Here is a 141,622-nt window from a genome sequence, read left to right on the forward strand (position 1 = left end):
AATCTTATCATTTAGAAGTATTAAATAAAGTCTAATTACAAAAAATTTTGCACAGATGGGTGCTAATTCGCGAGACAAATTTAATGAGCCTAATTAATCCATAATTTGTCACAGTGATGCTACAGTAATCATCCGCTAATCATGGACTAATATAGCTCATTAGATTCGTCTCGCGAATTAGTCCTAGGGTTCTGCAATTAGTTTTGTAATTAGACTTTATTTAATATTTTTAAATGATAAGATTCTCTTTGATGTGATTGCTCTGAACTTTAGACCTCAGAAGACGAACACTAACCTAGTACTACAGAGTAGAGACCCAAATAAATCTGCCACCATACTGCAATCCTCCAAATGTCGCTGTTGCATTTTCCAGCTCATCCCCATCTTGTCCCTTGTTCAGTTTTTTCCACTTCATGCCGGACCCGGACACCAGATCTGTTCTTTCTGCATCACAACCTTCCCCACTTTGAAAAAAGCGTGTCACGTCACAGTCCTCACAAATCACTAGGCAAATTTGCTTCCTATGTCAGCATGGCTTTATTTCAGCGTGCAGTACAGTTGCAGATATGCCTCCGACTCATTGATCTTTCTCCAGAGATTGTGTGGCCTCCAGTTTTCTGAAACCTCCAAAAAGTGCCCCAAAGTTTCAGAGAACTGAAAACAGGTCAAGGATCCTGTATTTACAATCTGCATCACGTCGTTTGCTTCTTTAGAACTAGGCTATCAGTAATCAGTTAATGCTAAAAACTGGCTTACTGCCAGCCAAACAATGGATACATGGTGTATTATTGACGGAGCTACCGGCGCTTGTTAAGTGGTCACGAACCAAACAAGCCCTTTGTGCCGATCCAAGTATCCAACATCTCCACCAAGAACTTCGTTCTTGGTAATTGGAGTTCGCCTTTTGGTTTTGCTGCTAATTTACAGCCTCCTCGATGATCCATATGTACTGTACTTCGTTGTTCGTCCTTGCACCATGACCATGGCGGACCGGGCTTCTTCAGCTGCCTGGTCGGCAGAGCCGAAATTCTGCCATGGAATGGAAGAGCTTGCAGCAGAGCTATGTACACTCGGAAGGAGCACCTGAATTTCTCTTATACTTGTAAAGCCGGCGCACATCTGGCTACACGACGTGCACCACGAAGTTGCCGCTGTCCTCGTCGTCGCCGTCGTTCCACCGGCCGGAGTCAGACATGCTCCGCCGCCGGCTGCCTTTCTTCTTCGACTCGAGGAGCGGCGCGCCGCCGCCCTCGTAGTCCGCCTGGCACGCCTCCGCCTCGGCGGCGATCTGTTCGCACCGGATGAGCTGGTGCAGGACCTCCTTCATCGACGGCCGCGTCAGCGGGTTCTCCCCCGTGCAGATCACGCCCATGGTGAACACCGACAGGATGTCCTGCATGTACGCCGGCTCCGGGATGGCCTCGTCGACGACGTCGTCGAACGGGGCACCTTTCTGGTACCGCCGCCACGCCCATTCCGCCAGGCACATGTCGGCGCCGCTGTCGTTGGCGACCTTGCCGGTTGTCAGCTCGAGCAGGACGACGCCGAAGCTGTAGACATCCACCTTCTCATTCACCTTCGGCCTGTACCCATACTCTGCAGCATCGTCGCACATCGATTAGCATTGCAGCTGAAAAATTCACACAAATTGAAGTGCCTGGCAACTGAATTTTGCGTTTTCTTACCTGGAGCCATATACCCGAATGTGCCGCCGATGGCCGACACGGACTCCGGCTCGCCGGACTTGACAAGGATCCGGGCGAGCCCGAAGTCGGCGATCTTGGCCTGGAAGTCCGGGTCGAGCAGGATGTTGCTGGACTTGACGTCGCGGTGCACGATCGGCTGGGAGCAGTCGTGGTGCATGTAGCTGAGCCCCTTGGCCGCGTCGATGGCGATGGCCAGCCTGGTCGGCCAGTCCAGCGGCGCCGGCGCGCCCTCGCGGTCCCGGTGGTGCAGCCACCGGTCGAGGCTGCCGTTCTCCATGTACTCGTAGACCAGCAGCTTGGCCTCCTGGCTGGAGATGCAGCAGAGCAGCTTCACGATGTTGTTGTGCCGGATGCTGCCCAGCACCTTCACCTCCGACTCGAACTCCTTGTCCAGCTTCTCGTCCACCTTCCTCGAGTTCCAAATCCTCTTCACGGCCACCATCCTGCCGGCGCCCTCCTCGTCGCGGCCGAGGTGGATGCGGTACACCTTCCCGGACCCGCCGCTGCCGATCACGTTCTCCTCGCGGATGTTGCTCAGCACGTCCGACTCGGTGAAGTTCAGCTGGGTGAAGGCCGTCATCTTCCAGTCCGTCACCTCGTGGCTCTCCTTCCGGCGCCGGAAGAGCAGCCAGGCGATGCCGATGCTACCAACGAGGACGATGCCGGCGAGCATCGCGAAGAGGATGATCAGGCCCTTGGACAGCTCGTCGTGGGCGCCTCTGCCGCCGCCCCGGCACGTCGGGAGGTTTGTGCCCGAGCCCGCCTTCGCGCAGAGCCCGGGGTTGCCGAGGAAGCTGCGGTCGTACGCCGCGATCTGGAGTAGAACCGGCACCTCGCCGGTGAGTTGGTTCGATGACAGGTTGAGCGCGTTGATCAGGTTGCTTATATCTGATGGGATGCCGCCGGTGAGCAAATTGTCGGACAGATCAAGCGTCGTCAGTGCTGGGAGCGTCCCGATGCTCCCCGGCGGTATCGCGCCGGAAATCCGGTTGGCGCTCAGGTTCAGCGTATTGAGCTTCTGCAGCAATTTGATCGATGTCGGAATGGAGCCGGTGATCCGGTTGCCGGGTGCTATCAGATCAGTAAGGTTGGAGAGCTTGCTCATGTCAGACGGCAATTCGCCGGCCAGCCGGTTGTTCTCCGCGTGGAACACCTTCAGCCCCGTTGCCAGCACGGGGAAGGAGCCGGAGAACATGTTGTATCCCATCTCAATCCGTGAGATGTTTGAGGAGATCTCTGACGGCAGCGTGCCGGTGAAGCTGTTGTTCTGGATCATCACCATGTTCAGCTTCGGGAATGACCATATCCTCGCCGGGAAGTCGCCGGAGAAGCGGTTGTTGTAGAGCATGAGGTTGTTTATCGTGACGCAGTCGCCGAGCTTCGCGGGGAACTCGCCTGAGAAGCTGTTGTTGAAGGCGACGATGTCGAAGAGCTTCCCGTTGGCGCAGAGCGCCTCCCGCAGTGGGCCGGAGAGGTTGTTGTTGCTCACCTCGAGGTTGCCGAGCGGCGAGTACTGGCCGAGCTCTGGCGGGAGCTCGCCGGAGAGCCGGTTGTTGAATAACCGGACGTCCTTGAGCTGCGTGAGCAGCCCAATGCTCGCCGGGATTGTGCCGGTGAGCTGGTTTTTGTAAAGAAACAGCAAGCCGAGGTTCTTAAGCTTCCCGAAGTCCTCCGGAATCTCTCCAGTGAGCTGATTCGACGACAGATCAAGCTCAACCAGGTTCGCCGCCGTGACGTTGCGCGGCAGCTCGCCGGAGAGGCTGTTGTCGAAGAGGTAGATGTTCTGAAGCTTCCCGTGCTGCAGCACCCACGCGGGGATCGAGCCGGTGAGCTGGTTGGACGCCAACGAGAACACCGTGAGCTCCGTGAGGCTGGAGAAGGCCTTCGGGATCTCCCCGGTGAGGTTCATTCTGTCCATCCAGAGGTAGCTGAGGTTGGTGAGGCTGGCGAATTCCGCGGGCACGGGCGCCGGCGCGAACGCGTTGTCGGCCAGCGTGAGGACCTCGAGCCCGCCGAGCCTGCTTATCCCGGCCGCCGGGTAGGCGCCCTCGAAGCGGTTGGTGTCGAGCAGCAGGGACTTGAGCGCCGCGAGCCTAGCCACCGCGGGCGGCACCTCCCCGGCGAAGGCATTGGTGGAGAGGTTGAGGTGCTCCATCGCCGGCGAGAGGCCGTCGATGCCGCGCGGTAGCGGCCCCGAGAGCTGGTTGTTGGAGAGGTCGAGGAAGCGGAGCGCCGCGCAGGCGTAGAGCGCGGCGCCGGGGAAGGCGCCGGTGAGGTTGTTGTAGGAGAGGTCGAGGCGGGCGAGGCTTTTGAGCGCGCATACGGACTCCGGGACGGAGCCGGTGAGGTGGAGGCGGGACAGGGTGATTCCCGTGACGGCCCCGCCGCCGCCAGTGGCGCAGGTGACGCCGGTCCAGTTGCAGTGGTCGGGGGCGGCGGCGGGGTCCCAGGACTTGAGCTGCGGGGGGTCGCCCCAATCCTTCTTGACGGCGAGCAGGGTGTCGCGGTCGCCGGCGGCGGGCTGGGAGCGGCCCTCGCCGGCGAGGAGAAGGAAGAGGAGCAGGACGAGGAGCACGGGGAAGCGGCAGCAGGCGGTGGAGCTGGAGCCTGACATTATTTTACTTGGAAGCTTCCTAGGCGGTGCGGTGAGGTGAGCCGAGCTGCCGAGCAGCTGAGGTGGGGAGGGGGGGAGGGAGTGAGCCGTGAGAGTGACCAACGGGGTGGCGTGCCTGTTATACGTGTGAAAAGCTTGTGGTCTCCGGTCAATGGGTCAACGGTCTTCGCATCGCGATTAGTGGTGGGGTTTGGAGGACACAAGTTGATGGATGCCCAATCGACCCGGTTGTTCTGTCTGCCTGCTAGTGGCGATCAAACTAATCTTAACCATCTCACTGCTCCTACTTGTTACCACTGCACTTCCATTTCTTTTTCCGGTACAGCTTGTCTGACCATGACTGCTAATGGCTCCTCTGCTATAAACAAGCAGTAGGAGTTAGAAGTTAGGACAGTGTCCATGACTTTTAGTGTGCAGTCACTTGAGAACTGAACCCATCACATGCTCTTTTTTTTTTAACAATGCCTTGTGTCTGGATTTCACTGAAACAAGATGTGAGAATTAGGATTAACACTGTCGATGCGGAATTGACGGCACACTCTACTAGGGTGTTGGCTGCTAGTCCATCCATTTGTGCATCAAGTCCGAAGAACGCCCGAGTCTAAAATGAAGAAATGATAATTGCTCCTTGTTTTATAGGCTTTCCCCTCCTGTTGCATAAAGAACCGGAAGAGTTTGAGAACACTTTCAAAGGTAGGTACTATGGAAACCTAAGGAAGCTTTGATTTTTTTTTTTCTGTTTTGCTAACAAGCATGATTTGTATTTAAAATAGTAATATGATTGCAATTCTAATCTTGATGTCCTCATTGGGATAGACAGAACGATTATGCAAGACCCAGTTGGTATCCCCCAAAATTGCTGTGCCATTCTTGCCTTCCAAACATGATCTTGGTACTACATCATCCATCTGCCGTCCATCCAACCATCCATTCAGTGCGTCCGGAAGCAACGAACCGGCTCCTCATGTCACTGCCTTATCGACAAGCCAAAAATAATTGTTTCGTGTCAGCATGATTGTCATATGCGACTGAAAAAAAGAGCATCTCGTGCCTGACGTGTAACTTAGCTGAGCAATGAATCCAAGATCATATTGACAATACTGCCAGTTTCTTCGAGAGAGAAAGATGCCACTATGTATATATGCATCACGAACACAAGAAGTTTGGACAAGGCGCTATTTGATCTTGAACTTAGCCTGGGTCACATCAGACGTTTGATACCAATTAGAGAACTAAACATGAGCTAATTATAAAACTAATTGCACAAATAGAGATTAATTCACGAGACGAATCTACTAAGCCTAAGTAATCCATTATTAGCTCATATTTACTGTAGCACAACATTATCAAATCATAAACTAATTAGTCTTAATAAATGCATCTAATGAATTAGCATCTATTTATACAATTAGTTTTATAATTAAATCTATATTTAATACTTTTAGTTTCTAAACATCCGATGACGGAACTGAAAATTAAACAAAAACGACGATTGTGACCACGGCAATTTGATGATTTGGTGCTGCCTCGGAGTTCCCAAGAGGCACAGAGAACAATGATCAAAGCCTTTACGGAAAGGATAAAATTATTTGCAGAAGTGCGCTTCTTTTATTTTTATTTACATATTGTAGTAGATTTATTCTAAGTCAAATTTAGCCAACTTTGACCAAATTTATAGAAAAAATAATAATATTTACAATATCAAATTTATTTTACTGAATTCACCATAAAGTATACATTAATAGTATATATGTTTGATGTATAATTGTTGCTATATTTTTCTATAAATTTGATTAAAGTTAGCTAACTTTGACTTAGGATAAATTTAATACGATATGTAAATAAAAATGGAGGGAGTAGGAATACGTAACATTGATGCATTTGCATGTTTAACTTTAACAGCTCAAATTTAAACTTTCTTTTATGGAGTTTGGCCTCGGCGAACTGTATCTGAATTAAGTGCATCGATCACTGAAGCCCATCACAGCACCGAGTGGCTAGTTGAGTTGAAGTGGGGTGGAGCAGGTGATCGCCCCGAGAAGGTTAGCCTTCAATTTGCACGCCGCTGCCTATCCGCTCGCTTCACGGCGGCGTCGTCTTGGTCATCCCCAGCTTGATGAGCTCAGCCTCCTCTGTGCTGCTGCTGCAGCCCTCTGGGTGCGTGCGGCTCGTCTGTTTTGATCGTGCCTATCCGCTCGCTTCACGGCGGCGTCGTCTTGGTCATCCCCAGCTTGATGAGCTCAGCCTCCTCTGTGCTGCTGCTGCAGCCCTCCGCTGGGTGCGTGCGGCTCGTCTGTTTTGACGTGGTTCTTCAAAATAGGATAATGCTGTTCTTCATCCCGATAGCAACTTAGTAAATAAATTTGCAACTCGGAGTGTTGAGACGGGCGTGGCGAGACCCCACGTGAAGCGAGGCGATGAGTAAGGTGGAGTCCAACGGCGGATGTTTCGAGGCCTCCGCACGTTGTGTTTCGCGGTGGTGACTGCGAGGCAGCCTATGTGTGGTCCGGATCCGGTGATTTCACCCTATCGGATGGTGTGTGGTGTTGCAGCGGCACTACGGCGGTGGATCCCGCATCCCGGTGGCCTTCTTCGGTGTGGTGCAGTCTGTTTCTCTCGTTTCCCTATCAGCGTGGGGCCCTACCCGACGGCGGCTACGTAAGGTGAAGAAGGTTGTTAGCGGCGGCGACTAGGCTTCAATCTGCCTGCGTTGCCCAGCGGAGTGGTCTCGTCCATATCGATGTCCCAATCCGACCGGGCAATGTGTCTTGTGGAGACAAGTTGTGTGGTTTGCGTCGACGTCCCAATCCGACCAACCTAAGTTGTTTGAGTAGAGTTGAGTTCGTCACGTGTTGATGCCCCAATCCAACCCGTTGGTGTTGTTGTCGTGCCTTCTTTCTTTTTTTCCTGGTTATACCCTCCTAGAGCTATATAATTATAATTTTTTTCTGCTATATTAATAGAAACGTACTCGTCGTGTTGTTTGTTAAAAAAAATTGTAGGGCCTCGGCCTCGCCAACTTTATACTAATCTCATTATAAAAAAAAAACTTTACTACTAACCTGGAGCAGTTGTCACAACATTGACGTGAAGTGGTGAAGGGATCTCGTTTGGTCGATGATTGGGACTTGAGAGAGATCTATGAAGCTCACGCATCATCTGGTTGGGTTCGGGGGACTTTTGGTTTCAGCTTCTGTTCCCAACGGAAATGGTAAGAACAAAAAAAAGGAAGGAGAGCTTTATTTCCTGGCAAAGTTTGCCAGCACGCAGCAGGGAAAGTTCACCATGGGGTTCCTCCCCCGGGGGCTAAATTGCGTCGATCCACATGTACCCTGATGGAACCAACCTTTGGAAAGGAGGGTTCACACACTACTGCCTCGGTGTGCATTTGGCCTGAAAATGCGGTTCTCTTTCTCTCTTTGGTACTACGACAGAGGTGCCATGTTCTCTCGTATGCCATGAACGTTTATGGCAATAACCTTCTAGTGTGACAATGACATGGTTGGGCATCAAATCGAGAATGCACAGTTGCAGGATTCCCATTCAGATCGAGGAAACCTCCCGTGGATGAAGGACCCAACTACTGTGGAACATGTAACTTTTTCCTTTCTGGGCTGGAGATATATCATTGAAACACAGACACAGATTCTCGTACCCCAAAAGATCAACAACAACAACAAAATCTAAAACCTGTGAATTCAATCCTTATTGTTCGGCATCAGGATGGAGCAGGTTCACACAACCCCTGCCATAAAAGCAACGAGGCCAACATTAACTACTCCTTCTGTCTCAAAATAGATGTTCGTTTAACATTCGAATTTTCTCAAAAAAATATATTCTGTTAGCTTCTAGTGAGATCCTTCTAATTAAAGCAACCAAAATGATAAAAAATTATATAGAAAAAGACAGGTAACCAATCAAATGCTTAGTCCATGCTACTTTTCGGATTCCAATACATTTTCATTTATTGATGATCCAGAGAACCAAATATACAACGCGATTTTTAATCATAAATGCTATAAATAATTAGGGGTAATAAGTTTATTTCGCACTATTAATAGTAATATGTCTAAAATTTTCTAAACGAACACTTATTTTGGGCTGGAGTGAAATACTTATTTTGAGATGGAGTATGTAACTTTCGGCATGATGCTTAATAGAAGAGCACACGGGTTGCCGTGTTGATGTGTAGCTAGCGTTCTAGAGTTACACGGAAAAGCGGCCATCACGGGAGCAACGCACCTAATAATTAAAGCAGGAGCAACACACGCAAACTCACAGGACCAACGGTAGCAGTGCGTGTTCCTTCTACGCACCTCGAGCCGGCCGAGAGATGAAGCAGGAATATTTATGGCACGTGGAGCGTCTCACTCCCTTGCGCTGTCGATCTCGACCACTACGCGTGTACGACGAAATCATCCTACGCGCGCCACTATTTAGAAATATTCATGTAAAACGAGCAGGGTTGCTGTAGCATTCGATCTGTTTCTAGAGATATCATTTTAGATACGGGTGATACCATCATCCATCCCTGGTAATGCATTTTGAAGGGCTGGTGATATCATCACCCGTGCTTGAAAATGATAGCGATTCATTTCGAGAGGCGGGTAACAGCGTCGCCCACCCATAAAAATGTATTTTAGGAGTGGGTGATGGTATGACCTGCCTCTACAAATGGTCCATCGTAAATAAATTCATAACTTTTTCATATGATGTCGGATGAAGTCAAACTTTTTGTTAAAATTGTAGAGGTTGATGAGGCCTGAATTTTTGTAGTTGACAACTTTTAATTTAAGATCATTTAGTAGTCAAAAAATTATTATAAGTTCTCTAATTTTAAAATATAGAAGTTTTGATTTTTTTTTCAAACAACTTTTGATGTAGAGTAGCTCCATATCTACGTTGGAATGGTAAGGTTTAAATCAATTTAAGAGTTAATACAAAATAATGGCATACCTTGTAGAGTCACAAGTGACTGTGTAGTGTGGTGGTAAGGAGAGTACGGGCGAGGCTTGAAGCAGTTCGAGTCCCGATTAATATAACTGTGCATATTTCATCAAAAAATTATAAATATGTAGTACTAAAAACTCTCTTTCCTAGTAGTGTACATTTCGTTTCTCATGCTTGGAGAACCGGAACCCGTGTGCCGAAGAATATATTACGAAACATATTTCATAATATAGATAGCTCTTTTTATTTTTTTTTTGAAATACCTCTTTTTAGTATTTAGCGTAATACATTTTACAGATGCCGCTAGTTAAAGTATGGTGTTGGAGAGCGCACGTAGATATCCTAACGAACTTATATTATTTATTATGATCCAAAGAAGTATATACATCCACTACGACTGTTCAGCAATGTGTAAAATATATTCCAACAGAAGAAAGATCTCCAACCTTTGATTTCTCCTGCAACATAGTGTCAATCGCTAAAGACTCAATATAATCTCAGAACCATTTTGAATACAGATATATTATTGATGCAACTGTTATGCACGAAACGTATAATTCAGCTAATTATTGGTCAAAGTTTAAATTCTCCCTGATCAAAATTATGGAGCATTTCTAAGCGGATGGAGTATTATACTAGAGTCATTCTAAATTTCTGATAACAAAAAACGCACGGTTTGGTCACATTTGTCTTACCCTTCTTTCACAGTGGGACTCGCCAAACATCAAGCATTGACCGGACCCAAACAGTGCAACCGGAAAACATACAGATATATGGAGCCAAAGAAAACCCCCGATTGATCGGCAGAGATCCATGATCGGGCGTCGATCGCTACCACCACCACCACATTAACTAGGATTGATTGATGCTTAGCGTCCATCCTAATCTTCCACCACGCGCTTTTCCATTCCCGAACACCGAGCTCGTCTTATTCCAGTTAGCACCAACTGCGGCTGATGGTTCTTTTAACACGGATGCCCAACCCATTTGCGAGAAAGAGATGTCTGCATGGATACGGTCTACGGGTGTTGCATAGTTTAGGTGCTGGAGGTAGAGGTGATTGTTTTGACAAATCAACGGTCGAATGCGTTCACCCGACCGAGGTAAGTCTCCGACCAGGTAGGGCTGGGCGTTTGTAGGTTCAGATCAGTTCAGTTTGATTTGGACCGGCAGAAAAGCTCGAGACTCGCGAGCCGACTCGGCATCTTTTTGAACTGCCGTAGCCATTGTAGACATGTAAGCTTCCTTGATGATGCGTATTTCGGACATAATATGTTCCCTTGATCGTTGAATTTAAGACTTGATAATTTATTTTTATTCTTGCATAAAGAGTTATGTCAAATATTGAAATTTTTTTACCGAATTACATATGGATGATGCCATTTTTATGTATTGATTATACTTACTGTCTGAGATCATATCAGGGGATGGCATGGTGTCCGGCAAGGGGAAGCAGCACTGTTCCTCGTCCGGTAATAGGAGACAGAGTTGCAATGGCCAAATTAATTCTTTCTAACGATTAGGGAGTACTAACTGGGTACTGCACCTGCAGATGCATGCACCGAGAGGGACAGAGCAATGGTCGAATTAAAGCCCTTACATGGGGAAAATTTTACACTCCTGCCTGAGAATTTATTAATTTAACGGAATGCACGAGTCCAAAAGTAACTCCACACTGAAACATCAGTGTTGGAGCAGGTGATCGTCCCAGGAAGGTTTCCTACCTGCTCGCCGTTGCCACACCAACCTGAGCCCATTAGCCCATAGTACGTCAGATTTATAGTAGCCTAGCTGCTTTACCAGCTACCGCCACCATGCATCCTCGAGTAGCTTACCCTGCCATTGACATGAAAAGGTTTCGATGCGTCAGGTTCTGCCCCAGCCGGGTCACAGGGAAATGCAACCTGCACGGCCTGAAACTTGACGGTCAGGTTCTGCCCCAGCGCGGCGGTTGCAATGCATCAGTTCAGTTCGCATGGCTGATGGGAAGAAATGGTTGCATAAACGTAACGTGGAATCTTTAGGGTGAAAATGACTCGCATTAGTTGTTTGGTGCTTTACAAGTTTATTATTGTCACTGCGCAGAAAATGCCGCTTACCTTCGCGGTACTTAACTGGAATTTACCCCTCTTTCTTTCGCTGTCTTCTAGAGACGAACAGATGCTCGTACAATCTGAAAAGAGAGTTCCTCAAAGATGCATGTCTACTACCAAACTAAAAGGAAAGATCTAAGCATTTGCACCCATCTTTATCAGCAGCAGATCGAAGCTTCTAAGTTCTAACTCATGATGGCCACAAAGACCACAAGCTCATCTCTCCACGAGGTTACTGTATCAGGTGAGTCATGAGTGCACGGGGCGTACGCCATGCCGATGCAGCGTGTGCCTTCCTTTCTTTGAGATATGATGTATTCATCTACTGTAGAGTAGCTCATTAACACTAATTGACCCCTCCTTCCGTATGCCTCACGTTCTACCACTGCTTTCCAGGGTCAAGCGACCACCGCGGGTGCAATGCACCGAATCCGACCCGGAGCTCTTCTACACGTAAACGTGATGCGGAGCGCGCCTCCCGTGAACTTGATGCGGAATATTTGGCTCGGTCCCTCTCCATTCAGTCATTCAGACGCTTCGTTTCTCTTTCTCGTGTCCCAGGGATCGGAAAACCCACCGTTTGGAGGCTCCCGTGCGCTCGAGGCGATTATTATTAACAGTGCGTCTTGGTTCTTTTCTAAACAAACTTTCAATAATGCTCTAGCGTCAAGGTCGTCCGGCGCCAAAAAGAAATTGTACACCTTGACCCATCGCAGCAGCGATGCTGCGGTGGAAATTTTATTATGATAGGTCATATTCGGCGTGTTTTCATAATAATGAGATTTGTGCTGGATTCACGCTTGCACGTGCCTTCCGGAAGTTTGTGGGGGAGTCAAAACAATTCACACCGAACTAATGATGTATATTTTGTTTTACTCCTCTTCATCACGAGACCTGGAAAAGGCACTGTTTGCTCGTCCGTTCATTGATCTGTTCCAGGGTGAGACACACCAAACGTTGACTAAATTCTGCTCGGCTGCAGCTGTGGTTGCGGCTGCCGCTGCAGCAGCCGGCCCCCAGCTGCAGACAGCAGCAGCTGCTGTGTGGGCTAGCAGCAGCTGCAGCCGGATGGTTGGAGCCGCGGTAAACGGATCCGTTATATTTAGATGTATAGTAAAATTTATATATGTAGAAAATTTAAAACGACTAATAATTTGGAACGGAGGGAGAGAGTACAGTTGAGTGATGCTTAGCGTCAATCCTAATCTTCCACCAAGCACTTTACCATTTCCGAGCTTATCACTATCTGATTCCAGTTAGCACTAACTTAACGATGATTCTTTTTGGAAAAAACTGGGATACCAACCCCATTTGCGTCGCGAGAAAGATCATTTGCACCGATTCGGTCTACGGGTATGCTGCATAGATTAGCCACTATCAGTGATAGATTAATCTGACCAATATAATCGACGGTCAAGGCACGCTGAACGAACGCATGCATGCTGCCAGAGCTTTCCCTTTCCTCTTCCTAGCTTGGATATATAAAAAAAATAGCAAAAAGATGCTGGGCAAGATTTCGTCCGCCCATGCATCCTCCTCCATGCAATTGATGGAATCACCTACCGCTCATCCGTGCTGATGATACAATAAAGTTAGTAGTGCAGCCAGCTTTCTTGTTCTAATCAGCAAAGAAAGTGAAAAGATTGTATGAAACGATCGATGCATTTCCTTAAGATAATCCCGGTGTTTCTCCTTTTTAATTATTCTCTCTAATGTCACCCCTGAATGTGGTGACAACCTAGTGTTGCATATATTCCCCTGTTCTTTAGTTTCTTTTTTATTCTTCTGTAAAGGTATGTATCAGCTAGATTTCGAATCAGAGCCGGTCGACGACTGCAAAATTAGAGTCTCCAAAGCTCAAACAAACCACATGCTTGCTTGGCCACACGAGGGAAGACGATGAAGGCCAAGCAGGCGCATGTGCGTCGGCGCGCCTGCCTCAGTCGCCTCTGTGTTTGCTGACCGACGGCACAAGGCCGACCGCATGCACGAGCTGCTGCTGTCAATCGGCGAGCTAGGGAGACCACACGCACGGCTGGGCAGTCAACAATGGCGGCCCAGGCCATCCATGATCATGATCTGCAGAGCTGCAGTACGTGTCCTCGAGAATACGACCGGCGCACATGCACCGATCGATCAATGGATGGAAGGCGTGTGTGAAAATTTTGTTCTAGAAAGAAGCACCAAAAAGTGTCTCGTTTGAAACATGCTACTATCAGGATGTGTAAAGAGTGAATCTGTTCACTTTTCAACGGAAATCCCGTGTCATTAGCACCGATATTTCCAAGCTAAAGCCCGTGAAACAACATTAAAGGAGTTTGTTTGTTTGTTTGTTTCTCTATCGACGAATTTTCATGTTGAAATACCAAATTTTGAGCAATCGTCCGGCACAAACCCGACAATTCAGATTAGCCTAACTATGGATAAAGAGACATTTGCGGTGCTATTGCCACCACTCTAAGATGTCTAATTAACCATCACGTGTCCTTCTTATTAGAAAGTGGTCCTTATTTTCATTGCGTACTTATCTTTTTCATTTACCTCGAATTTGATTTTTAGCCTGGTTTTAAAAATAGGGACAAGTTGCAGGCTTCGACTTGAGGTCAAATAGTTGCAGTAATACCTTATCAAAAAAAAATTAGTTGCAAGAATACAAAGTGGTTTTGGAGAGGACATATTGGCACAGCTAGAGCTAGGAGAGTCGCCGGACAGTACAGGGAAAGGCGGGGAGCCAATTACTAGTGGCAGGCGAGGAACCAGCACTTGCACTATAACGGAAGCATTTGCGGAGCGCAACATCACGAGGTTGGGCATCATCTATTGTCCTACCATCTCCCTGTTTTTGTCCTTCCGAATTCAGCTCCGTGGATTTGAAAGTTCCCATGGGAAAAAAAACCATCAGATGCGTTGCGTTTAGTGCACGTGAGGAATGAATTGAGGACTGGACCTGAACTGCCTCGTGAGTGAGCGAGCATCTTCAGGTTGCGTGGATTAGGGGTTTTCTATATGCCACAGGATGTAGAGGACTCTTCTTTTCTCTAGGTACCCCGGGAAATCTTTGTTCTTTGTTGAGAGAACTTCCAGCTTCCAAAATTTTCATTTTAGCGGGTCTATTTGAGACGGAAAAACTTCCCGGTATTTTGGTCAGAAACATGCGATTCGCACACATATAAATCCTACAAGATTCTTTTTAGGTCAACTACGGCTAACGCAGCACAACACAAGAGCATCAAAAGATTACAACCGGAGTTGCAAGATCGACGCAACAAGTAAAGAAAAAGGCTACAGAAAGATGAACACATCTCCCAAATAGAAGGCTACAAGATTTTGCCACATTACAAGCATGAGTCACCATGGATAGCTTTCTCGGTTTGTTCAGGAAAAGCAGTTAGTTTCCAGCAATTATTTGAACCCAAGCAGTACATCTCAGGACCCAGCTCACCGATTTTCGTCGGAAAATGTGATTTGGGTTATTTTCAGTATCAAACCTCAATGGCCAATGCCCAAGAGAAACAAAGGAACTTGACCAAACAAAGCGTTGTGAACGGTACCCCACGACGTAACTGAAAATTCCTACCTGAAATACAGTGCTCTCTCAGACAGCGATTACCACTGGCGGCTCCCTCGAGTTGTTGAGCAAAAAGCAGGTCAGTTTCTTACTTCAGTCTAAAAAGAATGTTGAGACCTGGGAACCCTTTCCACCCCCTTTATTCCAAAGACGAGAGACCACCACCAACCCAGTTCCAGAGTCACAGAAACGGCGTCGAAAACTATTGGATTGGATCAGATAAACCTTGGCCCTTTGATCGATCTGAAGATGATGCACGTCGCAATCAGAAAGTTTCCAGCCGGTGAAGCCGACAAGGCGGCGCTTTTTTCTCTCGGAGCAGCTGGTGGCTAGCTAGGCGCAGTCGTGACTCGTGAGTGGCCAAGTCCAAGAACGCATTAGGTGATGATGATGGTTGATGATAGCGCCGGATAAACGGAAGCAGGGTTCGGCCATGGTCACAGGTGGGCAGAAACCACACTGAGATAGTGCTCCAGTATCGAACAGCTAGCAGCTCCGTGCGTGCGCAGCTTGTGTGCGCATTCGGCAAGCTGCTTCCGAGAGCTCCGATCCGTTTCTTCAGTTTCTCTGGAGGATTCTTAGTTCTGGGGTTTAGGCCAACTGCACGCAGTTACTTGTGTGACTGATTTACCTACCTAACCGGCCTCGTCTTACATTGACCGCGGTCAGAGTAAGATTAGCTAGCACTCGCCCATTGATAAGACAGCGGCGTCAAGCATGAGCTTGAATTTCTTATACCTTTGACTTCGCTAATCATCCAAGCTATTGTTCATCTACCTGCAGTTGTTTTTCTGAACTAGTTAACTAGTCTGTGATGTCCACATAATGTGAGTTCACGTCACGTCATCTACTCTAGCATCCGTAAGTTTATCATGATGAGGTTCGAGGTAGTGTAGCTAGTGCTGCGTGCACACGAAACATACGGTCTTTCATCAGTTACTTTGTAGACATGGTTCATCATGCTTCAAGCGTTCGCAAGCTAGATAGTTTGTGCTTAGCCCACTTGAATTTAGGCAGAAAAAGAAACAGTGACCTTTGAGGTCCATGCGTAAAATGGGACACGTTGATGACCTTTTCATCAACCATTCGTATTTCAAATTACTTACCAGTATGTCTTTGTTCTAAGTCAAACTTGTCACAATTTTACTAGATTTACAGAAAAGCATCAGCACCTACAACATCAACTTAGTTTCACCGCATCCATCATAAAATGTATGTATATAGTATATTTTTTATATTGTGAAAATTTACATATTTTTTTTATAAATTTCATCAAAGTTATTAATATTTAACTCAGAACAAAACTAAAATGACAACTATTTGAAATGGAAGGAGTATATTATTTAAAAGGGATGGAGCATATTTTGAAGTGAACCAGTACATTCCTTTCATTGCGAGAAAACAAATCGTTAAAAAAAAAGACTTTAGAAACGTTTGGAGGACACAAAAATTACAAGCCCAACCCACAAGTGTACATGCACAGCCCACGAAGCCTGTAGGCCCTATTGCTACCTGCTTTACTCCTTTCACGCTTGCACATCTACCGCTAACACAGTTTATCATTCCTGAGATGAAAAAATTAACGAAGGAACGAAACAAAGAGTCTCTTGCTATCCGTTGATGACAGATTTTAGAGGAAGAATCTGTTAAATATTAATCCAATCGAAAGAAGGCGTCATCAAGACAAAATTTAAAAGATAACCCAACAAATATTGTAATTTATCTATCTTCTTTTATAGGCTGAAAGAAGTTTTTGACCCCAAAGGTATCACCTTTCCGTTGCCCTTCCTAATTTGTCAACAATCAGTCACATGTCATGTATACGCTTTGTGGGATTCAAACCTCTGATCACAGTGGCGGATCCAGCTCGCAGCCATTAGGGGGGCTGAATTCTTCTTCTTCCTCCTCTTCTCTCACCTCCTTTCTCCTCTTCTTCTTTTGAAAGAAATCCATGCTCGTAGCCTCAGGGAAAAATGATGAATTAGGCAAATCTAAAACCTTAACATATAGCTCAACCTGTAGCTCAAACTAGTTAGCATAAAATATAAACTAAAATATATAACCTAGATGTGCAACTAGGGTTCAACTAGTATGAAAATCTCATCCCAAATAGTTTTGCAACCTATAACCGATTCTAATAAAATACTACACTAAGAATGTAAAGACACACAAGATTGCAATAACAAATGCGGAAGTTTAAATGAAAATGATGAGTGGAAGCAAACTCTCAACATAAAGATTTATCCCGTAGTATCGGTAGACACAAAGCCACCTCTAATCTATGTTGTCGAAGCACTCACTAAAAATATTGCTTTCTCATCACCAAGTCTCTTCCGGAACTCTTCTCGACTTGCCACGAAGGCTTAGCCACCAAAGCTCTCGCCAAATCCCCGGTCATCTTGATGCCCCTTTCCACTAAGGAGCTTCTCCATGAAGGATGTGATCAGTAAGCTCTTGGATGGCTTGAAAAACTTCTTCAGGGTGTAGGTAGCTTTTCATGAACTCCAGCAACCTCAAGTGACCCGGGGTGAGGTCTTATGTAGGCTAGAGATCCACTCCTAGCCGTTACTTGCTTTTTTCTAAAAAGTTTAAAGCGTCGGTTAAACTGCTAAAAAGTTTAAAGCGCCGGTTAAACTGGTCATAACCGGTCATAACCGTCAATTTAACCTGTCACTCTGAATCTGCATGCTAGCCGTTGAACGTCTCTCTACCATGCCTGAGCTTGCTTGCGTCATTGCACCGACGCACCATCGGTGCAACCGGTGCTGAAGACTTTGCTTGAAAACTCTTCTGGAACCAAAATATACATACTGAGTAACCACAGCACACTTGCACCGATATTTTTTTTCACCGTCGGTTTAACCGGTGTCTTTGCCATTTCTTCACTTGATTGCCATATCATCTTCTCATTGCACCGACGCCTTCAACCTTATAGCATCGGTTCAACCGGTGCAAATGGGTTCTTCTGTACTTAATCGTTGTTTCAACTGCCAACGCACCGATTCGCTATGTTCTGGGACCGTGGGTTCAACTGGTCGACTGATTTCGGCCTGCACTAGTCCAATTCATCCCTGCATTTTCACTACACCTTGGACATCTTCACAGCGATTTGGACCATCTTATATATGGATTGAACTCCATCCATGGCACCTAAAATTCCCACAAACTTAACCTCACAAACTTGTTAGTCCTAACTCGTTAGTCGTATTAAGTATGTTGTTACACAATCACCAAAATTACAATCATGATCTAATAAAAATATATTCCTTACATCTTCTCATCCCTTCACTTTCTTCTCCTTTAGCTCCCCTTTTCTAATGGAGGTGGCAGCTAGTAGGATGGGAGGGGGAGGCTGCAGCCCCTGGATCCACCACTGCCTGATCATAACCCTCGTTTTAGGTGTCACTGCTAGAGAGGTAGAAGAAGAATGGAGGATGAAGACTAGAGGAAGAAGAAAGAAGGAGAAGATTGGATGAAAAGAAGGAATACTATTGGATGAAAAAGTTGAATTGTCTAAAACTCGAGTGTAGAACAGGGGATAAAATACCCATGTGTCTCATACAGTCATATTGTGTCTCTAGCGGCTGTGTTCGATAATTGTGGTGCTCAAGTAGTAGCAAGGCAACAATGGTAGAAAGCCATGTTCGGTACAAGAGCTCCAAGGAAGCGCGCACTCGCCGGTGACACAGACACGACTGACTGGCATCCAGCGACTGGAAGCGATGACCGTTGACTCGTTGACCAACGGTGCCCTCTTTCCCACGTACTTGTAGAGTCGCCCACGCCCGCACTGTCGCACCCTCGCCACGTCAGCTGGCACGCCCCCACTGGCCACTCCCTTGCTCAACTGAGCTCGGCCGCTCATGTCGCGGTCGAACACCTCCTGCCTCTCTCTACTCGTCGTCTTGCTCCTCCTCCTCGCGGGCGGGTGCAGCTCCCAGCGCGCCGGCGGCGGCGGCGACCGCGAGGCGCTGCTCGCCGTCAAGAGGGAATGGGGCGGACCGTCACAGCTCGCGTCCTGGGACCCCGCCGCCAACCCCGACCACTGCAACTGGACCGGCGTCACCTGCGCCACCGGCGGCGGCGGGGTCGTCACGGGAATTACCCTGCCCCGCTTCAACCTCACCGGCTCCGTCCCGGCGCCCGTATGCTCGCTCAAGAGCCTCGCCCGCCTCGACCTCTCCTACAACAACCTCACCGGCGCCTTCCCCGCCGCCGCGCTCCACGCCTGCGCGGGGCTCAGCTTCCTCGACCTCTCCAACAACCAGTTCTCGGGGGCCCTCCCGCGCGACATCGACGGCCTCTCGCCGGCGATGGAGCACCTCAACCTCTCCGTCAATGGCTTCGACGGCGAGGTGCCTCCCGCGGTCGCGAGGCTCACGGCGCTCAAGTCCCTGCTGCTCGACACCAACCGCTTCGCGGGCGCGTACCCGGCGGCCGAGATAAGCAATCTCGCCGGGCTCAAGGTCCTCACGCTGGCCGACAACTTGTTCGCCCCAGCGCCCGTGCCCGCGGAGTTCGCCAAGCTCACCAACCTCACCTACCTCTGGATGGACAAAATGGACCTCACCGGCGAGATCCCGGAGGCCTTCTCCAGCCTCACGGAGCTTACGGTGTTCTCCTTAGCGTCGAACAAGCTCACCGGCTCGATCCCGGCGTGGGTGCTGCAGCACGCCAACCTTCAGAACATCTACTTGTACAACAACAGCCTCTCCGGCGAGCTTGCCTCAAACGTCACGGCGATGAGCTTGGTTGAGTTTGACGTGTCAACGAATCAGCTCACCGGAGAGATACCGGAAGCCTTCGGCGACCTCAAGAACCTCACCTTTCTAGCTCTTTACAGCAACAAGTTCACCGGCGCGATCCCAGCGACCGTCGGGCTGCTACCGCGGCTCAGAGACATCCGGATACAGGACAACCAGTTCTCTGGCGAGCTCCCGCCGGAACTCGGGAAGCACTCTCCGCTTGCCAACCTCGATATGGGCAACAACGACCTCTCCGGCCAGCTGCCGGAGGGGCTCTGCGCCAGTGGAACGCTCTACAACATCGACGCCTTCAACAACAGCTTCTCAGGCGAATTCCCAGCGAAGTTCGGCGACTGCGTCACGATAAACAACCTCATGCTCTCCAACAACCGCTTATCCGGCGACTTCCCGGCGAAGGTATGGTCGTTCCCGAAGCTGACCACGGTGATGATCCAGAACAACAGCTTCACTGGCACTCTGCCGTCCGAGATTTCCTCCAAGATCTCACGAATTGAGATGGGAAACAACATGTTCTCGGGATCCGTCCCGACGTCGGCAACAGGGCTGCTCACGTTCCTGGCGGAGAACAACCGGCTTGACGGGGAATTGCCGTCTGACATGAGCAAGCTCTCCAATCTTACCGATTTCTCGGTGCCCGGAAACCGGATCACTGGCTCCATTCCACCATCGATCGAACTGCTGCGGAAGCTCAATTCACTCAATTTGAGCGGCAACCAGATATCCGGCACGATACCGCCGGGGAGAATTGGGATGCTCCGGGTGCTAACGATCCTTGATCTGTCCGGCAACGAGCTCACCGGCGACATACCGTCGGACATGGGCCAGCTGCACTTCAGCTCGCTCAACATGTCACTGAACCAGTTCACCGGCGAGGTGCCGCCGTCGCTGCAGATCCCTGCTTACAGCCGGAGCTTCCTCGGCAACCATCTATGCGCCAGCGCGGCGGACTGGGGCACAAACCTCCCGGCATGCCGAGGCGGCGCCCGCGACGAGCTGTCGCGGGTCCTGATCATCCTCTTCTCGTTGCTCGGCGTCGTCGTTTTGATCGGCAGCATCGGCATCGCCTGGCTGCTCTTCCGGCGCCGGAAGGAGAGCCACGAGGTGACGGACTGGAAGGTCACGGCGTTCACCGAGCTGGACTTCGCCGAGTCGGACGTGCTCCGCGGCATCCGCGAGGAGAACGTGATCGGCAGCGGCGGGTCCGGGAAAGTGTACCGCATCCACCTCGGCGCCGGCGGCCGCGACGAGGAGAGCGGCGGCGGCCGGATGGTGGCCGTGAAGAGGATTTGGGACTCGAGGAAGGTGGACGAGAAGCTGGACAAGGAGTTCGAGTCGGAGGTGAAGGTGCTGGGCAGCATCCGGCACAACAACATTGTGAAGCTGCTCTGCTGCATCTCCAGCCAGGAGGCCAAGCTGCTGGTCTACGAGTACATGGAGAACGGCAGCCTCGACCGGTGGCTGCACCACCGGGGCCGCGAGGGCGCGCCGGCGCCGCTGGACTGGCCGACGAGGCTGGCCATTGCCGTCGACGCGGCCAAGGGGCTCAGCTACATGCACCACGGCTGCGGGCAGCCGATCGTGCACCGTGACGTCAAGTCCAGCAACATCCTGCTCGGCCCGGACTTCCAGGCCAAGATCGCCGACTTCGGGCTCGCCCGGATGCTTGCCAAGGCCGGCGAGCCGGAGTCCGTGTCGGCCATCGGCGGGACGTTCGGCTACATGCCTCCAGGTGAGAAGCGAAGCTCGAATTCATTGCGATGCCAGTTCAATTATGCGACAATCTGAGCATATATGTTGAGTTGGAGGCGAATTGTTTGCAGAATACGGGTACATGTCAAGGGTGAGCGAGAAGGTGGACGTCTACAGCTTCGGCGTCGTCCTGCTGGAGCTGGCGACAGGCAAGGTCGCCAACGACAGCGGCGCCGAGCTGTGCCTGGCGGAGTGGGCGTGGCGGCGGTACCAGGAAGGCCCTCCGTTCGACGACGTCGCCGATGTCGAGGTCCGGGACGACACGGCCTGCCTGCAGGACGTCGTGTCCGTGTTCACGCTCGGCGTGATTTGCACCGGGGAGGAACCCCAGGCGCGGCCGTCCATGAAGGATGTCCTGCACCAACTCGTACGGTGCTGCCGGGTGCCCGCAGAGGCGGAGACCTGCAGAGTGGAGTAGCAGGCTGCTAGCAGCTCATCGAGGCGCCGAATGCAGCAAGCGGCGGAGGAGCATCTTGGGCTCCGGCAGGCCAGCAAAGGGTAGGCCAGTGAGATGACAACGAGGACAGCCAGCAACTAAGGTCTACAGCGATTCAGTTGTCAGGACACTCATTACTCGCGTGTTCCAAAACTGAATCTATTCGCTTCGTCCTGTGCCATCGGTTGAGCTACGAATATGTTGATGCTTAGCGTCGATCCTAATCTTCTCGCGCTTTTCCGGCCATTTTTCGGTAATGTGAGCTTCTGATTTTGTTTAGGTATGGTAGATGCTCCTGCACTACTGATGCATCTCTTGCCTCCTTTCCAATTTTTTTTTTCAAAAAAAAAAAGGCTCCATTATGTACCGTTGTACTAACCCATTTGCGAGATAAGCATCATTAGGCACTGCATTGTTCATAGTGTCTAGCTGCTGTCAGCAAGCAGTTCGACCACAAGTGGTGGTATGGCCCCACCTGGCCGAAGGAAGAATCGATTGTGGATTTGGACAGGAAGCAGAGGCTATGATCGCGGAATTGAAAACATTCTATTGTGGAATCGAGACAATACCTCCCGTACATCGAAAGTTTTGTTGTTAGGTTGGAACGGTTCTTAAGTAACGTGGAGCAACTCCCTCCACCTAGAACATTTTCTTATCGGGTTGGAATAATTCCATATTTGCCTGGGACGTTATTTTGTGACCGGAACAATTCCTCCTGTCCGGAACATTTTGTTTATTTGATTGGAGCAGGTATTCATTTTCCTGAAACAATTCTTTGTTTGGTCAGAACAATTCTTCCTCTGGACCATTTTGGTCGTGGTGTGTGGGCTCGTCCGTCCGACGCCAATGCGTGATGACAGCAGCGCCGCGCCAGCGACCGTCAAGGCCAGCGTGTCGCGCAGGGACGCAACCCGTCCCGGCTCTCTCCTCGTCTGCATCTCCATGGCTCCATCCCATCGTCCCTCGCAGGTCGCGAGACCCGGCACTGTTAGGGTGACGCTGCAATGGCCTTTGAGGAGCCCACAACGGAACATGCTAGGCTCCTCTCGCAGCACAGCACATGAGCCCCAAAATGGACCTTAACAAAGCCAAACAGATGTTTTCAGATGAAGTGCCGGCAAGTCAAAGGAATCAGGGCACGACAGACAATGACGAGCAGATCAGTGTAAAAGGAAACACATTTTTCTATAGCACTAGCAAGCTCTCACTTCTACACATTATTGACTGAAAGATGGGTAAAATATCGCGCACGAAGGAGCAAACAAAACTGAACAAGAACCACTACCGAGAACACCTAGTCTGGAAGGCTGCGGTGCCTTGCAGGAGCCATCTGACCTAACGGAGGTATATCATACAGGGCGGGAGAAGGGAGAAGCCTGGACAGTCAAACTCGTGGGAAGCGAGAAGGGCCTCTTCGTCGAAGGAATTCGGGGATCTCCACCATGCTGCCTTCTGCGGAGGATGGGCGTCGGCCATTCTCGCCTTGGATCTGCTGGCCGCCCTTTTAGTTGCAAGCAAGTGTGATATTGGGTCAGAAGTTCCTCACTAGACTTACAAAGTCGCTAGTTATTCAACAAGAATTACCTTTGTGGTGCGATCCTCCGGTTCATCCTGCCGTTTGAATCCAGTAGCAATCAAGGTTATGCTCACCTGCGAGGAAAAAAAAGGGCATATAAATTTGACATAACATGGGCATCCCCAAGCTGCCAAAACTGCACGAGAATTATGATAAATGAGCTGTCCTATGCCCATCAGATATAGCAAAACAAACTAAGACTTACTTGACCACTCAGTGATGGGTCTATGACAGCACCAAATATCAGATTAGCATTTGGATCAACGAGGTCGTAGATTATTTCAGCAGCTGCATTTACCTGAAACAACCAAATAGTTAAAGATGGTAAGTGAAACCTGCCTGATAGAACAAACCAGTGCATAAATAAGCTGGTCATGAAAGTAATATATTATCTCTTGAAAAAAGCTATCAACATTGGACGATGAAAACATGTAAAGGTAAATGCAGGGCCTGTAATAGTGCTATAGCTATTTTCAAGAGAAGCACATCTCTTGTTAGGAAGTTCATCAAGACAATGAAGAATGGAGCTAAGCTCCATATCTAAACAAATTACGAAACATATTGGTTCCAGGAGCTTGATATGTGTAATTTTATGAAGCAGCAAGCCCTGTTGGCAAGACAGCAACTGCATATGGTGTCAAAACTTGCAAGAAGTTTTTTTCTTTCTTTGTTGGAAACAAATGTCAAATCCATGGCATTGAGTTTTTAAGGGCAATTGAAGATAGATCTAATGTCAACACTCGTAAGTTTGCCCCTTTGTGCCTCAATTTACTCTTAATTACCTAGTGGATATGTGTTTATACAGACTTCAATTTCATAAATCAATGTTAAGAGGCATATGCTACTGTCTTGGTAAAAATAAGGCGATACAAATTTTTAGCACAGCTAAGGCAAAATATATATGGTGTAAAAATCTAATACATAGTTTTTTCTATCATGTCACCTACCAACATACAAAGTAGGTCAAACCAAGTGCTGAAATCCAAGTATAATGCAGTTCAAATCTATGACACCAAACCTTCAAGAAGTTCAGCATATGCAAAGTATGGTGCACTGTGGAAACAGTGTTTCAATCAGTGCACTAGGGTATCTCAAAATTGATCAACAGGATCTCAAAAGATGCATCCATAATAAAACAGAACAGTTGAATTTTTAATGAAAAACTAACTCCTCAACCAGAAGAATCAGTTGTCAGAATGCTATCCCTTCACTACCCAATTCTATTGATCTTGTTATGTTTGCATACCCAAAAACAAAAATTCCCTGCATCCTAGTAGCAACTTTTCTGGTTAACTTTTATTCCTGTTATGTAAGATGTGTGACAGTCATATACTCATATGATAAGCTGTACAGAACAGCAACCTATAAAAACTATGGCCAGAAAATAATTCATGCTGTCAGCACAAGAACTAGAAAACAAAGGACCAAACCTCAAACAAAGTCAGGTCCATTCCCCCAGTGATATTCCATACGATGCCTGTAGCTCTTTCAATTCCAATATCTAGCAAAGGTGACTGAATGGCATTAAGAGCGGCATCTCTTGCTCTTGACTTTCCTGAAAATTTTGATTGAGGTGACAAAAACTGGTAAAAATAAAATAAAATTACCTATACTTTCTGTAAAGCAGAAAACTCCACACCATAGCAGCGCAACCAAAACTCAACGCTTTCTTTTAGCATCAGATAACCAAGAAGATAGGAATATACAGGTATTAATTTTCTGTATTAACTCACGATAACAATCTATCAGTGGAAGAAAGTCGTTGGTCCTATTTATGCCGTGAGGAACATAACAATTCTGAAGCTATACAAAACCAGCAGATATGATAACAAGTACAAGCTCTACGTTTATCTCATTATCACCATAATACCAAGCAGTCTCTTTTTTCTGCAAAATATGTGAGTTCAATTTGCAGAAAGAATGGAGCCGGATCATGCACTACTACAGTACAACCTATGGAATGCATATTAATAGAAGAAAAAAATATGCCAAATATAATACCTGTAGCAGTCCCTATACCCATCAAAGATGACCCTGCATTTTGCATGATGGCACGCACATCAGCAAAATCAACATTAACCAATCCAGGAACCTGAAAAGATTAGAACCAGTATTTTTTTTCATAATTAGATATCTTGTAAATGTGTAAATGCACTATTTTGACTTTCGGTTGTGTAAAAAGCAACTTGGTGATAAATTGAATATCAACAGCATATTACCGTAATGATATCAGATATGCCACGAATGCCTTGTCGAAGGATATCATCAGCCAAATTGAATGCTTCTGTTACAGGAGTATTTGGAGAAACAGCAGATAACAACTTGTCATTTGGGATGACAATTAGGGTGTCCACACTATTCCGCAAAGCTGCTATTCCTTCCTGTGCTTGAACTGCCCGCCGCCTCCCCTCAAATGAGAAAGGCGTAGTAACAATACCAACAGTAAGTATACCCATGGACTTGGCAATTCCAGCAATTACAGGAGCACCTCCAGTTCCAGTCCCTCCACCCATTCCAGCCTGCAATTTGGGGATGAAAAGAGTATTATCAATTCCCAGTGTGTTATCAATTCAGATGCCAAGCCAGCTACAGGATAGAACTTACCGTCACAAAAACCATGTCAGCACCATAAAGTGCTTCCTGTATGGATTCACTGCTTTCCTTTGCTGCATTCATCCCAATATCAGGGTTTCCCCCCGCACCCAAACCTCGAGTCAGCTCCTGCCCAATCTGCAACCTATTGTGGGGAAGCACAGGAGACATTCTTATCGCCTGCACATCAGTGTTCACGACCCAAAACTCAACACCATGCATAGAGCTCTCAATCATCCTGTTGACAGCATTTGAACCCCCACCTCCAACTCCAACAACCTTGATCTTGGCCTCATTATAATCATTCCGGTCTGGTGGCACTCCCAGCCCCTCTAACGGGCTTCCATCAGAAGCACCTTTCAATGGGTCCACGACCTCAACATTCTTCTCACCACGAAGCAGAGACACCTCTGGATGAAGGTCAAGGAACGAGTCTTTCTTCTTGAAAGAGTTGGCACTGCGGGGGCTTGCACAGCACCGGAAGTGACATTGACCCAAAGCTCGAGTACTTCTGACAAATACCTTACCAGATGTATCCTTGCAGCTTGCAACTTCGTTTCCCCAGTTAGAAGATGGTGGACTGAGCTGTGTGAAGCATGGTAACTGTGTAGCCATCTTAAGAAGTTAATGGTCAGGCTATCAATGCACTTCTCCTGTGAGTACCCAATGGCCTCAAAATTCAACTTATCAGCTGCTCATATCTACAGTCAATTGGACAAAGAATTAGGGAAGTACCAAACACCGGAAAAGGGAAAAGAAATGAATGCAATCAATCTATGTATAAAATCTTGCAAGTAGGGATATTTACATAATAACAATAAAGAAAAGCGAGGTGAATTGCACAACAGCAAGGACACCTGGGTTATATGCAGGAACATGAGAGTCGCCCTGTGACATTGGCATAACTAACATGAAGAAGGTGCTAAAGGGACATGACTAATACAGGTTTGCAAAGCCCCCAAGCCTATGGCCTCACCACAGCTGACCGCTCAAACCTCAAAGGTCAAAATTCACAACTCTAATAGTCCAACACTCCATCCTAAATGCCTCACTGATGCCGAACAAACAACGAAGCGGTAGTAGTAAATCAGAGTGTTGTGCAGCAATTTCATAATTTTGTAATGCAGTTCTCGTCAATTGCAGGGAACAGTTCCAAAGGCGATTTCGAAGCTGACAAATTATTGCAAAAATCAATCATTAACCAAGGATAGACATTTGATTTACCCTTGCACACATGCTCATAGTGAGATCCCCACAAGAAGCACAACCGCTACGGGTTGTGCTACTGACAAGTGATAACGCAAGGTGATGTCACATTCAGCCGTTCGTCCACACCAAGCGGGCATGACAGCGAAAACGAATCCAAAACGGAGAAGAATGACGAGCAAGCAGCAGCCACTCCGCTCGGAGCTCACGACCCGTGACATCACCTCCCTCCCGTGCCCAAGTCTCCCTCTCGCCAGGCAGCCGACAGCATGTATCTACTACAGAGCAGGCGCGAGCAGGGGTCGAACTGCTGATCCAGCCGCATAGACCGGGCTGGTAAATCACACACGCTCACAGATGCGCTGCTCCCCTATACCCCCCCAACGCGCGGCGCCAGAATCCCATGGGAACGGCGCGGAAGGTGGAGCCGGCGCTCCAGCCCCGCCCCCCAAGCCCGGCAGATCCGGCCGGCCCTGGGCTCATCTGGTCCCCTTCCCAACAAATGCATTCAAGGCTAGAGCTCACAGGGAGCACAAAACGGGGCGGCGAAGATTGTACTCACCACGAGCGATCCCGGCCGGCGCGACCAACTCGATTCGGCACGCACGCCGCGCTGCGGAGCAGGATCGGCAGCTCGGGGGGTGGCGGATTTGGGGACGAATCGACGGGGGCGGCCGCCTTATCGCCAAAAGGGTTTTGGGCTTTTGTTCCCAGGCGAGGTGGTGGTGGAGTGCGTGGAGTGGAATCGGGAATCTCTCTCCTGTTCTCGCTGCGGGGGTGGCGGCTTCCCCTAAACCCACGGTCCGTCGTCGCCTGCAGAGCTGGCAGCCGCTTTCGCCTCTCGGTTTCAACTTCCACGCAACAAATCAGATGGGGACGGACACCGCCGTCCTTTTCCTTCAAAAAGGGCTCAATTAAAAAGGAGTATATAGCGTTAATAAAAAGAAACATTTTAAGAATTGAGAAAATACAAAAGTTCAAAATAAATTTTTGAACAAACAAAAATCTTCCAAAAATTAGAGTATCCCGTTCAGATATTGTCGTTCCAAGGAGTGACGAATTTTAGAAACAAATGTACGAGTGTAATTGCATGGCCGCTTTTTCACCAAATTCATCCCATGGCCGCGAGCGACATTTGGCAAAATTGCTTTTCTGGTGAACAAAAATTTTCATGTGTACAAAGAAAATCAAAGATTTTGTCAGATTTTTTTCTTATTATAAGGCCAGCCACTAGTGAAATCTAAGTACATAAGTAGATATTTACATGCGTGCAATCACACACAGCCTACTCCTTTAAAGTGCCTCCAAGAAATAGCAGTGTTTTTTTTCCCTAAATTACTTCATATGACAACTAGGTAAGGCAAACTACGTAAGAGTTTTGTACGGCATATATTAACATATAAGAATACTAGATGGCTACTTGCATTAGGAAAAATGTATTTGCTCCCTCGAACCATTATAATTATACATATAAACTCCCAAGCTTCTCCTACTTTAAATTCCATTTTACTCCTTGATATTCAAAATAGTTGGCTTCACCTCATAAGTCATAACAAATCTTGTACTTTTGTTTCTCCTCACACGAGTTGCGCATTTTTAGGACCAAATTCTGTGGAAAGAATATTGAGCATAAAAGGGTACACCGTACACGCACACCTCATGCTTGAACATGGTACTAGCAGTAGCAAGCAACAGAAGCAGGCCAACCAATAACCGGGTGCCAGGCAGCTGCGGCCCACGGACAGCGAGAGCGGTTGGGCGTATTCGCGCTTTCCCGCTTTGGCTGGTTGCCCTCGGAAGCGCATGGCCCCAAAACCGCATGGTCCAGGGCTTGCAGCTTCACACTGAGCGGTCCGCGCCTCGCGGTCGTGTGGGGCGCGTCGGCCGCCCAGGGAGCAGGCCGCCATCGTGAGGCCGCAGCAAGATGGGCGGTTGTATTGTATGTAACGGGCCTTAATTTTTTCTATGGAGTTTGGGGTTGAGATGAACAGCATTAAACATTTAGCAATTACTTACTCCATTCTAAAATATAGATCGTTTTAACTACTTTTTTTATAGATTTTGATATGCATCAAGACATAATTTACACCTAAGTACATAGCAATTACTATAAATCTAAAAAACAAAATAACCTAAATTTCAGAACGGTGGGAGTAAGAACATTAAACTATTGAAGCTGCACATCAAAGCAACAATATACCGTTAGGCACCGAAGAACATTAATGTATCATGATCTTTCTAATTTACCACCACTACATCTCGTAATTGAACTTTGAGGTACCAATATCTGTTCACAAAAAATAAAATACAAATACTAGAAGGAAGCAAATGATGTGCACATTGCATGTCAGCTTCGGGAAAAGATATTTTTGGGTGGTTTCAAAGGCTGTTTTTCATTTTTTGAGAATTTTGAAAATTTCGGATCGAACTAAAATTTTTAAAATTAAATCATTTTAATCAAAAAATATGAAAGAAGTATCAATTTTTTTAAACAAAATGTAAGCTAACAATTGGTGCTATATTTTGAGCTATTTGAATCCTATTTAATAAAAAAATAATAGATGCAGGTACATGCAAAATAACACTAGAAACATGAATAAATTAGATCCAAATAACTGATAGTTAGGTTTCCAACATATAGGTTACATTTTTAGTAAAATATTGGTACTTTTCATATTTTTCTAATTTTGAATGAAATATTTAGAGTTTTTAAATTTAAACTGGAATTTTAAAATTCTAAAAAAAATGCAAAACCATCTTTGAAACCACCCAAGGGATCAAATATGTCCGGTTTGAACAGTTGGATATCGTACAATATTCGTTTTTATAGTTGTAGGTCGAAAAATCAAACTTTCATGGTGGGTAGAGGTTGTAAAGTGGATTTTTTCTATTTTATTTTAGCTTTACTAAAAAAAAGTCTTATTAGATTCAAGCATGAGAACGTTCGTTCATTACTATTATTTTGGGTGTGCCACATATAAGATTGGAGTTAATATCAAATGAATGTTATAAGGTGATTATATGAGAATATGATGATGAGAAAATGGGAATAAATTCTCCATTTGACCTCAGCCATGGAATTCAGAGGTGAAGAAGATGATATATATATATATATATATATATATATATATTGTGGTTGCATCATTAATCACTTTAATTAGGCGTGTACTATTTATAAAGGTCATTAATTTTAGAGTTACCAATTTGCAATGTGGACCGACAGAGTTGCCATCCTTGGATTTATTTTTCAAAATACGTGCTTGAAACTGTTAAAACTGAATGGCTGGGTACATCTGCACGGTCGAAGATATGTTTGTTTTACTAAAATAAATAGGAAAACAATTGGTTTTGGTTGACTCAATGCAATGCTGCTATGACAAACCCCCATAATTTGATTGCATTCTAAAATCAACCGCATAACTAAATTACTAGCTGACTTCATTCTTAAGTCCAGTTTCTTTCGGTACGGGTGGCCAATAGACACCTACCTTGTTCCATGCCACTGACAACCATGGGCAGCAGAACACTACTTCACCACCACTAAAAAGAGGCACGAGTATGCTGTATCACACGGCCGATTGAATCATACAAACAAATACGATGCGAATGCAACAAGCTCCTAGGCTCTCAGATCACGACCTCGTCTTGAATGGCACGTAGGTCTTGAGCGAGTCGAGCACGCCCTGCACGGAGGCGGCGCAGGCGGCAACGGTGACGAGGAAGCAGACGAAGCTGAGGCTCTGCAGCGCCGCCCACTTGGCGCTGAACCGCCGCACCTGGCGCTGCCGGATGTACATCTCGACGGGGAAGAAAACGGTGAGCGGCCAGAAGGCGATGCTGCCGAGGATGCCCAGGATGCTGTTGAAGAAAGGCATCAGGATGGCCAGCAGCGTGATGACGGCCACGAACGCCGTGCGCCACACGATCCGGAACACGTTGAGGCGCGCGGCGCCGTACTCGCGGGTGGACCCCGGGCAGCACGCCGCCGCGGCGCCCTCCACCGCGGCGAAGAGCGGCTGGCAGAACACCTGGAAGCCGCCGACGAGGTGCACGACGATGCAGGCGTTGGCGAAGTCGACGAGCCAGAAGGGCTCGTAGAAGCCGAAGCCGGTGAGGATGTTCCCCGACGCGGCGTTGCCGAACGCCGAGTACCCCAGGCACCCGCACAGCATGTAGAAGGACGTCGTGACGGAGATGCCCATAGACGTGGCCCGCCGCATCGTCTCGTTCTCCGCCGGCGGCGACCGCAGCGTGTCCTGGATCTCGATGAGGATGATGGCGTACGAGTAGGCGAAGGCCACGTTGCCGAGGGCCTGGAACGCCATCCACACCTTCTGCGCCGAGGCCACGTCCACCCCGACCTGCGTGCCGGTCAGAGTCGTCTTCCCCAGGGGGCCCGAGATGGTCTGCGCCAGGGAGAGGCCCACGGCGATGATAGAGTAGCAGAAGGACATGACGGCGGCGATGATGGAGAGCCACCAGAGCTTGTGGAAGTTGGGGAGCTGGCTGAAGACCACCTGCACCACGCCGAAGCCGATGATGAAGGCGCTCGTGTTCTGGCTGCAGTCCGCGTCGTGCCCGTGCCAGTGGAAGCAGTTGGACTTGTTGATGGCCCTGCGTACGTGCAAACATCCAGTTGAGATGAAAGTCAACAAGGCAGGCAACAATGTCGATCAGATGGTCTGGTCAATCGCAATTCGCAGCAGCAAGATTATGAGAAGGAAGAAGGGACTCACGCAGCACTGATGGAGGCTGTGATGGTGTAGCCGATGCCGGTGCCGAACATGTTGGCGTACTGGCAGAAGCCGCAGAACCAGACGTACCACCCGCCTGCGTTTGCACATCTCGTATTGTGTTACTGCCATGCTGTCGTCAGAACCATCGGATCAGGGGCACGTACGCACCTAGGTTGGACTTGACGGCCTCGGTGTAGGTGTAGTTGCGCTTGCCGGTGACGGGGTCGCCGACGCGGTAGCAGTCGGCGAGGAGGCCGCAGGTGTAGAGGGTGATGACCGCGAAGAGCACCAGGGTCACCGGCCCCGTCACCCACCCCAGCTGCGCCATCGCCCACGCCAGCGACAGCACGCCGGAACCGATCACCGCCGTGATGATGTGCGCCGTCGCCGTCCATACCGTCCCTGGAGCATTAATACAGTGATGATGTTGTAAAATTCGTCCAGGAGAATTGGCAAAGAGAATTAAAGATTTGAAAGTTTGGGCGAGGGGCAGAATTTGCGTACGTATAGAAAATTAAAGAGTTCACAAGTGGTCCAAATTCATCCCACTAAGAAAAAGTTTGATCGGTCCAACTTCTTATATACAAGCACAAATTGGCAGATCTTTCTAATATTTTGATTTGGTCTTGTTTGTTTGGGTTTTTGATACTTTTGGGCTCCTAGTTTTTGAATACCTAAAAAATTATATACCCCTAAAAGCCAAAAGCTAAAAACCACACAGCAGAGGTATACTTCTGCCTTCTGCCTGTTGCGGGCATTTGGCTTTTGGCCAATGTTTCAAAATTATCTAGAAACTTAAACAGGGCCGTATAGAAGTTAGATTGATAATTTGTATACCACATTTCATTTAAGAGTTATTAATTTAGTAACCACTAGTACTTTTAAAAGTGTACTTTCAAGTCTTTTTAAAGGTCTATCGATATCACATCAGCCATTATAACCCCCTCTCACTAATATAATATAGCAGTTCAAGTACTAAGTTGTAACATATTCCATATCTTCCTATTTCTAAAGTACCCAATATTTCCACTAGATATTTTAGTTTGGTCCAACATGTATTACCGGCGGGTGGACTCGAAGCGTATATAATGAGAACCAAACGACAAAATAACAACACTATATTGTAACCTAAATAGATTGAATATAATAAGAACATGAAAACCCAACAAAACCATCGAAGAAAAAAAATTAGCCTAGAACTTTAGCAGCGTCACCGTGCCGAGGCCTCGTGCAATCCTTTTACTACTCACGCTTGTCACATAGCGCTCTTGGCTTGACGATAGCATGCGGCTAGGGTGCTACACGGCGCAGCTAGGTCTGCGGCTAGGGCGTGAGCTCACGCATCGGTGACACAATAACAAAGGTCAGCTAAGGGTGAGGAGACACAATAACAGCAAGGGTCGGCGAGAGGTGCGGGCACATAATATTTACAATATACATGATATTGGACCATAATAACACATATGCATCTTACTATTACTAATGGAGGCTCCTTTGAAGTCTCCACGTGAAGCAACCTAAGATTCTAGATAGACACTTTAAAAAAATAGAGAAATTTTTATAAAAATCAGAAACATCCAGCCATCAATCAACTCAAATCATAATAGTCATCGAATCTGTTATATTTTCTAATAAATTACTTACCTCTGCTATTATAAAAATAGACTAAAGTAACCCTCTAAATATATATCTAAATTACTGTGCGGATAGATGGTTTGCCCGACATGAAGCACCTATATTTGGCCCGACACAAGCACGGCTAGGCACGGTGGCCTCCATGCCCAGCCCACTAGCTCATGCCGGGCGTGGGCTGCCACCCCAGCACGCCAGGCGGCACGAGCCCGGCACGACTAGAAGAGCCAGCCCGTTACCCTCCGCCCCATATAAATGAAGCAAAAACCCTAGCAGTTAGACTCCTCGCTCCTACCCCGCCACCACTTGCCTCTCGCTCTCAACCTCTCTGCCTCCGACGCCCACCTCTCTCTCTCTCGCACCACCGCTGTCACCTTTCTCACCCTCGGAGCTCCTCCCCTCTGCCGCCGGCGCTGCTCCCCCTCTCCTCTCCTCCGTCATGGGTGCTGCTCCCCTCCCCCTCTCCTCAACCGCCGGCGCCACTCCCCCCTCCTCTCCTCCGTCGCCGGTGCCGCTCCCCCCTCCTCACCTCCGTCGTCGGCGCCGCTCCCCGTCTCCTATACTCCACCGAGCCGCCGCTTCCCTCACTTGTGGGGTGTGGGCTAGCACGGCACGCGCAATGTGCCCGTGCTTCATAGGCTAGCCCAGCACGAAATAGGCCCTTGGGCTTGTGCATGGGTCAAGGACGTGACACGACGGGAGGCCTGACATGGCCCGTTAGCATGGTCGTGCCAGGTGTGGCCCGATCAATTCATGCCTGGGCCCGTGCCGGGCGACCCGAATGACCATCTATAGGTGGAGCACATTATTGTTGGAGATGCCCTTGCCTAATTGGACAGGCAACACATGCATGTGTACGCGCACTCAATCGGGGGTCCAAACAAAACAACAGTCGTCGTCGTCGACGCATGCGTCAAATGGACTCGTAACAGAACGATCAGAACGGACAAAGGACAAATGCAACGAAAGAAAAACGGAACCTTCTCAACCCCCTTTCCCTTTCGGCGCGCGCCATGCAAAAAGCAGTCGGGCGTGTACGCAGATACTGCAGGGACCAACCTGAGCTGCCGTGGGCGAGGATCGGCGAGAAAGCTACGGGAAACCATCGAAAAGGATAGCCGCGCTAAGCTCGCGATTGCGACGAGTCGACGTGCAGCGCCGCCGTTGGGCCGGTTTGGCGGCACTCATTCAATTGAGGGCTAGAGAGATCGAGATGGTGGGGGAGCTCGGGCGCCGCCGCCGCCGCGGCTTCTGCATCGTATCCGCCGTTCCTTTTCTTCTCGTCTGGTAACCTACTGGTAGCTGGTAAAGCTAGCAGCCTACTACTTCTTCCTCCATGACCCTGGGAAGCTGTGCCTGGTTTCATGGAGATGGAGGGAAGGGGAACATCCCTAGTCCGTCGGGCTACTTCCATTTCCATGGCATGCAGAGGGCTGGCCGGGAAGCTAGCGATGCTATTCCGGTGGTATTCAATGCCAAGATAGCCTAAATAAATGTACTGAGAAGAAAACCATGCATCCTAATCTCTTGGGGCCCTGCCACTTGGGTTAGTAATTAACCTGCTGATGGTTGTACACAGCACAGTCGAATTAGCACATCATTTTCCTAGTGAGAAAATATATAGAGGATCGTCATTTAGATAATCTATTTATATTGCACTCATATATCTTTTCAGCTAGAGCAAAGTTTAAGGCGATGAGGAAAGACGTGCAATCCGCTTATGATTCGAGAGTACTTCTGAATGAGCCGACCTCCTGCTTCTAATAACCCCTAGTGTTGGAGCTGTGTATCATTCAGCAGGATGATGATGCGGCAAACATCAGGGAGGAACTTGTGTGTGAACATAGCTAGCCTAGGATACATGGCGGAAGAAAAACTTTAAGACCGCAATGAAAATTTCTCATCAGAGGGCCAACCATGATGAATGATTTTCCTAATCTAAAGCCAGGATATGTGGCAAATTTAGCAGTAAGTAGGATCATACATTTAGGTGAAAGGGAACATTGCTGTTGCATATAAGGCAACAGGTAATTCTGTTCATGCAAGAACATATTATAGGAAAGGAAAGAGTACAAGTGAAATCGGTTACCACACAATCCGATCCTAGCTCTCCCTCGCTCCTATTTTTGGTAGCTTTAAATGACCAAGTGCGTGAAGTGCTGGTTCTTGCCCGATCATGTGCACGCAGGGCGCCAGTGAGGAAGGCACACACGATTATTATCTCCCCTCTTTAGCTAACAGAATCGAGGTTGGTTCAGTGCATGAAGATTATTCTACAAATTTTAGTGTGTTCAAAAGATTTTGATCCAGGCCTCCACAAACAAACAACAGCTAGCAATCTTATATACCTATCCCCTTACTAGTCTAGTGTCAGAGACTAGCTATACATTCCATGGCTCCTTTTCTTCTGAAATGAATCATAACATGCTGGCAAATTTAGTCATTTAGAAATAAATGCTTGGTTTAACACTAGTAGTGTAGTACTAGCTAGGTGCTGCGATACTCCATGGATCGAAGAGACGATGATGGACACACGCTTTTAATCCCGTGGGGATTTGGGTCGCCCGGCCCCTTTAATGTCTCGTCTACAGATATCCTCACAGCCCGCGGCCGAATCACGAAGCGTCACCCCGATCGGTCCCCAGACCGACGAAAAATTCAGTTTCCGCCATAGCTACTGCTACTAGGCATGCATGTTCAGAAATTATCCCCCGTATTTTCCCCCATGGCGAGGAAACTATTCATTCCCCCAACAACATCTATCCACGTCAAGAACGAATTGATTAATATTAAACCAGGATTTTGCGCAGAAATCGACGGGCGGGGAGGAAGCTATGCAGGCAAGCAGGATTTCATGCAGCATGTCGACCGTCGTACATGGTTAGTAGAAGGGAGATATGGTTTCTGTGGCGCGCGGCGTACCTGACCTCCGCTCCTTGCCGTCGTCGTCGCGGTCGCCGCGGACGCGGGGAAGGGTGGCCAGGGGGTGCTCCAGCTCCATGGCTCCGAAGCGCGGCCGCCCTCCTCCCATCGTTCACACCCTCCCAGATCAATCTCTGTCTCTCTAGCTGTCTCTCACGCAAGCAACAAGCGCACTTAGGCTAATCACTGCGCGCGCCGGCACGACGACGACGCACGAATCGGCGGTGGCGCAAGGGCTCTCCTCCCTCGATCTCCCGTGCTCGCTCGCTGAATCGCTCGATGTGACGATGGCGGGCAGAGGCAGAGGCAGCAAAGAGTGTCCGCCGAGCGCGGTGGTGGCTCTGGAGAGGGAATAGGGGACGGGGAGCCACTGAATGGCGCTATATATAGCTGAAGAAGAGGCCGCCAAGCTCACCGAGGAGCGCCACGTTACAGCGAGGGGAGAAGTGAAGGGTCGAAAAGCCGAAAGTGAAACCCCACTTGGTTGACGTTTCACACTTTTTAGTCATAGTTATTAGAACCAGATGGATTATTGAACCGCTCAGCAGCTCGGATCGATGGTTCATTGGTCCAACCGGTTGAACCACCGGTTCAAAACGGTTCAATTAGAATTAAGTTTTCTAGTATATCACAAGCTGCAATACGGTGTAGCGGTAGTTACTCCGCTCAGAACACCCCAACCTGGGTTTGAACCCCTCTCCTACCCATTTTTGCACATAATTTCCAACCAGTGCACCCTTCCCCACGTTTCACCTTGCCCAGCGGTCCAAACCGCAGCCCGGAAGCCTGGTTTTATATCGGTTTTTCCTTGAAACCAGACGGTTCAAGCAGTTTCTTCCGGTTCGGTTGCGCAGCCGATCTTTTACGTGTACCGAACCGGCGGGGCTCTGGTTCCTGGTTCAACCGGCCGATCCGATCCGGTCTGGTCCTAATAACTATACTTTTAATACCATGCATAATCATAACTCGGTTACATGTATCTACTTTCTAGTAAAATTTTACCTATTTATAAAACGAGTAACACTTTTACTAGTGTTTTTTTATGTCAATCGGAACCATGGAGAACCGGTGCACCGGGCGCAAAGCAGCAAAGCTGTAGGAAATTAAAACCATCACCGTACCCGCAAGTTAGGATCAAAACCAACCGAAACTCGAATTCCTCCAAAAGAACCGTTTAAAAACCAATAACAAAATAGTCGATTTCATCCCTCAACTTTTTTGAAAAGCTCAAATTAATCCTTCAACTATCAAAAAGGCCAATTTAATCTTCAAACTTTTTATTGGAGCCTAATTTCAACTCTGGTGTGATGTGGTATGTCAAGTCGTTCCAAAGTGCATGTAAAGTTCTCGGTATATTATCAGTGCAACACACGTATCAATTTAAGTGCTATATTAACCCATAATTCATTAATATATCAAAAATAATTTATTGTTGATCTTATGTCTATGAATAAAAGGTTTATAGTTTTATTTAATTGTACATTCTAATTAACTATTGTGCCATATTTTTTAGAGACATTGAACATGAGGAAAAATTAGAGGTTAAAGAGTTTATTTATATCTACTGACTTATCTTTAGGTCACCTATTGTTGACTAGGCATGCCAATATGGTATCCCACATAGGACTAGGGATGAAATTGAGTCCAAATAGAAAGTTTAAGGATTAGATTGGCCAATTTCATAGTTGAGGGATGAATTTAAATCTGAGATAAAAGTTGAGGGATCAACTCGGTTATTTTGCCAAAACTAATCCTTACTACCCACCCATTAGAACGACTTGAACTGTCGAAAACCCACACCACCAATGGAACTGTGCGCACATGTACGTGGAAGCGAAAATGACCGCAACATGCATCCTAGCACACCTAAAGCATAAAAGAGGTATAAGTGTGGTTCGAACGCATGACCTACATTTCCATGAAGAAATCTCACCACTTGAGTTACTGAGTGTTTGCGACTAAGGAGCACAATGAACGCTCACACATAGAGATGTAAACAGGACGGATATCACTGATATTATATTTATTTTCATATTTTCTGTCAGATTCGGATTCGAACATAGGTAGACTCAGATACATATACGAATGCGGATTGCTTCGGTTACGAATACGAATAGATGTGTACCGAATACGGAGCGAACCGGATGCGGTTACTATCAGATACAGATATTTCTTCGGATATCGAGTAAAGGCAACATTTATTCATATCATACGTGTTGTAACATTCGAACACCCTACGAGTCCAAATTTTAACTAGATTATGCTTAACGAAAAAAATTAACAAACACTTGCATAACATTTCTAACTTACTACGTAGATGAGAGATATTCGATCACATGACATTCTAACTTGCAATATAGGTTAGATTAGAGACACTCAATTAACAACATTATAACTTATTACATTGATGATACTTCACAAGCACTCGAATCAATTCACCTGTTCAAGGAGGCCAGATTCAAACTAAAATCATGCTTGATTAACTAAATTAACAAAAGATGACATACCATTTTGGGCACTCAATTACATGATATTGACATACATGCAAAAATATGTAGAAGCGGTCAAATTATTGCTAGAGTTCGAGCTATTATACAATATTGAATGCTTTAAAAAATATGGAATAAGTCTATTTTTTATTGTTGAATTATTATCAGAGTTCGAGTTTAATTCTCAAACTAGGAATAAACAAGATTCAACTCTAATATAGTACCAATAGATATATTATATTTTTTAAAAAAATTTGGTACTAATTTATATTTTTTTGATTAGAAATGAATTAGTTATAAATTCTAAGAGATTAAATCAGATTTTTATTAATGTATATATTGGGAATAATACAACTATCCGAATCTAGTATCCGAACTGACTATTCAAATTATCTGACCGGATATCCGATATCCGCCGGATATTGATCATATTGTATCCGAATCCGATATCTGATTTAAATATTCGATATCCGATCTGATATCCGGAACAGTATCCGGATATCCGAAAAATACTATCCGAATTGATATCCGCCCCTCTCGATCGGACGGTCGGTCGGAAATATCCGTACCATTTACATCCCTACTCACACGACAATATAATTAGTACTTGAATAGAGGAAAATATGTTAAGTCAAAATTCTATTAATTTCCCAGCAAATGTGTAGAAATCCATTGAGTGCAATGAAAATATATTGGTAGAAATAAAAAAACCATCCATTAGTGTAAAAACAATTAACATTTTACTGTACCAATAATATATGGGGATTTTGCTTTTTGATAATGGAAAAGTTCCGGCTTCAGACCCTTTCACAGAAGGGGCATCAGTCCTCAATTATTACAAGCACACTCAAAGTTTAAAACATATAACTGTTCAAAATTATTGCCAATACGTGAAATAAATGACCATCCGTGGGACGCGAGGGACTCCATGGCTCTTGACTCTAACCATTGACACGCCTTGACAAGCTCCTCCTTTCCATCATCAGTGCGCTGCAACAGAGGTTTACAGGCATTTTGCTAGTTCTATATATTAGGTCCAACGGATCATTTGACGAGAACGGTCATTTCATGCGATGATTGCCTAGGGCAGGCGGCAGGCAGCAGGCGAAGGTGCATGAGATGAGTTTCCGCAGTTTTCGGACTTCAACAGTGCACTGTCTATGAGACCGGGTATCTACTTGGAGAACTGTTTATTTGGTTCAAATATAATGAACTATTCAAGACCAGCTTGACTATACTTTGGCTTCCTTGAAGAATTGTTAGAAAATGTCTCAATAATTCAAATATATTGAATAACAATTCAAATGTCACACAAAAAAATTACATGAAAATTTCCTTGCTAATTGTTTCATTAGGTCAAAAAATTGTGTAATCAAGTCATTTGTGAATTATGCGCAAGAAAAAAATAAAATTATAAGTGCTTCAGTGACTCTTATAGGGCCCTTCTTCATTGTATCTATGCAATGTACAATTACATTATACTTGTGACTCTTAATTATACGAGACAAGTCTAATCTACATCATATCCTAGAGGTGTGAACTTGTCACTGAGTATGATCTTTTTCCAAACCAAACTCAAAAACCAAAAATCATGCACCCCTCTAATCTAACATAAAAGCAAGACAAACTACACCCCCCTCTCCTCTATACAACATGATTTTTTTTTTGCCACGTCTTTGCCATATTACCCATATGGTGCCCACCTGTAAGCCTCATCTCTCCGTCTCCCTCTCCCTCTCTCTCCAACAAAACAAAATTCAAGATGTTGAACAAAAAGAAGCCAATAGACATGATTGGCCGCACCCACATGAGGTGGTAGTGGTGTAGCGAGACGGCGCCATGGAGATAAATATTGCTACACTCTATTAAGCTTTAGGGCTAGCAGGTGAGCACTGCTGGCCCTTCCTTCCACTCTCTCACTCCTTTCTTCCTCTCTCTCCCTCTATGCTGGCCCACCCTCAAGCGCCACCGTCTGCTGAACTCCGCCAACGTGCTTCATGACCAGTGAAGCTTCGTCGTCACCCATGACTCCACCTAGACGCCCGCTAGCCATACAGGGGCGGCGGCAGGGGTATGCCTTTATACCTTGGCATACCATGATTTGAGAGAAAAAGTTAATAAATATACATATTTATACATATCTTATACATTCAGCCCACGAAGGAACAAAACCCACTAGCCCAGCAAGGAAGAAACTTGCTATTTTGTAATATTTTCAATTATTCATGTTTAGAACTTGTACTTTGGTTATTATTATGGATTTGTTATGGCCCTTATAACTTATTGTCCATTATATTACGTATTTGTTTCCAAAATTTTTTTATATGTGGCATACCCAGCCGCAAAATCGAACCTTTTTATGTGCTTGTGCACGTAAGCGAAATTGGGTATTGCTTAGCAAACATTGAGTACTTTTTAGCTGCTCTAATTGGATAAATTTTACAGCGCCTATGTGCGGCTATATATTATCCCCATATAAATTAGCTGATCTTGTGGCTAACCTGCATGATCTGCTCCTATGCTCATCCTCATATTATCATCACAAAAACACCATGCCACCCAACCCACAGTCGCAGCTTCCTAGACACCCCCAACAAGCTCGACCAGCACGTGATGAGCATCTTCTTTACAAGCTCGTAGACCAGGTTCACGGCGGCGTACTCCATCACGACCTGGTCTGGAAGGGCACGTAGGTCTTGAGCGAGTCGCGCACCCCTTGCACGGATGCGGCGCCGGCGGCGACGGTGATGATGAAGCAGAAGAAGCTGAGGGTCTGCAGCGCCAGCCACGTGCCGCTGAACCGCGGGATCTCCCGCTGCCTGATGTACATCTCGACGGGGAAGAAGACGGTGAGCGGCCAGAAGGCGATGCTGCCGAGGATGCCGAGGATGCTGTTGAAGAAGGGCAGCAGGACGGCGCCGAGGGTGATGAGGGCCACGAACAGCGTGCGCCACACCAGGCGGAACACGTTGACGCTGCCGTGCTCCTGCTTGGAGCCGGGCCACCGACTCGCGACGCCGGCCTCCACCACCGCGAACAGCGGCTGCAGGAACACCTGGAAGCCACCCACAAGGTGGAGCACGATGCACACGTTGGCGAAGTCCACCAGCCAGTAGGGCTCGTAGAAGCCGGCGAGGATGTTCCCCGGCGCGCCGTTGCCGAACGCCGAGTAGCCCAGGCAGCCGCACATCAGGTAGAACGCCGTCGTCGTCACCACGCCCAGGATCGACGCCTGCCGCATCGTCTTGTTCTCGGCCGGCGGAGATCGCAGCGTGTCCTGCACGGTACCCGGCCGGCCGTCATCACAAAGTTGCTGCCTTTCATACACAGAGCTTCTTGCGGTGGCCAAATAGTTTTGCTCACCTGGATTTCAATGAGGATTATGGTGTAAGAGTAGGCAAACGCGATATTTCCAAGAGCCTGGAACGTCAACCATGTCTTCTGCGTTGCGTCAGCGACATCCACTCCGACCTGCGTGCCATACAGCGTCGTCTTCCCCGTAGGGCCTGGTAGATTGAACACACAAAGAATGAGTGGTATCCAGTTTCACTTAAACATTTGTGAACCGAGATGTTTTTCCAAGCATGTATGTGAACTATTGCCGGTGTATATGGCACCTGAGATGGTCTGGCCAAGGGCGAGGCCGACGGCGATGGTGGCGTAGGAGAAGGACATGACGGCAGCGATGACGGAGAGCCACCAGAGCTCGTGGAAGTTGGGGAGCTGGCTGAAGATGACCTGCACCACTCCGAAGGCGACGATGTAGGCGCTCGTGTTCTGGGTGCAGTCAGCTTCGTGCCCGTGCCAGTGGAAGCAGTTCGACTTGAGGATAGACCTGCCATCCAACCAGACATCACCAGTTGACCGATCGATCAGTCATGCAGACCAGGAAGCTGGACGTGTCATTTGGTTGGGTTGATCAATCAGCACAAGTCCAGGGACCTACGCGGCGCTGGCGGACGCTGTGATGGTGTAGCCGATGCCGGTGCCGAACATGTTGGCATACTGGCAGACGCCGCAGAAAAAGACATACCCCCCGCCTGCACGTACACAGAAGAGAGGAATGGAGTTCTTGCAGTGTCAGTTACATCCATCTCTGAATGAGAAGTTCACATACAATTGCTGATCTGCATGATGCCTCTGTTTAATTTTGTCATTTCGAATTTGCAAGTGTTGATTCGAGTAGCACGCAGTAGCAGACTAGCAGTACCTAGGTAGGACTCGACGGCCTCGGTGTAGGTGTAGTTGCGCTTGCCGGTGGCAGGGTCGCCGACGCGGTAGCAGTCGGAGAGGAGGCAGCAGGTGTAGTAGGTGATGGCCGCGAAGAGCAGCAGGATCACCGGCCCGGCCACCCACCCCAGCTGGGCCATCGCCCAGGCCAGCGACAGCACGCCGGAACCGATCACCGCCGTGATGATGTGCGCCGCCGCCGTCCATACAGTACCTGCGCCATAAAGCATATACAAAACCAACGCAAGCTGTAGATTTCGCGAGGGAAAGCATTCATGAGCTATTTCTATTCTCTCCTCTGTTGTTGCAGTGCAGAAGGGAAACAAACATGTGTACTTTCTGTGGAAATTGAAGTACAGTTGAGAAAAATGAGAATTGTTAAATGGCATGCCGCAACAATGCCAATAAGTTGCCTCCGTTACACGAGGCATGCGAATTCAGTTGCCCCATCCCATGTTTGTTCGTCAAACATCTAGGCCGGAATTCCGGAACACAAGAACCCCAGACTCGACATCACAGAGGCTGCAGGTTAATTTGTTACCTGTCCTCTTCTCCTTGCCGTCGTCGTCAACCTCGCCGTGGCCGCTGTGGGTCTGCATGTCGATGTCCATGGCTCCGCCGCTCATCCCCTTCCACTACACCCCCCGCGCGTGCCCGCCCGCAGCAGGATACTGCGCTTAATTGGTTCCCTCCCTCAAGGGCATGCAGGACAGCAGGACGTGTGTGCTCCGCGGGCGGTGCCGGCCGGCCAGTGGACGGGAGAGGGAATAGGGGGAAGCTATATATAGGCAGGTGGGCGCCGGCGAGGGAGCGAGGGAACGAGCGCCACGCTACCGATGGAAAATGAGCGCAGCGGCGTGGGGGTGGGAGGTGAAATTTGGGCGTGGAGCGACCGCAGGTTGACGCATGTCATGCCTTGCTCCCCCGTCTTTCGCGGTCGCGAAGCCGGAGATGGAGAAGAAAGCCGTGCGTGGCCGTGAGGCCAGAGAGCCGGAACAAATGAGATGCACGTTTATATCGACAAAGAGAGCTTTATCGATTTTTCAAGAACATTACACCGTCAAGTTGGTACAAAATCTTTAAAATACTCTAGATTTGTGTATAACTAGATGCACACGCCCTATAAATTAATTAGCATGATTCAAAAATGCTAATGACAATTAGACTCCACTACCATCACTGTCCTTGGGTAAAAGACTACTCCGTCACCCGTGCCAATAGATATTATGATGCCATAATAATCGAGTCATGTGGAGCTGATCTCTACAGAATAGCCTCAGTATATGGTTGAGAAAATAGCCACCAACATGTAGCCAGGAGGAGAGTAATTAATTTTCTTTAAAAAAATCATTTCTATGTAGGCATGTAGCCAAAACCACCAACATGTAGCTAACATATGCTCGTAAAAGGGTTCAAAACGTCCTGGACCGTTTTCAACATTTTATCCAATTATTTACGTATTTTCGGATACTACGAATTCGGTACGAAATACAGGATGGGAAATACGAAATCCGGATGAAAACATTTTGAATAGTAATATTTTCTTTTTTAGTACCCTCTCCTCTCCCAATGCATAGGCGCGTTTCATTAATGCATTCGCCCTAATAATTTTTTTTCTCGAATCAGCCTCCTACGCATGGGATGCACCAGACAGATTTAGTATTCTTGCACGTACATGTGCTAGCAATGCATGGATACATGCCTACTGCAACATGGCAGATTTGCTACATAGTAATTTTTTATTCACTTTTCTATTTTAGTTTTTCTTTTCTTTTTTATTTTCTTTTTATTTTTCCTTTTTATTTTATTTTCCTTTTTATACAACATTTTTTTTCTAATTTTAATACTTCTTTATATTCATTTGATTTTTTTACATTTATTTTCCCTTTCTTTGCTATAGCAAGTTTGTACCTTTTTGTGTTTTCTTTTATTTTGTTTTCTTTATTTTCTATTTTTTGTTTATACTAAATTTTCACTATTTTTATTTAATTTTATTTTTTCACTTTTTGGTCATCCTTCTTTTCTTTCTTTGAAAGATTTATGCAATACATCATTAGTTGTATATTGTTATCATCGGGACGAACCTCAAGCCTTATATATGTCCAGGTCATCCATGTCAACTCGTGCTTTTTCCTGATCCTTGGTTTTGTTCTTTTTGTTCATGAGCGTACCAAGCAAACTCTTACATACATTCGCTTTGAAATGCATAGCGTCAATATTGTGGTGAACAACTAAATCTATCCAGTATATGGTAGCTCCCACAAAATTGACATCTTTTGCCACCTTCATTTTGCATCACGCTCCATAGTGCACTTTCTCTTTCCAAGGATACTAATTTTCTTTCCATTGGTAATGTTGATATCCTTCACTTGGTTGTAGACATTTTCCCGATTGAAATACCTTGGAGCTGATGTTGTCTCATTTGTGCCACAAAATTGTTGCTTCATCTTCCGATACGCATGGGACTGGTGAAGGAAACGTTGATGCCTTAGGTACACATATTTTTTTGAGTTGTTTAGCCACACACTCCCGGAGTCATCCAAGCAATGGAAGTAATCTTTTTCACCTTTACTCTTCCTGGACAAGCAACAGTGTGCTGGAATATCATTGATGGTGGAAAACAACATGCCACATAGAGTGAAGGTTTCTCTCTTATGCGATCCAAGATCTCAACACCAGGTGATCAGAGTAGTTTAAAATCATCCATGAGTGGCTTGAGATACACATCGATATCATTGATAGGCTGATGAGGACCTGAGATTAGAATTGACATCATGATGTATTTTCTCTTGTTACAAATCCATGGTGGAAGATTGTAGATAGACATCAACACAAGCCAGACACTATATGAGCTACTCATGTTACCAAATTGGTTCATGCCATCTGTGCTTAGTGCAAATTGAATATTTCTTGCATCCTCAGCAAACTTTCCATGCATCATATCAAAGTTTCACCATTGAGAAGAATTTGTAGTCTGTTGTATATAGTAATCATCATCCTTCCACCCCTCCTCATGCCAACGTAGCAGCTTAGCCTTCTTACTATATGCAAACATATGCTTTAAGCAGGGTATTACTGGAAAATATCATGCCACTATATGAGGAGACCCGTTCATCTTTGTATCATCACCCCCATCATTTTTACGTTTGTACCAAGAGGTTCCATACATGGAGCATTCGGTCAAATCCGTATTGTCTCTACGAAATTGGATGCAATCCTCCTTACATGCATATATCTTTTCAACTTCCAATCCCATATTACATATTATCTTCTTAGCCTCATAGGTGGATTTTTTCATATCTCGTTTCCATCTAGAAGCATATCCGTTAGAAGGTCCATCAATACTTTGAAGCTCCGATCAGTCCAATGATGAGTTGTCTTGAGTTGCAAAAGTTTGAGCGACGTGAACAACTTTGCATATTTTTCTTACAATAGGATATAATGGGATCCTCAAATCTCCCATCATCTCTTTCAATTTGGAAAACTCACCATCATCATAATCATCATCACCCATGGCAGTATTGACCATCTCTCGTAAATTCTCAGCTATAAGGTTGTATTTGGCACCGATATCTATGATGTCTTCATCGCTGAGATCTTGACCAATATGATTTACTTCTTGATCTGGCTGCTTTGTCTAGGAGGTCACTATCCACCAGTCCATCATTAGCGTCTTTCTTGCCATGCTTATTCCCGCATACATTCTTGTACTTTCTTATGAATACCTGAATGATCAGGTGCGCATGAACATGCATTGATTTTGGGTACTTCTCCAGGTACTCACAATCACGATATAGGCAGTACATTGCGCACTTGTGCTGACTTGACATATTCATCTATGCATGTATAAACAACTTAACACCATTTAAGTACTCATCAAGCTCGGTTCTCAAGATATATCGAGCTCCGATCTTCCCTCCACAACAAATTTTCAAAAAAAATATAATAACTTAGAATTGACCATCTAAAGCAAAAACATATGGTTGCACTCATGTATTCATCACAAGCACAGACTCTTCTTCCTAATATTTTAAACCTACATTGCAGCTCTCATGCACTTGCAATCTCCCCACCTCTTAAAAAACTACTGCTTAACTAACTAAGATGATCCCTTTAAACATATAGTGAAAACACAATATTTTGATCATGAGCTAAAGGCTATGGATTGTGCCCATCCCCGTATCGACACTTTGGGCATATGGCTACATGTATAGGCTTACCAGATCGTCGGCATATTTTTTCCTTTTTGCTACATACTACTACTTCGTAACATACATGTAGAGACTACTAATTCACTATGGTCCACTAATTTTGCTTACGAAATGTTTTGAGCTGTATATAAAATGGATGGTGAGAAATGAGCCATGGTGAGTAATAAGTAGTCCATACCAGAGACTAAGCTTGTCACCTTTGAAAATAAAATAAAACGCCAACTAAGTGAAAGATATTTTACCTATTTTTTCTATTTCTTAAAATAAAAAACATATAAATATATTTTCCTCATATTACCTCCTTGGAGGTAATATGTGATAATAGTCATTTAGATCTATCTAAATCAATGGTCCATAGTTACTTTGGAGTACCGTAGAACGTATTTTAAGTGCTGTTTTGTGAAGTAATCTTTTGTTCAAATTTAATTCAAATGCAACTCAATTTGTATTGATGGAATCACCTCACTGTCCTAAAAATAAAATAAAATAACTGGCATAAATCTATTGCATGAAAGTTCAGGTTCACATAGGCAACATTTAGCTTTTCCTATTCAGGAATAAAGGTCGTACCTAAATTATGGCTTCGGATCCTAGCATAAATAATTTACCTCAATATTAGTAAAAATCTCTTTTCTTTTAATGCATAAAATATGCTTTAATATCTCTTACAGAAACGTACCACAATTCAAACGTGCCAATTATGTACTCCCACTAGTTAATGTAGGGCATTTCAGATTTTCTAATATGTGTAAGTCATACTAAAATTTCTAGGCATTTTCCTATTTCCCTCCTTCACTTGTTCATAGCCCTCACAAATAAATGAACCATCTTCTCCAATGTAGTGAATTGGCAACGACACGTTTTGACCTACATTCTAAATCCATGTGCACAAGTCTAAAACCACATGCATGTGCAACCAAAGTGAGTATATAATGGCCCAACATCTAATTGCAGAGCTGGACAGAGACAGAAAAGCCAAAAACTTTGTATCAGTTTGCATTGATTGCATTGCCCTTTACTTCATTTCAGTTTGAACAAGCTTGCTAACTCTTAAATTTTTATATCAGCTCAAGCTTCTGTACAATGTACAATATATCCAAGACGCCATGAAACCTCTCGGATTTTTGAGCACCCTAGGAATGGCGTCTGACCAGTTCTGACCTCTCGCACAACAACAAACATTACTGTCAACCGCTGAGCGAGCATCGCATGGTCCTACGCCATTCCTAACCCTTTTCTCACATGGAAGCTCAGTCATCATGATTTGGTCTTGAAGGGGACGTAGTGCTTGAGCGACTCGGTGACGCCCTCGATGGACGCGACCGCCGAGGCGAGCGACACCAGGAAGCACAGGAAGCTGAGTGTCTGCAGCGCCAGCCACCTGGTGGTGTACTTCTGTATCCGCTGCTGCCGGATGTACATCTCCACCGGGTAGTAGACAGTGAGCGGCCAGAACCCGATTGCGCCAAGGAAGCCTAGGATGTCGTTGAAGAAGGGCATCACGATGGCGAGCACCGTGCTCACCACCACGAACACCGTTCGCCAAGTCACCCTGAGCATGTTGATATTGAACCGGCCGGCCACGAGGGGGTGCTCGCGGGTGACGAACTTGGAGTTCGGCCAGTGCGTGGCGGCCGCCGTCTCAACAGCAGCGAAGATGGGCTGGGAGAACACCTGGTAGGCGCCCACCAGGTGCACCACGATGCAGACGTTGGCGAAGTCGATCAGCCAGTAGGGCTCGTAGAAGCCGAACCCGGTCAGGATGTTGCCCGGTGCGGCGTTACCGAACGCTGCGTAGCCGAGGCAACCTGCAAGCATGTAGAACGCCGTGGTGGTCGACACGCCCAGCAGGGTGGCCTTCTTCATCGTCTTGTTCTCGGCCGGAGGGGACTTCACCGTGTCCTGAAGTTTCAGTTTATATTCAGAGTTAGTGACTGACTGATGGTCATATTGCTAAACTCTGAGCATTTTCAAGTAGTGCTCGTGCTTACCTGGATTTCTATGAGAATCATGGAGTAGGAGTACGCGAACGCGATGTTGCCAAGAGCTTGGAGTGCCATCCAGATCTTCTGGGCTGAATCAACGTCTACTCCAACCTCAGTGCCAGTCAGAGTAGTCTTACCAGTACGACCTGTGAGAACACATCAGGGCACGTAATGTGGCAACAGAAAATGATCAGAGCCTATATGACATTGTGTAATACCTTGTTGATGAAATTTATAGGCTTGTAGCTAGTTCACCTGAAATGGTCCGTGCCAAAGAGAGGCCAACGGCGATGGACGAGTAGGAGAAGGACATGATGGCGGCAAGGATGGAAAGCCACGACAAGTCGCTGAAGTTTGGGAGCTGGGAGAAGAAGATCTGCACAATCCCAAAGACTATCATGTACATGGTGTCGTATTGGCTGCAGTCGGCCGCGTGGCCCTTCTTGTGAAAACAGTTGGCCTTGTGCACAGCCCTGCTCATTATCAATTCAACCAAAAGAGATCTCAGTCGATGATGGCATTAAATCTCAATCAAAATAATGAACGAGCCTGTTGCAAAAATTGCTTACGCCGCGCTGATGGATGCTGTAATGGTGTACCCAACGGCGGTTCCAACCAAGTTGACATACTGGAAAATACCGCAGGACCAGACTTGCCATCGACCTGCATGATATACAGTACGCAATATGCATCACCTTCCATGTGAAAATTCAGAAAATGATTCATTGGTCTACTTCAGGCAAGAACATAAAGCAGCTACATACCCAGATATGCAGCGACGGCATCCATGTAGGTGTAGTTCCTCTTCCCTGTGGCCTGATCGCCACTCCGGTAGCAGTCGGCAAGGAGGCTGGAGGTGTAGTACGTGATGAAGGCAAAGATCATAAGGGTCACCGGTCCAACAACCCAGCCAAGCTGCGCCGTCGACCAGGCGAGAGACAGCACGCCAGAGCCGATGACCGCTGTGATGATGTGCGCACTCGCTGTCCAGACCGTTCCTGAAATAAATCAAGAAATTGAATAAGCTGTAAGTTGCAGTAAACCATTCTAAATATTTAAATGTTTTTTGCACAGATACAATCAGTTCCTAAGCTAAAAATGACAAGAGACTTCAACCACATTGAAATGCAAAGCTGATTTTTCTTTAGAAGGGAAAAAACAATACATGAGCTGTTGACCGTAGTGGTGTAGTCTCCAATCCGAGTACACAAATACATAATCTTCCTCATGTAGCATCACTTACTAATTAGCAAGCAATAATTGACCAGTTGCCTTAACCTTTACACATTACCACACGTTCAGAGAAGACCCATGTCCCTGTCTCGCATGATAAGAGAGGCACATACAAGTCCAAATGAATCATTGAACCCCGGAGACGTACGTCACTCTCACAGAAAGTCAACAACAAAAAGGCCTCTTGCACGCTCCTTTGTCAAAAAACAAAAGGTCCCTTGATCTGCGTTTGGTTCGGGGTGCAATATAGAATTCCGACTGACCCAGCTGCTGCTCGGGATTGCCGGCACAGGAATGCTACTCCTAGTAATTGAGTAAAGTAGAGCAAAAAATGGCGTGCATTTTTCTTGCTCTTTTCAAACATGAACGATTGTATTACTAACATAAGACAACAAAAAAATAGTGAGATGAAATGTTCTCATATATCATCTGCATCGTCTTTAGTTTTTAGTGAGATGAAATGGAAGAAATCAAGGGGAAATATTTATATGTATTTATCGAAAAAAAGAGAGGGAGCAATGGTGTTTATAGGTATGTGTGCCAAAAGGCCAGAGACGGCAGCCTACAGTGCATCTATGCTTGCATTGGTAAGCTCATCGCCACTGACTCTTGCTTGTGATATCTCATTGCCGACAGGCTGGATAGATCTGGTCAAAAGGTGTGGTTGTTTTCTTCTTCTAGATAGCAGGTACAGCCCTCTCGCTGAAGTCATGCCTGTATTCTTTCAGAGTACTGCTCCAACCTCCCACTCAAGAATCGACCAAAGCGATATTTAGACTCCTGGTCAGAGTAACTCTGCTGACCATGTTTTCCTCGGATGTTTGATTTTCTGCGATATTATGCAAGTGAAGGAAAGAAAGAGAAACCAAGGATTCTGTCCAAATGTTTGTTTGGTTTTGCGTCAAGGACACAGATTCTGCTTGACGAGAAAATCACCAGGAAGATCAGCCAAAGGGTCTGTTGATTAAACCGCCGATATAGGGCCCCTTGCCTGGAAACGCAGGCTAACTAACACTCGCAGTCGAAGACGCCGATAGCATGTAAAAGCAACAAGTCCTAAACATTGCGTGTCAAGAAGAACGGTGACTTTTTTCCAACACGTGCAGGAGGAGGAATCTATAAAGTGATAAAAGCTGAATCAGAAAGTTTCATGCGCGTAGTTCCGTATTCACATTAAGAAGCACGCAGTTTGTAGAGCCTCTTATAAAAAAAAAAGCTTTGTGGAGCCAAGTTGGCCTCTAAACCGAATTCAATTACAATAAGCACATTCGTAGGCAAGGAAAAAAAACCAAAACAAGCAACATTACTTAAAAAAACTAGTGATCCCTTTCACCAAAACTCTCCAAATAATCAGATTATTAACATCTAATGGCATTTGTCAAAAAAATAACATCTCATGGCCTCTAGGACCAGGAATCTCTAAGTTAGAAATGATGTTTTCTATTTTGTCTCTCACTATCTCCAGCATTGATCAATGAAATATAAAAATGCTGCCTTCTTGGAAATTTTGTCTCTACAAATATGAACTGTACTTCACATTCCATAACGGTCTAATGTCAAAATATTTACTCCTGTGATATCAATAGAAAATTGATCGGAAAGTAGCAGTGCCGCCAAAAACCATTGACCTACTAATCTATGATTGCTCCCAGATGTTATACAAAGCTTATTGCTCCTAGATGCTATACTAAGCTTATTTTGATCCTCTGGGGAGAAGTACTTGATGTTATGGACATGTCATGGCTCCCAACGTGTACATTTGACCATTATTCTATACTAAAATATAGATTATAAAGTCCAAATAGATTATGAATTATGATGTTACAAAAATGTTCTTTTAAGGCAAATATGTGCACACATGATTTCATAGATCCATACACCAAATATCTTAAAAGTTATTGACTGTCCAATTTTAAGGACTTAGCCAGATTTTATCAACACAATATTTGTTGGACAGAATGAGTATAAAATTGCTTTTTTTAGAGGAGAATGAGTATAAAATTGCTAGAAGCTGACGCACCGCAGGCCCCTCGCCCCAGCCCCTACTTTCGCGGCTGCGCCGCGGCATTTGACCCTGGTCTGAGTTGGCCCAACACGCGACCCCATAAGCTGGCCAGTGTGGCCAGTACCCACACAGCCGCAAGCGCGTCGTCTTCTTCCTCCTCGAGGCGCGCAAAACAAACACGATGCAGCCGCTAGGCAGCAACATCCGTCCGCCAGGAGACAGAATTCCGGTTGCGCCGTGCGCGTCAGGGACGACGGATGGGTGACGCGCCGCGTAGCGCGCGCGTTGCGCAGCGCCGAGACAAAATTCCAGGGGACGCCGCCCGCAGCTCCCATCGGCGTCACCGAAATTCAGAGGCATTCTTGCCAATATGATTACAAAGATAATCGCGGTACTAGATGATACACACTGTCCATGGTGATCGGCTCGAGGTGAGGTTGGTGGTGAGAGGTGCTTGCAAATCGAGGGAAAAGGGGAGGAAAAGGAAGGAAAAAAAAAGAAGTGGGGCCCTGACCGTACTTACCCTGGAAGAGGAAGCAAATCTTCACCAGAACTCCATCGTGGGAACACAAACTGAACTACCCCCGGCGGCCCGCCTAGAACGAGCCCTCGTGCTATCTTTTCTTCTCCTCCTACAATTACCCTGAGAAGTTTCGATGCCACGAACTGGCGGACTGCCCAAGATTTTTTTTTTCATCTGATTGTTTCCCACCACAAGGCACTAGAGACGGGAGAGAGACAGAGATGGGAGAAGGCGCCGCGCTGCGGAGGGTGGGTTGGGCTTCGGATGTTCGTTCGCTTACCCGTGCGCTTCTTCCTGCCGTCGTCGTCGAGGTCCTCGCCGCCGGCGCCGGCCCGCGGCGGCGGGTAGTACGCCCCGCCGGCCGCGCCGTTCCCTTGGCGCGCCGCCATCTCCAGGTCCTGCGTCTGCGTCATCGCCGCCGCCGCCGCGGTCTGGGCACTGTGCGTGCGGTTGGGAGCGAATTTGTGTCGAGATTTCGAGCAATCCCGTTGCGGTTAGTGCGGCGACGCCGAGGGAGCCGCGCCGGATTTATATACACGCACGCGCGACGCCTCGTATGGTCCAGTCAGGCTTGAAAAAAAATCAATTAATTTCTGAAAGGATCAATTTATAAAATTAAAAAAACGCGTGGCCGGATTAGAGTATACTCCTCGTATGATCAAATTTACAGAAAAATACAGCAACAACTATACTATCCAATACAGGTATTGTCAACGTATACTTCATTTTGGATTCAATGAAACAAATTTGGTACAGTAAATATTATTATTTTCTCTATAAATTTGGTTAAAGTTAGCCAAATTTAATTTAAAAAAAATCTAATACAATATGTGAATAAAGATAGATGGAGTAGGAACCTAGCAGGCATCAATGATCGTGGGGGAAGTATCAAAAGGAAAAAAAAATGGGCGTGGGGAGTCAAACTACAGGTGCGAATTAAATGTGTGTACTCGCAGCTAAAAGAATCTCGCTTTGTTGAATTCAAGATTGGAGTGTGGACCTTTATCCCGTCCGAGTTAAAGTTAAAAAAACTTAAACTGTCTAAATCTCCATCATGAAATTTAAACGGTAGAACTTTATGCCTGCATGGAATTTTCTAAAAGAATAATTCTAAAATCCCGTCTATCTTCTGAATTTAGAGAAGTACTGATTTTCAAGAACAGTGAAATTTTATAATATTGTGGGAATCTCTCATGATTATCTTAAAAAAGTTTACTACGTTTCGTTGATCAAAATTTACTCAACAAGTTATTTGGAAAAGTATCAAAGTAAATTTCCCAGGGATTTTTTAGAAAAAATAATATTAAAGGTGGGGAATCAGTGTGCACCGGTCAGCATCCAAGCATCCTAATGAATACATACCAATTAGAATCTAGAAAAAGCCTTGCTCCTTGCCTCAAAAGCTTTAGGGTTTGGAGCTCCGGGACTGTGAATGTTGCCGTTTTATCATAGTTTGGTAACCATCATCAGCAACGGTGGCACCGGAGGAGAACCGGACTCTGATTTAGATGTTGCTTGGATGTCATATAGATAGAATTTGTATCCTGTTCAAATTGGATTTTAGCTTTATACGATTCTACGTGGTGTTGACCTGTTTTGATATCCAAAGATATATCTTTACAAAAGCTTTGTACTAAAAGACGATCAGATCTGTTTGGAAAGGGTTTATTGCAGGTTTGGCTTTATCTGTTTTGCGCAAATTGAGGTATTGTAGCGTGAAGCCGTTTTGTAAGCCCAAGGTAAAATGAACTGAAAGCTAGATAAATCTAGTTCTTTTGTTTCATCGGCTTTAGCTTCACTTTAGCTTCACTGGTAAAACCATTTTTGGAGAAATCTTTCCAAACAGTCCCTATATGTGTACCACACCTTTCGGTTGTATCATCCACCTAGGAGATATTGATGTTGCCGTCGGAGGTACGAGTCATTTGTTGTTCATCATTTTATCATAACTATCACTATCAAGTCACACACAACTCACTCAGGGGCGGAGCCAGGATTGGACCACAGAAGGGGCTAAAAGACTGAGTAGAAAATAGACCTTGTAAGAAAATTTTCCGCAATAGAGTATATATGGCTTCAATATAGTTTCCTATTGCGTCTTCTTGCTACAATTGCCATAGAAGTCGGTTCATTTAGGCGGAGAGAGGAACAAGTTTATACTATAATAGTGCTAAAAATGCAAACGGCAAAAGGGAGCCGGAGCCAGAGCAGTTTTATCCTTCAAGGCTTCAAGGTTCAGTTGTAGGCTTATAGTTGAATTTTTGTCTCTTGCCTACTTGGTTCCTTGAATAGCCCATTGCAAAAACAGTCTTTGTAGCCAGTATATCCCACGGTGGAAAGCATTTAACTCAATACACACATAGCTATAGCTAAGTATAGATAAGCACAAATAATAAAAAATAATTGCTACTTACTTGTTTTATTAGTACTGCTGCTGATCTTGGGAGGGGCCGTATCCCCTGCTGGACCCCTTGCTCCGCCACTGAACTCACTGTACACCCAAAAGCCTATATAGCCTTAGAGCAGCTCCAGCGTTGATCCAAGTCGAATAGAGAGCCAAATAGCATTCGATTAATACACTGCAGCGGTCGAACCATGCGTGAATCTTTTTACGATCGACTTCTGTAGGCAAGTCAAACAATGAGCCATAGAAAAATCAGCGGCAAGCAGTATAAGCCTTACACGTGGAAGGCAAGCGGATGTCCCTCGTTCAGCTCCGAGGGGAGAGAATGCTGCTCCTTTCTATTTCTTTAATCACCATACGGGGCTATGGGGTCGACATGTATGTACAGTGGCGGACTTAAGGATTAAATTACGTGTGAGCATGGTGTCATTCCGGAGGGTCACTGCCGGCCGGGGACGGATCCCACTCCACGGACCAGCTAAACGGAACAGAAGTTGACCATACGGAACTATCCGTGGGATTCTCAAAAGTCATACCTGAGAAATAGACTAGCAAGACTGAGTATATTAATACTCAGCAACACTTAAGTGAGATTGGGTATACTTAGCCCATAACAAGACCATGAGGGATTGTGAGGCTCTGATTTTCTTTTTGCTGAAAAGCAACAAACTGATTTTCTTTCTGAGATCACAAGCAACTATTATGAGTGGTTTGGCTCTTGCAGATTCAGCGTGCCTCTTATACTCAACACGCCGGAGCCCATGCACGTGCCTAGGGTCACCGAGCCTTGGGTCCGCCGCCCATGGATGTGTGTACGGCAGGTAACAACCAAAGTTTCTTCGGTCTGCAGAAATCGGCGCAGCACTGGAGCTAGCTGCCCTCTGATCATTTTGTAGCAAGGGACCGGGGAAATTGGCCGCGCGCACCTGCTGTGCCGTGGTATCGCAAATAGATGGCCGCTGGAGTCGGTCGAGTCGAGCTAGCCTTGTCCTAAACCGTGTATGGATCCCGGCGAGCTCCACTGGCGGCGGCGGCCACGCCGGTCGAAAGGACGGTTGGCCGGCCGTGTGCCGGCTAGCTTGGAGTGTCCTGAATCCTCCCACCTCCGGCCGAAGGGGGCGTAGGCACGGATGACACGGAGCACGCCGCTGGTAAGGTAGCTTCGTCGTCGGGTTTACGGCCGGGCACCCAAAACTAATTAAAAGCGACAGGATTCATCTGGGCGAGATTTAATCTGGCGTCAAGTCCGGACGCCCCAGCAGAGAATCCCGTACGCCTTCCACACTTCAACGTCACGGGATTTGAGACGCTCGGTTGATTACATCGCGCTGGTTTACAAAATAATAATACACTTGTATTGTCACGGGATCTCTCTTTACACACACAAGATAGCACCATGTGCCGACTAGCGAGGCGAAGAAAACAGTTGACAAGTTGACCAAGCCAGACACTTTGTCAGCGCTCGACGCGGAGTCGTTTCGCACGTGCCCACAGGCAGGCTACACTACAAGCCCGACACTGCGTGGCTACTACCTCTGGTGGCCGAGCATGCAGGGCAGGCAGGCAGAGCAACTTGAAGGCGAGCAGCGCGACGGAATCTTTGATGCGGCCTGCAGAGTAGCTGTGCTCTTGCAAGCCTCTTTAGTGGCTGGGCTGCAAGTTGCGACCTGCGATAAAAAGTGTCCGGCGACTGGCTGGATTGATGGCCACGGCGGCGGAATCTTTCATCTTTGCCGTAGGCCCACAGCTACAGGACGCCGGATAAAACAAGACGAGGAGTCCGGATACCATGTTACTTGCTGGTGCTAGCTAGGGCTACACCGGCAGGGTCTCCAACGAAGCAACCTCGACGATTATTACAATAAAACATTTGCTCCAGCAACCAAGAAAGAGACTTGCATGCATAAAAAAAAAAGTGCGGGAAGGAACACAAGCCCAAAACACGCATCACTACTCGTCGGTTGATTAAGGAGTACTTAATTCTCCTGCTGGCAGAGGCATGCGGCGTTCGTTCAGACGACGCGCACTACCCGACGAGCTAAACGATTTTAGTTAACTTATTCAGAAGGCAGTAGGTGCCAATGCAACAGATTAAAGAATGTGCAGGACTGCAGGGGGAATGAGATCGATGCACATGTGGGCAGGCAGGCAAGCGTGTTCGTGCTGGATCTGGATGTGCACGTCGTCGTGGCGTGCGTGCGGCCGGGTAGGCGCTCCATACCATCCTGCAGCTCTCTTGATGAGCGCGGACTGTTAATCCGGACTTTTTTTTAAAAAGGCCTTCTCCAATAGCACCGAGTGCCAACTCAACCATCTCTTCTTATGTGGAGAAAAGCGAAAGAGGACAACAACGGTGACTCTCTTTCCTGACTCTTCACATCTCCTATATGTGCACATACAACTATTAAGTAAAAGCAACAAGAGAACCTTAGAAATTGTCCGTTAGATATGTTTTGTTGAGGGTGTTTTTACCTTTTGCATTTATACATCTGGTCTCTTTAGTCGTTCACTCTCTCTTTTTTTTTTCCAGTTTTGCGTCCCTTTTGTCAGCTGGACAGCTGAAAACTTTGTAATAAGAAAATGGTTGTGTGCACTTTGCAGAGGCGAGAGATGGATGCCTCCACTTTCTAGAGAGAGAATATCCGGTCTGTTTGGACACTTGTTTTCTGCTACTATTTTATCGAGTATCGGTGGTACTAGTTCTTTTCCAATCCAATGGTCCACAGAGCACAGTTTGTCATATTCCAACAATTGTTTTGTGAAGAAAAGATTTATAGATCGCATGTGAAGTGAGAAGAAAATGCTGCTCCAGCTAATGGCCGTTGCTGTTTATAAAATGTACAGGCTTTACTAATGCCTGGGTCGGAGCGGTCTTTCCGAATTTTAACCCATAAGAGAGCCAAACTATACAAGTTTTTCTTTTGGGAGTAGATGCCAAAAACATGCTCAAAGCTGAAAACTTTTCTTAGGTAAGTTGTAGAAGAAAACATTGATGATAGTTTCTGCTAAGCTATTCTACAACAACCCAAAAGGAAGGAAGGAAGGAAGGAAGGAAAGAAAGAAGAGGTTGATGGTCAATGTCTAAAAGGTCAGTTGAAGTTTGACTAGCATGCAGTACATAATACCAGGGGAACATTCTCAGCTGTGTCCTTAGCCCCTATGGGTCATTCTCAGCAGTGTCCTTGAATTCATATAGATGTGACACAAAGAAATAGGTGAGAGTTCAAATTGTCACAGCCAAAGCCCAAAGGAAAGGGGGAACGCCATCCTTTAACCAACAATCGTGTTCGATGTCGATTTCACTGCCTAGCAACCTCAGGGAGTCCCAAAGATGGTATTGGTCCACATGGCAGTGTGAGGCTGGTGGTCGCTTCCTGCTGAAAACAATTAGCTGCAGCAAGAATGAAAGCGTTCTTGGCACTTTTTCCGGTAGTGATGGATAGCACACCTGCCATTTTTAAAGATCCGCAATTGATAAAATCAGGCATATAGTTTGGTAAGAGGTACTCCTTCCGTACATGAATCTCATTCATATTTTGAAAAAATAGAAAAATATTCAAAATTATATATTTGAGTATTGATTCCTCTTGCATTGCATTGCCATTCCCTACACATCAACATCATATTAAAATAATTTCAATATTAATATAGTTTTTATAATTTTCCACACTAAATACACACGTAATTTAACTAATTGTTGGCTAAAATATGCACAGTTTGACTTTGTTCCAAAACAAAATACGCTATGGATTGATGAAACTCTATTCTCTTTCTAGGCCCTATTTACTGGGCCAAAATCCCGACTCGCCTATTCGCGTAGATTAATGGGCTGCTAATTGAACTGAAATCCTGGCCCATCCTTGGGTCCGGAGTTTCGGACCAGCGCTGCCACTAAGCAAACTGCAGCTCGCATCTCTCTCTCCATGGCGGCGCCGGCGCCGGAGCCCGCGGCCGAGCCATCGGCGACGCTGAGCATCTACAAAGCGGCGCGGAGCATCAAGAGGCGGGCGAGCACGCTGTACAACGCTCTGCGGAGCGTGGCGGAGGACGCGGCCTTCGTGGCGGAGGTCGCGGCCCTGTGGCCGGCGCTGCCGCTGGTCGCCAACCTCCGCTGCGGCCTCTGGTACGCGCCGCCCCGGGCCTTCGCCGCCACCTGCTACTTCAAGTCCACCGACGGCCACGCCGGGAACTGGTCTTTCTCGACCGCACGCCTCAACCTCCACCTCGCTCTACTCGCCGGTACACTTCCTCTCTCGTCTTGTTCTTCGCGTATCAATTGATCACGGCGGGCGTCTAAATTCCTACCTTTAGGTCAGTTTTGTGGTTCTCGATACCCTCTGTTGGAAAATATTGGTATGGTTTCACAAATCGATGTGCCAGTCGGTGAACTTTTCCCTTTTTGGTGATTGAAATAGGAAAATAGGGGATATTTTCAAATTCACTATGATAAATTATGGTGAATTTAGCATTGAAATTAGGGGTTATTTTCAAATTCACTATGATAAATTCATTTGGAATATGGTAAATTATATATCAACCTAGGATTCGACGGTTTAGCATATCAATCAGGCATTTTCAGGAATCTGAACCAGAATTGAGGGTTTAGCATTGCAATCCCTTTTCCTGTCCAAGAAAGAGGAGAAAGTTTGCTTCATTTGTTTCTCCATGCTCAAATCTTGCAAGCTTGGGGGTGAAGTGAAGTAAAAAATTTCCATCTGTAAGATACTCAAATATTGAATTGAGATTCTGACGGTCATATAGAATTTGCTGTCGATGGTGAATATGATACTAGAGAATGCAGAAGACCTAAACTTCTGACTTTCTGAGGGGTAGCTTGAATTGATCTCATTCTCTTTTTCCTTTGAGCAGGGAACAGAGGAGGGTGCATAATAGTTGATTCAACAAGGAGAGGGAAACGATTCCCTGATAGTATGTCAAAGACCATACCTATTTGGTGCTGTGTCCTGAACCGAGCAATTGAGAGGCATCGGCTGCGGGCTATCCACAAGGGTGGTGAAGTGAATTGTGAAGTGGTTGGTGTATTGCTTATTATTTTATACCCTCCTATAGTTCTGTGCAGTGATCAACATGTCAGTTGAAGTCTGTCTTGTTTACTATCCTTATTAGGATATGCTTAACTTCAGGAGGAAATGATCACTCTAGAAGATTTGATATATAAGGAATGTTAGCTCACTAATTCAGCGTGTGATTTACATTACTTATAATAAAGACCAATATCATTGTTTGAGCTAAAAATCATAGTATATTTCTAGTGGTTCGATGCTTTGATTATCCGATTTCTGTGCCACATTGCCTATTTTCTCATCTAGCTCTGTTGTTCTTAGTTATTGCTTGCCTGAAATAAGTATTATATGATCTGTATGTTTACATATTCTAATAAGATTTTCACCCTTTTTTTCTGTTAGTCATCTACTATGCTGAATGGAGAGACCAAAAGTAACTCCTTTTCATCTAACTGGGATAGCTCAGTGCATCTTCCTGTATGGGTTCTAGGCACTGAGAAAAATGCTATTGAGGGGCGCATTGAGGAATGGACAGATCAATTTGAATCATGTGGAGCAGACATTCATTCACTTGCAATAAGTTTGCAAAAGCCACTACGTCCTCTATGGATATCACAAAGGACACGCATATGGTTAAATGAAGTGCCAGAGATTGAGTCATGGGATTTCATTCCTATCATACTAATTTCTGCATCAGCATCGGATGCAGTTGCTACGCAAAGGATGTCTTCAGAATTCAGCTGGCAATATATCCCCGGAGCAGGAGATGATGAAGAGAGTTGGGCACGTGGTCTAACTCCTACCTTATTCTGGAAACATTCATATGACCTTCTTGATGCTGGACCAGATCATTGTAACCAGTTAGTTGCAGATATTGTTGAAAAGGATAGGGTTTATCGTGTGCAGAGAGGTGAACATTCTCCTCAAATTACAGCTAAGCCTCTGAAGGGCTATGATGATCTCAAATGTAATGATGATCGTACAAGCACTATGTGGCCTATGAACTCGGACCCCTGTACCAGTGCAACAGATGCGCAATGTTCCAATAGTGGTCATCTTCTCTTCTGGATTGGAACATCAAACCTTGCAGTATCATCTACTCTCCAAGGTATACTGATTAATTTGACTCTTGCAAGTTTCCTTATGGCATTTTTGTTGTCAAATATTTGTCTTGTACCGTGCTGCTAATATAGAAAATCACATTTTTATTTGCAATTCTTTGTAATTGTGTGGCATGCAGTTACTTAGAATCATTCTGTATTTCAGTTAGTTATGTGGCAAACTAAGCTAAGTACTTTTGTTTCGTTGCACTTAGAATCCTTGATATTTTATTCCTCACACTCTTTATGATAGTTATTTCGTTATGCACTTTTGTTTAGTTGCAGATGCCTTAGTTGGCGTGGACTGCATACTGAACTGTGACAGCACATCAAAGTTACCTTCTAATTCATCAGAAAATTCTTACCTTGAGCTATCTATTGTGGTAACCAAACCATTCTTTATAAATTATATGTGTTTCTCCTTTATATAAGAATTTCTAAGATTTGTTTGTTTCATGCTGGTAATGATGGTAGGGCTCAAAGGATGACCGATTTTCATTGATGAAAAACCTTTCAAAGGCAATTGACTTTGCTAGGAGGAATTTGCTTGCTGGGAGAAAAATACTAGTATGCTGTCAAAATGGTAAGTTAACAAGGTCCCCCAACACCCCCCAAAAAAAAAAACTTGTTTCATCTGCCTCTCTTGCACTACGAATCAGAATGCCATATGCATTCTTGCATTTCTTTCTGCAGTTAATTGAGCCCTAACTTGATGTTTTGATTCCCTTCAGGAGAAGATATAAGTATTTGTGTGGCCTTGGCAATAGTGACATTGTTGTTCGATGATAACGGTAAGTGTAATCACGGGTACGAAGATTACAGCAGATATGATTTTGCTTCTCTTGCAAAAATGGTACAACACAGATTTTAGTCTCATGTTGATTTGCATTCTTGCATGACATTATTAATTACTGCATATGCAATTTAGTATGTCAAGCATGATTACATCGTGAATTATAATTGTTTCTTGCAAGGATGCTTTGACTCTGGCAATTCTTTCATGAAAAGAGACATCACAAAGTTGGAGATGAGGAAGAGGCTGGTATTCATTTGCAAATTTGCAGTAAACGCGCGGCCATCTAGAGGAAACTTGAAGCAGGTTTATGGTTTCCTCAGCAATGAAAAGGAACGTCTGTCACGTTTGACATAGCTTCGTCTTGTTGTCTTAAGCTGCTGTTTCCATCCCTTGCAATATGCATCAGATGAGGTATTAGTTATGATTCATTGCCTGCATGCATGGAGCTCTCTATTGGTTTGAACTTCAGAGTTGGTCTTTCACGCCATTTTATGAGATATGGCTATACTGGGAAACAATAGTTCCCCAGGGATTGCTAAGCCCCAGACAAACTATGACAAATGATCTCATACTGGGATTAGCATTTGAGGCTGAGGTTTATTAGTACAAGTTCGGTACAAAAATCAATGTCAGATACATGCTGACAGTGCTTATCAGAGGCGTAGCTCCCCATACAGCAAGGTGGGGCAGCTGCCCCAGCTAGCCGCGGCGCAGAGACCCCTTCCCCTTCGCGGTCCAAGTGCAATCTGTTGCTGTGGCGTCGAGCGGCCGAGAGCCCGAGAGGAAGAAGATGAACAGAGTGCGTCAGCCGTGATGTAATTGATGGACCGGCAGTGGACATCGATCTCGGTCTCTCTGTGCATTGTGTGTGGCTCGCAGCTCGTTCGTCGTCATCTCGCAATGCTTTGCGTCCGTGTTTAGCTGGAGACCGCAGACGGGGATAGGGGGAGATTCGAAGTAGAGCTGCAGTTTGCGTGCCGTGGCAAGCTTCCTCCCTCTTTCCGTAAGTTTTGATCTTGCATTCTCCCCACTTGTGATTGGATTGAGAGCTAGTCAACGACAGTATTCATGATTTGATGTTGCAGACCAATGGCTAGGGACGACTTGCTTTTTATGTGAATTGGCATGCAGTTAGTTGAATTTAACTCTTATCTCCTATGCACGCAAGGTGTTAGGGGTTTTGCTTAGGAGAGACATCTATCCATGTTCAACTGATATATGGCCTTTAACCTTCTACCATGTTATTAGCATTTGCGTGTGCAAAAGAGCAAAAGAAGTGTTGGTCTGCCCCACCTAAAATTCTTGGGGAGCTACGCCACTGGTGCTTATAGCTTAGCTAGCCTGATGATTAGAGCAGTGATATTTGGAGACTAACTTGCGGCAGAATTGGAACATCAAACTAGCGTCATTAAGGGTCTTGTGGCTTACGAACAATAGTCGTTTCATTAGTAAATTACACTGCTGCCCTTGTTGTAAACTTGTAACTGTAAATGTTGCTTGAGACTGTAGGCCTTAGGTGCACGAGAACAATATAGAGCACAAGGACACACGTCCATGTAAAGACCAGAGTGGGGAGGATCCAACTCAAAAAAGTTTAGGACACGGCATTGTAAAACCCAATTAGCATCAATGTAATGTGCCACCAAACACATATACTGAATATTCTGATTTGAAGTCCACAAATCAGTGGTTAGACTTATCGAATCAGCCTCTCTAAGACTCTTCTTGAGCTGGTCTTTCTCGGATTCAAAAATTTTCATGCATTCATTTTTTAGTCTTCCTACCAATCCATTCATAATTGCTATTCATCCACCTCATCAACACATTAAACAATTTATGCTCTACCATCCTAAATGAATACTCATGGACAATTATCATCTTAGCAATTAAAAGCCAAGTGTGACCATGATCGTATTAAGTGGGATTGATAATAAGAGAACCACCCTCATCAGGAGCTAAGTTGAGTGTACCTTGTCTTTTTGCCCTTGCCAATTTGTTCAGATATTGGGTGCACTTCTTCAAGTGACGGTTCATCTGTGTAGTTGATCCTCCTAGATGATATGTGTAGCTTGTGGTACAAAATCTGCACTTAGCCTTAGTCACCATGACCCCTCGCTCCTTATCAGATGGAACATTGATCACCTTGAAGTACTTCCAACATCCTGCTCTCTTTCCTCTTGCTACCTTGCATTTGGAAGGTGACAATAAAACACTAGCATCAGCCTTAAGCCTTTTGTGTCCTCTCTTTCCCTTCTGAGGCTTAGAAACCCCATCAGCTGACACCTCAACTACTTCATCATCCTCAACCTCAACACTCGTAGGTAAGCTTACTGATAATTCGTCATCATGGTCAAAGCTGTTGTCTTCTTCATCCTCCTCCTCGGCCACTTCCTCCAATGCCTACAAGGTTAAAAAAAATGAAACTTATAATGCCTACATGAGTAACTACAGATGAACTTGAGCAAAATTCTAACTGAGAAAATTCTAACATAGCCTACAGATTAAGGAAAGAAAAAAGATTTTTGAATACATACCTTGTCCTTGTGCACAGACATGGAAGCGACACAAGGGGATGAATCCCGTGATACTCAAGCACTGCTCGGCTCCGCCGCCGACGATAGCACGGTCCTCTTCGCCACTGCCTTGCGGGTGCGCCTGCTTCTTATTCAATACTCGGCGGAGCTTCCTCGTGCAGCTCGATCTCCATGGCAACTCCTAGCGGTGGCTCCCGCCGTGGCCGTGCACCGTTCTTGCTCGAAGGGAGAGGCGCTGCCGTTGCAGGGGGGCGGCAACCGCCCCTGGCGTCGGCACCTCAGGTGCCCAGCCAAAGGAGGGGGAGGGGCAACGGGAATCGAGAAAGGGAGGGGCGACTGCGCGATGCAAACTGGGGGCGGCGAGGCGGCGTGACTCGAGGCCTCGAGGGAGGGCGACAGGAATCGGTGGGAGGGGGCCTCTAGGGTTCAGGAGCTCCAATAGTCTGATGGGCCTACTGGGCCAGTGGCCTCCTGGTTTGGGCAGCTTGCTGAGCCTGCGAGCCGGCTCGAGCTGGCTCGTTATACTAACGAGAAAAATCTTCAGCTCCGCTCGTTAGTAAATTGCAACGAGCCGAGTCGAGCAGAGCCGCCTGCGAGCCGAGCGAGCTAACGAGCTTCGAGCATTTCGTCCAGCTCTACCTTTGACCCAGCTCCGGGTCCAAACATGCACACTGGCCAGAGCAGGCAGGGCTCTAGTTCTAAGGCATATCACCTTCCACCGCACCTGTCCCCGACCTTCCTGTCCTCCTCATCACGCTTGTTAGGTCTTCACTGAATGTTTTCATGGTGACCTTGCTGATCTTCTCCTCAAATTCACTATTCGTGGGCTCTGTTCGGATTTTCTCATGAATGTTCCAGACCACTACTGCTTCAGGATGTTGCATCAAACTTTTCAGCCTTGTTTCTCCGGCTTTTAGTTGATGCTTGATCTTCATATTGCATCTGCCTAGAGTGATTGTTCTGATATTTGGGATGGATCGGGGCCTGATTTCCCACTCTAGTTCTTGTGGTAAATTTTCTGTCACAAGGTTTCTGAGATTTTTAAATCCTTCATCAGAGAACACGAGTTTATCCCCATCGTAGGACTCATCGGACAACACTAGTTCCATGAGGCTTGGCAACAAGCCGATATTGTTCATGAATTTTTGGTTCACTTTTGTTTTCTTGAGCATTATCCTGGTGAGGTTCGGCAATGTGTATTGCTTCTCCTCCACGTCTTCTGGTGTCAAGATCTCCCCTGTAAGTTCTAGGATCTGCAGGCGACGAAGGGTGAAGTTTGTGAACAACTCGGATGCAGGTATACCTTTACCTTCAAGGTTCAGGTACAAGAGTGATTCTAGCTTCTTGAAGGCAGCTTCAAGCCCCTTCCAGTGCTGTCTGTCAGTCAGACCGGTGAGTTCCAAGTACCGAAGATGAACCTTGTTGTCCAAAGGGCTGATGCTGTTGGTCCATGGATCAGTACCACAAACCAAGCCGGTTAGTGTCTGTATGTTGTTCACCACTCCAACTGACTTTGGCAACTGTAGTAGATTGTTTGCGACAACATGTCGTAGAGTTGGGATCTTCCAAAATCCTGGTGCAACCGCCGCAACCTTACTTCTCTATAAGTCCAGTGTTTGGAGGTCGATCAGACGTTCAATCGATGATGGGAGAGCATCAAGAGATTGGCACCGGAGTCCCAAATATCTAACATGGATCATGTCACCAATTGCACGAGACAACCTATCAATCCTTAAACCTCGGAAGTCAATGACTCTGAGAAACTTAGAGACTAGAAGAAAACGAAGAGCATGGTAGCGTCGTCGAGCATTCTTGTTGGCTAGGATCTTCAAACAGCCTCCACATAACTATGATGTTGGTACCACCAGGTTTTCTTGTAGTCTCTCCTCAGCAAAGTTGCACAATATGGATCTCAGCTTAGGGAATGAGGTAGTGTCCAAAGAAATTGTATGACTGCGTGTAATTTTGGAGGTATAGACGGCGCATAGAAGCAGCTGCAAGGACATGTGCATTGTCATGGACCTCCATGAAGCTCGCATCCTGTGCTTCTGACTTGGCAAAATTATGAAGGCGGTCATGGATAGAAACACGTCAGACACCCCCATTTATGTCCTTCTCCACTACTTGGAGCAACCCCTCGAGATTAGCTCCTTGAGGTAGGTCTCCCCTACGTCTTCCATGGTCTTCCCCATCTTTGCCTTCAAGAATCCCTCAGCAGCCCAAAGCCGCACAATGCGCTTTGCATTGAATATTAGGTTCTCTGGCATTCCTGCGAAATACAGGAAGTACGACTTGAGGCGGCTTGGGAGGTCATCAAAACTTAGGGCAAGAATTCTCTTTACTCGCTTGGGCTCGTCACTTGAATTGAGTTGCTCAAACACCTTGCTCCAGTCTGCTATGTTTTTGGTCCGAAGGAGCCCAGCCAGCACCACAATTGCCAAGGGAAGGCCTTCTGTCACCTTGTACATGTTATCTAAAGCCTTCCTGACCATTCGTTGCTGCTCTTGCTTGGGCTGTTGTTTCCATTGACTTGGTTGTGGTTGCTCTTCTCAGCTTGTATTAGTTTCTCTTGTTCCAATAACTGTAGTTGCTCTTGCTTTGACAGTAAGCTTTTGCCACCGCCAATTACCTTATTGTGAAAATAGTCGGGGCCAAAAACTTTGTGGCAGAATAGCCTCTTACTATCTTTCTCCCCAAGCTTGTTAATGTTGACGGGTTTGATAACTTCTGGGTCAGCATTTGAAGCTTCTTTCTCCTCAAGGCGAGTGATAATCATAACTCCGCTTTTTCTGTCATTTTTTGGAAGGCTATGAAGTATGGAGTTCAAGGTTGTAAAGTTGGCAAGGCCATCTACCATCACCAAGTAGCGTTTGTGAGCTAAGTAATTTGACAGTGCATCATGGATTTCCTATCTCTCCCGGCGTTGCACCTGCGCCTGCCCATCATTGCCCTTCTTTTTTCTACCAAATCCTTCTCACGGGATGCCAATCACTCTTCATCTTGAGCAAATTGGTTTTCCATCATGATTAGGATTGGCTGGAGGGGGCGCTGGCCTTTTCTTTTTCCGCTGCCTCGTCAATTCGCTGCCTCGTCGATCTGATCGTGGAACCGGTGGACCTTCCGCTTGATTTCGCGTGAAGTAAAATCAATTCGCCGCGGGACCTCGGTGTTGTGCTGCTGCTTCGCAATCGACTTTGGCTTGATTCAACAATTAATTCGGCGTCTTCCTCCTGCCTATGCCTGCCTCCCCGCACGGTCCTCTGCTGCACGTCCTTTCGGCGTCCATGGCTTGCGTGGGTCTTTCTTCTCCCGTGAGAGGTTAAGACCATCCGCTTGAAGGTAAAAACAAACCCTGCGACTGTTCTGTTCTTTGCTTCCTTGTGCTTTGTTGGTGCGCTCCTCATTCCTGCAGTGCATAGCCCGGGCTCCAGAGATTGCAGTACGTAAGGCAAAAAAAAAAAAAAAAACTGCTGCCGCTGCCGCTTTTCCTTTGCGCCCTTGCCATGGACTGTTGCTGTTTGGGATGGCGTCTCCTTCCGTTCCATCCGGTGGTGTGCAGATTGCACGATGTCCGGTGCTTTTCAATGGCACCAACTATCACGACTGGGTTCCTCGTTTACGCTGGCACATGCGTGGTCTTCGTCTTTGGGAGTTTCTTACTGGTGATATGCCCTGCCCACCTCCTCCTGTTGCTCCTGTCAGGCCTACTATTCCTGATAAAGCTGCTGACAACATGAAGATGAAGCTGCTTGATGAGTATGATGCTAGTATGGATTCCTGTGCATCTTAGTTTGCTGCATATAGGACATGATTGGATGAGGATGCTCGTGCTGGTGCTATTCTTGCTGGTAGTATGGAGGAGCGTCTTTCCGCGGATATTGTTACTTTTGACCACGCACATCAGATGTGGCCTTTTCTTCATGAGAATTATAAGTGCACCAGTCAGTTTACCTATATTGTTGCTCTACGTTAGGAACACTGTTGAGTCAGGGTGATTCTACAGTTGAGGATTTCTATGCTCAGATGTCTGCAGTGTGGCGTCAGATTGATTCCATTGGTCCTCCATTATCACCCAACACTTGTGACTCGTGTAAGGCTCAGAAGGTTGCTCTAGAGACTAGGCGCACTCACGACTTCTTGACCCGTCTTCGTGATGAGTTTGAGCAACTTCGAGCTCAGCTGGTTTCTCGCGAGCCCTGTGTTTCTTTGATTGAGGCTCTTGGTGCTGTTCGTAATGAGGAGCTGCGTCTTCATAATGCTGGTCTATTGCAGTCTTCTTCTTCTTCCATATTGGCTGCTCGTTCTTCTTCGTCTACGGCTCTCGCCCCTCCACCAGTGATGATTCTTTCAGCAGTGCCTTCTTCTGAGGGAGGAGGGGTTGGTCGTCTTCACTGTGACTACTGTGGTAAGAAGACTCATGTGGAGGCATATTGCTACAAGAAGAAGAAGGCTTGGTCTCGCCGAGGTGGTAGTGGTCGTACTTCATAGGGTACATGTGGTGCTGGTGCTGGTGGTTCTGATACTGGAGGTTCTTAGTGGAGTTCTGCTGGTTCTGAGACACAGGAGATGCTCATGTTGCTTAGTCGCCTAGCTGCCTATACACCTCCAGGAGCTTCTGGTTCTGTAACTCAAGCCTCTGCACAGTCAGATGCTGCTGCTGCTTCTCAGTCTTCTTCTTCAGGTACTTTTTCATGGATTCTAGACTCTAGTGCTACTTTCCATATGACTCCTGATCGAACCAGTCTTTCTTCCATTAGTCCACCACCTATTCCTATCACTGTTCAAACTGCAGATGGATCTTCTCTCTCTGTTGCAGGGCAGGGAGCTCTTTTGCCTCCCTACTCTTTTGTCTCCCTCTTTTCATGTTCTTGCTGTTTCTTATGTTCCCAAACTAACCATGCAGCTTATCTCAGCTAGCCAGCTCACTAATTATGGTTGTCGTGTGATCCTCGATTCTGACTCTTGTTGTATCCAAGATCGCGTCACGGGTCTTCTGGTTGGTACTGGCCCTCGTCGACGTGATTCTCAGCGTCTTTGGGAGCTTGACTGGCTTCGTCTTCCTTCCGCTGCTTCTACCAGTCTTGCCGGTTTTGCTGCGTCTTCGTCATCCACATCATCTTTTGCTCAGTGGCATCATCATTTGGGACATCTCTGTGGCTCGTGGTTGTCTACGCTAGTTCGTCGTGGTCTTTTAGGGTCAGTCTCTGATGATGTATCTCTAGATCAGTGTCAGGGTTGTCGACTAGGAAAACAGCTCTAGCTTCCTTATTATTCTAGTGAGTCGGTGTCGAAACATCCTATTGATCTTGTTCCTTCTGATGTATGGGTCCGGCTCCATTCGTTTTGAAAGGAGGCCATCGATATTATATCATTTTTATAGATTATTTTTTCTCAACACACATGGATTTATTTTATGAAAAATCGTAGTAAGGCTTTGTCTATCTATAAAAACTTTGCCACCATGATCCGTACTCAGTTTGATACTTCTATTATGGTCTTTCGTGCTGATTCTGCAGGAGAGTATCTATCTGGAGCTCTTCGCCAGTTCCTTTCTGAGCAAGGCACTCTTGTCCAATTCTCTTGTCCTGGTGCTCATGCTTAGAATGGTGTCGCTGAGCATAAGCATCGTCATTTGCTTGAGACTGCTCGTGCTCGTATGATTTCTTCTTCTATTTCATCACATTTTTGGGCTGAGGTTGTTTCAACTGCCACTTATCTGATTAATATTCAGCCCTCATCCTCTCTTCAAGGTGGGATTCCATATGAGCATCTTTGTGGCAAACTACCTGACTATTCTAGCCTTCACCTCTTTGGATGTGTGTGCTATGTGCTTCTTGCACCTCATGAGCGCACTAAGCTTATCGCTCAATCTGTTCAGTGCATTTTCCTAGGATATAGTGCTGAGCATAATGGATATCGTTGTTGGGATCCTGTTGGCCGTCAGATGAGGATTTCATGGGATGTTACTTTTGATGAGTCTCGTCCTTTCTATCCTCGTACTTCTCCGGATTCTTCTCATGCATCTGTAATTGAGCCACTTTCTTTCCTGCTATTTCCTGATACTCCTAGTGGCCCTATATTTTCTCCACACCTAATGCCTTCTTCTGAGGCTCCTGTTGAGTTGCGTGTAGTTCCTTCACCTGTGGAGCCTTCTTCTATGGCCCCTTCACCTGTGGTCCCTTCTTTTTTGGAGGCTATTCCACAGGCTTCTATGGGTAATGCTTATGACAGTAAACCGCCTGTCACACGTGTCTACACACGTACTCGGTGGGTTGTGGAGCCATCTTCTGATGCGCTGTCTCCTCCTGATGAGCCATCTTCTTCCAATGCACCTTCTCCTTTTTATGATACAACTTCTGATGCGTGTTCTCTACATCCGATTCGGCCTCCAAATATGCTTCATTTTGCTGGTACTGTTCTTTCTGAGCCGACTTCTTACCATGATGCCATTCAGCATCAGGAGTGGCAGCATGATGTGGTAGAGGAGATTGTTGCTCTTGAGCGCACTAGCACATGGGATCTTGTACCTATTCCTGCACATGTTCGTCCTATCACTTGTAAGTGGGTTTACAAGGTTAAGACCCGCACTGATGGTTCTCTTGAGCGCTACGAAGCTCGTCTTATGGCACGTGGTTTTCAGCAAGAGCATGGTTAGGACTATGATGACACATTTGCACCTGTGGCTCATATGACCACTATTCGCACTCTTCTTGCTGTGGCTTCTGTTCGTGAGTGGTCTATATCTCCGCTTGATGTGAAGAATGCCTTTCTGAATGGTGAACTCCGTGAGGAAATGTATATGCAGCCACCACTTGAATATTCGGTCCCTGAGGGTATGGTATGTCATCTTCGCCGCTCGCTTTATGGCCTCAAGCAAGCTCCTTGTGCTTGGTTCCAGCGTTTTGCTTCTGTGGTCACTGCTGCTGGCTTTTGTACCAGTACTCATGATCCTACGCTCTTCGTTCACACTTCCTCTCATGGTCGGACTCTTCTCCTTCTTTATGTTGATGACATGATTATCACTGGAGATGAAGGCACGTCTCAGTGAGCACTTTCTTATGTCTGATCTAGGTCCTCTTTATTACTTTCTTGGGATTGAGGTTTCTTCCACACCTCAGGGCTTCTATCTGTCCCAAAAAAAGTACATTCAGGATCTTCTTGGTCGTGCTTCTCTCACCGACCACCGTACTGTAGAGACTCTCATGAAACTTAATGTTCATCTCCGTGCTATTGATGGGGAGCCGCTTGCAGATCCCACTCGTTATCGCCACTTTGTTGGGATCCTTATTTATCTTGGTGTCACTTGTCCTGACATCTCATATTCTGTGCATATCCTGAGTCAGTTTATTTCGGCTCCCACTCAGATCCACTATATTCATCTTCTTCGTGTTTTGCGTTATCTTCGTGGGACTATATCTCATCGCTTGTTCTTTCCTTGCTCTAGCTCTTTACAGCTCCATGCATATTCTGATGCTACTTGGGCTAGTGATTCCTCTGATCGTCGATCTCTTTTTGCTTATTGTGTTTTTCTTGGTGGTTCTCTCATTGCTTGGAATACTAAGAAGCAGGTAGCAGTTTCTCGTTCAAGTGCAGAGGCTGAGTTGCGGGCTATGGCTCTTGTGACGGCAGAGGTTACTTGGCTACGATGGCTACTTGAGAATTTTGGTGTTTCTGTTTCTAGGCCGACTCCTCTTTTGTCTGATAGTACTGGTGCTATTAGCATTGCTCGTAGTCCGATGAAGCATGAGCTCACTAAGCATATTGGTGTTGATGCTTCATATACACGAGCACAGGCACAGGATGATGTTATTACTCTTCGGTACGTGCCTTCAGAGCTTCAGTTGGCAGACTTCTTCACAAAGGCACAAACGAGAGTTCAACAGAGGTTCTTCTCTCCAAACTCAGTGTTATTGATCCACCTTGGGGGGGGGGTGTTAGACTTATATGTACCTTTTATAGTTTCCCCATTGTATAAGGGGCTTTGTGCATATTTGCTAATTCATGTACATGTATACATTTGGGTCTAGAGCCTTCATATTGAATACAAGTGCTATTTATAACACTTTGCATTCCTTTTGAAAGCCAACCACTTTGATTGCTTTGTCCCTGCATGCATAAAGTTTGATCTAGTTAAAACTTTGTTGTCCCTTTTGCATATGTAGGATTGACTAAAGTACATTTGTATGATTATTTATGCACACCATTCTTGAAAAAGATGATCTTAGATTCACTGAACAATGACATTCGTAGGTTTTGTGGTCAACTCTGTTATAGGAAGAAAATGAATGACTTGTCTATATGATGTGTTGAGAAGAACTCAATAGACACTATTGATCTTGATCGTCCTTTATGATTTTGCATCAAGAATACCGTAAGGAGTTGCTTCCTTATGATTATAACTGTGGCTAACACGCATGCACATGTTTGTTTTGCAGGTGAGTGACAATAATGGATGCCACCTAGTTGTAGTCTCCCTTTCTGGGAAGTTATGCTGATGTTGTCGTATATGGAGTTTAGTTCCATTTTTCTTTTCTTTCATATTTCTATTATAACATTGTGCATCCATGTTCCCACTACTAAGATATACTCCCTCCGTTCGGAAAATCGTGTTGTCAACAGTAGAGATCGATTTTCCATTTTTTCCTGTCGCCCCTAATACAGATCGCAGTCTACTTTCCAATTTTGCCCCTGCCCTGCCCCCATCTTCCTTCTCGGCCTCGGCGCCCCACCGCCCCTCGCGCCCTCCGGTGCCGAGCTCTCTCCGCCCCTGCGTCGCTCTTCTCCGCCGAGGTCACACCTGGAGCTTTGTCCGCCACCACCGCAGCGCTGCCCCATGTGGCCCGCTGCCGTCCGCCCGTACTGCTGCTGCGACGCCGTCTGCCCCTGTCTTGCCGCTTGCCGTGAGACCACGCAGCGCCTCCATCATTCAGCACCAGGAGCAGCCGGCCATGGCGCCGCTCACTTCCTCCTCCACCAGGAGATGCATGGGCGTCCGCAACACCCGTCCCCCGCCTCCCACCGAATCTGCTCTGCTCTCTTTTCCTTTTTCGTTTCTTTTCTTCCCTTCACCGAATACTCAGATCGATCTTGGAGGAGAGCACTTTTGTTTCATCCTAGCCGTGAGCTTTTAGTAGGGATGGGCATGGATCAATCTATGGATGCCTCTAGTTCATCTAAAGTAGTGAATTGTTATCCAATCTATGGAGTAAAATTGAACTGAATAAGACACTGATCTGTACCTACTGTTTTTTCTTTGCATGTCCATCCAAGTACAGGTTTGTGGCTTGGATTTGTAGTTCTTGGACACTCACGGCTGTATCCATCGAGGTAATGAGAGTTTACTGCTCTGTTTGTATGTATGGTCTCTGGCCTTCGATGGTGCTTCTCTCCGAAATCGTTCTGACATTCATCTTTGCAGATTTCTGCTATTTCTGCTACTAATAGTTTGCTATTTCTGTAATGAGAGTATGTGAAGAGTTAAGAACAGTATAGCATATCTGATGATCATGTAAATAAAAAACCTGACATTCAGAATTTGGACTTGTGAATAAAAGTTCATGACATAAGTCTGTACACATCATGATCACATATACTCCCCATTTCAAAAAATAAGTTCTCCTCATTTTTTTTAAAAAAGTTCTTATCAGTGAAGAAAATAATAGTTTGGACTCTCAAATGTATAAATTGATGGATACAAAAGCACTCATAATTAGTTCACAGCATCCTGACATTGCAGCTGTATGATTGATCCAGCTAATTGCAGCAATATATAATGACACACATAACAGCTGACAAGAGAATGGTTGCAGCTACATGATCCTGCTGATTGCAGCAATATATAATGACACACATAACAGCTGACAAGAGAATGGTTGCAGCTACATGATCCTGCTGATTGCAGCAATATATAATGACACTCATAATAGCTGACAAGAGAATGACACACATAATAGCAATATATAATGGTTGCAGCTATATAAGTCTGCTGATTGCACTCTTATGGTATAGAATGGTTCACAGCATCCTGACATTGCAGCAAGAGCATAAAGAGAATTACATGGCGAGACACACACACGATTTTTGACATTGCTTCACAATTCTTGACACAGCAAGGGAAAACTCAAGCAAATGGCAATGAAATATCTCTCAAATGCAATTAAGGGTCACTACAAGTTCACTCAAAGGGCGACTAAGATGTGGGGGCGGCATCTATCAATCCAGCATCTGATATTTGAGACATAGCAGCCGCCACCACTTCAGCATCACAGCCAAGTTGCACTGGGAGACAGTCTTGTCGTTCTAGTACCCCTTTTCTTATATGAGGAACCTTGTATTCATTTCCACCTCCAATCTTTATCACTTCATTCATGCAAGCATGAAAGGATAAGAAAATGCGATTTAACTTTGATGGTGGATAATCTGCAAAAGCCTGATTCATAGTATAAATGTGTTAGCTAACATTATTGAAAAAGAAAGAGAAAACTGAATAGTAAAATAAACCATAAACTTGCCTCAAGAACTGCAGATACAAGTTCCTCAGTGCTTTTTGAGCTAGTCTTGTACTGGATAGACTGTATAGAGTTAAAAAAGCCTAAATCACAGATATTCAAGTCGGGTGAATTGGCGGGCTGCAACATGAGTCGGATATCGAATCCGTCTTTTTTAGCAGCTTCACAAAATATTATATCATCAGGATTAACGTGGGACGGAGCATTATCTTGCTGGATATAGATGGGACTGTGCACATCCTCTGGAGGCCACTTCTCCCGAATTGCTGGTATGATCTTCTTAACCAAATATTCTCGACTAACACCCATTCTTACTGTATCCATAGGTTTCAGCTCTATTGTCCCAGCTGGACGATTCTTACTTGATCTCTTAGCTGGCTCATAAGTCACGAAAGGAAAACACCCGATTTTACCATCAAAAGTGCAGTTTCCCTCGGAATCAAACCTCGGACGAGCAAGAGCACACAAAAACATTATTTTCGGAATAAAATTTTTGTTCTTGGATGATCTTGTCGGTTGTTGTTCGTCTGGAGTCGTATAATACCTTGCTGTCCTTTTAGTAATGTAAAACCACTTCTCATCGATGACGACAACATCAAACAGCCCTTTGAAAACAGGATTATGGGGTACAGTCCTAGGATCCAACATGGATAGGCACCACTTAAGACGCTCTTTCTTATTCTCATTTGTCAACAGTGGCTTCAAACTATTGGAGACGCGCTTGATGGTTCCATCCTTCAATCTGTTATGAGCTGTTGATACACTGACATTCATGTGTGTGGATACATCCCGCAAGGTACCACGCTTGGAAATTGGCAACTCGCGAATCTTTGATGTGTCAAATTCCTTCTTCTTGCGACCTCGATTTGACCTCTTGCCCTCAAAAGTTGGTTCAGTCCCTTGATCCAGGCAGTGCTTTCCTTCATCCCAAATATGTTGTACTGTTCTCATACTCACAGAGAATGCAACTGAAGCTTCTCTTGTTTCATGGCCTTTCAATTGTCCATTCACAGATTTTGCAAGCAAGAACTGAAATACAACTTTCTTTGTGTGCTTGGGATATTCCTTTTGTATCCTACGTGCTCTGTTTTGAAGCTGTAGATCAGGTATATTGCCATCTGTCTGCTGACCATAATCCAAACCTATGGTCAGATTAACTTGGTCCTCTGCGCTGCAAATAGGCATACTATTCAAATCAAAATCTCTTGACCCCCTGTGATGCTCGTTGACTGCAGCCGAACTCAATGGAGATTTGGAAATCCTTGGTGAAATTCTTGGTGTAAGTATCATCCGGCTTAATGGAGATCTGAAAATCCTTGGCGATGTTCTTGGTGAAAGCCTAGGTGAACGCATTATCTCTGGTGATTTTCTTTTTGTGCTCATGTGCCTTTCTTGCAAAACCCTGCAGGAATAATAATGATAAGAAAATAATCCTCTTAAATTGGTCAAGAATGTCCACATATAACCTTGTATGCACAATAGTATCTGAAACACAAGTCTTTGGGAACCGTGGAGTTCTTGAACTCGATGAGGTCGCTGGACCATTGTCTCCAATCTTCTCTTCTTGGACTACTCTCAACAGCTCCTCACATCGGCACGCAGCTATGGCTGAGAGGCTCGCGACATTGCTGTCAGATTGATGATTGGACAACAAAGGTGGAATAAAGTGCTTCCGACTTCCCATTAGAGAATATATTTCCTGAAACAAAAGAAAAGGTGTTAGGCATCGTTGCAAAAGATGTTAGGCATCGTTGCAGCTCACGGATAAAGAATCAGTGTGAGGGCTAAAGCAGCAGCTAGGAGCACGTGCATGTACAATTAACTTGTTGAGGACCAGTAGTCCTTCCTGTAATTTGATCAAAATTGTACTGTAAATAAAATCTAAAGCAGAGTAACTGCAATGGCAAAATGCAGCAGCAGGGGATCAGTACTATACAGATTTACAGAGCGATTTGTTGGCATGGTGGGCTCAAAAGAAATGCACGTGCTGCCTGTGAGGCATTAGCGTTTGTGCAGCATGAGTGCATCATATACTCAACAGCAATTAGATTAAAGATGTCATCAGCATCACCTTGGGGAACATTAATCGATTCTCTCAACAGCAATTAGATTAAAGATATCATCAGCATCACAATTAGATTAACAGCAATTAGATTAACAGCATGAGTGCAAGTTGTAAAGCCCAGTAATGGCTAGCTGCTATACACATGGTGACTTTTATTATTGGTTCCGTCGTCTGTGGATAAGAAAGATGACACCAAATCGATTCTCTCAACAAGTCAGAGCCGCCGCTGGCGCTGCAATTCGTCAGCCAGCTTCTTCGTCAGTAGTTGGTCCCAGAGCTGATGCGAGGATAGTACTATGCGAACGAAGAGTAATCAACACAGGACAGCTCAATGCGAGGATAGTAAGAGTGAGGGGTACGCACCAGCCACTCCTTGTGCCCCTGCGCACCCTCGGGGTCCCAGAGCTTGACGGCGTTGTCCTGCGGCTTGAACCCCTTCTTGACGCCCTCGTCAGCGAATCCCTTGTACACGGTGATGGTGGTGCTCTTGAGTATGAAGCGCTTGAAGCACGGGAACGGCGGGCTCTGCACGTCCCCAAAGTTGTCGGCGGTGAGGTCGGCGGCGGTGCTCCGGATCTCGACGGAGACGGCACAGGGGTGGCGGGAGATCTCGTCCCGGCGAGGACGACGCCGGTGGGATCTCGGCCCGCACAGGGGTGGCGCCGTCACCCTGGATCTCGGCTCGGCGAGGACGGCGCCGGCGGGATCTCGACTGCGAGGTGGGAACCTTCAATGGATGAAGGGCATAACTGTCATTTCATTGTTTCCTTAATTTTTTGATTCTGGTCGGAAACGTCAGGATTTTCCGAACGGAGGGAGTATGTTGCTAGAGGTTGGACCTCTTACCACCTTGCTTATGTTCATTTATCTATACCTAGGATACGGTGTATCTACACCCACAATGAACTTCTGGTCAGGTAATTAAAATTGGGTAAATTATTGGTATCCTATCTTGAGGGGATCATGTTAGCGGAAATACCTTGTAAGGGTGCACCAACTGGGACAAGTAAAAAATGACTACTTTCCAGTAGCACATGAAACGTTATCGTGCCGAGTTTGTATTATCTCTTTATTAACATTCTACATTTATTCTTTACACCTGTTCATGCTTCTCCTTTATCTTTCTTAGTATTTCCATGTGTAGTCAATCGGATTGGAGCCTAACGTAGAAATATCAAATATAAACTAGAAAAGGGGGAGAGTAGAAATACTAGAAAAAAACTTATAGCAGATTTAGAATAAATTTTCTATGATTTTCAATACATTTTGACCCAGTTAGTTTTAGGAACTCTAATTTGATCTTTTTATGGCATCGCAGTCCTTTAATTTAGACATGGCCTAACACTTTGCACGACTTTTTTTTTATGTAGTAGAGTATAAATACTAGAACAAAACTTATAGCACATTTAGAATAAATTGCCTATGATTTTTAATACATTTTGATCCAGTTAGTTTATGAAACTCCTATATGATCTTTCTATGGCATTTCTCAGTCCTTTACATATAGCCTAATAGTCTGCAAGATTGTCTACCGCTATACTAAAGGGGGTGTTTGGTTTGAGAAATGAGATCATCCATATCACTCCACAAATTCAACACCTCTTCGTCATATGTACATAATGTGTTCATTCATCAGCACCTCTTCCTCATATGTACATAATTATTACTAAAAAATATAAATATTGGGAACAGAATCATCCTATGAAATTCATGGGATGAACTCTCCATTGACTATCCCATTTCTGATGAGGTGATTTCTCAAACCAGATAAACCATAAGTAAAACAGGTTGTGGTTGTATACGTATAGACATGAAAGGTCCCTCCATTTGATTATTTCAACAGCTTGTTTATCAATAGGAAAAATAGAGCAATAATCTTGTTTCCTGCCATTTTATTGTTAGTTACTCGTTCCGTTCCATATTATAATTCACTTTGCTTTGTTCTAATCAAGCTTATCTAATTTGAAAAAATTCATACAAAATATAATGATATCTATAATAGCAAATAAATGCACTATCAAGGCATATTTTATGGTGAATTCAATGGAACCTAGATAGTGTAGATATTGTGCATTTTTTATAAACTTGATCATGGAGTGAACTATTTTTAAACGGAGAGAGTAACCGGTACTATTTCTGATCCAAAATATAATCCAACTTAGGATTATTGTAGATCACTAGGAAATATGTCCGTGCATTACCGCGGTTGAAGATCCTGTAAGTTGTAAGTATTGTGTGACCACACCTCTGGTCTACCTTTACTGTTGTTATGTCGTCAATGTATGAGCTCACATCTTGGCCAATGACCTAGTAGTGTCATGTAGCGCCCTAGCTGCACCATCACTAGGCCAGACACGTGATGCAATCAACACGAGTTGGAAAAGGATCACATGGGATAGATATGGCGGCGCTACTTAAGGACAGACGCGGGGGTCGTGGCTTCTTTTTCATACGATGGGTTTTCTTCTTCAACATGAATTTTGTTGTGCTTTCACGTTCTCATTGTATTCGAGTCCAAGCTATAATATAGTGTTGTTTTTCGGTTCTCATTTTATTTGGGGCCACCCGTTGGGGATATATGTTGAACCAAACCAAAATTTGTAAAATCGAATCAAAATTTTTTGTGGAAATGTTACGTGCTTTAAAAATAGGTAAGGATAAAGATAAACTTATATTCACTTTTTTAATAAAAATCGTAGCTTTAGTGTCACGTAGCATATGTATCCCTAGAGTCTAGCCCCATGATATTTAGTTTTTTTTTAAAAAAAATGGAAACGTCTCCGGCTTCTGCAACACCCGGTGATATTTAGTGTGCAAGTGTGTTGTGATGTGTGGGAATGATTTGAGAACTCTCGACGTGTTGATATGAATTACTCCTCCTCATCAAAGAGGGAGAGCAGGCGAAGATACGTACGCATACCATGCAGCGGCGGAGACGGAGGATTTGGCGGCCGTCGCCGACAGCTGGTTCCTCCAGTTCTTGTCGACGTTGTTGGAGATCTCTCCTGGAGCCTGTCCTTGATGGCGTCTATCTTCTCCCTGAGTCGTGTCGGACGGCGACCTGCGTGGTCAGGGTGGTGGCGACCCAGAGCCAGCGGCCGGCGGCGAGGGCGGTCGAGGTCCACCTTGCGGAGGAACTCGTCGAGCACGTCCTCGGCGTCGTGCGCCACGTCCCGCGTCTGCCGCACCCACAGCGCCACGTAGTTATTGGCGCGCTTGCGCCGCTCCTGGTCGGCGTGCTGGATGAAGGTCTGGATCCACTCCAGCTTGTCGCGGAGCAGCCGGGGGGGTGGGGGGGGGGGGTGTGCGGGGGAGGGGTTGGGGGGGGGGGGGGGGGCGATGCCTTCCCACATGTCCTGTCCACGCCGCGGAGCAGCGCTAGCGCCGCCTCCTTCACCGCCTGGTCCGCCAGGCGGTTCAGCACAAACGTGATCGACTCGGCGGCCATGGTCCTCTCTCGCTTCTCCAAGCTAGCAGATCGAGACGAATGCCGGGTGCTGCACGTACGTACTCTGCTGGCTGCAGAACGCCGGAACCTAGCTCGCTAGCATGGTACGTGTTGGCCGGTGATGCAAGTAGTCTGAGTAACGTTGTTTCCTGCTGTGAGCGCCGTCCGTTCCCTCGCGAGGATGGCTTATTTATAGAGCAACAAGTATCACTTTAATCTGCAACCTCTAACATTTGATTATTTTGCAAGAGCAAGCTGAGTTGGCTCTTACCCGCCAGGGGAGCAAATATACAATGACGGATAGATCACAAGTCAACACGATGGCCTCTTAGCTTGGTGAAGTTGTTACTCATTAGCATCATAGTAATAATTTTTTGGACCTGAATCGATGCGGTACTTTCTCCAATTGTGGATATAGGCCACCTTATGTTCACTCTTTGTCGCGAGAAGGTAGACAATTTGCTTGAGTGTGAGGGAGCTGTTTCTTAGACCGTCGTTTGGCCTACTTACCAGGGGTGGAGGACCCGGTATCGCGAGGTATATGGTGCTCGCCATACCTCGATCCGGCCACTAAAACTCATAGACGCCATGGCTCTGCTTGCCTTCCGATCTGAAGACAAACAAGGAAAGAAGATGCCGTTTTGGCTGCCAGATGAACTGTTTTTTGAGCCACGATCCCACTGGTCCACCTTTGCCCATTAATCCCACGAGGCCACGATCACACCAGCTCTCTCCCACGCCCACGCTCGCACTTCCTGATTCCGGCCGACGATGCGAACCATCGCCACTCGCGACGAAAACAAAGCATACCAGTCTACGATGTGAATTGCTAATAAACGATGCAACTGGCATAGACGGAGGCGCACTGCCGGAGAATGTCACATTGGTACCAGCACGTTAGTACCCGGCACTAACGTGCCTGAACAGTGCAAGGCGGGCACGTTAGTGCCGGCTAGAAATCCCAGCTGGCACTAAGGTGCCATCCCCCTAACAGTCACACAGCTGCCACAACAGTCAAAACGTACGTTAGTGCCGGTCGGCATATCTAGCCGGCACTAACTTGGTCAATTACAAGTTAGTGCCGGCTGTTTACTCTAGCCGGCACTAAACGTACACAGTTAGTGCCGGCTAAAGCCACCAGCCAGCACTAACTTGCCCAGCCCCGTATATACCGGCCACTACATCCTCAGCCCTCCATTTCATTTGGCAGTCCTTCTTCCCGAGCCCTCCATTTCCTTTAACCGAGCTCTTCCTCTCTCTCATGGCGTATTATAGGGGAGGTGCTGCCCATTTTTCCCCAAATTTGTGAGGATTTCACCCATCCAAGTACACCAAAGGTTAGTAGCTTCTTCCACTCTTCTTTCATGGTGTTTATTCTTTGTTTCATACTTTCTAGATAAAGAAAATAGTGATTTTAAGGTTGAGGAAAAATGAGCATAATTTTCTGATTTGTTCATTAATTTGAGCAAAATAGAATCGATTTGTTACTTTTTAGAGAAGGTTTTCTAGATAGTTTGACTATGACATATTTAGAGTAATTTTTTTGAATTATTTCACGGGGACATGTGTATATGTTATTATGCAAAATTTTAGGGATTTTAAGGATGAGGGACAATGAGCATGATTCATTAATTTGAGCAAGATAGAATTGATTAGTTGCTTTTTAGAGAATGATTACTATATAGTTTGACCATCACACATTTAGAATGATTTTTTTGAATTATTTCATGGTGACATGTGTATATGTTATTGTGCCAATTTATTTTGCTACTTAGTTTAAATTTACTAGATAGGTGGCCTATGACACATTTACATTTTTTTGAATTACTTCATAGTAACCTGTTTTTAGGGATAATGAGCATGATTTTTTTTAATTTGTACAGATGGACCGGCAATGGATGCACGGAAGCCGGAGCACCTCGGCGTGGATTCAGGGTTTAGATTCTTTTCTCAAGGCGGCAATGGCAAATAGGTCGCCAAAGGGTTTAATGTGTTGTCCATGCAGCGTTTACGAAAATAAAAAGGAATTCCGAAAAAGAGAAACTCTATGGAATCACTTGGTCTTGAATGGTTTCATGAGTAACTATAGCCTTTGGACTAAGCATGGCGAAGTTGGAGTTATGATGGAAGATAATGAAGAAGATGACGATGGTGATAACAATCTTCCAGATTGGGCATGGGTTCATGAAGCATGTGGCTTTCAAGATGAACCAATGGACGAGGGTGAAGCAAATGTTGCACAAGAGGAGCCACCTGACGAGCTAGGTCAGGCGTTGCTTGATGCACAGAAAGACAGTGACACTGTGAAGGAGGCATTAAAGTTTGAGAAGATGTTGGAGGATCACAAAAGGCCATTGTTCCCTAGTTGCAAACTGGAGCAGAAGAAGTTGGGTACCACGCTAGAGATGCTGAAATGGAAGGCAACTAATGGTGTCAACGATAAGGGATTTGGTGAGCTATTAAATATTGTAAAGAACATGCTTCCTGAGGGTAATGAACTGCCGTCAACAACATACGAAGCTAAAAAGACAGTTTGCCCTCTTGGATTGGACGTGCAGAAGATTCACGCATGTCTTAATGACTGCATCCTGTATCGCGTCGAATACGAGAACTTGGAAGCTTGTCCTGTTTGTAGCGCATTGCGGTATAAGATCAGGCGAGATGATCCAGGTGATGTTGATGGGGAGCCGGTAAAGAAGAGAGTTCCCGCAAAGTTGGTGTGGTACTTCCATATAATACCACGTTTGAAGCGCTTTTTCAAAAACAAGGACAACGCTAAGTTGATACGGTGGCACAAAGAAGACCGTAAGGAGGATCACATGATCAGACACCCAGCAGATGGGTCCCAGTGGAGAAACCTTAACCGAGAGTATCCTCAATTTGACAACGACCCAAGGAATATAAGATTTGCTCTAAGTGCGGATGGAATGAATCCGTACGGTGAGTTTGGCAGCGCTCATAGTACATGGCCCGTGACCCTATGTATGTTCAACCTTCCTCCTTGGTTATGCCTGAAGCGTAAGTTCATCATGATGCCGGTGCTTATAGAAGGGCCAAAAGAACCTGGCAACGATATTGATGTGTTCCTGCAACCCTTGATGGATGATCTCTTACTACTCTGGAAAGAAGAAGGTGTACATGTGTGGGATGAGTATAAACAGGAGTCTTTCAACCTCCGAGCTTTGCTTTTTGTATGCATCAATGATTGGCCTGCACTTGCAAAACTTTCGGGACAGTCGAACATGGGATACATGGCCTGCACCCACTGTTATGATGAAACCGATAGCATTTATTTGAAACACTGTAAGAAGTGCGTATACATGGGCCATCGCCAATTCCTTCCTACCGATCACCCCCTAAGAACCGAAGGGAAGCATTTCAAAGGAGAGCCCGAAACTCGTCGTAAGCCTCTATTCCGTAATGGAAAGCGTGTGTTCTTGATGATCAAGGATGTGAAGGTAGTATTTGGAAAGGGTCCCGGTAGCCAACCTATTCCGAAGGATGACCAGGGACATGTTCCAATGTGGAAGAAGAAGTCTATATTGTGGAACCTACCTTATTGGCAAGTCTTACAGGTTCGCAACGCAATTGATGTGATGCATCTGTCGAAGAATCTTTGCGTCAACCTACTAGGCTTTCTGGGAGTGTATGGTAAGTCAAAAGACACATTGGAAGCAAGGCGCGACATGTGGATGCTAGCTGGACGACAAGGCTTGCAACCCGAGAAGAGAGACAAAGGATGCCACTATTTAAAACCTGCCAGCTATAATCTGAGTAAAGAGGAGAAGGAAAGCATGTTCGATTGCTTGAACAGTATCAAGGTCCCGTTTGGGTACTCCTCAAATATACAGGGCATAATAAATGTGAAAGAGAAGAAAATCCAAAACTTGAAGTCCCATGACTGCCACGTTCTGATGACACAATTACTTCCGGTTATACTGAGGGGTGTTCTACCGGAAAATGTGAGATTGGCAGTTGTAAAGCTTTGTGCATTCGTGAATGAAATTTCACAGAAAGCAATTAATCCAAATAATCTAATAAAGCTGCAGAAAGACATTGTCGAATGTCTTGTCAGCTTTGAGATGGTCTTCCCACCTTCCTTCTTCAATATTATGACACACCTTCTAGTTCATATTGTGACAGAAATAACTATTCTGGGTCCTGTTTTTCTACACAATATGTTCCCTTTCGAGAGGTTCATGGCAGTATTGAAGAAGTACGTGCGTAAACGTTCTCGCCCAGAAGGATGCATTGCTAAGGGCTATGGAACCGAGGAGGTCATTGAGTTTTGCGTTGACTATCTTCCTGATCTCAATCCGATTGGGCTCCCCGTGTCACACCATGAGAGGCGACTAAAGGGAAAAGGCACACTAGGAAAGAAATATAATGTGAACATCCCTTGTAGTGAATTCAGCCAAGCAAACTTCACGGTTCTTTAGAATTCATCCAACGTGGCTCCATATATTGATGAGCACATGAATATTATACAGTCTGAAAATCCATAAAAGAATCTTGCTTGGATTACACGCCAACATATAAAAACTTTTGACGGCTGGTTCAGACGAAAATTATTGGGCAACAACACAATTGATCAAGAACTTCAATGGCTGGCTAGGGGACCATCAATCACTGTCCAGCAATACCAAGGGTACGAAATCAATGGGTATACATTTTATACGAGAGCTCAAGACAAAAAAAGCACCAACCAAAATAGTGGTGTCCGTATGTGTATAGTAAACAGTAATGGAGAAAAGAACAACTACTATGGTGTCATAGAGGAGATATGGGAACTTGAATATGGACCCATAGTTGTCCCTTTATTTTGTTGCGAATGGGTGGCTGGAGGAGGCGTAATGAAGGACTGGTATGGGATGACCATAGTTGACTTTAAAAAGATTGGATATAAAGATGAACCATTTGTTCTAGCCAAGGATATGACACAAGTGTTCTATGTGAAGGACATGTCGAGCAAACCGAAGAAGAAGTCAGATAAGACGCCTGAAGCAGACAAGACTGAAAATGAGCCGAAACGGCACATAGTTCTTCTAGGAAAAAGAAAAGTTGTTGGAGTTGAGGATATTTCGGACAATTCGGAAGATTATGACCAGATTGATGACCTTCCTCCATTCTCAGTTGACGTTGACCCTAGCATCCTCTTATCCAAAGAGGACACACCTTATTTACGCTGTGATCACGCTCAAGGCACTTTCGTCAAAAGGAAGATTATCAATGTTCCAGTAGATAATGATAATGAGTAGTAGTTTTATATAAATTATGTATTGAATTCTCTCAATCAGTGATGTAATGTAACGCACCGCATCGTATTTATCTCAATTCTTGATACTATTTCTCCAATTATGACATAATATCATCTTTAGATAATATTATATTTTTGCATGGTATAAATATTATTTACATTCACTAATTTTGCATTATTAGAAGCATTGAAATATTAAATTACAAACAAATAATCAAGTAATATGCGAATTGATTACATCATTGTATAGGCTACTATTGAAAAGTTTTTTGAAGAATTTTGCATGGATCAAAATGAAATGTTTTCGATTTATTATGAATAACATAAACATATACACATATAAACCCTTTACGCTACACATAATTGATAATGGTTGCATATTCGTTAATTTACTTCAATTACTATTATTATTATGTACATATAATTACTATAATTATTGTGTAGCTAAAAATAAGATATAAATTTTTGTTATATTATTCTAATTATTAAGCCTATTATGAATAAATTTATGAATATTAAAAATTTAGTGTAAATGGGAACTGGCGTGGCCAATTCCCGCGCGGACGGTACACGTTAGTGCCGGCTGGTATTACCAGCCGCCACTAACTTGAGCACGTTAGTGCTGGCTAGTAACACTAGCCGGCACTAACTTGTCCATCTGACGTCACGTGGGCGCGTTAGTGCCGGCTGGTAATGTCAGCCGGCACTAACCGAGCCATCCCCCCAACAAATTAGCCCCTTCGCCCAATTCAGATCGACGTCGCCCCCAACTTACCCGCCGCCCCGACGTCCTCGCGCCATTGCTGCCGCCGCCCGAAGCTCCGGCCGCCGCGCACCTCGTCGTCCTCGCACGCGGCCCGTTCCGCGCAACCTAGCCGCCCGGCTGCCCCTGCCGCCTCGGGGTCCTCGCGCCACTGCTCCGCGTCCTCGCGCCATTGCTGCCGCCGCCCGAAGCTTCAGCCGCCACGCACCTCGTCGTCCTCGCGCGCGGCCCGTTCCCCGGAGCCCGGCCGCCCCGCTGCCCCTGCCGCCTCGAGGTCCTCGCGCCATTGCTGCCGCCGCCGGAAGCTCCAGCCGCCGCGCACCTCGTCGTCCTCGCGCGCGGCCCGTTCCGCGCAGCCCGGCCGCCCGGCTGCCCCTGCCGCCTCAAGGTCCTCGCGCCACTGCTCGGCGTCCTCACATGTGTACAATATTTTTGCAAATACATACATTTTATTAGTACTAGAAAATACTTAATGTTTTTTTATTATTTCGGGTAGTGGAAATGGATCCTACGGACCACCTAGACGAGTTAATGCACGAGCTCATTTGTGGTAGTACTGGGCACATAGCTCCAGAGTTTCATGAGATGAGAACAATGGCAGCCAATTTTTAAACTTGCATTATCATGGTGACGAGGAGCAAGATATTAGTGGGGAGGAAGAAGAAAATGTCGAGGAAGCCGAGGTATGAAAGTTTAGTGATTCTTTCAGGCATCAGGATAAACGTTTTGTCAGTACCTGCCGCGACGTCCACTAGTTGCTAGCAACCCGCTTGATAAATTTGCGATTCTTTCAGGCATCAGGATCGACGAAGCCTAAACGGAAACGTAGCTCCAAGAGGAAGATGGTAGGATGTACGACCATCACGGAGATCAACGAAGCAACCGGCGAGCCACTAGCCCCTGGTCAAATTAAGACGACCTTTGTAAATCAATTGGGATATCTTGTTAGGGAGAACGTCCCCATAAAGTACAATCTTTGGAAGAGAAATAAAGTCTCTGATTGACCTGAAGATATCGTGCCAGATTCAGAGAAAGATTTGTTATGGAAAGAGGTGTCGTTGCACTTCAACTTTCCCCCAGGCAAAGCTGACAAAGTAAAGGGATGGGCATTTAAGAAGATGGCAATTCAGTTCGGCTCGTTCAAGAAAAAATTGGTGGCAAACTTTGTCAACAAGGGCCTCACACCAGATTTTGATAAAGTCTGGAAGAAGCAACGAGAGTGGTGGAATGAATTCGTGAATTACAAGCACAGTGCTGATAGCATGGCAGCCTTGATTCAAAGCAAAATGAATGCTAGCAAAAAGACAAACTTCCATAGACTTGAGCCTGGAGGTTATACGGTTGCTGTTCCGAAATGGGAAAAGATGGAAAATAATTTAATTGCAAAAGGAATCGTACCGCAGACCTTGAGTTGGCCCAAACGAGCAAGGTATTACTTCTATGCTCATGGAGGCACACTAGACCCCGACACTGGAATGTTTGTGACTAGCGACGTACTAAGAGAGGCTGCCCAAAGACTTGACGACGCAATGAGGCGTACAGAAGAAGGAACCTTCCAGCCCAACAGAGAGAATGACGAGCTGACTTATGCTCTTGGGAATGCGGAACACACTGGACGGACCCGAGGCGTGGGCGTAGTTCCATGGAAATATGGCTTTTCCGGAGATCTCGAAACCTACCAAAGCCGATGCAGAAGTAAGGCAGTAGTGGCAGAGAAGATCTGTAGCCTAGAAAACCGGATAATGTCACTTGAGGCAGCAGTTGGGCAACGCTCGGACCAACCAGCTGCCAATGTGGAGTTCAGCACCCCTTCTCAGCGTCGTAGCAGTGTTGCTTCCACAGAGCCCCCTAATTTGGGTGCCGACAGGATGAGGGACCCCATCGACGACATCCCCGTTAGGACCCAATGTGAGCTTCTGGTTCTTTATGGGAAAAAGCTCAAAGTTTGTGCTGAGGGTTATGCGGAAGTCCAAGAAGAAGGCAGGACAATACATTGCCAGCCAATTCCTGAAGGATTCGCCAGAGTCTTTGTTGACCGAATTACTGAAGAACGCTGGGAAGACTTGGACCTCCCGATCCCTATAGGTCCTGAAGAAACAGAACTACAACATGCCGTACATATGGATTGCGTGGCCAAAGCGCGACATAAGATTGGTGCAAGCAGCCACAGATTCCGCTCGGTGCTCAAGGCAAAGATCACCAACGCCAGCTGACAGGAATCCTAGTGTTGGCCCACCTTCTCCACCGCCTGCACGGGACCCCAGCATGGATCCGCCATCACCAGCCGCACAAAGCGAGCCAATTTCGGCATCATCACCAGCCGCACAACAGAATCAGAGTCAGCGACAGAAGGCATACACGATACCTTCGGTCCAGCCATCTCATAAGCAGCAAAGAAAGAAGAAAGCGAAGGCTCCAGAAGAGAAAGAGGCAGAAGAATCGTTTCAAACCTTCTTGCTGAAGCGCAAGCTACTGAGGGAGGCTGCGAACAAGAAGCCAGAAATAGATCCGGTTGCGAAGGCACACTTCATTAAACACTTCATTAAAGATCCCACCAAGGAGAAAGAAAGGGAGTTGGATTATGATCGGCAGATCAGAAAGTGCTACAACAACCCCTAGAATCGACGGATCAATGCAAAGACCGTTCCCCAGCTCGGAGAGCAGTCTAAACAATCGATCCCTCCGTTGATAGTGCCACGTGAAGAATGTCCTGATGAATCAAGAGATCCGTTGACCATGGCTGTGATGATATTGCAAACTGATCTAACAAGGGTTCAGTTGATTGGGGAGGCCCTACAGAATGCCCGCGGCAAGAAAAAGTTTGTACTTGGTGAACCTTTGATATGGCCAGAGTTGCTACCATTCCTACCAATGAGAATGGCCGAGTTACACAAATGGTATGCCGTGCAATCTAAAGCTAATGAATTAGAGAAGTTCCCAGCTCGGATTAAAGATGAGCATTTCTAGCGGGGGGCAAATGATGTATATATCGAGTTTGAAACACTTTACGATTTATACCATCAAGATGCCCTTCACAAGTCTCTTGTGAGTGTATGGTGCATGTGAGTATTGTCTCTCGTTTCATTATTTTTAGCCTTGTGTGTTGACTGATCCCCGTTTTTCTTGTGCCCCGTAGGTCAAAAATTCAAATTTGCCGAAAGAAGAACTTCCATAACGTCGGGTTCTTCGACCCCGATATTATACACGAGAAATCGGTAGAGCAAAAGCCTGAAGAAATAGTCAATGTTATATACAGGGGGTTGCGTAAGAATAGCATGTGTCCCTTCATTCTCTTGCCATACAACCATCAGTGAGTCGTTCTTTGTTAGCCTCTTTTTTTCAATCCCTTCGTATTAATAATACTATTTAATAACTATTATAATCAACATTAATTGGTTATGCGTATGTATATGCACAGCTTTCATTGGATATTCTTTGTATTCGGATTGATGAGCACAAGGTCTTGGTGTGCGACTCGTTAAGGCAAGATAAATCAAAGTACCAAGATCTCATTGAGGTGGTAAATACTACATGGCGTCGCTACCTCCGCAAACACATAGGCTTGCCCATAGGTGAAATCGAGCCTCTTTGTTGGGTGACTGATTTTCCGGTATGAATATACTCTCGCTACTTATGTCATTCGCAATAAACATCAGAAAAATTCTATATCTTAACCCACATTTGTCCATAGTGTTGGAGACAGGAACAAGGAAACAACTTATGTGGATACTACGTATGCGAGTGGATCAACTCTTTTGCAAGTGAAAAAGAGCAAATGACAGTGGAGGCATTCAATGTACGTGAGCACAATCACATCTGCTCATCATTTTAATTCATTATCTTTTATTCTCATATTTTTATCGAAAAATGTGACAGCATTGGCGAATGAAAGAAGAACCCATTGAAATGGCTCGGATCAGGGCAATTCAAGAAGCTATATGCGGATTCCTGCTCGATGAAGTCATAAATCCTAAGGGCGAATTTTATGGCGATGTCCGTACAAGCGTCGCCAAAAAAGATCCGACGACGGGGAAGCTGATAAATTACTATAGTTGATGTTCTTAATAATTTGTAATATCTCAAGTACTTTTGAACTCCTATGTGTTCCATACATGATGAATATATATATAATATTAGTGTAATATGCTGTCCTAATATTACTGTGCAATGCAAAAAGTACGATTATGTAGTCGCATATGGTAGAAATACGCATAGCCATATGTATAAAAATAAAAAACAAAAGATAAATAGGGAAAAAGATTTAGTGCCGGCCAGTTATACCAGCCGGCACTAACCTTGCTGCCAGGAGCCGGGCGGGGTCGGGCACGTTAGTGTCGGCTGGTATTTCGGACCGGCACTAACACTCGCCCTTTAGTGCCGGTCAATGTAGCCGGCACTAACGACTGTCATGTTAGTGCCGGCCATTTAGTGCCGATCACAGGGACCGGCACTAAAGCTTCCTGTGACCGGCACTGATGTGCCTTTCTCCAGCTGTGGCGGCAGCGGCCGGCGGGCAACGCCGCACGGAGGGCAGTAGCTTTGGGCTCTTTGACTTGGCCATACCTCAACTTTTTCCCGTCCTCCACCACTTTAGTACTTACTAGCTCCAAGTATCTAGCTTGATGGTCCCTCTACGTAAGACCTAAAGCTATGGAACTGTGCACATGGTGTAGATACTCTAGGATAAGAGTTGGGATATGACCCACACCCCGCATCTATTATGACTACCCGTATATGAGTAGGACTAGTCGGAACAGAAGGAAACTACCCGAGTAGTACTCGGGTAGAACTCCTAAGCTAATATCAGGTACTTGGGTAGAACTCCTAATCTAATATCAGGTTAGGATTTTCATGTAACCCTGTCGTCCCAGACTATATAAAGGTGGGCAGGGACCCCCTCCAAACAACAACAGATCATCTAAGGCAATACAAAGCACCACACAAGACGTAGGGTATTACACATACTGCGGCCCGAACCTGTCTAAAGTTTCGTATTCCTTGCACCTTCGAGTTCCTGATCTCGGCGACACACTACCTACAATCTACCAGCTCGAGGGTATCTCTCGGTGGGCTTAGAGGTTAAACTGGAGCTCCAGATAGCGGTGTCCATCGAGCATCCACCGGAGAACTTGATGTCATCTTTCAACTTAACCAGCGCTGAGCTCGACGAGGGCACCACATTCACCTTCGGCTCCTGGGTCTGCATCGCCAACAGCTCAGGTGCTTTCAACAACCACCTGGCCAACCCCAAGAAGTTGGAGGCATATGCTCTGACATCCAGCTGCGACATCGACAATCTTGCCGACGATCTCAGCGGGATCAAACTTTCCGATCTAATTGGAAGCTACACAAGTCATATCAAGGCAAACTCTCGCCCATCGATCAGTTCTGACGATCTAATCGCCAGGATAGATCAGGTGGACGACGACATTGCTGGATCCATCAAGCTCATGGAAGCCGCTCTCCATCAGCCTAACCTGACATCCTCAACACGGAACTTCCCTGAGACTCCTCACCATCCTCCTGTCGCCACCGGCGACATCTTCTCTGGCATCAACTGAGTCGACCAAGGTGTCATAGATTGCATCAATCTTGCAGAAACCACCCTTCAGTGCATCAAGCCTAGGGAGCCGAAGGCATTCGATTGCGACTTCGATGACTTCATCGGCAAACTCAAAACCCCTAGACCAAGTCCAATTCGGTCTGAGACGGTCCTGCCCAAGACCCTCTCCGCATTGGAAGAGGACTACGATCACCTACTGCAACTCGGAGAAGAAGAAGCCAACGCACGTCGGGGGCTACCGCTTACGACAACCACTCAGATTCGGTTACTCACACAACACCTATAATAGGCAGCTGCTAAAGTCTGGCAAGAGGATCAACTCGGTCGGGCAGGCTTGAACATTGGAAGGGCATAAAGCCCTCCAAATTTCTCGAATCAAGCCCACCACAATCCATTATCGACTCTGGCGAACTCCCGTTCCAAGAAGGCAGAGCTCTTGCTTCTTCCGAGGATGAAAAGGGTCCAGCTGCGAGTACCAAACGCTTCGCACCAGATTATGACGTATTCATGATTCACTTCGACAAAGATAGTGAAGGCCCAGAGCATGTCCAGTTAGAAGAATACAATGACGACTACATCTCTGATTCGCTCAATCAAAGTGTGGACGCGACAATGAGTTTCGACGTTACAAACACCATCATGATAGAAGATGGAGACGACGCTCAGAAGTAACATCACAAGCTCAGGAATGCAAAGCGTGCCGAACGTAGGCACCACATAGTCGAGCAGCACCAGCAAGGGCAAGGCAACCTCTATGACTCCTCCACGAGTGACCTCCACACTATCATCAACATCGCCCAGGACGCCCACAACGTCATCATCGCCAGGCACTAGAAGCGTGACGAGGTGGAGGCCTACAGCCCCACCAACTACCAGGCAGCAGAAGCGTGACGAGGTGGAGGCCTACAGCCCCACCAACTATCATATTCCCCTCAACTATCTGGAAACAACTCAGAAGCGCAAGCTAGAAGCTGGGGAACAGCCAACCCGAAGGAAGAAAACCGTCAGCTCGAAGGAACGCTTTGAGGAGGCTCTCCACAAGCTATGCCCATGGAACCCAAAGAGCAAGCATTCCACTTTCGAATGCCAAACCCTCCGAAGGGCCTTGGGAGCCCCACCATTCAATGAAGACTGCGAAGAAAGGCGACAGGACTGCCCGAATAATGATTTATTCATAGATTAGTACCCGATTCAAGGAGGTTTTCTAAGGGTCTTTTAGGTGTTTCGGTTACTCAATCTTTGTTTTGGGACTTTATCTTGAAACAAGGGGTTTTTAAACCTAAAAGCACACTTTTTTACCACTTAATTAGGGTAGCCATCTATGTTATTATCTATCGGGTTAATAATGATTTCCTCGCTATATTCACCCAATGAATTTTCAATCCAATTAGCGCAATTTTTTCCAGCCGGTCTCTTGTCACTTTTCTCTCACCTCACGAGCCTTTTTTACCAACGCTCGGGCGCTGAGGATAGGGCCGGGTAGGGATGGGCTCGGAAAAGGAGAAAATGATCCAACCTTTTCAAGGCTAAGCTCAAGGAACCATGTCACAGCCGAGCCATGCGAACTACCAAAAGTGGTCGCCTCGTTTGGCAATGATTGATGGAACCTGTTAATTAGCCAAATAAAGCATCTACTTAGCTATCTAATACTTCCAATCTAATACTTCCTGTAACACTGCGTTTACTATTTCCCGGCTAGTACTGCGCATTGCCTACTGAAGGGGCCTCGCTCCCGTATTTCTAGTGATGCTGCATTTACTTGTTTCCGACTAGTAGTACGCGTAGTCTACTGAAGGGACCTCGCTCCGTACTTCTAGTGATGCTGCATTTACTAGTTCATGACTAGTACTACGCATAGTCTACTGAAGGGGCCTCGTTCCTATATTGCCAGTGACGCTGAGTTTACTAGTTTCCGAACTAGTACTACACGTAGTCTACTGAAGGAGCCTGGCTCCCGTAGTTCCAGTGATGTTGCGTTTACTAATTCACGACTAGTACTATGCATAGTCTACTGAATTAAGGAGCCTCGCTCCCGTATTTTCAGTGATGCTATGTTTACTAGTTTCCGACTAGTACTACGCGTAGTCTACTAAAGGGGCCTCGCTCCCATACTTCCAGTGATGCTGCATTTACTAGTTCACAAATAGTACTACGATGCTGCATTTATTAGTTCACAACTAGTACTACGCATAGTCTACTGAAGGGGCCTCGCTCCGTACTTCCAGTGACGCTGCGTTTACTAGTTTCTGACTAGTACTACGCACAGTCTACTGAAGGGGCCTCGCTCTCATACTTCTAGTGACACTGCGTTTACTAGTTCACGACTAGTACTACGCGTAGTCTATTGAAGAGACCTCGCTCTCATACTTCCAGCGTACTTTCGACAGCTCGTCTAGCTCCCATGCTCGGGGGTTGGGCGTAACAAGGCACTCAGTGTGCTTTCGGCAGCGCCAATAGTTACCAGGCTCGGAGGCTGGACGCCAATAACTACTCGATATGGTTTCTATAGCTTGTCTAGCTTACAAGCTCGAGGGCTGGATGCTGCACAAATCGGATGCCGCATAACTGGCTTACAAGCTACCTAGCTCATGAACCAAAGCAAACCTCTGCGTGTGAAGCCAAGTTGAAATAGCACATGCTCAAGATGGAGCACAGCATCGGCTCGCTGCATGCTTGTGTGGTAGAAAATTCAACTAGCTACTACACGCACGCGAGGGCAACCATGAAGCTTCAGGACTCAAGATTCTTCGATCAAAGTTCACAAAAGATGTACGCGAGCACTACTACACCAACGCCCGGCCCCATCAACTCTCCGGCGACTACTTCAACTACTCGTTTCGACTAGAAACTAGTCGAGGATGGGCCTCACATCGGCAACAACTAGTCGGGGACAAGTTTCGACTAGTCGGCTTCATCAACAAACCGTCGCAGCTCCATCGGCGACTACTGCGGCTTTGTCGACAATCGCCTGCCAATCAATTCAACATTAAATGACGACTTGGTCGATCCCCAGGATCGGGGGTTGGCTCCGCCGACTACTCGGTGTAGCTTCGGTGGCTCGTCTAGTTCCCATGCTCGGGGGCTGGGCGCGATAAGGCACTCAGCAAACCTTCGGCGACTCGTCTAGCTCCCGTGCTCTGGGTCTGGGCGCAACAAATAACCCGGCGTATCTCGCGTGACTCGTCTGGCTCTCATGCTCGGGGGTTGGACGCGACAGGACGCTCGGCGTGCTTTCAGCGACTCCTCCGGCTTCCTGGCTTAGGGGCTGGGTCTCAACAACTACTCGATATGGCTGCTACGGCTCACCTGGCTTGTATGCTCGAGGGTTGGGCGAAGTAAAACTACTTGGAAGAATTGTAAAAGAACCCGATTTAAGAGATTTTTGAGGATTTATCTTGGGAAGATAATTGTTTAACTATTATTTTAGAGATTTTATTCCGAAATAAGCGGTTTTTTAAATTTTCAACCCGGAGGTCTAATGTAGCCATTAAATCAGGGATAATATTGGATTTGAACGGTAATTTAGGACTCCTTTGGGGGAATTATTTGTTTAACTATTTTTTCGGAGATCTCATTCCGAAAAAAGAGATTTTCAAATTTTTGAACCAATTTGCCTATTTTAACCATCAAGTTAAATTCTTAATTTTTACACAATGCATGCCACGACTCTTTGGATCCTTTTTTCCAAATCTTGGGATTTGGATTCAAGGCTTGGGGGTGCAGGACACGTGTCATCGATAACTTATTTTTTAAATTTTAGAAGATAAGAACAAAAGATTGATGACTAATTTGACCCTCAGCCTGATTTTTCGATTCAACCTAAGGCTCGGGGGCTACTCCATATGGAGTGCGAGTTTCATCGCACCCATATAAAAGAACACTTGAAAACTACTTGGGGAGCACCTCACAGCCTCGATGCAGCCAAGGAAGTACTCGGAAGACATCTTCGAGATGAAGTTTGGAAGAACTCGAAGACGCCATCAGAAGTACTCGGGAGTCTGTAGTACTCGGCTACGAAGAGCTCGGGGGCTTGTCAAATCCGGAACCACGGGACTACACACATGGCGTATATACTCTAGGATAAGGGTTGGGACATCGCCCACACCCCCACATTTGTTGTGACTACTCGTACAGGAGTAGGACTAGTCGGAACAGAAGGAAACTACCCGAGAAGTATTCAGGTAGGACTCCTTAGCTAATATTGGGTTAGGATTTTCATGTAACCCTATCCCGCCAGACTATATAAGGGCGGGCAGGGACCTCCTCCAAACAACAACACATCATCTAAGGCAATACAAACTACCACATAGGACGTAGGGTATTACGCATTCTGCAGCCCAAACCTGTCTAAAGTTTTGTATTCCTTTCACCTTCAAGTTTCTGATCTCGGCGGCACCGTACGTACAATCTACCACCTTGGGGTATCCCTCGGTGGGTTTGGAGGTTAAACACTGACGCTCCAGTCACCAAACATATATGTCATCTTTCTATCTGTGTATCTAGCTTTACCAAAATGACCTTAGAGTATATAGATTGAGTATATAGATTGTCACCGAGGTATGCAAGAACTGTATTCACCAAAGTCAACCTGCCTGCCCTGCTCAATAGCTGCCCTTTCCATGTCGGTAGTTTGCAGCCTTCTGAATGGCTGCTTGTCCACTCTTCGCACTTTATTTTTTAGATTTAACCAAAAAAATTTATTCTTTTTAGAAAAATAAAACCACCTAAAAGATCAAACTTGTCTGGTTTTGATAATTGGATGGCTCTCGTTCCATTTTAAATTTGACTGAGTTTATAGGAAAAGTATTGGTGTCTATGATACTAAATAAGTATACTACAAAAATATACTTCATGATGAATCTAATGATACTTATTTTGTATCAATATGGAAAAAGTCAATTTTACTATTTTCACCAATCCACTTTATTTGTCTAAGAAAAAAAGATTTCATCGTATCTTTTCCGTCACAGCCTTCTTATATCTTTAATTTTTGCATGCTTCCTCCTTAATGTCAACAAACCACATACGGATTAGTATTGACGGCCCGTGATATGATATCACACATATGGTAAATAGAACCTGACTATGATGAAGGCATCACAAATGTATAATGGTTGCATAAGTCATAAGAGAACCATCTATCTATTGGTGATTAAGGAAGGGAATTGTTTGCGACTACAGTATCACGGTCGTTTTTATATAAGAAGGTTTCTATTCTTGAAGTTTGTTGGCTTCTGTTCTTGAGTGAAAGCTGGCCAACGGCCATATTGACGTCCTCACCGTCTAATCGCCGGCACTTGCCAGCAGCTTTGTCTCTTTGGTGTTTGCTCAAACTTTCCAGAGATCAAACCACAAGTTTAATTTTGCGGGCTCAGATTTCTCAGATGTCATTTCTTCGGTTTATTGTCATTTGCTTATTTGCTGTTGTTTGATAGGTGGGAGCACAGAGGATCAACTAGCGTCCATTCGGCCTTGTTCGTTTGTTTCAGTATTGTCGTGTTTAAGGGCAAAATGGCAACATGGGCCCTGAAAATTTAGAGGCTTATATACAAACCCCTATTTAATCGTCATTTTGATCCTATACCTTGTGTTTGGCAAGTAAACAAGAGAGGTGCGTACACATTGGCCTGGATGGGCCATTATTCAAAATTTAGTAAAGCTCTAACTAATCACCTTCCGTTTGATCTCATTGTCTAGTATGTACTTTAACATTAAAGCCATATGCGTTCAATCATGCATGTGCTTAGCTTTTGTACTCCGTATATGTTGTGTGTGGCTCGGCCGGTGGCGTACAAGCATGCACTACCGGATTCAGGTCCTTTGCCGAGTGTCTGGGACACTTGGCAAAGCCCCGGTTACACTCGGCAAAGGCTTTGCCGAGTGTAACACTCGGCAAAGGACACTCGGCAGCGATTATGTCGGCAAAGACGTCTTTGCTGAGTGCCTTTTATCGGGCACTTGGTAAAAGCTTTGCCGAGTGCCAGGGACGGCACTCAGCAAAGAAAAGTAGCCGTGACGGCGTTTGGGGCCGTGACGGCGTTTGGGGCCGTGACGGCGTCTTTGCCGAGTGCCCTTGAGTTGGCACTCGGCAAAGACGCGGCTCTTTGTCGAGTGCCTGGGACGTGGCACTCGGCAAAGAGTAGGATCTTTGCCGAGTGCCTTTTAAGTGATGGGAAAAATTATGCTAGTTTGAATATAATGTCATTGATTCATGTCATTAAACCCCCAACTACCCCCCAGCCCCACTTAGCTCAACTCCTCCATATAAGTGATGGGAAAAGTTTCTAACATAAGTGAACTCTGTGTCCCACTCTACTTCATGTCTGATTGGGGCTCTAATAGAATAGAATCCATGACCATTCGGAGTTCACACAGGCCTTGTAGTGCAAAGGAAGCTTCAAAGATTCCAAAAGCATTTGAGAGATTTTCCAAAACTTACTCCATGACTATATACACAAAGTTGTCATCTTCAAATGCATTGTAAAAATGTACAACATTTTCATGCCCTTGTAAGGCCTTCAATATTTTAACTTCTCGCTTTACGTCTTCAACAGCAACAGGAAGGACCATCTGCAAGGAAAACAGACCTTTCATACTAAGTTAATCCTGACCACTTTATTTTGCAAATATGGGTTAATTCAGTATGCTTTATATTCTGTAAAAATTAGAATATGAGTTAGTTCTGTACTTTCTTGATATTACGTACAAATTACAGTGGCTAAGATGTACCTAGACTGAATATGCAAAAAAACATCTGCAAAGGCAAATAGCAGTTATCTCCATTTGGACAAAGACGGACAAAAGCCAAACATGCTTCCAATACATCTACGCTACTGTTATGATGTAAGGCCAAAGCAGAGCTGACACTAGCTATTATATGCTTACCGGTAACTTGTCTGATACTAACTTGCTCTGGAACCAGTGGCGGAGGACGGATAAAAACTAAGGTGTGGCGAAGTCAATCGATCTTCAAGCAACCAAACTTGCTATTTGCTATGCGGATGTGTGACTGTGCAGGCCACTTGCTTACTCCTGCTGCTGAACAAGAGCTCCCTCTTTTTCTACATTCCTCTACCATCAAATGCTCATTACTTAATGCTCATCCATAGCAGCGCCATAGGATAAGTACAGAACTAAACTGATCGATATTGAGCATTAAGAGGAGTAGACTACGGCCATACCTTGTTTTTGCCGTGTGATAATGTTTTATGTTTCAAGATACAAGTACACGAAATATGATATTTTAATTTGTCTAATTAATTAATTATTCTTGTGAAAATGACTAGCTAGGCAATCTGAGTTTCTATACGATGTTGATTTACTACATAATTTGTTTGGATAGTTTCTTGTGAAAATGACTAGCTAGGCAATTTTCTTTGTCTACTTTAGTTATATCATCATAGACATGAAGTCTAGTAGAGAAAGCAATAATATTCGCATATTATTGAGGCTTTGACGTCAGTAGCAGTCCAAAGATTACTTTGGGGTGTATTCATGTCAATATGAAAATGTAAACGGACATGTCTGTTAGGAGAGATAAACTATAGATCGACAACAAAATATATGTTCAACAAAATAATCAACAGCTAGCTAAGCCAATGCAGAGGACTCTGCATGTCAAGCAACAATTTTTGGCATTAGGACAATCTTCCAAGATGCAAGATACCTACGGCGGCCGGCGCGGCGGCGGCGCGGGCGCGGCGTCTGAATGAGTGAGCGAGCGTGTGGGTAACGGGCGCTAGCAGGAGCTGGTTACATATATCCTCTTTGCCGAGTACCCATATAAGGCATTCAGCAAAGAAATCCATTTTTTTTTAAATATTCACATTCTTTTCCGTGCACTCGGCAAACAATTTTCATTTTTTTCACTATTTGGCACCGAACTTTTTTGTTGTGATACTTACATTATATGCAACAGTACGTGCAATTTGTACCCATTAATCCAAGTGTTTGCTATATTTCATCAATTTATTTCATTTTATTGAATATCTTGTAATTATTGAAATTTGAACTACAAGTCACACGAATAATGGAAAACAATGAATGAAAAAAATGATATTCACATTATTGAAGCATGCGTTGAGACCTTATCGAGAAAAAAACCAGAAATTTCAAATTTGTTGTCCACGAAACATGACAACGAACTTCTTGTTTAGTTGTTTTTAAAATGTATAAAAAGCAAATATGGTCCGAAAATTATGAAACTTGTCAAGATGTAATGATATCACATGGGAAAGCTGTGATAAAAATCTGATGAGGTTTTGTGAAAGTTACAACGTACGATGCTTACAAATTGAAACAAAGAGATGTATGATTTTATGTGAAGCCCGATTAGGTGTTAAGCATCATAGATGTCAAACTTTTGCGAAATCTTATAAAAATTTTATCACAGTATCCTCACATGATAACATGACATCTCGACAAGTTTTATAATTTTCCGATCAAATTTGCCTTTTATACAATTTAAACACGACTTGAACACAATTTAGTCGCCATGTTTTGTGAATAGTAGGTTTGAAATTTCTGGTTCTTTCTTCGATAAGGCCTCAAAGCATGCTCATTAACATGAATAACAATTTTTCATTCATTTTTTCCACTATTCGAATGACCACGCAGTTCAAATTTAAATTATTCAAAAAATTCAATAAAATAAAATAAATTGACGAAATATAGCAGACACTTCGATAAATGAACCTAAATTACATATGTTGTTGAGGAGAACGTAGGATGACAATAGAAAAAATTTTGGACAAAATAAAGAAAAAAATATGTATATTTTGCCAAGTGTCTTGCCTAGGCACTCGGCAAAACTCCTCTTTGCCGAGTGTCTTCGACTAGGCACTCGGCAAAGACTCACGCCGTTAATTGCCTGGCGCTCGTTTGCCGAGTGTCTTCCTTTGCCGAGTGCTCGACACTAGGCAAAATATTCTTTACCGAGTGTTTTTCTTTGCCTAGTGCCTGGCACTCGGCAAAGGTGGAGTTCACCGTGTGTTTTTCTTTGCCGAGTGCCCGATATTTTGCACTCGGCAAAGCCTGGGACACTCAGCAAGGATAGTGGTATAAGTTGTCAATGCTTTGTAAAATAGTTCTTTGGTACTGGGGTTACACAATACGTTAGATAATCGCAACAACTTGATCACAATACGTTAGACGACGATGCTGAATTATTCAAAGGTCCATGTCTAGATCTAATTTAATGTGTCTATGTTTGTATATATAAATGCTCTATTTTACACCTGAAAGTGCATATATCTTTTGTGGGCTTCAAGATTACAAACAAGAGACTGATATTTACTGAAACTCCACAAGAAAATCACTGATAGTTTGAGGATCCAATGCAGATATTATGTTTCGCCGATCAATCTAGCCCCTCCTACGTATTTCCTCCGTCCCACAAAGAGTAACACCACAGTAAAACGGTATTTTGTAAGATGGGTCCCACCGGAACGGTCCACAGCTAGAATCACACTTCTTATGAAACATTTTCCTTTTGAATTTAGAGTGTCTAGACGTAGCAATTGCAAGTCGTACCTATTAACATAATAGGTAATGTTTTCTACTAATCAATTTATTTTCAAAATTAGGTTTCACTTGCGTGCATACGGCTCCCTTACGTGTGGTTGGGATGAGCATGTGACATCATGTGTGTGTATGCATGATAACATAGAACGCGGTGATACATCTAGCATGTTCAAAGTCAGAAGTAGTACCGATCGAATTTGATGTACCCAAAGCCCTCCGGGGGGTCGTCGTCGCATGCGTGGATGTGACGTTTGGTCAGTACTTAGCTTAGCCATCTAACTTTGGCCAGACAACATCGTTAGATAATTCAAGTGTGCACTACCCTAGTGTAATCCCGCTGGATCAAAATTCAAGGAAGATCATTGCAATCATATCATGCAATGCAAGCAACGAAGAACAAGTCAGTTGCTTCCTGTTGTGAATATATATTTCTTGTAAACGTCACTAGGTCGCTTACGATCTCTTCCCCCATCTGTAATAATCAAAAGTGGGGAAAAAATCGCCTGCTTCGTCCCATGATGTTAATGGAGCAGAGCAGAGAAAGTGAGAAACTGTATACAAATCTCAGAGAACATAGCCGTTGCTGTCTTATGATGCTTACCAATGACGCTTGAAAAGTCCGATTCATACGAACATAGTGATTGGCTGAGGTTTACAGAATGGAATAATGGGAACTGGGCAGTTAAACAACAGCTGCTGCTCGTGGACAGGAGTCGAATTATAGGTAGTACCTTGTTCAGATACTACAACTTAAACTCTAGGTCTGAGGAAGAATATAATCAAAAATAAAATAAAATTATAGGCAGTACCAAGGAAATAATGAGTTATTTAAGGTAGCTTGCCTATCTTAGCAGATGGAGAGAATTTCTGGTGCTCCCATGCTCCCGCGTATAAAATATTCTTCTAAATGTGTATGGAAATTTCTAACAAATATATTGCTAGATAGAACATACAATAGTTTATGTTCATGTAAAATTTAAGCTTCAGCAGAAATTGTGCAAGGAAGAAATATAAGAGAAATTAGCTTGTGAATTGGTGATGTGCCGCTAAAGTCATATGGTGATTTCTCTTGTTTGATTCTACTTGTACGCATTTTTATTTAAACTCAAATTTGGCGTGAACATATAGGTAATTGCATGTTTTATCTTTTTTAAAGAAAAACATATATCATGAACTTTTTACAAAGTTTTATATGTGGGAGAGCCCCGGAACACCAACAGGTCCGGGAGCGCAAGATATTCTCTGGCGCTTGCTGCCTCCTACATTGAGCCTAGAGAAAACACGGCTATGGAATCTGATGTTTTGGACCAATAGATCCAGCAAGATGAAGGTGTGGACCTTAGCTGAACTTCAAATCAAACTCCAGTGCAAAAACAGTAGTGGTTGTAGAACAAGTTTGGTGGTTGTTGTTTTTTTTAAAAAAAGCAGAGTTTTGTGGTTGTTGGTATCCATATCCCCAAATACGGCTCTGGAATGAGCTTTGGGTGCCAGCAAACGGGGAAACCAGAAATCAGGCATTGGCTGCCATGAAAATCGCTTGGGAGGAGACTAGAAGAGAGATGCATTCCGGCTTGGCATCACCGATCTAGCGGACGAGGAGGAGCTGGAAGGGTAGAACAATGGACATGATTTAGCAGGGGAACCAATCAACCAATCAGGCTGCCTTACCTTGCTTAGTTGCTTTGCCTCTCCTTGCCTGGCGAGGCTAGCGAGCAAGGCAAGTTCTTCGTAGTTGGGGCTTCCATTTTGTTCAAGTTGATCTCGTGAAAAATGTTTGCATGAGACGTAATTAAATTATCTTGAGATGAGTTATCAGAGCTCTTTTTGTGAGCTTGGCAGGTTGTAAGGTTGCGTTTCAGAACAAAGTGTTAACTTCAACTTCTCCCGGTGCAAGTGCTCTAAGATCTGATATATGATGTTAAGAAAGGATGTCCAACAACGAACTGAGGAACTGCCAGCAACATTCTATGCCGGGACAAAACTCTTCAATTGATTCTGGTATGACTATGAGATATTATAAGTTTAGGAGTCTAAGCAAATCTTTTAGATGCCCAGTTGGGTTCATCTGACGTCTGCTAAGCTAGTTTAACTAGCCTCAAGTCCTCAATATTGTATCATTGTAAAATTACCATACCCAGTTCACATTGTTACAAATGGGCCCAGAGGCCTTAGGCTAAATGTTACACATTCCACTTACGACCAATTTTACGCGGCTATTGCTACACAATTGGACGGCTTGACAACACTTCTTATTGTTTTTTAGAAGAGATGGACCAGACAGGATCCTTGCAAATAAGTTCAAGATACTACCTATTGCAACAACATTCATCCTGCAAACAAATTTTGGAGCACCGGATTCCCAAAAACAAACAGATCAAAATGAAGATAGCAGAACAAGCCATGACGATCAAGTATATATGCTAGTGTCCGACAATGTTCCTCAAAACTGACCACAAAGTACTACGAGAGCCTCAACATTCATAATTCTGGCAAAATCCTTTCTAGGTCTAATTAAACATTCAGCATTGCCAAAACGACACCATCCTCAACAAGCCGGAGGCAGATAAGATGAAGACGGCAAGGCAAGTATCTCTCCCTTACTTCTTCTTGGCATCTCCAGCCTTCGTCTGCAAAATTAGCGCACCAAATATTGGTTAGATAAAAAAAGGTATCAGCATGAACTAGCTATTGCGGACTTGTACTTACCTTCTTTACACCACGGATCTTCTTTGCCCTGTTCTTCCGCTCCTTCATCTGCTTACGAGACTTCTCTACCTTGGTAGCAAGACCATTCTGTGAAGGAAAAACAGATTATCAGCAACTACAAACATCGACATAGAAGCCCATACAGAATCAAACAGTTGCTAATGGCAAACAATAAATGGATCCATCTGAAAATCTACACAGTTTTGCAATACAGTGCTTCATAGTGAGCTTAAGTATTTTATATGCAGTTATCCACTTTGTCAAATAAAAACAGTCTGAGTAAATCTGTCATCATCATCTATGTTGCTATCGTGTTAGTGTGTTACTATAATAGCCAGTGAGTTTTTTTTTCTGTGGACAAAAAATTTGCTCCTGTAGGTAGATGTAGTCATTTGAGCTTGCTAGATCATGAGCATAACACTGGTGAGATGCTAAACCAAACGATCCAGGTGTACTTATGTGTTAAATTTAAAAACACAAGTCCAAAATTTTTTTTGGTAAAATACTAGGCACATTACCAAAGAGAACATACATCCCAAAGGTTATTAAAAAGAGCAATATAACATGCACAATAACACCACATTGCAGTACTAAAATTCACTAGAAGCTTCTCATCTTAACACAATTCTTCTGGGTGACTTGAATTACATGAATCAGTATAAATGCACCTTAGAACCGTTTTAAGGTCAGAACTCAGAACATAGTATCATAGATAGCAATTTTATCACCAGCAAGGCATAAGCTAGGTAAAAGCCACTTATTTTGGCATGTAAACCAACCTTGGAAAAAAATATTTAATGACATTTCTTAATACAATGAATCCACTAAATCATCAACATGTTCAACTTCAAGTTTGCAGCAGAAGCCTATAATAAATGACATAGCAGGGCAACATCAGCAAATACTAGCTACACCTAATAGCCAGTTAAGTGTACCACATCCTCATTTTCCGTAAATAAAAATTGTAACTGGGCAAACACAAGTTTGGTAGTGCCATCAAACACTAATAGGGGCAAGTAAAAGTCTCTGAGATACCACAGGCCGCTCAATCATACGATCACATATTCCAAAGACACGATACATAAGTAACGAATTCTGCGAGCAACTAGATTACAAAGTGACATTGCAAAGCAATGCAAAGTGCAAGAGAAGAGAGTAATTACACATACCCTGATGAGGCGATACTTGGGCTCGAACTTCTTGGCGGCCTCGAGGTTGTCGTAGATGAGACCGAAGCCGGTGGACTTGCCGCCTCCGAAGTGGGTGCGGAACTTGAAGACGAAGATGCAGTTGGGGTCTTTGACCTCGTACACCTTCGCCAGCCTCTCCTTCAGCTCCGCCTGCGCCACAAAACCTCAAACCCTCAAGATCCAGGGGGACCGAGAAACGAGGAGGGTAGAAGGAGGAGGAGCCAATGAGATCCCTGACCTTGGAGACGTTGGGGCGCCCGGGGTGGATAACCTCGAGCACGAACTGCTTGCGTGAGAGGAGGCGGTTGGTCATGAACTTGCGCGTGCGGAGGGTCACCGCCGCGGCGGCCTTCGAGTCTGCCATGGCTGCGGTCGGCCGGCTGCTGGCTGCGGAGGTGGCAGTAGCAGCGGCGGCGGCGGCGCAGGAGGACGGAGGGAGGCGGCGCTGGGAGAGCCGGGTGATTGCGTGGAAAGGATTATATGTAGTGGAACCCTAGGTCCATTTTGCATTGCTTTAAGGGCCGCGAACTGGACTAAGAGGCGGCCCAGTTTTCGGGGTTCGCCCCGAGTAGTTCGTTTCTTCAGATGTTACGGAAAGGCCCATTTATAGTCACATTTCGGTCCAGTTACGTGACTAATGATGGAAAAACACACCGATATTAAGGGTCACGTGCGCGGGTGGCATTCGATCCGCAAAAGCGTTCTCCCACACGCAGACCGCTCGATTCTTTCAGTTTTTTCATCGGCCCAAAGTTTCGGCCCATCTAGCACACATATTTTGTTTTTTATGCGATAACTTTATGTGTTTCCTCGGATCTAGCAGACATATAGCAGACATATTTTGTTCTAATAAAATAATTTATTCCAGTGGAATAATTTTTTATTTCAATGGTAAGATTGGATCCAATTAAACAAATTCTAATATTTGTTCCGATAGAACAATTTGTTCCAATGGTACGATCAGATCCAACTGAATAGATTCTAACATTAGTTTCAATGGAACAATTTGTTCCAATAGTTCGGCAGAACTGAAGGAAGTCTTTCACGATTCGGACAAAGAGAAAGAAACAGAAGGAAGTGTAGAGCCGGCTGCCAGATCCGGGGCCACGGGACTAAGCACATGGCGTACATATTCTAGGATAGGGGGTGGGACATAGCCCACACCCTACACTCATTGTAACTGCTCGTACTGCAGTAGAACTTGTCGGAATAGAAGGAAACTAGCCGAAAAGTACTCGGGTAGAACTCTTGTCGGGTAGGACTCTTGAGCTCGTTTCTGGCTAGGATTTCCATATAACCCTGTCCCTCCAGATTAGATAAGGGCGGGTACGGACCCCCTCCAACCAAGATCAACCAGATCAACACCTAAGACAATACAAACCACTACACAGGACGTAGGGTATTACGCTCTCGGCGGCCCGAACCTGTCTAAACTTTGTGTTCCTTGCACCTTCGAGTTTCTGATCTCGGCGACACCCTACCTACAACTCACCACCTTGGGGGGTGTCCCTCGGTGGGCTTGGCAGTAAAACACCGACAGCTGGCGCGCCAGGTAGGGGTGTTCATCGAGCATCCACCGGAGAACTCGATGGCACCTTTCAGCTTCACTAGCACCGTGCTTGATGAGGGCACAACGTTCATTTTTGGCTCTTGGATCTGCATTGCCAACGGCTTGGGTGCTTTCAACGGCCACCTAGCCGACTCCAGGAAGCCGGAGGCCTTTGCAGCGAATCAATGTAGCGACCTCCATGAGTTCAACGACAACCTCGACGAGTTGCTACTCCCCGATCTCGCCGGGGAGATCAAGAGGATGTCCATTTTCAACGCAACTTCAACTCGTGCTACACTAGGACCTCTCGGATCAGACTCAAACCGATCTATTCCCGTTGAGGTTACGCAACGCCGCTTCGGTCAACAAGGAGGCTACACGGTCTGAGTCCCTCTCTGACTTGGAGGAGCACTTAGATCATCTGCTCAAGCTCGAGGACGAGGGAGCCACCGCCTGTCGGGGGCCCCCATTTTCGACAACTACTCGGACTCAGATGAGAAGTACTCGTTGATGAAAAGTACCCAACGATGAAAAGTACTCGTTAACAAAAAATACTCGTCGACTAGTACTACACCTTCAAGATGGAGTCCAGGGGAACTCGATGATGAGGGAGCCACCGCCTGTCGGGGGCCCCCGTTGTCGACAACTACTCGGACTCAGACGACGACCCTGAATCCTTTTCAGGTAGTCACCTGGGTCTGACCATAACATCTACGCCGCAAGGCCGGTTCGTGTACTGGAAGGGCTTAGAGCCCTCTGAGTTACTCGAACACGACTCCCGCCTTGTGGCCTTCACGCAGGAACTGCCTTTTCAAGAAGGCAAATGCCTCTCTCGCATCTCTGAGGAGGGAGAGGGCAGCACAGAGCTAGTCAAGTACAGCCACACGGCTGAGAGCTCGCCGGATTGTCAAGTCTACATGGCTTTCCTTCGCAATGCGGATGATGACAAGCCGGGTCCCGAGTACGATGCCGAACTACTCGCGGTACGTATCTGCTGATGAACATACAACGGGTGTCCCTCAGGGCGAGAACGAGGAGTACAGAAGGATCTGGCGGTTGAAGAACGCCAAGCATGCCAAGCGCAGGCAAAACATGAAAAACCTCGCATGCAACCCACTGTACTAGATGAACCTGAACAATGCTTTCACAGCAATTGAAGATCGGGAGTATCGCACCCTGATCGGCACCATTGTAAAGTAGCGCTCCTAGCTCAACAACTACCACAAAACCCCCAGATACAAAGGCTGCAATATCTAACCTAGCGCACACTCGTGCAACTCGATGGGCAACACGCAATGTCCTGAACTCGGAACATGCTCTCGAGATCTGAGCGCCATGGTGACTCTGCGTAGGTTAGTCGCACCCATGGAGGATGTTTCGGATATTGGGAGAACGACAATCACCAGTGCAACCAGGACAATCCAGTCGGCCACGACAACCTCTAGAGCCAGCAGTCCGCGTGTGGCAACGTCGAACAAGAGGTGCAACAATCGATGTGCCCACCCCGCAATCGGCACGATGCAAGGCCTCAGGGCGAAGCTCCACCTGAGGCCAGCCTTCAGGACGCTCCTACGATTGATCTAAGGCTGAAGGTCAATGATGGTCACGACGCGCGGCGCATCATTGAGGCATGGAGAAGGGACCGACCCGACTGATATCACGATGCCGATGATGGTGACCGCTTCCCCGCGTTCACCTCCAACATCACCGACCGGTCCTACCCTAAGGACTTCAAACTAGTCGGCATCCCCAGGTACGATAGCAAGCAAGAGCCGCACTAGTGGATTCTTTGCTACTCCATCGCCATCGAGGTATCTGGTGGATCCAACTCCACCAAGGCACTCTACTTCCCAGTAGCCTTGGAATCCGCACCCCTCACTTGGCTCGAAAGTCTTAAACCAAACTCCGTCAACTCCTAGTAGGATCTCAAGAGGGCCTTCATCGATAACTTCCAGGGATCCATGATCCGAGCAGGTACTCATCATGATCTATCCCAAGTTAAGCAGGAGTTGAACGAGACCCTGAGGTCCTACACCCGGTGTTTCTTCGAGATGCGAGCCACCATTGCCAATATTACCGACGAGGACGTCATCCGCTGCTTCCAGAACGGCCTCTTCTCGGAACACACTTACCATGACTTCGGACGCAACTGCTCGACTACTACCGTGGAGATGTGCAACATGATGGCACGGTGGGCTGACTAGGAGGACGAGGAGAACGATTGGTTCCCTAAGCGCAACAACAACAAGCAGGGCAACAGCAACAACCACTTCGACAAAAGCCTGCAGAACAACTTGGTGAATCCCCGAAAATGCAAGTTAGATCAAGAAGTCGTGACTGTTGAGCGCAATCCACGGGGCAAGAAGTCAGGGAACATTCAAGCACAGATTGAGAAAGTCCTGCACAAACGATGCCTGATGCACTTGAAGTCACAGCATACACTCTTCGAGTATGTCAGCCTTCGCAAATCACTCAACGCCCCACTCATTCCTCAAGATAGAAAGCGGAAGGATCAGGGGGACGAAGACGAGGGTGACGCGGGTGGCCGGCGGCCTGGGAAGAAAGGAAGCAAAATATCGGCCCACGATTAATTTTCTTTGGTGTCAATCCGCCTCTACGATGAATTAGATTCCAGTAACTCGGGTTACCTCTCATCGGACCCAAAAAAACACGCGATACCTACCAGAATCCAGATGATCAATTCATCATACGTTTAATCGCAAGTTTGCAATAATAGAGTGTTATTCGTTTTTGTTTCTGTCAATTTTTAACCCAATGAAATTCTGCCACGTAGTGGTATGTGCTAAAGAAACAGGTGAAGGCCGAGCCAAAATCAAGTCAATTTGCAACATTAAAATCGAGTGAAAACTACAACTAAAATAGTTGAAAACTAAGACTCATAGCAAATTTGCACGCGGCTTGAGCTCGAGCCCAGGTAAGATGTTAATAATGGTGTGCGTGCTCATCATCTAGCTGATCCGTTTGCCTTCTTGTGTTTCTTGACTCTTTTTCATCTCTGTATTCTATTCTAGTTCTAAGTTAGATCTTGCATTGAGTAAATTCCATCAGTACCATGAAAATTTAGATGGCTTCCCTCGGTGCCATAGAAATTTTAAAATTACCCTGGGTGCCATTGAATCTAGAAATTATACCCTCAATGCCACAACCGTCTATGAGCTGTTATGGTCCAGTTAAGTGGCCATGGAAAAGACTCTTTTACCCCTCCAAAAGAACGAAGTATTGTTTGGCTGTTTCCCTTGTATGCCATTATAGGTTCATTTCGTAGTAACACTGATGAACATAAATCAAGTAAAGTTGATGTCTCACACAAAGATGAAAGAGGTCACTGTCACACCCAGGCCCACGGAAGTGCATATAGCGTACATATTCTAAGATAAGGGATGGAATATGGCCCACACCATACATCTGTTGTAACTACTCGTAGCGTAGTAGAACTACTTATACAGTAGTAAAACTAGTCGGAGATAGTAGGAAACTACCCGAAAACCACTGGGGTAGGACTCTAGGGCTCGTATCCGACTAGAACATCCATGTAACCTATCCCCCAGACTATATAAGGGCGGATAGGAACCCTCCTCAAGCAGAAGCATGAGGGACAACTCATGCAGGAGATCACTCGATCACCACCTAAAGCAATACAAACCACACAGGACGTAGGGTATTACGCTCTTGGCAGCCCGAACCTGTCTAAACCTTATGTTCCTTGCACCTTCGAGTTTCTGATCTCGGCGACACCCTACCTACAATCTCACCACCTTGTGGGTATCCTTCGGTGGGCGTGGCGGTAAAACACCGACAGTCACATATATGACATATAAATTTAAGATGCTCATAAATTGATGATTTTACCTTAAAGATCAGAAACATATAATTTTAACCATGGAAATGAGCAATAGATTTCTCACTACAATTAGCTAGACGATAAGGTAGACCACACAGACCACATGAGCAACAAGATTCTTATCACAAAAGGTCACATAACCATGATATACAGACCAAAATAAGAGTAGTAGGTAGGCCACATGAGTATCAAGTTTATCATTACAAAAACCACATCATAGATCATACTAGATAGGCCACATATACAACTCCTCATGACAAAAACAGCAAAAGAAAGTGGCCATAAGCTGGACATTCAATCCAGATTTTTTTGCTTGCTTCTAGTGGGTATTGCAGGGCTTTCTGGAGTCTTGCTTCTGGTGCACATTACGGGACTTTGAGGGGGGCTGGCACCAAAGGTTGCTTCTTCTTTGATGTGACTGCACCCTTTGTCTTTTTTTTTTGCTTTTGCCTTCCCTTCACCCTTTCTCTTCCCTGTTGATTGGGAGGTAGCAAGTGGTGGTGTTTCACAAGACATTAGCAAAGGGAACCCAATGGAGGGGGCATCAGGTTGGCTTGAGCCACATGCTGACCTACAAAATATTTGGTTTTTTGTATTTAGTTGTGAATGGAAAGGTATACCTGAACATATGCAAAATGCACTAAAATTCAACTTACTTTTGAGTGTTCCCTGAGGTCAATTTAGTGGAGCATCCTTGGCTGCAATAGAAATAGATGTGGTAACATTTTTGAGTTGCATGGTAAAGATTTAACTAGCATTGTCGATTTCAGCTTACCTAGGAGGAAAATATATGGGTGTAGGCCTTGGGATAGCAAGTACAAGACTATTCTCAGCTGATTCTTGAGTGCCTTCATTTGTTTTCTTCTTCTTTTTCTTGGGAGAGGCCCCTCTGCAAGAGCGACAAATGATTATTGCAACATCCCTTGTATGAATGTGTCATATTAGTACAATATGGGATGAATTGCCTTACCTTTCAGCTAGCAAGGTTGCTTTGTCATTTGGATTACCATCTTTACATGTGTACCAGCTGTGTCCATATCCTTTACAAACATCACATATATGCTGCCCTTTCTTGCGTGTTGTGCTTGTTGTGCTCTCAGCCCACCCTTTGAACCTCTGATTCTTTCATCTTCCAGCAGTGGATTTTAGAAGTGGTGGATGCATAAAGAAACCATGATCTGATTGCTACCATTGGGCCTTGTCAGTAAGAGCAGGGATCAGATTTTCATATCTGTTGTATAATATGAGTCAACGTAATTCTCCAAAGGCTGACCCATCTTAGTAATAAATGCAATAGCATGTAAGCATGGAATGCCTGAAACTTGAAATTTTCTACAAGAACATGTTTTTTCCTGAAGGTTCACCATACACTTGAAGCCATTGCTCCCCTTCACACACACTTCTACCACTTCACCTGATCTTGCGAACACATCCATATCCAAACTGAAGCTCCGTTCCTTCAACTTCTTCATGATATGTGGCAAAATAAGCCCTCTCATCTTTCTAGAGATTATCCTCCTTGTATACCACTTCTCCATAAGAAGATGTCTGATCTTATCCATGAAATCATCCAAATTCAAGACTTTCCAACATTTTACCCAGTTATTGAAACTCTCTACTAGGTTGTTTGTGATATAGTCCACTTCACAATGAGTTAAGAATTGACTTCTTGTCCATATCTTACTGTGGCATTATCTTATGTAATCCATGGCATCTGGTCTAGCTTCATCCATTGCTTTCCAATGCTTGTCAAAGAAATAAGGAGACCAAGAGTAAGCCGCTGCCCATAGGTGCTCATCGAACACCTTGCCACTGTACCTTTTTTTGAAGTTGTACACTAAATGAAACATGCATTCTCTATGCTCAGCTTATGGGAACACTTGTTGCACTCCAGCCATGACGGCTTGTCCAGCATTTGTACAAATAGCTAGACTGTAAGGTGTTCCTATTGCTTCTCTCAGCCTCTCCATAAACCAGATCCAAGTTTCATTTATCTCGGAGTCAAATACTCCAAAAGCAACTGGATACATCCAGTTGTGTCCATCTACAGCACATGCACATGCTAGCTGTCCTCTGTACTTTCCTATCAAAAAAGTCATGTCTATTGCAAGATATGACCTACATCCCCTCAGGAAACCATCTATGTAAGGTTTCAAAGCAAAAAACAGCTTGTTGAACCTAATCTTTCCTTGAATTTTGTGATGATCAATTACTACAACACTACCAGGGCATGTCAAAGCTCTGCCTTGAACCTATACAAGCTATCAAAGCTCTTCTCGCAATCACAAAACTGTTGATTATGTGCTAGTTCTTTACCTTTATACGCCCTCTTGTATGGCACTTCTACCTTGTACTTTTCCTTAATCTTATTCTGAAGTTCCTTTGCCCCCCATCTGGAATCTTCAGTGAGCCAATCCTTCACAACATCATAAACCCAAAATTTGGTTGCATGCTTGACAACCTTGCTTCTTCTTGCACTAGTAAATGTATGTTCATGAGGATTCTTCCTCACCTGACAAGAGACATGACAATTAATTTAGTTGCAGCAAATAGAATGTATGCAAAGGAAGAAGAAAAAACTAACCCATAAAGTTACCTCTATTGTTACTTTGTCATCCATAGTAGTAGCATATAACCTCCACCAACATCCATCTTCCAATTTCCTTAAGCAGTACAAAATCATTCTCCCGGGATCATTTTTTTCAGTGTCATACTGTTAGTTCCGGAAATAGCCGGCAACTAAATCTACTCAAAGTGTATGTCGGGCGTCGTGATTAGAGATGGCCTAGCACACAATGACTCAAGATTTATACTAGTTCAGGCAATCGTGCCCTACGTCCAGTCGAGGGTCGGTCGGATGTATTGCTTGAGCCCGGGTGCTCGTGAGAGTTTGGGGAGTTACAAGCTTTTGAGTGAGGATGGATGATGAGTCTACTTCTGGAGCGATGCCCCTTTCCTAAGCGGATGATCCTCCCTTTTATAGTCCAAGGGGGGCCCTCCTTACAGGGGGGCTGGTAGAGAGAGAGAGAGAGAGTTTCCTTACCCCGCAAGTCGGGGTCATCAGCTCTATCAGTCGGGACCGCCAACTCCGTCAGTCGGAGTCCTTTGGTAGCCACCGCCCATGTCTTGTGTCGCGGAGCGACTGTCCTATTTTATTCCTATGCGTCGTGCTTTGTCGGTCAGGGGTCGGGTGTGTGTCTATAAGTATGGTTTGGCAGTCACGCGCCATCCCTGGCGCTATGCCCTGTCACTCCATCGTGATGGAGGCGTGTTCACCGTATCGTGATGACATCGCACCCAGTTCCTTCACGAGGATGGGCAGGTAAAATAGCGTCCCCATGCTGTGGCAGCAAGGGGGATTGTAACCCCCGTGGAGGCAGTGATTGGTCCCGTATGGCAAGTTGACTTTGGCGTGCATCCTTATCCGTCGCACCTGCTCCCAGGGCCCGCCAGTACGTAGGGTCCGGCTCGCCTCGGCCTCGCCGGTCAGGGATAGTGACACGTGTAAAGAGGAGCCTGGTCGAGGATCTCAGTCGGAGCCATGGTACAGACCTAGACCCCGAGCGTCCCCTCGGTCGGGCACGCGAGCCATGGTTTTTCCGACCAGTCGGCCGGTCAGGATCACGGGCCTAGGTGGTCTGAATGAAGTCTCGGCCCACGAGGACGGTCGTTCGTTCCAGGCGCGGTCTTGGGCTAGCCAGAATGCTAGTGGGAAGTGGGCCCGCTAGGGACCCCGGGTCCCTGGACCCGTCAGAGGCCCCCGAGCGGCTTTGCGATTTGTTTAATCATGAAGGCGCTTCTTTCGTCGCGTTGTGTTTTAGCCCAGAGCGAGAAGTCGCATAGTGCTGCTTCGACTGCAGGGAGGCATAATGTTCGATAGACTCCCTCTTCTATCCGTGGGTCCATTGGGGTTGCTCTGATCTGCCCGCGTAGTGAATGCGCCACAGCGGTGCCAACTGCCCATTTTTTATGCGGAATATCAAGGCCTGCCTGTTCCATCATGTCAGCCCGCCTCATAGGGGTATCTCCCTTTTTCCCCCATGAGGGTTTCCATCCTTTTGACGCAGAGCCGTGCGTCACACGGCGAAGCTGGCTCGTGGGGCATGGACGTGCCTGAGCGGCTATAAATGGAGGCCTCAGGCCCCTGTCTTTCGAACTTATCCACAACTTGAGTCGTGGGTGAGCCTGGTCTTGTATAATGGAGCTGCTCGCAGCCTGTGTGCGTCCACCTGACGGAGCCGGTGGCTCCTTTTGGCATCTAGTGCTAGAAGAATGCTTGTGTGCGACAAAGGATAGCACGCGGGCAATGCAGTATGCCTGGGCCCTTCCCAAGCTCGGTCCTCCGAGTTTTTCGCTCGGATGATCAAGGGGAGCGGGTGTGCAGGCATGTCTCTATTTCTGGCTGGCGGTCGACGCTGTTTCCCTAGGAGCCTCGGGCGACTATGGGGGGAGCGCCGGCCTTGGGCGGTGGATGTGTTAGTGGTTCCACCGGCCGGGCCCTAAAACGGAGAGGAACTCCTCGTTCCTGCTTGCTGCCGAGCGCGTCCGCGAGGATTGCTGGGCCCTGAGCGGTTTCGGCTACCCCGTGTTCCTCACCCCTAGTTTGCTTTATGAGGAGGCTTGCCCTTCCTAGGTGACTGGAGATAGGGAAGAGATCCTCACCGCCATTCGAGACGGTGAGGGAGTTTGGTTGGCGGTGGTGGCGGATGGACTGCTCGCCGTCATCCCCTGCCAAGCCATCCTTGAGGAAGGGGGTGCAAGAAGAAGGCTTGCGAGGAAGATGTTCCTCCCAGTCTTCCCACACTTGTAGCAGCCCTCCTCAAGGCTTCCAGCGTTACCACCCTTGTGGTGGTAATGGGTTTTCGTACTTTGTAATGGCGATGGGCCAACTGTACTTTGTAATATTAATTTTCCAGGAATAAAGCATGTTTATTCTAGAGTGCATTGTATCTGCCACGCCTGACCACGAGCCCGGTCGGGGGCTGGAATTTTGTCATCCCATCTGAGTGAGAACGCGGTACCCAGACTTGCCACGGCTTTGCCGCAAAGGAAGGCGGTCGGGTCGGGTCGGCGGCATCGTGTGCGTACACCTATGGAGGTGACCCCATCTACGGTCTCCACGACCGGAGGGGTTGAGCTGACATCACTTGCCTCGATGGCTTGAGTGTCGGGCTCGGTGAGCTCCTAACGGGTGTGCCCGGGCAAAAATTCGTGCATCCGAGTGGAATCCGGGTCTGTCATTCATGATGTGGTCGGCATAGCCCGCAAGTGGCATTCCACAACTCCACGACCTGCCTCCCGGCAGATGATCGAGTCATCCAACCAACTCAGGTGGCCCGCTGGCTTCTCCTTGATGGAGATTATGTGGGCATGGCTCGAGGTCCGGATCGGACGAGAAGGTTGAGATGACCCGAATTGCTGCCTCAGTAGGTCGGGCAAGGGCCGCTGGGGCTCATCTACGTTTTCTCCCCTAGCTCTGTTTGACGCGAGGTGACATCGAGTCCTCTGCAGACCGGCCTTTGAACCTCGGTCGGTCGGGTTCCCGAGTTGGGATCCGTTAGCACACTTTTTGCACCTTTTTTGGTTTTGATGCCTTTACAAAAAATCGAGAATTTAAACGCGAGTGTTGAATGAGGACGCGGCCCGTTGAGCCTTACCCAGGAAGTTGAAACATTAACCCATCTTTCATAACCCTGGAACGGTCGTGTTGGGTCCCCATCCTCGCTATTGCGTCCTAGCGAATGGGCTTCCACGAGGTGCCTTTTTAAAAGGGAAGGGCTGGAGGTCATCATCCTCCTTCGTCTCGCCTTTGCCTTGTTCCAGCCGCCGGTGCCAGCCCCCCCTTTGTTCTCTTAGCATCACCGTCGCCCTCCTCTTCCATCCCCATCGTGCCTAAGGAGAAAGAAGAAGAGAAAGAGAGAAAGAGGGAGAGAGAGAAGAAAAGTTGTTCTGCTTTCCCCTCCCGTAGGCGCAATGTCGAACTGGAGGCCATCGACCGTGGAGGAAGCGCAGCTCGAAGATTTCATGGCGAAGGGGTTGCTGCCACCAAAGGCGGTGGCGCACTGAAGGGCTCCCCCAGCAGAGCACGAGGAGCCGCAGCCTGAAGCCGTTGAGATCGTGAGGTTCCTCGCCTTCCACAAGCATGGTCTTGGGTACCTAGCGCACCCGTTCCTGCTTGGCTGCTGAACGAGTAGGAGGTGGAGCTGCAGCACCTCAACCCAAATGGGGTGCTGCATATCGCGGGCTTCGTCACGCTCTATTAGGGTTTCCTCGGAATAGATCTGCACGCAAATCTATTCCAGGCTTTCTTCTATGGTTGAGCCCTATCGTGAAGAGCAATCCAGAGCTTGCGCTGGTCGGGGGCTTCGGCCTGCAAAAGAGGGCTCGCCGGTCGGGAGACTACCCATCGTACGACCCCACGGACTCGAACCGGGGGTGGCATGAAGAGTGGTTCTACATCAGGAACCCGGCAGGGAACCCATTCTCGTCGTTCACGGGGGCACACCCCATGAGGAAGAAGAGCTAGACACTGCGGAGGAGGAGCGTGTGGGATTTATCGAGGCGAAGCTGAAGGATCACGTCGCGGAGGGTCTTGACGGGGTGCGGCTTTTCAGCACCATTTTCTCCCGCCGGGTCATCCCTCTGGCCAACAGGATGACCAAGATGTGGAAATACTCTGGCCACACGGATCCCAACCAGGTGTCACCAAAGGCGGCGTCCCATGATGAGATATGGTCGTGGCTCAAGATGGTCCTCAAAGTGGGGAACCAGCGGGTCGTCGGCGGTCTATCGGCCTTCGACAAGGAGCACCCTCCGAATTTGGTAAGCTTTTCTTCTCTTCGTCTTCCCATCAGCCTTCGAGCTCCTGATCATGTTTTGACATTAGCTTGTTTTTTAGGGGCTCGGTCATCCCCAATCCCGCCCCCACCTTCTGAAGTGGGCGGAGGGCGCGGCCAAGCAGAAAGTCCAAGTAGAGGCTTCTCAAACCAGGAGATGGTGGCCCCCGTGTCCCCAAGCGGAGGGGTGCTTAGTTCACCCGCACGACTCGAGCTAGAGGGGAATGTGGGAGCCACTCTGGCGCTTGTAGATGTGGAGACCGAGATCGGGCTACTCGTCGAGCTCGAGAAGGCCCGGACTCAAGGAGATGAGCACCTCGACCAGGTGGGTGATCCTCCGGTGTTGCAGGTGGTCCCAGGCTCCCGGCCGCCCGAATCTTCGAGCTAGCCGATCGGTGAGTGGGTCTGGCTCGACCCCAGCAAGCCAGGCGAGGCTCGGTTCATCCTGCGCGACCTGCAGAAGGATGAACTTTGGGGCCGTCTCGAGCAGAGTGGAGTATCAGCATGCAACGACTGCACCGCCGCGAAGGCGGGGTTGTGGAGATCCTTAAGAAAATCAGGCTCGCTCGGCGGAGCGCGTCCGTCGACCTGCCAAACTTTGCTTCAGCAAGTCCTAGCAGTTTCCCTTTGCGTCTGTCTCACCAATGAGGGGCAATCTATTTTGATGTTTTTTACTTTCTTGCTTTGAAGAGCCTAGAGAAGAGCCTAGAGAGGATCTCGTTGAACAAGTCCCGGTTCCTCCGGGAGGAGCACGCCTGACTGGGGCAGGAGGCGGTGGCGCAGCGACGGGTTGGAGAGTTGTTCCGTGAACTGGAAGCCGCCCGGGCGTTGGAACTTTGTGAGCGTGACCGCGTGACCGTTGCTGAGTAGGAGCTTGCCGTAGCCTGGAGGGCTCTGAACACAAAGCAGTTGGTGTTGGGGGCGGAGCGGGCGGCCTGAGCTATTGCTGAGGGGCAAGCTCAGTCCAAGGGCCAGCGAGTCACCCAGCTAGAGGCGATGCTGACCCGAAGGAGGAGGGGCTCAGGATCACTGAGGATGCCATGACCGGTAAGTAGCTCCTCTTCTCTGTCTTGTTGATTCTTGTTTCACATTGTGTGGCCTCTAACTTCCCCTTTGTTCGTTTCCAGAACTAGGAGGGAGGAACAGGCTCCCGCGGGATGAGTTGAAGCGGTCAGAGGAAGCCCGCCGTGCCACTGAGTCCAAGCTGGCGACCACCAGAGAGGTGGTGGTGCGGAATGCGCAACCGCTGGTGGATTCCTTGGGAAGGAGCAAGATCCTTGAAGAGGAACTTGGTCAGCTTCGGGGCATGGCGTGGTCGGTGGTCACGGAGGTCCTCGGGCCCCGCCCGAGGTCGAGTGCACTTCCCGCCGATCTTTTGGAGATTTTGGGCGAGGTGGTGGGGCTTATTACCGACGGAGTCTTCCATGGTGCCTCGGGAGTGTTGACACCAGTGGCGTCAAGAGAAGCCGAGTCGAGTGCAGCCCCAACCGTGCTGGGTCCTGGTCAAGGAAATCTTCCGGTCGACCCTGCAGTGCGGCTCCTCCCGTCCACGTCGTCGGCCAACACGGATGAGGTGCTGTAATAGAAGCATTTACAGTTAGCTCTTACTTTTCGAAGACTTACGTGGGGAACTTAATGGTCCCCCGAATGAACAGCTTTAAGTGTTCATAAGCATTTTTGTTTAATGATGTTTGGGAGACCTGTCCCACCCGTATCCTTTTTGTTCCCTGGAGTGACTCTTGCCTTCGCACTTTCCCTTTCGAACCTGCATGCTAACCGTAGGCTGTAGCATGTTGCCTAGGGCTGGCCCGAGTGGCATCTGCTGCTAGTTCGCTGTAGGTTGCGACGAGAGTTTTGTAGGTCAGGTGGCCCAACAAAAATCACTTAGGTTGCGATGGGAAAACGGGTTGCCCTTTCGCTTGGGGGGAAAAGTTGCCTTTTTTGTACGTGATTTGCAAAAGGATAGAGGGGGTAGAAGTGCGCATGGCAGAGTACCCCCGTGGGGCCCCCGAGTGACTCGGGCTGAGAGTGCTCGGGCCAGGACGCTGCACCAGTTGGCGTTTGAATGAAAACATGTGAAGGGACTGAATTTAGAGAAAGAAACGATGTAACTACTCAATGTTCCAAGTGTTGGTGAGGATGTTGCCATCGCTGTCCTTCAGTCGGTAGGTTCCTGGCCAGACCACCTCTGCAATCGTGCTTGGTCCTTCCTAGGGTGGAGTGAGCTTGTGCTTGTTCTTGGTTGACTGCGCCCTCCGTAGCACCAAATCGCTGACTTCGAGGGTTCTTTGCCGGATCTTCCTCTTGTGGTACCTGCGAAGGGTTTGCTAGAGCGAGCAGAGTGGACCAAGGCCGTCTCCCGCGCCTCTTCCAACAAGTCGACTGCGTCCTATTGAGCCTCCGCGGCTCGGTCGGGGTCAAAGGCTTTGACCCTTGGGGCGCCATAGTCTAGGTCGGAGGATAGCACCACTTCTGCCCCGTATGTTAGGAAGGACAGGGTGAATCCTATGGATCGATTGGGAGTTGTCCTGAGCCTCCAGAGGACGGCTGAGAGTTTCTGGACCTAGCATCCGGCAAACTTTTTGAGCTGGTCGAAGATACGAGGTTTGAGTCCCTCGAGGACCATTCTGTTAGCCCTTTCAACCTGCCCGTTGGTGTGTGGGTGCCTGACCGATGTTGAGCCGATCCTGATCGTGTATCCATTAGCAAACTCCAAGAACCTCTAGCTTGTGAAGTTGGTCCCATTATCTGTGATGATGGTGTTGGGCACACCGAACTGGTAGACAATATCAAGGAAGAACTTGACGACCTCCTGGGAGTTTGTTTTGGCGATGGGTTTTGCCTCAATCCACTTGGTGAACTCGTCCACCGCGACAAGCAGGTGAGTGAAACCACCAGAAGCCCTCTTGAGAGGCCCAACCATGTCAAGGCCCTAGACCGCTAACGGCCAAGTCAGGGGGATGGTCTGAAGCGCCTGCGCTGGCAACTAGGTGTACCTAGCGTAGAACTGACACCCTTTACATGTGCGAATGACCTCCTTCACGTCAGCAGTGTAGTGGGCCAGTAAAAACCTTGGCAAAAGGCCTTGCCAACCAACACCCGCGGGCCCGCGTGGTTCCCGCAGATGCCAACATGGATGTCCAAAAGGAGTTTCTTACCTTGTTGGGTGAGGATGCATTTCATGAGCATTCCTATCCCCGACGGGCTATGTTTGTAAAGTTCGCCGTCGATGGCGACAAACATCTTGGCACGCCAAGAAATCCTTCGTGCCTCGATTCTGTCAGCTAGGAGGACCTCGTCGAGGAGGTAGGCCAGAAGAGGCGCCCTCCAGTTGGTCGATTACCGTTGCGTTGGCTGCGAGTTGTAACCTCCATCGCGAGGGAGTCGGGGCCCCCGAGCCCTTGGTCGGGAGATACCTGATCAGGAGGCACCAGACCAGGGCCTTCGGGCATTGGGTCAGACAACCTCTGAGGCGGGTCCGGCTTGACGCGGATTTAGGGTGCGTGGAGATCGTTGATGAAGACCCCGCTGGGAACGGTATCCCGCTGGGCCGCTATCTTGGCGCGTGCATCAGTGTCATTATTGTCCTTCCACGGGACGTGATCGTAGGCGCAGAGCCGGGTTGCTCCGAGCTCAATGGCAATGCGAAGGCCATTGATAAGGCCCTTGTATTCAACGATGTTGTTCAAGGTCGGGGAAGTGGAGGCGGATTGCGTAGCAGAGCTTGCTCCCCTCGAGCGAGATCACGAGACAACCATCCAGCTCTAGGAAGCTGTTCCCTTTCTTGGTGTCACACCCGGTTTTAAGGACAAAACCGAATGCATAACTATATATATGCCAGGATCAAGTTCCATATATATAGTGACTTTATCAGTAAATAATCAGCAACAGTATCATGAGAAAAGAATTAAAAGACTATAAAAATTATCAGAGTTATACAGCTTATCCTGAAAATGAAGACTCCAAACTTCACAGGCAATCGACCGGGGGTTGCGTAGGCCTAAAACTCAACACCATCTTCAACAGACTTCACATCAACTTTTTCTTCTGAGCAGAATTTATAACAAGCGTGAGTACACTTATTGCTGGTACTTAGCAAGTGTTGGGAACTATATCACATGAAGGCCAAAAATAAGGAAAGGCTGACTGGCTTACTGCGACAAGCAATTTTAGTTGGTCAAGTTTTATTAGACCTGATTACAAAGGTATAAGTTCATACCAAAACCCATATTAAAAGAAAGAGAAGAGATACAGCATAAGCATAACCATAACCATAAACATGGTCCACAATTTAATTCATCTTCAAGTTCAATTATCATGTGAGGGTCCAAGCCGCTCTTAAACATGAGCACGGCTGATATATTAGTTTTCACTTTTCAGAGGTTATACACTTTACCCACAATTCGTGTCTCCAAATTTGCCCGAGGTAGCTAGCCTCTTAAACACTTCCTAGTTGAGTGGGAAAGGGTTCACTATGAGGCCTTTACAAAGATTCCCTAACTCACGATAATCCTGTAAGGTTTCAAGTCAATGCAGTCATAACTCTCCCTAATAAGACAGACGCCTTAACCAGGACCATATCATACCCTCAAGAGTACCGAGCTATACCCCGACGATGCAACCCCTCTTGCTCTTCCGGTAAGATTATCATAAGCTAGAGTCTCTAATTAATTAGCCAAGACCAGAGCCATATAGTATCGTGGTTGCACTATTTTCCTGTGTGGTTCTCCATATTCCGATTAAGACATATTGTCTTGTGATTAACAACACAAAGAGAATGAACATGGATAAAACAGGTGTAGCATCATCATTGTTGTCATCATGGTTGTATATTATTCCTAAAATAGAACCAGTTATAGCAACTAAGCAATAGCTACCCAACATAAAGGTAAAACCTAGGTTGACAAGGAATGATCATAAAGACTAGGCATATCCTTAATTAGGATCCATCAAAATTAGGACACATGCATGCATATAAAAAAGTTATATTTACTGTGATTATTAGGATAAAAGAATGATCAAGAAAATACTTGCCTTTCTTTTAGAGAATAGCTGCTCAGAGTCTTCAACTCTTATTCTTAGAACTCTAAATCTTCAAAGCTCTTGGATTGCGCTCCTTCGATCATCACACAAGCATCGGAGCGAAGCATACAAGCAAGCAAGCAAACAAGGACAACTAAGAACAAATACACCAAACAAGAGGAAAGCTTTAAAAGAAAGAGTGTACTAAAGGATAGAGCTCGTTGCTACGGTCACAAGAGCACAAGAAATGAGGAAAACGAAGCTAGGGTTGAAAAGAAACAATTATCAAAAGATTTATATTATAAAAGAAAATAAAAGAACAATAAACTTTATTTATTTTTAGTTAGAAAATAAATGTAAAGGATATTTGGAAGAAATATCCAACATTACAATTAACTCATATTATATTATGCATTTGTAAAGACAAGGTACAACTTAGTCAAATTTTATATATAATTGTCTACGTACAAATTACACTAATTAAATAATTAATAAGAAAAGAAACCGGTGAGAGCATCTAAACGTCGAACTTTATATGATTCGTGTTGACCTAACAAATTATAACTAAAACACATTTATGTTGATATTAATCAAATTAATATTAATTAAGAAAACCGGAGTAAAGACTTAATTGAATTTTAATTGGAAAAACTAGATGAGAGGACATTAATCAAATTAAATCTATATTTAATTTTTAAAACCGGAATTATGGTACAACATCACTATTAAACGATAGCTTAGGGTTTTAGAAGACTAACGCAAAAAGAAAACGGATCGAAACACATCTAAAACGTGGAAACTACGCATGAAACAAGGTTGCAGGGACCTATACGTAATTAACTATAGATTTTAGGGGCTAGCAGCAAAGAATTGCAAGACATAGAAATAGTGCTCGCAATTTAGGAAAATTTTAGGGTTAGATCTGAAAAAGATCATGGGTGAGGCTGGATTAAAAAGATGTAATAGATCCAGGGGGTTTCTGCAAATTTCATAAGACATAGAAAAATACTCGATAATTACACATTTCTCCGGGGCCTAAATTGCAAAAGCTTCACAGCAGCTCCCATGGTGGCCGGCGGCTACTGTTAGTCGAACTCCCGGCGTTCTAGGGCATGGGAGATCGCGAGGAGCATGGCAAATGAAAGTCGACGACGAGGGGATTCGATTCCATACCTTACTTACCGCGGGGGTGCATCGTGGTGGCTGAATTTTGCCGGAAAAGAGGGCGGCGGCGGTTCTGTTTGTGGCTGTTCTTGGACGGTGGCACTTCTGTTCATGGCGGCAGCGCTAGGCATCAGGGGCGGTGTAGGAGGAGGCAGCCAGGAGGAAGGACGCCGCGCAGGGGGAAGGCTCTGGGGAGGCCGGCAGGGGGGCGGTGGCGCTGCAGGAGAGGCGCACAGAGGGGTGATGGCACTCCTGGTGGCGCACGGACTCTGGCTGGCAGCGGGGATGCAGGGGGGCTGGCGTGCAGTGCACGGGCACGCGGGGGAGGGCGACGGCGCTGCAGGGCAGGGTAGGGCCAAGGCGCGCACGGGCTAAGGGCACTGGTGGCGGCTTGCACGGGGAGGGCGTCCGTGCATGGCGACGGCGGTGCTCTGGCTGCACGGGGGGAGGCGATACAGGGGCTAGGGCCAGCGATGCCAGGGAGGTTGCAGGGGGTTGAGAGTTTAACTAGCAAGGACGAGGTGGTGCATCGGGCTGGGACTCATCCTTGAGTCCACATTGCCCATGGAAGAAACGAGATTGGGCTGACCAGCGGGTACCACAAGTTAGCGAGCAAAGAGAGGAAGGAAGAGGTAAAGAAAGGAGGAAACAACCTTGCGTCTAGACTTGAGTGGCGAGTGAGTTTAGTTATGGGCCAAAACATGAAAACGAGCTGATAGTACTGGTTGAATGTGAACGAGTTATTTGAGAGCACGAAAAAGAGAGAAGTCCGAGTCGTTGGTAGTTACGACAGCGGAGCACCATCGAAAAAGAACTCTGAAATCAAGCTACGGTTCCGTTTCGAGCAAGGTTTGATCGAGAAGAAAGGTTAGAGGATGGGTACCACGATGGGGCATCTTATGGTCTCGGATAGGATAGAAGAAAAATGACGGATACTGAAGAAACGAATTGGTCCGACTACGATGAGTTATTAGGAACTATATAGAGAAGGAAAGAAAGGGCAAATGGAAAGGCTTCTAGATAACTCTAGCTTGGCGAAGAAAGATGATCGACAGCGAGTGGCGGTCAGGTAGCTTTGACGAGCTATTAAGCTTCAGAAAGGAAAGACAAAAGGCGAAAACATGGGTGTTCGCTTCCGTACCTCAAGGAGAAGCTTTTGATTTACTTTTTTTAACATCAAAACACGACAGATGACGAGATTATGATGGCGGTCAAGCTCAAGCTTGCTGCAACACGATGCTACGATTTAAGGCGGAATAGACCCAAAACGAGTTGAATCCGGCTCAAGACGAAAAGAAAATGAATTCATTTTCCAAAAGATATTTTCAGCTTAAAATCAATCTAGAAAAGTCTAGATAAATCTTTTAAACCACGAAAAATATATCCAGAAGAATCCCAAAAATTTTAAGAAAAACTCTGGAGATAATTTGGGATACGAGGAATCCAAATAAAATATTTGGAACTCATGAAAAAGATTTTAGAGCCTTCCAAAAAAATATGGACCTAGCTCTAGGATAAATGAGAATAGTTGCTTGAAAAAATTTGGAAATTTTTCGGGAAACCCTATTGATAGATGAACACGTTCTAAAAGATACTCACATCCTAAAATTAAATATTTTAGGATGTGACACTTGGCTGGCGCTCCCTGATTTCTGGGCACCTCCTTGTTGCGGTCCCCGCCCTTGCGCCAGCTAGGCTGACCCAACATGTGCTTGAGGAGCTCCCAGTCCTTGAGCTTGTGCTTGACGAGATAGCCGTGATTGGTGCACATTTCCAGGAGCTGCTCGAAGTGGTCAGTGTTGCCCTGTCGCTTACCTGCGCAGTCGGGCGCCGCGACCGTGTTGTGGTTGGGACGACTCCGGTCCTTCTTCTTCCTTTTGTCCTGCCCTGAGGAGGGGCCCTCATCCTGGTCCTCCCACTTGGCCTTGCCTTTGGCCCGGCCATTGGTGAAGACCGCCCCGACCGCCTCCTCGCCGGAGGCTTGGTTCATGGCGATGTCCTGGTGGTCGCAAGTGGTGCGTGGCTTCCGACAGCCAAGCTTGTGAACGAGGTACTTGTAGGTGGTCCCAGAGACGAACGCGATGACAACGTATGCGTCGACGATGTCAGGGAGGGAATTGCATTGCTTGGAGAACCGGCGAATGTAGTCCTGCAGGGACTCGCCAGGATCTTGTTTGCAGCTCTTGAGGTCCCAGGAGTTTCCAGGGTGCAATTACGTCTCTTCGAAATTCCCGACGAAGACCTGTTTGAGCTCTGCCCAGCTACGGATGTTGTTAGGCGGCAAAAATTTGAGGCACACTCGAACGTACTCCCCGACACAGATGGAGGTACTGGATGATGAAGTAATCATCATTCGCTCCTTAGGCCCGACAAGCAAGCCGGAAGTCTTCCGGCCATACAGTGGGGTTTGTCTCCCTAGTGTAGTTGGTGATGTTAGTGGGCGGTCGGAAGCGCGGCGGGAATGGCGCTTTCTAGATGCAACGACCGAAGGCCTGCGGACCCGGGCTGTCCGGACTGGAGCTCCGATCGCCGTCCTGATCGTACGGTCGGCCACCACGCCTGGGGGCACCTCCTCATGCTCCCCCTCGGGTTGGTGGGCATCAGCCGCGTCCGCGGCGGCCCGGTCGACATCGGCGTCACGGCGGGCTAGTTGCAATGAGTGGATGAAGCTGCACGCGTCGTAGTTGGGCCCCAGCCGGCCATGCACTGGCGGGCGCCGGATCGGGGTGAGGCACAGCCGCGGCCCGCCTGGGGGGACGCGCTTGCTGCTAGTGGACTGAGGTATTTGGCAGCTACGAGCCTACCCCCCCCCCCCCCCCAATTGGGCAGGAGACCGCGTGTCGACGGCGTGATGAGGAGCTTTCCGCCTGCTGTACGACGGCACACTCCACCAGCATCTGGATGTTGCGGTGGAGCTCCTGCTGTTGAGGGACCGCAGGCTAGGGTAGGTTGCGCAGAAGCATCGCTGCGGCGGCGATGTTCTGCCGGCCCGCGCAAACTGCCGGGGGCCATTGGCGTTTGCGATGATGGCCTGTTGGACTTGACGGGCACGTGCCCGCACGCCGTCCACAGTGTTACGAGCATTCGACTCAGAGTTGCGCCAGGGGTGCACCGACGCGGGTGGCGGCTGGTGCTGCCGCCACTGGCGTAAGTCCTCGTCGTGCGCCTGGGTGTTAGCCAGGGCCTACACGCGCAGTTCTGGCGGGGTGTGCGTATCCTCGGTCTCCACCGGGACCAGCAGTTCCCCCTGCACATCTGCCATGGCGCATTCCCGCAACGCGGGACAGCTAAGGGGCCAAAGGTCACCGATGCTGGACTCTTCACTCAAAAGAGGTCGTCGGCGGAGAAAAGATCGTGGAATGAGGCAGGACCATACCCAGTCGTGCCCACGAACTCGGTCGCAAGCGGGGATAGTGGTACGGTCCTCCGGAGCTCCCTAGCGTAAACGCTCGCGGCGTATGTGGGGCCAAACGGGAACCGACCACGCAGTGAACGCGGTGGGGACAGCGGGGTCCCTCCGTAGAGATAGTGGAAGACACGTGGCGCAACGAGAACAATAGCAAGTTTGTGTCACTCGCTGAGGGGTTGGCACCGTGCATGAGCTCGATATGATGCGCGAGCGCCTCAGTGTCGAGGTCAGCCAGCGGCTCGGTCGAGGGAGTGTCTCCCTCGAGCGACATTACTGGAGTGGCCTCCTCGTGGAGGCCAAGTGTATGGAGATGATCGGCAACAAAGTCCAAGCTTCCAGAATGGAAGGCCTGGAAGGGTCTCAAGATGGGAGGTGCCCACGGCCCAGCGCGAGGGGCTATGGGAAACTCCAATGAGCCGAAGCAAATGGTATCACCTAGACTCGCAAAGCTGGAGGAATCGGAGACAAAGGCCATCCGATCGCCGGGATGGTGAACCCATGACGTTGTTCCCCACAGACAGCACCAAGCTATCGGTTCCGAAAATGGCTGGCAGCTAAATCTACTCGAATTGTATGTCGCTTGTCGTGATCAAAGATGACCTAGCACAGAATGACTCAAGATTTATACTGGTTCCGGCAATCATGCCCTACGTCCAATCGAGGGTCGGTCGGATGTATTGCTTGAGTCCGGGTGCTCGTGAGAGTCTAGGGAGTTACAAGCTTTCGAGTGAGGATGGACAATGAGTCTACTTCTGGAGCGATGCCCCTTTCCTAAGCGGATGACCCTCCCTTTTATAGTCCAAGTGGGGCCCTCCTTACAGGGGGCTGGTAGAAAGAGAGAAAGAGAAAGAGAGAGGGGGGTTTTCCTTGCCCCGCTAGTCGGGGTCGTCAACTCTGTGAGTCGGGACCGCCAACTCCGTCAGTTGGAGTCCTTGGGGGTAGTCACCACCCATGCCCTGTGTCGCAGAGCGGCTATCCTATTTTATTCCTGTGCACCGTGCTTTGTTGGTCGGGGCCGGGTATGCGCCGATAAGTATGGTATGGCAGTCACGCCCCATCCCCAGCGTTATGCACTATCACCTGTCGTGATGGAGGCGTGTTCGCCGTACCGTGATGATGTCGCACCCCGTCCCTTCTTAAGGACGAGCAGGTGGAATAGTGTCCCTTGCTGTGACAGCAAGGACAACAAGAGGGACTGTAACCCTCATGGAGGGAGTGGTTGGCCCTGTACGGCAAGTTGACTTCGGCGTGCATCCTTATCCGTCACACTTGCTCCCAAGGGCCCGCCGGTACATAGGGTCCGGCTGGCCTCGGCCTCGCCGGTCAGGGATGGTGATGCGTGTAAGGTGGAGCCTGGTCGGGGATCTCAGTCGGAGCCATGGTAGGGACCTAGTCCCCGAGTGTCCCCTCAGTCGGGGAGGCAAGCCATGTTTTTTCCGACTAGCCGGCCGGTCGGGATCACCGACCTAGGTGTTCAGGATGAAGTCACGGCCCACGAGGATGGTCGTTCGTTCCAGGTACGGTCTTAGGCTAGCCAAAATGCCAGTGGGAAGTGGGCCGTCCAGGGACCTCGGGTCCCTGGACCCTTCAAAGAGCAAGCCTAGGAAACAAGAGGAACAAAGAAAACTCACCCTTCCGTAAGCCATGAAGGATTGGAGGTTGACATCTTGCGCTCGAGGGGGGAGGGGGGGTCTTGGCTGCAGCGAGGGGCCACGCTTGGCCTCGCGCACTCAGCGCTGCAGCCCGCTCGAGGAGCCACGCTCAGCCTGCATTCTTGGCCACCGCCGGTCGAGGGCCACCGCCGCCTGCTTGCGGGCCGTGCCGCGCCTAGGGCCACCACCGCCGGAGAGGAGCCTCGCGATGCTGAGGGAGGAGCGCTGGGAGGGGAATCGCGGGCGGGGCGGCGCCAAGTCCTTTGGGCGGGACGGGGAGAGGAATAGGCGGATGGGAAGGAAAGGATAAGGTTTCTCCCATGAAAATTTGGTCAGGGGTACAAACATCATTCTCTATGATGCCAATGCCTAAAAATCCATGTCCCGTTCAAAATTAATGGATCCCTAATGGTTGTGACATTGAAGATATAATCCCTAGATTCAATAGCACTCAGAGCAATTTCAAAATTTCTCGGCTGTGAGGGAAGCCATCTAAATTTTCATAGCACCGAGGGAATTTACTCATGTTTTTTCCTGCTATGGTGAAGGTTTTAATTTAGCTATTGGAACGGAACATCGCCGCTAGACAGCATGTGGCCGCGGCGAGCTCGGACATGCCTCTCATGGACGATGGACAATGCCGGATCCAGGGACAGATGAGATCCTAGGTGATCTCTTTCTATATACGGCGCAAATGCTTTGCGAACAGAGTCAGTCCAGTTTGAACTTTGAACACCTAGCTCCCATTATAACAACAGCGCCGAAGCCTGGGCGAGCACGCAGGGTCGCGCTGGTCCTGGGTCCACCCATGATGATGGACCTAGCCTCCATCACCGTTACCATCGACGACTTCTCCAAGACCAGTAAGCTCGAGGGGCTTCGAGATGCGGCCATACATACTCATGCTGGACCGTGGACCTGGAGAAGATAATTGTCCAGCAGTCGGGAGCAGCGCACCGTCAGGTCAAGTGGAGAGAGGAGGAAGAAGGTGACGATGCAAGACAGGCCTCGGGCTAAATTAAAGAGTGACTACAGAAACAGCCCGCAATCTGTATCAGTTGGAGGAGAAGATCAGAACAACAATGACGACACAAAATCACCAAGCACAAGCTATCCCCCTATATATACTAGCCGTTGAAAAAGCTCTGATGAGACAAAACAAAAACATTTAGCAAATCAAAGGGCCTATGCATGTACATCACGTGGGATGACTATCATCCGTTCAGCTGCTCGCAGTAGGGACGGCAATGGATATCCGAATTACGGTTTGGGACAATTTTTCTACCCATGGGTTTATTAATGGCCATAAAGTCCTATCCGTCAAGTTTATGGGCACAGGTTTGTTCCTATGAACCTGTAAACCTATGAGTTTTTTAAACCTGATCCAACCTAGTGCAATTATCATTTTATTTTGTGAATTTATAATAAACTTAATATCCGTTCTCCTTCGCTTCTTACTTTGGTGAAACTTCAATATTTTGGTGGTGGGTAGCGATGTTGTTGCTTTGTTGTTGTAGTGTTTGTATATGTATATGATGGATTAATGACTTCATATGGTGTTATGATAACTTGAATATAGAACTTGTTATTTATATTTGTATTCCCTATAGTAATTTTTAGTGAACAATGAACTTCTTGCACATCAGGTATTTCTATACACTATAAAATTGATGCTTATTATATTAAATTTGTTGATTATGATAAAGACTGCGTAGTAAACAGTAAATCCATAGGTGACCCGTTGGTACCTGTTAACCCGATGAGCACAGGTTTGGGCAAAATTCTAAACACGTAACGGGTTTGGATTTTTTTTAACGGATTTAGATAGTTTTTATGGGTTTGGGTTTGAAACGGCAAAACCCAGAAAGTTTGTACAAGTTGCCATCTCTAGCTCGCTGTCCAGCAGGTTGCCGACCGGGTGGTTTTGGATTTTGGATTTTGGGCTGAGCATGGTCGCAAACTTTACCAAGCCGTGGCTCAAGAAGCACTTTGACCGTTTTCTGTGGTGAGAACACAGACAAGGAATCAGCAACCTGCACGATTTGGTTGAAAACACCTGAAATTTTGCTATGGGAAGCTTCAGGGAGTAGTAGTAATAGTAGTCGCAAAAAAAAAAGGTTTCAGAGACTACATTATCTTTCATCAATCCTCACCTGGGAACGAACACGGTGGACCTGAGACGAGAAAAATGAAGACTAAACCTAAGGTCGTTAGCACGTTCAAATGTTCAACGCATGCCAAAAAAGGAAAAACAGCAGATTTGCTAGTCTAAAGCTGCTTTATTAGAACCTTCGGTACCTTCAGATTCAGACTTCCTAGTTCCTTTGGTATCGCTTGCGTAACCCTGGAGGGACTCTCAACTGTCCACTCCCAAGTGCACGGCTCGGTCGTACGCAATCAATGCAACGAGCCCAAGCTGGTGGGATTACGCTAACCGCCCGGATGGCGTTGTCAACGGCAGGAGGACGACGAGAGGACACAGCTCGACACGGCACTGTCGTCGATCCACGCACGCACGAACCGTCGACGGTGATGTGGCCGGGGCTGCTCGCTGCAGAATTTTCTCCGGGTACTTGTGCGGCGAGTGGCGCAGCAGTTCAGTGGGCGGCCACGTATTTCCACAGTGGTAGGAATCGGAATTTGATTTTCGAAGCTCTCAGCGGCCGTCGCCGGTCGTCACATGATCACGTACGTCTCGCTGGCTCGAGCGCCACCACCAACCCCCGGCCGCCTTGTGTTGGTCGCTGGCATCCACTGGTCAGTGTGTATGGACGACGACGTACGCGGCTGACGCCGTCGCCTTGAGAAAGGATTATTCGATCGAGAGCGGTGTACATCCCCGCCAACCATATCCCGGTGATCACCCGTCCTTCTCCGTCGTTCGTCCCGGCGGCGTTGCTTTTCTTCGCCTCTGTCGCCATTTTCAAATTTTTGATCTCGCTACGCTCGAAGAGTTGGCCCTATAGCTAGATGTGTCTCTTTCGCGTTGCGACCTGCGAATGCGAAACGAGATGCTATGAATCTAGCCTCCAAGGATTCTTCTATTAGATCCTATACCACACCCTATAAATATATATATGTGTGGTTACCACTACTCCCCTTTTCCCTTAATTTTCATCCTCAGGACAGAGTCAAGTGTCACCAACTGTAGGTGTGGACGATATTGCCTGTTACTTTGTCGTACAAGTTCTGTGTTGTGGTTAATTATTAGTACTAATCAAGATTTATCTTTGGGCTCGTGCCTGACCCGATCAATAGATCGGTTGTCATCCGATTTTTAAATAGCAATTGTAATGCTGAGGTAAATATTAAACTAAAGCTACGTACAGTCGCTAGCATCTGACTCGGTGTGCAGTAGTACAGAATGTAATTTGTGCTTTTCTACCCTAGCTGCAGGCATTGGTCCTAAACTTTGTGCGTCCGTTTCCTTTAATCCTTCCTCTTATGTAATTTGCGCAGCATGCAGGTGATATGGATTTGCATCTTACAGAAACAAAAAAAAAATGGAAATTTCATATTGGCATGACCCTGAGCATGTGTCATGTGTGAGCAACTTAACCACAAAAACGCAAGTCGTGTCCCTTTGCACGCATGCATGTTGCAAAGTCATCCCGGGAAAATCCGCGCTCTCTTCCATCGCCGCCTGAACTAGTTTTCCATGCTGATTAATCCCTGAGCACAGGACTCCCAGGTCAGTTTTAGAATGTTTCAATGCATGACGAAGACGAGAACTGGCTAGTTACACTATTAATGATATGACTCAGTGTAGTACACGATGTTAACCTTCACTCTTCCAAAGGGTAAAATAAAATCTGCCCTTGACCTGATCATATATGTGCCGAGCTCACAGAAAAGTTCGAGGGATGGCAAATCATGACCTGTGCGTTTAAGAACAGACCAATCAATCCGTCGTACTATCTGAAACAGCTGCTCAGAAGGTGTCATCTGCAAGAATAGACCAATAATCGGTTTTGAGAAATCAACATCCGAGAGAAGATTGGGGATACCAAGTGAAACGCAGAGTAAGAGAGGCGTCCGCGTCGTCCCCCTGGGGGGCGACTCGGACGGCGCCCTCATCCTCCACCACCACAACCCCCTTCCCGGCCTCCTCTCCACCTCACCGCCGCCGGAGCAGGGCACGGGAAGCCTGTGTACCTGCTAGGAAGGCAGCGCTGGGGCTTCTCCTGTCGGCCCGAGGTGCCCCCGCTCGTGGCCAACGCTGGACATGGTGGCGGCGGTGGCCCGGGGGCTACAAATCCGGCGTCCTAGGGATCGGACTCGGCACCCCCGGGGACAGATCTGCGGGGTGCCGCATTGGCTGCGGTTTTCCGACCGAAACCCCGGTGGCGTCCTAGCCTGAAGGAGGCGTGGCGCCTCGGCGGCGGGGTGCACCGACCGATGGTGTTGCGTGCGCGGCAGAGGAAGCCTAGTCTCTGTGCGTGGCCTAGTCAGAGGGGGTGGTGGTCGAGGCGGCTATACGGCTGCGACGCGTAGCCAGCGCACCGATTCCCCTCTGGAAGGGTTGCTACGGGACGTCAGGGCAACGACGACGATGGTGGCGGCAAGCTAGGGATCCAGCATATCCTGGCACGACGTTTGTGCTAGGGCACCTTGGGCGAAAGCCTCGATGAGGGTGATATCGGTGGGTGTCGTTTCCCTGTTGAGGGCGTCATATCCCCCAGCACGTCTTCCACGGGTGAAAACCCAGTTCATATCTTGGACAAGAGGAGGGGGCGCTATCGTCATCGTTCCCTTCCTAATGGTGTCGCTATTGGAACTCGTCTTGGCCACGATGTCACTTCCGGTAGACAATCTACGCTTCTCGACACTCGGTCGACGGAGGAGGTGGGACTTGCTGCGTGAAGTCGGAGCTGCTGTCGGTGTTTTACGGCCAAGCCCACCGAGGGATACCCTCGAGGTGGTAGGTTGTAGGTAGGGTATCGCCGAGATCAGGAACTCGAGGGTGCAAGCAACATAAGGTTTAGATAGGTTCGGGCCGTGATGTGTGTAATACGCTACATCCTGTATGGTGGTTTGTATTGCCTTGAATTGGTTATACTTTGGAGAGAATCACTGCCCGCCCTTATATACTCTGGAGAATATGGTTACATGGAATTCTAAACCAATACTAACTTAGGAGTCCTACCCGAGTACTACTAAGATAGTTTCCTTCTGCACTGACCAGTACTACTCGTATCCGAGTACTTTACGATAGATATAAGGTATAGGACAATGCCCTATCCCTTATTCTATAATTCTATACCATGTGAGCAGTTTCGTAACCTCGGGGCTGACAAGCTCCCGAGATCTTCGTAGCCGAGTACTATATGCTTCCGAATATTTCTGAAGTCATCCTCGAGTTCTTTTGAACCTCCATCTTCAGGGTGTCTTCTGAGTACTTTTTTTGCTGCTTCGAGGCTGTGAGGTGCTCATACACCGAGTAGTTTTTAAGTCTTTAGAATTAATCTTTTATATAGGGTGCGATGAAAAATCAAACTATATATGGTGTAGCCCCCGAACCTTAACTTGAATCGAGAATCAGGCTGAGGGTCAAATTGATCTTTGAATCTTCTTTCCTTATCTTCAACAAATTTGTTTAAAAAATAAGCCATCAATGAACGTGTCCCGCAACCCCTAAGCCTTGAATCCAAATTTCAAGATTTTAGAAAAAGGATCCAAATAAACATGGCATGCATTGTAGAATATTTTATGAACTTGAATTGATGGTTAAGATAAGACATTCGGTTAGAAATTTGCAAACCTCTCTTTTCAGGATAAAATCCCTGAAAAAATAATTAAACAAATAATTTTCCAAATAAGCTCTAAATTAACGTTCAAAACAAATCTTATACTAAAAGACTCTTAGGCCACCGATGGTTATTTATCCCCGTAGTAATCTAGGATTACCTTTACGCCTTCAGTCTTCGTATAAGTCGTCTTCCAAGTAGTTTTGCGGCGTCCAGCCCCCGAGCTTATGATTTAGGAGAGCCGAAGGAGCCACATCGAGTAGTGATTGACGCCCAGCCCCCAAGCCTCGAAGCTAATGGAGCCACATTGAGTAGTTATTAGCACCTAACCCCCCAGCCTAGGAGCTGGCGGAGCTGTGATGGTACGCCGTGCGGCCTAGAGAGTTGTCGCCGAAGCTCGATCTAAAAAAAGATAATGCATACATTATGTAGCATAATGCGAAGATATCAAAATTTATTCGGTAATAATGCAAAAATACCAAAATTTATTTGGTGTAAAAATAAAGTTGCCGTGTTGAGCTCTTGATTTAGACTATTTAAATCCCCTAAGTAGCCCATCTCTTACCTTTAATCATCTTGTCCCCATTCTAGCCTTCACTCATACCGTGTATGAGTCGCTTAGGTCAAGACGGAAGACTCGAGGCTTCACGGATCAAGGCAAAATACTATCCAAGCAGATTAGCGACCAAAAAGAGAGAATAACGAGCAGAAATAAGTAGTCTGTATGCGACAAAGAGAATACGTGTTGCGCAAAAAGTAGGCGGCGAACTGTAGCTCTGGAGGGTTTTCACGCCTATCGAGAGACGTACATAGATAAGTAGCCGATCTTATGGAGAACAAGTCGGAAAAGGTAGAAGTGACTTAGCTTGATCCACGGGCGATTGCTGATGAAGCTCACTAGTCGGAGTTGATTCTAATCAGTTGTCGACGGTGTGAAGTCTACCCCGAGCAGTTTTTAGTCAAGACGAGTAGTTGAGATTGGTGGAGGCAGCGTGGCGGTGTCGCAGGACTAGCTGAAGCGGAGCCACGTAGTTGAGATTGTTGCCGTGACGCGGGCTGAAGTCGAGTCGAGGTTGTCGGCGGAGCTCGTGGACATGTGGATGATGTGGTGCATGCGCAAATTTTGAAGAATATGCGGTCTGCGTACACCTTCGTGTACAATTAGCTAGCATTTGGAGTCTTCAGGTAGCCTTTCGTGTGTATCTAACGAATTTCCACTGCTATTTTACGGAGAAAAGGTTGCAATGTGCTGCTCTGTGATCCGTACGTGGCTGGAATTTGTTTTCCGCCTCGGACTTGATGCCCTGAACGGTTGACTCAGCAGCACTGCATCTAGAGCCGCCGCTCGTCTCCGGCTTCGACTCCAACTCGGTGATTACGTACAGCTCGCAAAATTGGACTGGAACACATAATCCAATCTGCTTTGGACTTGATGTCGCATGTTCTGGGCTGCCGCAGCAATTGCCCCTTTCTCCTGCGCGCGATGGCGACCACGGACGAAGCATGTAGCATCCGGCGGCGTTTGATCGGAGGGGATCCACGTGCGGATCAGAAAAAGTGAAGACAAAGAAAAATCTGTGATTCGCCGTAAAAAAATAGATTGATATAGTAATAATACTTGGAGCGGGATCTTTGTTGATCTCCCCAGCCTAGCGCCAGCTGTCGGTATTTTACCGCAAAGGGCATCGAGAGATACCGCTGAGGTGGTAGGTTGTAGGTAGAGTGTCGCCGAGATCAGAAACTCGAAGATGCAACCAACACAAGATTTGGATAGGTTCAGACCGCGATGTGAGTTTGTGGCCATTGAGAGATACCGCTGAGGTGGTAGGTTGTAGGTAGGGTGTCGCCGAGATCAGAAACTTGAAGATGCAAACAACATAAAATTTAGATAGGTTCAGACCGCGATGTGAGTAATATCCTACATCCTCTGTAGTGGTTTGTATTGTGTTGGATTGGTTAAGATTTGGAAAGGGTCCCTGCCCGCCCTTATACTACTATAGAAACGATCTTTCGTCCTTCTCATTTGTCCTGGTCAGATTTGGTCCCGGGACTAATCAAGGCTTTAGTCCCGGGTCCAACGGGTAGGGGACGGCAGGAAGCTTTAGTTCCGGTTGGAGCCACCAACCAGGACTAAAAATCACCCTTTAGTCCAGGTTGGTGGCTCTAACCGGGACAAACATGTAGTCCCGGGTAGTAACACCCGAGACCAATAGGGTTTTAGTCCCGGTTGGTGGCTCCACCCGATACTAAAGGGTCCTTCACCGGTTAGTTTAAAAGAAAGGCATCCCATTCAAAGTCACATATGCTGTATAGATGGGGTGGTAAGGAAGTTGTGCGCGAGGCAAGAGGTTTTGAGTTCGAATCCTATGGAGTGATAGAGTTACTAGAAGTTCTAGACCAATACTAGCTTAGGAGTTCTCGGGAGTACTGCTCGTATCCGAGTACTTTACAACAGATATAAGGTATGGAGCATGTCCTATCTTTTACTATAGAATATTCTATGCGATGTGAGCAGTCTCGTGACCCCGAGTGTGACAGCCGCTACATTGGAGACGTCGCTCGGCAACGATAACATGAGGCGAACCCCCCTCTTCGGCGTCTGGTTTTTCGCTTAGGAGGTCCGGAGGCGGAGCATGGGTCCTTGGTAGGAAGTCAGAGCTGCTCTACATCTTGAGCTTGGCAACCATGACATGCTGCAGCCTCTTTGCTTCGGATCCGCTTGTTTTGGCATCGCTAGTCATCTTGGGTCGATCCTAGGGAGTTGGAGCTGCTGGCTGCTATGCAACCATGCTCGGCAACGATGATCCAAGATTGTTGTGTGCTCTGTTGCGTCGTCTGAGTGGGTTAACCTTCGAGTACCCGGTGTGAGCATCTTGTTTGGTTACACTTTCTTGTATGTAAATTCATTCATCTTAATTCAAAGGCAGAGCTCCTACCATTGTTTAAAAAAGAAAAGAAAAGATTGGGGACGAGACGTTGTCATCTCTCTCCCTCTCTGCGAGGAACGTCGTCATCTCTTTAGGGATTGTACAATCTAGATGATTGGATTTTTGGACCGGGTGTTTTCCATTTTCAAGAAATCCTGAGTTTCCTTTACCTAGGTTACAAGGCGTTAATAATTAGATAATAAGGCGTTAATAATTAGTCCCGTAAACATCTGGTACTTGCATTGGAAGTCCTTAATTATGCATGATCTTAATTAATCGCGTGAAAGAACCTAACAAGATGTGTAAATATGTAGTGTTGAAATCTTGGGAATTCTCATAGATAGAAACAATGGTTGATGTGGCATTCACATTGTAAGCACTATGATTATAGAACATTGAGCAAAAGATAATAATACAAAACCATATTTACTCCTGAAATTCGGTAATTATAATTATACCAATAAAAAATTTGTAAAACCTGAATTGATCGAAGTCCGTAGGCACCTAGGGTGTGTTGTTCTTGTCATCACATCTTTCATATATATACAGAAGATTTGTTTATCATCTTCTATATAATCTTGTATTTACTTCCATTTACAAAATATTTTGTATTTACTTCCATATTATATAATCTTGAAAGGACGGAGGGAGTAGCTCATAACTCACGCTTAAGTAAGAACACAGCACCCTCAGAGGAACACCCCAATCACAGGCACATGCCGGCGCGCCTTAGCTTAATCGGCAGAAAAGTTTAATTGGCCGGAAAGAAAAGGAGAAAACTTTTTAACTGACCAGTTACGAGAGCGAGAGCGATGCGTCTGTGCTCGATCTCTCAACTGCCCAGCAGCGTGTACAGGTATACAACAAGACCTGCGACGCACGTCCGTATCCCGGCGATCCATGCGCTGCCGCCTGCCGTTGAGAGCGACGGGCGGCGCCCGTAGTACTACGTCAGCGGATGCAAAGCGAGCTTCAGCACACGCACCGCGCGCGAAACTTTTGACCAGCCGTCGTCGTCGTCAGCGATCAGTGGCACGATCCGGCTTCTAGAATACTACTACAACTAGCGAGGGTGATCCGCCCAAATAGCACGGATAGCTAGTTTTGCTCAATCTTTATATTTTTTGAAACAGTGTTATGTAGCTTTTCAGATGATCTAAACTGAGAGATCATTTATATTTTCTACATCAATTTTATCTTGTGAAATATTTTTATGAAATATAAATTCAGAAGAATTTGGAATATCTTCTACGGAAACATATATTTTAATATTTTTATAACCTCCCAAGCTTATATTATATTGAAATATTTTTGCCATAAATGTTATTTTAGTTTTTGACTTATGATGCACATTTTTACTTGTCACTATGTATGAAACATTATCCTTAATATTTTAGAAGATCTCAATAATTATTCAATGTATATCAGCAGAAGTAAATAATCCTCTTTCTTTTTCTTATTCTTCAATATCTAATTCTTAAAGCTCCATGCATATATACACCTATATTTTCTTATGAAAGCTCCATGCATATATACACCTATATTTTCTTATGGCTGTTGCACTTTTTTTCTATCATGTACCACGTACATAGTTTACAAATTCACTACTGCAGCTCATAAAGTACAATCTTCTCCTATATACTTACCACCCTCTATGGTCATCATCACCCTCTCATAATTTGGCTCGTGTTAACTTTTTTTCACTTTTTTTATCATAGTTGTTCCCAGTAAGCTACTGCTATTAACTTGTGCTTCTCCATGATCATTCCAAATATTTTATTGGTGAAACTATTCTTTTTGACCGAAACTATTTTTTAAAATAAATTGGTAAAGCACTTTCTTAATGATAATTTTGTCAATTCTAAGGATATTTTAGATTCTGAGGAGGAAGGAGAAGTGGATGAAACCACCATTTTGGCTCATCCTCTCTATTTCTAACATCATGGCATATCAAGACTCGATGAATGTTATAGTCAAACCATTGCTCAACTATGGATCCATGAGAATTGATGTATAATGTTTAATGTTGTTTGTTGTAGTTTGACCGGAAGGACAACCGTGTATTTTTCAAGCGATTTCCAAATTAAAATTGTAGTAAATCTGAAAAATTAGAATGTAGCAATTGACGGGATGTAATTGGTGTACTCTGCATTGCCGGGCAACTACTCTAGCAAGCCGTACACATACGCAATCAAGGTAATAGTTAACTGGTTATAAAAGCAACAAAAGAACTCGTACCAATAGTGGCACTAATATAAAAAATTTAGATAGTTCTATTCTTTATTTACGTAATTTGCTTCCAAATATCTATGAAAGTTAAATACCATTTTTATTACCTTTCTTGTAATTTTGTGTTTGTACACATGCTAATTTATGGACCTTTTTTCTATTTCCTTCCAAATTCACGTAAAATAATACAAATTTCGTATTATTATAATTTTAAGCTATAATATCTATTGATTATATTTATCGAACTCTTTGAATTAATCTAAACCATTAGATTATTATTAAAATCAATTTTGTATATATTTTTCAATTAGCGTGGGGATTCAAGCCACACTTTTAAAAATAGCTTCAATAAATTTATTTTGCATAGGCTATTTACATATGTAATTGCTTGCCAACTCAATAGAAATCAACCTATCTATTTTCATTATTTTATTTTCAAATGTAGTTCTTTATTAATTATATTTCACACATACTTTCTATTTATTTAGCTATTTTCCTTCCTAATTTGCAATTTTATTTTAAATTTTAAATTTATCTATTTATTAGTCATATCCAATATAAACACTTTGGTTAATTTCTATTTTCTTTAAATTTTTAATTTAGAATTACGAATTGTATTTAACATGTACTCTCTTATCAAGTGCTAATTTTCTTATTTTTTTCAATTCTAAATTTAGCTATTTACTAATCTTATTTATATATACTCTGTGGTTAAGTTTTGTTTTTTAATTTCGAAATTGTATATTTATTTATCGTATTACTCTTTAAACGTATCCTAATTTTTCTAATTTCAATTTTAAAATTAACTATTTATTAATTATATTCGGTATAGACTTTTGAGCTAGCTTGGACCGTTAGATCTTCATCAAATTTACCAATGCAAATCTTTCTCTTTATTGCTACGTGCTTCCACCAGAATAGATGCAGATGTGTGCAACGTCCTCATGGAACTCAGCATGCTCGACTTTTTGGAATCGATATAGGGGATTAAATATTTATAGAAGCCAGTTTAATTTTATAATCATTAGTGGTGGTAATCATGGCCACCTTCTCCGTGAGTCTTGGTTTCCCTCTTTTCACCTAGTGCAATATGCATGCTCCGATCCCGATAGCAACCTTGTCA

At 46.3% G+C, this 141,622-nt stretch overlaps 10 protein-coding genes across 13 annotated transcripts; 2 read left to right on the forward strand and 8 right to left on the reverse strand.

The window, feature by feature from the left end:
- Positions 1-567: 567 nt before the first annotated feature.
- On the reverse strand, positions 568-4,375 carry LOC112889422 (receptor-like protein kinase 5). Its single transcript, XM_025956041.1, has 2 exons — positions 1,686-4,375; positions 568-1,596 (listed from the first exon to the last, which is right to left on the reverse strand). The coding sequence occupies exons 1-2, from the start codon at positions 4,318-4,320 to the stop codon at positions 1,124-1,126; spliced, it is 3,108 nt and encodes a 1,035-aa protein (XP_025811826.1). The 5' UTR covers positions 4,321-4,375; the 3' UTR covers positions 568-1,123.
- A 14,287-nt stretch (positions 4,376-18,662) lies between these two features.
- On the forward strand, positions 18,663-22,653 carry LOC112888925 (LRR receptor-like serine/threonine-protein kinase HSL2). Its single transcript, XM_025955320.1, has 2 exons — positions 18,663-21,426; positions 21,518-22,653. The coding sequence occupies exons 1-2, from the start codon at positions 18,795-18,797 to the stop codon at positions 21,862-21,864; spliced, it is 2,979 nt and encodes a 992-aa protein (XP_025811105.1). The 5' UTR covers positions 18,663-18,794; the 3' UTR covers positions 21,865-22,653.
- Positions 22,654-22,967: 314 nt separating this feature from the next.
- Positions 22,968-28,044, reverse strand: LOC112888926 (cell division protein FtsZ homolog 2-1, chloroplastic-like). The gene is made up of 8 exons (XM_025955321.1): positions 27,819-28,044; positions 26,063-26,751; positions 25,678-25,977; positions 25,460-25,550; positions 24,889-25,013; positions 23,664-23,756; positions 23,467-23,532; positions 22,968-23,383 (listed from the first exon to the last, which is right to left on the reverse strand). The coding sequence occupies exons 2-8, from the start codon at positions 26,663-26,665 to the stop codon at positions 23,267-23,269; spliced, it is 1,395 nt and encodes a 464-aa protein (XP_025811106.1). The 5' UTR covers positions 26,666-26,751; positions 27,819-28,044; the 3' UTR covers positions 22,968-23,266.
- Positions 28,045-30,888: 2,844 nt separating this feature from the next.
- LOC112888927 (amino acid permease 1-like) lies at positions 30,889-36,625 on the reverse strand. Its single transcript, XM_025955322.1, has 4 exons — positions 36,547-36,625; positions 32,161-32,394; positions 31,993-32,086; positions 30,889-31,870 (listed from the first exon to the last, which is right to left on the reverse strand). The coding sequence occupies exons 1-4, from the start codon at positions 36,623-36,625 to the stop codon at positions 30,889-30,891; spliced, it is 1,389 nt and encodes a 462-aa protein (XP_025811107.1).
- A 4,905-nt stretch (positions 36,626-41,530) lies between these two features.
- On the reverse strand, positions 41,531-43,891 carry LOC112890313 (amino acid permease 1-like). The gene is made up of 6 exons (XM_025957224.1): positions 43,807-43,891; positions 43,246-43,479; positions 42,982-43,075; positions 42,653-42,870; positions 42,399-42,541; positions 41,531-42,312 (listed from the first exon to the last, which is right to left on the reverse strand). Exons 1-6 carry the CDS (start codon positions 43,889-43,891, stop codon positions 41,701-41,703), a joined length of 1,386 nt encoding a protein of 461 aa, XP_025813009.1. The 3' UTR covers positions 41,531-41,700.
- A 4,614-nt stretch (positions 43,892-48,505) lies between these two features.
- On the reverse strand, positions 48,506-53,730 carry LOC112888973 (amino acid permease 1-like). Of its 3 annotated transcripts, none has more exons than XM_025955416.1 (6): positions 53,503-53,730; positions 50,226-50,459; positions 50,031-50,124; positions 49,717-49,934; positions 49,468-49,607; positions 48,506-49,378 (listed from the first exon to the last, which is right to left on the reverse strand). In XM_025955416.1, the coding sequence occupies exons 1-6, from the start codon at positions 53,633-53,635 to the stop codon at positions 48,734-48,736; spliced, it is 1,464 nt and encodes a 487-aa protein (XP_025811201.1). In that variant the 5' UTR covers positions 53,636-53,730; the 3' UTR covers positions 48,506-48,733. The 3 variants fall into 3 exon arrangements, with proteins under 3 accessions (XP_025811201.1, XP_025811203.1, XP_025811202.1); XM_025955418.1 differs by lacking the exon at positions 53,503-53,730 and adding an exon at positions 53,223-53,487; XM_025955417.1 differs by lacking the exon at positions 53,503-53,730 and adding an exon at positions 50,627-53,183.
- Positions 53,731-59,491: 5,761 nt separating this feature from the next.
- On the forward strand, positions 59,492-63,169 carry LOC112888970 (tRNA A64-2'-O-ribosylphosphate transferase). Of its 2 annotated transcripts, none has more exons than XM_025955414.1 (7): positions 59,492-59,865; positions 60,496-60,659; positions 61,053-61,758; positions 62,030-62,133; positions 62,225-62,333; positions 62,482-62,541; positions 62,725-63,169. In XM_025955414.1, the coding sequence occupies exons 1-7, from the start codon at positions 59,550-59,552 to the stop codon at positions 62,898-62,900; spliced, it is 1,635 nt and encodes a 544-aa protein (XP_025811199.1). In that variant the 5' UTR covers positions 59,492-59,549; the 3' UTR covers positions 62,901-63,169. The 2 variants fall into 2 exon arrangements, with proteins under 2 accessions (XP_025811199.1, XP_025811200.1); XM_025955415.1 differs by having other exon boundaries at positions 62,036-62,133.
- An 11,834-nt stretch (positions 63,170-75,003) lies between these two features.
- On the reverse strand, positions 75,004-76,893 carry LOC112889894. Its single transcript, XM_025956683.1, has 2 exons — positions 75,592-76,893; positions 75,004-75,509 (listed from the first exon to the last, which is right to left on the reverse strand). The coding sequence occupies exons 1-2, from the start codon at positions 76,876-76,878 to the stop codon at positions 75,270-75,272; spliced, it is 1,527 nt and encodes a 508-aa protein (XP_025812468.1). The 5' UTR covers positions 76,879-76,893; the 3' UTR covers positions 75,004-75,269.
- Positions 76,894-76,927: 34 nt separating this feature from the next.
- LOC112890314 lies at positions 76,928-81,101 on the reverse strand. The gene is made up of 5 exons (XM_025957225.1): positions 80,997-81,101; positions 80,779-80,892; positions 80,574-80,665; positions 78,017-78,380; positions 76,928-77,287 (listed from the first exon to the last, which is right to left on the reverse strand). Exons 1-5 carry the CDS (start codon positions 81,099-81,101, stop codon positions 76,928-76,930), a joined length of 1,035 nt encoding a protein of 344 aa, XP_025813010.1.
- Positions 81,102-104,562: 23,461 nt separating this feature from the next.
- Positions 104,563-106,578, reverse strand: LOC112889442 (40S ribosomal protein S24-1-like). The gene is made up of 4 exons (XM_025956083.1): positions 106,341-106,578; positions 106,082-106,252; positions 104,913-104,999; positions 104,563-104,833 (listed from the first exon to the last, which is right to left on the reverse strand). Exons 1-4 carry the CDS (start codon positions 106,464-106,466, stop codon positions 104,804-104,806), a joined length of 414 nt encoding a protein of 137 aa, XP_025811868.1. The 5' UTR covers positions 106,467-106,578; the 3' UTR covers positions 104,563-104,803.
- Between the last annotated feature and the right edge of the window lie 35,044 nt (positions 106,579-141,622).

Source organism: Panicum hallii, chromosome 4 (assembly GCF_002211085.1).
Source record: "Panicum hallii strain FIL2 chromosome 4, PHallii_v3.1, whole genome shotgun sequence".
NCBI classification, from domain to species: domain Eukaryota; kingdom Viridiplantae; phylum Streptophyta; class Magnoliopsida; order Poales; family Poaceae; genus Panicum; species Panicum hallii.

Bases quoted from the DNA above. Each gene is read 5' to 3' on its own strand.
- LOC112888973 (XM_025955416.1), bottom strand. From the start codon at position 53,635: ATGACGCAGACGCAGGACCTGGAGATGGCGGCGCGCCAAGGGAACGGC. The intron at 49,608-49,716 runs GTGAACTAGCTA...GTGTTCTCACAG, and splicing joins TTTGGCACGGACCATTTCAG to GTCGTACTGGTAAGACTACT. The intron at 49,379-49,467 runs GTAAGCACGAGC...CTGAAACTTCAG, and splicing joins TGATTCTCATAGAAATCCAG to GACACGGTGAAGTCCCCTCC.
- LOC112888970 (XM_025955414.1), top strand. From the start codon at position 59,550: ATGGCGGCGCCGGCGCCGGAGCCCGCGGCCGAGCCATCGGCGACGCTG. The intron at 60,660-61,052 runs GTTGGTGTATTG...TTTTTCTGTTAG, and splicing joins GTGAAGTGAATTGTGAAGTG to TCATCTACTATGCTGAATGG. The intron at 61,759-62,029 runs GTATACTGATTA...ACTTTTGTTTAG, and splicing joins AGTATCATCTACTCTCCAAG to TTGCAGATGCCTTAGTTGGC.
- LOC112890313 (XM_025957224.1), bottom strand. From the start codon at position 43,891: ATGAGCGGCGGAGCCATGGACATCGACATGCAGACCCACAGCGGCCAC. The intron at 43,076-43,245 runs GTACTGCTAGTC...GTGTACGTGCAG, and splicing joins GGCCGTCGAGTCCTACCTAG to GCGGGGGGTATGTCTTTTTC. The intron at 42,871-42,981 runs GTAGGTCCCTGG...GTTGGATGGCAG, and splicing joins ACAGCGTCCGCCAGCGCCGC to GTCTATCCTCAAGTCGAACT.
- LOC112888926 (XM_025955321.1), bottom strand. From the start codon at position 26,665: ATGGCTACACAGTTACCATGCTTCACACAGCTCAGTCCACCATCTTCT. The intron at 25,014-25,459 runs GTATTATATTTG...CAAAATTTTCAG, and splicing joins GGGTATAGGGACTGCTACAG to GAAAGTCAAGAGCAAGAGAT. The intron at 23,384-23,466 runs GTAATTCTTGTT...TGCAACTAAAAG, and splicing joins CGGAGGATCGCACCACAAAG to GGCGGCCAGCAGATCCAAGG.
- LOC112889894 (XM_025956683.1), bottom strand. From the start codon at position 76,878: ATGATACTTACACCAAGAATTTCACCAAGGATTTCCAAATCTCCATTG. The intron at 75,510-75,591 runs GCAAGTTTATGG...ACTATGAATCAG, and splicing joins TTGTATCTGCAGTTCTTGAG to GCTTTTGCAGATTATCCACC.
- LOC112888925 (XM_025955320.1), top strand. From the start codon at position 18,795: ATGTCGCGGTCGAACACCTCCTGCCTCTCTCTACTCGTCGTCTTGCTC. The intron at 21,427-21,517 runs GTGAGAAGCGAA...AATTGTTTGCAG, and splicing joins GTTCGGCTACATGCCTCCAG to AATACGGGTACATGTCAAGG.
- LOC112890314 (XM_025957225.1), bottom strand. From the start codon at position 81,101: ATGGCCGCCGAGTCGATCACGTTTGTGCTGAACCGCCTGGCGGACCAG. The intron at 78,381-80,573 runs GTATGCGTACGT...CATCCATTGAAG, and splicing joins TCCGTCTCCGCCGCTGCATG to GTTCCCACCTCGCAGTCGAG. The intron at 77,288-78,016 runs GTGCGTACCCCT...CTTTTGTTTCAG, and splicing joins AGGGGCACAAGGAGTGGCTG to GAAATATATTCTCTAATGGG.
- LOC112889422 (XM_025956041.1), bottom strand. From the start codon at position 4,320: ATGTCAGGCTCCAGCTCCACCGCCTGCTGCCGCTTCCCCGTGCTCCTC. The intron at 1,597-1,685 runs GTAAGAAAACGC...ACGATGCTGCAG, and splicing joins ATTCGGGTATATGGCTCCAG to AGTATGGGTACAGGCCGAAG.
- LOC112889442 (XM_025956083.1), bottom strand. From the start codon at position 106,466: ATGGCAGACTCGAAGGCCGCCGCGGCGGTGACCCTCCGCACGCGCAAG. The intron at 106,253-106,340 runs GTCAGGGATCTC...TTTGTGGCGCAG, and splicing joins GGCGCCCCAACGTCTCCAAG to GCGGAGCTGAAGGAGAGGCT. The intron at 104,834-104,912 runs GTAAGTACAAGT...CTAATTTTGCAG, and splicing joins AGATCCGTGGTGTAAAGAAG to ACGAAGGCTGGAGATGCCAA.
- LOC112888927 (XM_025955322.1), bottom strand. From the start codon at position 36,625: ATGGAGCTGGAGCACCCCCTGGCCACCCTTCCCCGCGTCCGCGGCGAC. The intron at 32,395-36,546 runs GTACGCCGCGCG...TTAATGCTCCAG, and splicing joins CGGCAAGGAGCGGAGGTCAG to GGACGGTATGGACGGCGACG. The intron at 31,871-31,992 runs GTGAGTCCCTTC...GCACGTACGCAG, and splicing joins ACAGCCTCCATCAGTGCTGC to GGCCATCAACAAGTCCAACT.